This window comes from Podarcis bocagei (assembly GCF_964188305.1).
Source record: "Podarcis bocagei genome assembly, chromosome: 2".
Classification (NCBI taxonomy): domain Eukaryota; kingdom Metazoa; phylum Chordata; class Lepidosauria; order Squamata; family Lacertidae; genus Podarcis; species Podarcis bocagei.
The window spans coordinates 99,157,502-99,294,618 of NC_138126.1; the positions used below are offsets into that span (position 1 = coordinate 99,157,502).

Below are 137,117 nucleotides of genomic sequence, written 5' to 3' on the forward strand. Positions count from 1 at the left end.
AACATGCTCCTGCCTGTAATTCTGAAGGAAATGTGTTGCTCTCCATTTAAAGTCTCCAGAAAAGAGGATTTCTCCACCCAGCATTGCTCCCGGAGCTCTTTTCCAGTCCCAGCTCCTCCCTGCCTATGATGGTGGCTCCCTCAACCTTTTGCCGGTGATGAGCAACGCCGTAGTATAAGTGACAGTTTGAGAGCACCGCTCTTCTCCAGCACTTGCTGCCTGGCTGATGATAGCAAGGATCCCTGTGAGTTTCCGCATCGAATTGCTGCTGTCCTTTGATGGCCCCTGGGCTTTGAGCAGCACGTCCTGCTGCTGCTCTATCCCAAAGACACGCTTCCCCTTTGGGAAGAGCCGCCAGGAAAGCTGCCTGTTTGCTAAGGCTCATGTGCCTTGCTTGTCGGTTTGCTTCGTGACACCTAGAGAGAGGCTAACAGGTTTCCCTCCTCCAGATTTTGTTTGCTTTCTCATCTTAGCCACAAGTAGTTCTCTGGATTCATTGAGGGCTCCTTTCCCCCTCTCCGTGTGTGTCAGTTTGTACAGCACAGGCCTGCAAGCAGGTTTTCAAAGGCTGGAAAGGGAATTGAACAGCCTGGAAGGTGCACCTGCAACAGCTGTTTTGTGGAGCTGTTGAAAGACCTGCACAAAACACAATTCAAGCAAGGCTGCTTATTTTCCTTTACTGTATTTATATCTGCTGACCTACTCCACTCATGGGCTGATCTCACAAGCATCTTGACCCTTGCATCTTCTTAATACTTTTTTGGGGTGGGGGAATAGGGGTTTCTTAAGTTGAGAGCAGGGATAGGAACCTGCGGCTCTCAGGACGTGGTTGGACTTTAACTCCCATCAGTCTCAGCCAGGTGCTGCTTTCTTTACGAGAATTATCATCTCTGCAATGACATCTGCTGTGATTACTTGGGCTCTATATTTGGTAGGATTCAGTTTTTGCAACTGGGGTGTCGTTCTGCTGTGCTTCCCTCTCTCTTATTTTTAATACACAGTTTCGGGCTTTGCATGTCTGGATTCATAAAAAACCAGGACTAGAAAAGGTGGTGGGAAAGTAATGTCCCTACCACTAGATCACACAAGCAGAGGAATACACAAATACCGTGAGCAGATAGGTTGCACCGGGCCAGGAGATGAATTCAAGAGGAATCATAGAATCATAGAGTTGGAAGAGACCACAAGGGCCATCGAGTCCAACCCCCTGCCAAGCAGGAAACACCATCAGAGCACTCCTGACATATGGTTGTCAAGTCTCTGCTTAAACACCTCCAAAGAAGGAGACTCCACCACACTCCTTGGCAGCAAATTCCACTGTCGAACAGCTCTTACTGTCAGGAAGTTCTTCCTAATGTTTAGGTGGAATCTTCTTTCTTGTAGTTTGGATCCATTGCTCCGTGTCCGCTTCTCTGGAGCAGCAGAAAACAACCTTTCTCCCTCCTCTATGTGACATCCTTTTATATATTTGAACATGGCTATCATATCACCCCTTAACCTCCTCTTCTCCAGGCTAAACATGCCCAGCTCCCTTCGCCGTTCCTCATAAGGCATCGTTTCTAGGCCTTTGACCATTTTGGTTGCCCTCCTCTGGACACGTTCCAGTTTGTCAGTGTCCTTCTTGAACTGTGGTGCCCAGAACTGGACACAGTACTCCAGGTGAGGTCTGACCAGAGCAGAATACAGTGGCACTATTACTTCCCTTGATCTAGATGCTATACTCCTATTGATGCAGCCCAGAATTGCATTGGCTTTTTTAGCTGCCGCGTCACACTGTTGGCTCATATCAAGTTTGTGGTCAACCAAGACTCCTAGATCCTTTTCACATGTACTGCTCTCAAACCAGGTGTCGCCCATCTTGTATTTGTGCCTCTCATTTTTTTTGCCCAAGTGCAATACTTTACATTTCTCCCTGTTAAAATTCATCTTGTTTGTTTTTGCCCAGTTCTCTAATCTGTCAAGGTCGTTTTGAAGTGTGATCCTGTCCTCTGGGGTGTTAGCCACCCCTCCCAGTTTGGTGTCATCTGCAAATTTGATCAGGATGCCCTTGAGTCCATCATCCAAGTCGTTGATAAAGATGTTGAATAAGACCGGGCCCAAGACAGAACCCTGTGGCACCCCACTAGTCACTCTTCTCCAGGATGAAGAGGAACCATTGATGAGCACCCTTTGGGTTCGGTCAGTCAGCCAGTTACAAATCCACTGAGTGGTAGCATAGTCAAGACCACATTTTACCAGCTTCTTTACAAGAATATCACGGGGCACCTTGTCAAATGCCTTGCTGAAATCAAGGTAGGCTACATCCACTGCATTCCCTTCATCTACCAGGCTTGTAATTCTGTCAAAAAACGAGATCAGGTTAGTCTGACATGACTTATTTTTCAGAAATCCATGCTGACTATTGGTGATCACAGCATTCCTTTCTAGGTGCTCACAGACTGTTTGCTTAATGATCTGCTCCAGAATCTTCCCTGGTATTGATGTCAGGAGGAGAAAAGAGTCCCATTGTGCAAGCAGAAGTTGTGCAAGCAAATCCCACTCCAGCTCCATGTTTGAGGGTGGTCTCTGTCAAAGTGTTTTCTGCCACTCCCACTCCCCATATCTGTGGGACTCTCAGCAGACTTATATTCCAGCTGCTAGTTGTGGGCAGCAGTGGTGCGCATCTGCACCAGACCTCTACAAACTGCCCACCATTTTAATTACCCATGAATCTCACAATGTAGCTTCACTCCAGGGCATTGTGGGAAATAATAAATTAAAATAGCAGCAAGTATTGTAATTTCCCACAATGTCCTGGAGTGATTGGGCCTGCAAGCTGTCCACCATTTCAGTAACTGTAAGTAGTTAAACCACAGTGAATTAAATAGATAAACAAATAAAATAGAATGTCAGTCAGCTTGCACAATCAGCCTGATGATAACAATAACAATTTAATTATTGCAGCCCATGCATATGACTGGGTTATCCCAGCTACTCTAGGCAGCTACAAACAAAGTATAAAAGAAAACACCAGAATATCAAACCTTAAAAGCTTCCCAAAACAATGGGTGTCTGGAGGGGTGCCTGTGCTTTTTTGGGGGGGGGGGGGCTCCTGTTATTTCTTGTGCCTCTTTCCCAGCAACTGCTATTTGCTATCCTTTTAACCCAGCTAAACCCTTTTCCTGCTCTCCTACAGCTAAGCTTTGGCCCCTTCTCCAGAAGCCATTCCTGGTGGCTGGTACTCATGCAGTCAGTTTGCTAGAGCTGTCCAGCTCCAGTGGCAGAAATCCAAGCTAAATGGCGCCGGACGATATTTGTGCCCATAAAACCTGGATCAGCATTTTGGCCCTTGATGGTTCAGCCACCTGCATCCTGTAGCCTTTTTATGAATTGACTGGAGCAGTGTTCTATTTTCATTACGCTCCCCGCTGCAGCCCCTCAGCACAGAAGGAAAGGCTGATTAAGAAAAGTGACACGAGATGCTGTCACCTTTCCCGTTTCAAGGTCCTCCGCCGCCGGTTGTTTTTAGAGAACACAACCTAATCGCACATGTGAAAAAGCCCCTCTCAGATTCTCTGTGTGCAGGCTTTTGGTTTCTTTTGTCTCACTCTGTGTGTGTGCGTGAGCCAGCCTCATTTATTACATCAGTAGCTTGGGTGGCACTTTAGAGGATCTCATGAAACCGATTCTCCCCCTAAAAGTTTACGGGGCCATTCCAGACTGAAATAAATCGGTGGCGGATCAGACAAGACAGAGAAAAATAGAACGCAAATGAGATGCAATTGCATATTATAACTTGCATGGTGATAGTGAGCAGGAAGAACAAGGGCAGATGAATGTTGGAAGGGCCAGGGGGGGGAAAGGGCTGCTTTCTACCCATTCAGCAAAAGTGAAGTGGTAAAGCTTTTTCTAGAGATTGTATCATTTCGGGATGCAGGTGGCCAGCTGCATCTTTAAGGACCCCATCCATCTAAATAGGCAAACAGCTCCCAGCACTTATAACACCAGGGAGTTGAAAACCTGCTGAAAGAGTGGGCAACCTTTCCCAGGCTGAGAGCCACATCCCTGAGCACCCTTCTGGGGGATTGCACACAAGTTGTGGGTGTAGCCAGGGCGTAAAAATGTTTGGTGCAACAAACATAAATGTTACCTTTGTTCAGTAGGCTAGTTTTTACACTACTTCTCTATCCTCCATCCAGGCGTGCAGGAAGCATGTTCAGAGTTCAAGTCAAGCAAAAACACTCAAGGAGGCACAGAGGAAACCTGGAAACAAATCCCTACCTTCTGTGCTGTTGCACTCACATCCCACTTCCTGTAGGCTTCTGGTTTTGTCACTGTGAGAACAGGAGAAGGGGCACTGGCTAGCAGGCTTTATGCTCTTAACTTTCCCCTTGTGGTTGCTGGAAATGCCCACTTTGGGAGCAATCCCTCGGCAGGTACCAAGTCAAATTTCCTCCAAGATCAGCCTGCCTCTTCTCTATGCTGCTGCTGCTGCAGCTGATGAGTGTTGTCATAAGTCTGATGGATACCTAGTTCCACCATGCTCTCCAGGGATGGGGGAAGTGGGGGGAGGGTCACTCCTCAAGTTTAATAAAACATAGTGTTTTCAAGGGGAAAAAATGACAAAGTCATTTGCTATGTCTAATGCACAGCTGAAATGGAACTCCGATGAAATGGCTAGAGGCAGCCGCTGGGCCTGATAAAAGGAAGGTGAGGGGGTTGGACAGGGATTATGTCCAGGCTCACAGGAAAAGGACAGTCCAGACTTTATTCAGAGGTGGACTTTGGGCAACTGACCTTACTTGTCTCACATTTCATTTCATTCAGTTGTTGTTCCAGATTAACGGGACTTCACCCAGCACTGGTAGGTGTACTGCCCTCTGCATATCCTAATTTTCTCACTTGCAAGAACCTGGTTCAAATAATAACTATTTATTTCATTTATGAATTACTTTCTACGAGGCATCTTGGAGTGGTTTCAGCATACAATAAAATCACATGTAAAACAGTTGCCTATAATGAAAAACTATTAAAGCAATTACATATCTATAAAAAAATGGAGGCGCAAGTCCAACATTCATCAGGATGTAGTTCAACTATGATGTCTACTCCCTTATTTCCAAACCTCCCCTTCCATCATCTGTAGCAAAGACCAAATTGAGGGTATACCGTGCCCTGAGTGTTGGACCGATGACAACTTGAGACAGGACCGTGGTCGTCATGGAGACCACAAAGGCCCAAGCCAGGACACTAGAGAAATCCTCAGTATGGATAGTGAAATCACCCAGAGCTATCATTCTAGGTTCCTCCAACATTATACTACAGCTCAGTCAGAGAAGCTGCTGGGCAGGAGGGGGGGGGGTTGAGACTTTAGCTGTCTCAGGAACAGGGGCCAACGGAAACAACCAAAGCACACTGCTGGTCAAGTACAGTCCCATTATGCTGTGGCTGTTCAAATTGTGTTTTTATTTAGTTCCTCTACTGCACAAAACGTAGAACAGGCTTCCTCAACCTCGGCCCTCCAGATGTTTTTGATCCCTAGCTAGCAGGACCAGTGGTCAGGGATGATGGGAATTGTAGTCTCAAAACATCTGGAGGGCCGAGGTTGAGGAAGCCTGGCATAGAACATAGAAACATGAACAAAGGAGGTTTTCCTGCCTTGAGGAGGAGGGAGCGGGAGACAAGGATAAGGACAAGAATGTAGCAAATACACAGTCTCATCCCAAGACATCCTGATGCCCAAGGAGGAACTGCAAATGTGTGTGTGTGTGTGTGTGTGTGTGTGTGTGTGTGTGTACACACACACACACACACACACACACACACACACAGCGCCAAGGGGCATAGTATTCAAGACTGGCCAAGGCTTTGTTTTTTGGTGCCCAAGGCAAAAGAATCTCACAAGTATCTTTCCCTTAAAGCGAAAATACAACAATAACAAATTAAATAGCCAAAATAAATTCTGCCCTTCCATGACAACCCAAAATAAGCTCTGGAGGTGGCCACCTCACTTTGCCTAATGGTAGAGCTGGACCTGTGAATGCGGCCACATAGTTATTCTTACTATGGTGTGCATAATGAGAAAAGAGATTTCTAACGCCTAGTAAATGCAGGTCCAATCAGCCCCTGTGAGCAGAAGCCGAAATAACAATCGACAAAGATTCCTATTGTAAAAACCTCTTATGCCGCCCAGCTTGTGATTGCTGCTCAGCTAAGTTACAGCTGGGAATTTTGGAATCTGCTGCCCTTTGAATGACTGATTTCTCGACTGTTAGAGCAGATGCATAGAAGATGCTTCTTTACATTGGCTCTGCTAATCCTTGGGGTAGAATTTCCATGGATATTCTAGGAGTCCAGGTGGAACAGGGCTTAGGCCACAATTAAAGGCTAGCATCTTGGCTGGCATAAACTGGTGCAACTTCCTTGAAACCCAATCTAAAAAATACAGATGCCAAATTTTCCATACAGTTGCCTGTTTACTGCTGCTCCCCGCCACACACACACCCAGCTCTTTCCTCACCTTAGCAGGCAAGTGCTCTCTGGGGAGCTTTTCTAACATAGAAGATGAGTAAGTTATCACACGAAATCCCTGAAAAGAGCTTCAAGCATTCCAACATCCTATTTTCCTGTTGGGTCTCTTCAGTACAGAACCATAGGATTCCTTGGAAGATTATCAAAGGCTCCACAATTAGCAGGTGGAAAACCTTCCCACCTATCTTCTTTGGAAATATACCACCATTGGGAAATCTTGGACATGCTTTATTTATTAAATTTGTGCCCTAGGCTTCGAGAGGGCAGCAACCAAACATGTAGCAAAACAACAGCTTGTATCCAACGTTGCCCTAAGTAACTGCCCTGTCAGTGCAAGGAATTTCCACTTGCACATTGGAACTGACTCCCTGCACCCCCATGCAACTCCTCAATCTGTTCTAGGGCTCCACCCCAAAAAAACCTGGACAATATTTGGGAAGGGTGCAGGGGGAGTACAGACGGGGGAAAGTCCTGTTGCACAAGCATAACTCCTTGTGCTGACAGGACGATTACTTAGCACAACATTGGAAAAAAGCCAACACAATTAAAAAGGAAGCACTCTCAGTCCATGGAGGGCATCAAGAAGCCCCAAATGTCCTTGTGAGCATCCCATATGAGCTGTGGGTAGCATAGGACCCTCCCCAGGAGCCACAGGGTTCCATATTGATTCAGACAGGGGAAGGTCTCCGCAGGCAGAGGATTTGAAAATCACTGCCCTAAGTACCCATCAATGTCCTTTGCCAATGTGTATATTAGGAAATTTCTACCTGGAATCTGCGTTATGAGTATCAACATGCTAAGATTATCCATGTTTCCTTAAATGTATGTGCTTGCCAATTGCTGCTTCTCACCATGGGTACATGCAGTGAAAATCCCATACATACGACTGGCAAATGTGTATGATCTATAAACAGGTTTCCTGCACATCCTGACATGGAAGGGCTTTCCAGGTACGGATTTTGTAATGTGTTAAAGCAAGCAGTGTTTGCTTGCCGGTGATTGTGGATGCGCAGCGCTCTCTGCTTCCAAGTAAGTGCAAAATGTGCAATTTGGGGCTCTGTGTGTTTAATTGTACCCTGGCTTTGGTTATTCAAACCTGGGGGTTGGAAGGGGGGGGCAACAGAAATGAAAATCTATAGCCCTTTATGACAGGAAGCCAGAATTCTGCTTTAAAAGGAACAAAAGCAATAATGACAGAAAGCAAACCCAACTGCACATCTCTATTCAGTAGTAAGTTTTGTTGAGCTGAATAAATTTTCCCCACGGATAAGTGTGCAGAGTGGGAATGGGAAACCACGACACACCAAATGTTAGACTGCAGCTCCCATAATTCCTGATCGGAGGCCAAACTGGCTGGGACTGATGGGGTTTGAAGTCCAAACGTCTGAAGGGAAGAAACCATGTTGGGCAAGGCTTGTGGTTCTTGTAAACTACAAGAAAGAAGATTCCACCTAAACATTAGGAAGAACTTCCTGACAGTAAGAGCTGTTCGACAGTGGAATTTGCTGCCAAGGAGTGTGGTGGAGTCTCCTTCTTTGGAGGTCTTTAAGCAGAGGCTTGACAACCATATGTCAGGAGTGCTCTGATGGTGTTTCCTGCTTGGCAGGGGGTTGGACTCGATGGCCCTTGTGGTCTCTTCCAACCAGTGGCGTAGCGTGGGTTGTCAGCACCCGGGGCAAGGCAAGTAATTTGCGCCCCCTAACCCGTGGATTTGCGCCCCCTAACCCTAACCCCCAGATGTTGCGCCCGGTGCGGCCGGCCCCCCTGCACCCCCCACGCTACGCCACTGGTAGGCGGGCAGAGCCATCAGGTCTTATCTGCGATGCCTGCATTGCGGGGTTGGGCTGGATGACCTTGCGGGGTCCCTTCGCCCTGGGGTCCGCTTCCCATCACCAGATGCGCGAAGGGTCCATTGGCAACAGCACTGGTTGCCTCCTCCCTTCATCTTTTACCTTAAGGCTGGAGATGATTTTCGCCTCTTGGGGGACGGAGGGGTGAATGGCGACCAGCAGCCCCTGGTAAGCGCTGCCCTTCAGCGTCGCGGCGGTGACCCCCCCTCCGAGGAGCTGCAGGAGGGCGAGACCCACGCTCAGCCCCAGCAGCCCCACGGGGCCGGCCCCCGCATCGCTTTTTCTGGCCATCCTTTTCTGGAGGAGCACGTCGGAAGTCCTCAGCGCTTCCCTCGCAAGACAACGACGCGCGGCAGGTTTTGTTGCAGCTGCGCGCAACGATCTGGAGATTGCAAAAACGAGGCGCGTCGTACGGCTGCTCCTCCTGCGAGCAGTGAGTGGAGCGCAGCCGCAGCGGCGGCGGGGGGCGCGCGCGCGCTAGGGCGCAAGGCTGGCGGCAGCGGCGGCGGGGCGCCCGGCCGAGGAAGGAACTTGTCCCTTCCCTCTGGACTCGCGCCCCCCGCAGATGTTGCGCCCGGTGCGGCTGGCACCCCTGGCACCCCCCACGCTACGCCACTGCTTCCAACTCTATGATTCTATGATTCTAAGGCTGAGAGAGAGAGAGAGAGAGAGAAGAAGAAGAAGAAGAGTTTGGATTTGATATCCCGCCTTTCACTCCCCTTCAGGAGTCTCAAAGCGGCTAACAATCTCCTTTCCCTTCCTCCCCCACAACAAACACTCTGTGAGGTGAGTGGGGCTGAGAGACTTCAAAGAAGTGTGACTGGCCCAAGGTCACCCAGCAGCTGCATGTGGAGGAGCGGAGACGCGAACCCGGTTACCCAGATTACGTGACTACCGCTCTTAACCACTACACCACACTGTAGTGAGAGAGAGAGAGAGAGAGAGAGAGAGAGAGAGAGAGAGAGAGAGAGAGCGAGCTGTCTTACTCTTTACTTATCCCTGTCCATAGGATCATGACATTGGGGTGTGGGGAATCACCCACTGAATTTTTTAGCAGAAACCCGTTCCTGGGCCTACATCTGTAGCCAGCTGCTAAATAAAGCTACAGACCAATGTACTGTTTTGCACGAGTATTTATGTTGGCTTTTGTAAATGAGGCCAATTATAGTGAAAACAACTTTTTAAAAAGATAAAGCTGTGCAGTTTCACATATTAATCCATCTGTGGCCCTGAGGCTAATGCAACAAACTGTCCAAGTCCAGAAGTCTCAGTGACTTTTAATTAGCAGTGCCATACGTGGAACATTTGCAGAACTAGCCTTCCTTTGATTGTTGATTAAAAGCCCAACTCTGCAAATGTTTCTACATCTGTAGGGGGAAGTCTTTTTAAAAAGAAAGAAAGAAAGATTTCAAGCAGCTTTTTTCCATCCTGGCCATGTTGTCTCATGCTGATGGGAGTTGTAGTAGGAAGGCCCCAGGTTGGGGAAGCTGTTCCAGAAGGTTCAGAACTGAGCACCTGCCCAGGATCAGCAGATAGGGAGGTAAATAGCTCATGATTAGTCAGGGTTTATAAATGCACATTAAGAAGAAATTCTTTATCTGTTCTTTCTAGTTAAATCCCACATTTTGCTCCAAAGAGCTCAAGGTGGCATATACAGATTTCCCCTTCTGCACAACAACCCTGTGAGGAAGCTTAGACTGAGAGAAGGTGACTGGCCCAAGGTCTGCCAGCGAGCTTCATGGCTGAGTGGGCTCTGAGCCCCTGCTCTCCCACAAATGGGGAAAGTGTGACACACACACCCAGATGCTGCTAGATTAAAACTCCCATCCTCCTTGACCACTGGCCATGCCGAGAGGAGGCTGATGCGAACCGAGTCCAAAAAAACGCATGGCGGGTTGCAGGAATTGCTCCTTTTAGCACACGTGTGTTGTCACTGTCATTCTAAAGCCGTGGTGTATGAGGAGATCATTGGAGAGCTGCTGGTCAGCCAGGCAGAGAAACGCAAAGCCTCTGCCCCAAGGTGCTGGAGCCACTGAGGAGATTGATAGCATAAGTGAAATGTGTACAATGTAAGCGCTCCGACTCAGAAAACAAATGGCCTGCCACGCATTCCTTGGTGCTGAACGTTTAGCCAGCTTTGGCAAAGCTTTGTGGAAAACAGTGGCGCCACAAAAGGGTCACAGGCTGCCAGCTCTGCAGGTGAGGGGTGGCATAACTGGGCTCCTGAGCCCCACAGGGGTGCTGCAGAAAGCATGTACAATGGTACCTTGGGTTACATACGCTTCAGGTTACATACGCTTCAGGTTACAGACTCTGCTAACCCAAGAAATAATACCTTGGGTTAAGAACTTTGCTTCAGGATGAGAACAGACATTGTGCTCCGGCGGTGCGGCGGCAGCAGGAGGCCCCATTAGCTAAAGTTGTGCTTCAGGTTAAGAACAGTTTTAGGTTAAGAACAGACCTCCGGAACGAATTAAGTACTTAACCTGAGGTATCACTGTAGTTGGTCAAGGGTGCTGTGGACTCAAAAAGGTTGAAATCCTCTGCAATAAACAAACAAGCAGAGTGAAGCCTACCTGAGTATTTCATGGCTGCTTGACTACTACCAGCTTGTGTGGAAAGTGAGTCAGTCGTAAGTAAAGCAGGGGATGCTACTATTTCTGATTCTGGCGTGTTAGACTTGCTAAAAAAACATGTCTTCCAGACAGAGCAATAATGTGTGTTGCTGCTTGAGCTAGTTATGAGCTGGTTGCTGTCTGGCTTCTTTGTAATATTTTCTCTCTCCCCAGGGTTTAACTGAGGTGGCTGTAAATGGCCTATCACCAGCCCATCACTAGTTCCCTTAGTGTAGGCTGTTAGCAGCCAGTCATTTGGGTTACTAATAGACAACTGGCTGAGTCAGGCCAAATGTGTAAGCAGTGCTCTCTCTCTCTTGAGAAATCCACCATCAAGATTCGGCAACGTCCATTTACATGCTGCCACCATACACTTTGCTTTATCAGTTTTAGTCAGGACACAATATTTGTAAGCTCCCAGAGATACGAAGGGGTGCCATTTTTATGGACGATGCGAGAGAAGATAAACATTTGAGGTTCCATTTATTGCACTTAGATTTTGTCTCCCCACCCTCCAAATTCTGGATGGAAGATGTTCACATTCTACTGCAAAAACAGGGAAGTGCTGCAAGCTGAAACTTTGACTTCTGCAATTCAGACTATGTAGCTAAAAGAAATTTCTCCACAGAATTTGCCTGAGGCTGCTCTTCCTAGCCAACAAACAGATGCTCCCATGAAATAACGGTAGATTGTTTAAACCAGTGTTTCCCAGGTATGTGGGCCCAAGCTGGGAAAGAAATACAAATATCCTGCAGTGTAGTAGATCTTACCCATAGGTCTTCCTCTTGATCTGAGCAAAGCTCAGGTATCCTTGTGCTTTGACCTGCCGCTGACCCACTGCAGATCCAGATCAGTTGCTCAGCTATCCCACTTCCTGTTGGTATCGACAGGACACCGGTCACCATGCCAGGGACTGGAGTTGTGGTCTACACAGTGCTAAAGATAGGCACCCTTAACAGCCTGAGTTATATTTAGCGTTTTAGCTGTGCTGTAATAGACTCCCTCACTCTCTCTGGCTGAAGCACAAAGTGGAACTCACGACTCTCATTCAGTCCTAGAGTTTCACATGGATGAGCCAACCTCCCTTGTCCCACACACAGGCGCCCAAGATTCTTAGGGACCGACAGTCCAGATCATTGGACTTGATGGCGCAAACTGCTGCACAAGGAGCCGTGTTAGCCGTACCAGGATGTTTCAGTGGATGCTGCTGGTGCTGAAAGAAGTACAAAGTGAATCTTAAGCACTCACCACCTTCAACGCTGCATCTCTGCAGCAGCATATACAGCCAAAAATGACAGGTTAGCTGTAGGTCATGCTCAAGCCTATATCCTGGGGCCGTCTGCAACTTTGGAAATTCCTCCAGAGTTTTGTGGATTGAGCTGGGTCCCAGCTATTTACTTAGGCTTCAATCCTAACTGTGTTTGCTCAGAAGTCAGGCCCATTGAATTCAATAGGGCTTACTCCCCAGGCACGTGGGGCTAGGATTGCAAGTTTTTATCCACTCTTTCCCTATGGAATTCATAGTGGCTTTAATCAAGCACCCCGGTGGCCTCACATTCAGGCACTGCTCAGAACCAAAGACCTTTAGATCTTCAGCAGTTGAGTCTTGTTCAAACTGTTCTACATGCCATACTCATCCTCTTTTTGGGGAGGATGGGGGTCACAACAACTAGCAGATTCCAGTATATCTGTAACTTTGTGGGACAGTTTTTTTTTAGCCTTGGCCACTGGTGGGGTTGGTCTACTTTGGCAAATGTGGCACTGCCCTCAACCGGCTCCTGCCTGGCTCCTTTCTTACAACCAGAGGATGCCTTCTGCTGTCATTGACTCTGGTGCCACCTACTGTTGGCCTCCTGCTCTATTATTCTCAGTCACCAGTCCCCTCTTGCCTTGGCCCAGAGATGACCAGGTGGTCATGTGTCAATTGACAGAAGAGAAAGAGGAAGTCTCTCCCCTCTGCGACTCTCTTGGTACTTCTGTAGACCTTCATTGTTGTCATTATTATTATAATTTATGAATTGCTTTGTGTCACGGCAATGCACACACACACACACACAGTTTTTAAAGCAGTACAAAAGGCCAGGGGGTGGGAGAGGGGTAGTTTCTCTTTTGTTTTATTGCTGAAAACCAACTGGGAGAAATTTTTTTACTGAAGGTAGTTTTAAAAGCAATACAAAATGAACACCAAAAACATAGACCTTTTGATTCAGCTGGACAAGTTTCTTGAAACAAACAAGCAAAATGTATTCAATTGTTTCCAGAAAACACAGAGAGTTATAGCTGGCAGTGTGGTCTGCTACCACTTAACCTGTTTCGCCTTTCTTGTATTTGTAATTCTGACACTGGCTGGAAGGCACACTTGATTTAAACAAAAACTTCTTGCCCCTTATCAGTTTGTGCACCAGTGGCACAAAAGAGGCTCACGAGTGGCACGTCATGCGTCAGGCATTTACAACGCTCTTAGAGAAGGTTATCAGATTGAATTGATCAGCCTGGGAATTTCTGAAATATTGTCCTGTCTGGGGCTGCACTTGCTCACTTGAACTTTATGCAAGTGTTGTGCAAGCTGTGTATAATTAGCATACACTGTCGTGGTGAGGCAAGACTTTGCTGTGGAGAACCTCCGTCTATAAATGAAGAAGCTCTATAGCTTCTTCAGCATCATGTGACTGCTCTGTAATGATCAGCCAGCACAGGCTGATTGCTCAAGGACGAAGCACACTATTGTTGCCAGTGGCGTAGCGTGGGTTGTCAGCACCTGGGGCAAGGCAGGTAATTTGCGCCCCCTAACCCGTGGATTTGCGCCCCCTGATCCGTGGATTTGCGCCCCCTAACCCTAACCCCCAGATGTTGCGCCCGGTGCAGCCGGCCCCCCCTGCACCCCCCACGCTACGCCACTGATTGTTGCTGCTGGTGGTGGGTTTTTTAAAGAGCCATTCTTCACCAGGTCCTGCGCTTATCTGGGAAGAGCTACCGTAACTTTTGGGTTTGTCCCTCCCTGCTCCCAGAACTGTAAAATTTATTAGTCGCTGCAAATGGACAATTCTTCCTAATCAAGATCTCATCCTCACCATCATCATTTCAAAAGTAACTACGTACTTCCCACTTTCTACTTTTTTTATATAAAAAAATTGCATATCAAAAGAATTTGAAATCCAGCATTAGAAAAGCAATCTTGATACGGTATGATGAACATTTCTCTCTCTGAAGTTTTGTACCCTGGTCTGTGACATTTTGGACATTTTGTGTTCAATTTAAGGTACTTTAAAAAATGGGGTTCCTTATTAAATTTCATATTTAAGCTAAAGAGCATGGTGGAGGTGGGAGTTCACCGGGTGATATTAAACAAAGTTTTGTGCAGAGTAGACACACTGAAATTAATGGACTAAAGTTTCCCATGTTCATTCATTTCAGTGGGTCTACTCTGAGTAAAGCTTCGTTGCATGCCAGCCATTGTGTTCCTTTCTCAAGCAAAATTGCTTGGGACTTCCATTGTAATTTACAGCCATGCCATGCAAATGGATAATTTTAGATTCTGGATGTTAATAAGGCAAAGTGTGGTGACTGACTCGGGTGGCAGAATCTTTATTTCCCCTTGTTCCTGACATAGTTCTTCACTCACCTCTTTTTCCCTGGGGAAGAGGGGGGGGTATGTGCCATTTTGTGGTTTGCTTCAGGTGCCAACACATCTTTGGCTGGCCCTGTGGGGGCCATCCTACTTCTTCTGCTGAATGGGGCCCTGGGCTGCCACCCCAGTGTCCCACGTACCACTGGCAATATAAGCTTGGCAGCTTATAACTCAGATGTATGCTTGATAGTTGGTTAGTGTGTGGTGCTGATAATACCAAGGTTGCAGGTTTGATCCCTGTATGGGACTGCTGCATATTCCTGCATTGCAGGTGGTTGAAATAGATGGTCTTCAGCATCCCTCCCAACCCTACAATTCTATGATTTATGAACACAGGATGCCACGAACTCTACTGCCCCAGCTAAACAGACTGCTTCTCTGTAGTGGGGAAAACAATAGTCTCCTGACGAAGAGTCTCTGGCACAGAAAGATCATCCTGCACATTTTTTCAGGTCCAAGCTGGTACATAATTGGCCATGTGGTTTTAGAAAAATCAAGAACAAGCTTGTCATCTTGCCCCAGTTTAATTATTTTACATGTCACAAGACCAGCCTCGGGAGTCTTCGTGTTGAAGCAACTGGCCTTCAGTTTTTTGATGTGTTGATTTAAACAATATCTTAGTGTTTTAGTTCACTTCCCACCAGTGTCTCACAAGGTTCACCTGCAAAACCCTCAAGGTGTAGAAACATAGCCCTCTCCCCAATAAAACAGAACAAAGGTGGTGTATGATTGGGATGAAGGAGGCTTGCTTACGTTCTGCCAGCCTGCAATGTGACCAGTCTTCTCAGGTGTGGTCACAACATCCATATGCAGACTGATTGAGAAGAGCTCTCTGTGCCAGGTACAACCTGCATCAGAGTTACAGGAATCAGCAAGAGGCCAGGCAACTTCCCCAAGAGCGTGTATATGGCTAAAGAGGCAAGAATTGTCCCTGGCCAGGCTGTTGCGCTCTCAACCCTTAAATGAGAGATGGGGAAGCCATGGCTTTCCAAAGGTTCCTGGGCTATCCAGTCCTACAATCCCAGACCACACTGGCCATGCCAGCTGGGGCTGGTAGGAGTTGGAGTCTAACAAGGGTGGGTGGGCACCAACTCCTCGCACCCAATGCAGAGAGAGGCGCTGATGGAACCGATTTACCTTTACCAAAAAGAAGAGCCCATGACACTAGTCCTGAAGATGCGAATACTGCGACGTGTGTGGGGTGCATGCCATGCAAACAAGGCTTCATCAGAGTTGGTAAAGGGACCAAAGTCGCCCTGCCTTCTGTCTTTCCTATTAACAAACTAATGGCAAAGCATCTCCCCTGCCCATTGACTCCGTTCGTTTGCCCCCCCCTCCAAATTAAAAGCCTCCTGACCACGTGACCCTTAGTCCTGACGGGGTCCAGGCGACAGCTGGAGGCTCCTGACTCCGAAGGCTTCGGAGCTCTCCGCCTCCTCCCCCTCCCTTTTGCGTAGGAGGGGCGGGGGCGGCTCCCCCTCCCTCCAGGACCCGCCCACGGCGCCCTGCTTAAGGGCCGGGGTCCGAGCGCCCTTAAAGGGACAGGCTGCGGAAGAGGACCTTGGTGGGACGCCAAGCTCTTGGCTGGGGAGCAGGGAAGAGCGTGGGCTCGAGGCGCGGCGGGTAGCAGAGCATGGCAGGAGCGGCGGGAAGAAGGAGGGGAGGTGGCCAGCCGAAGGGCACAGGCGAGCTCCTGCCGGCTGGAGCTTGGGGAGAAGAAGGGAGGCAGCGGCGGCTGAGCGTCGGGGGAGCGCGGGCGGTACGCCGAGCATGCGAGGGCTCCTCCGGCCACTCCGCCGATTAGCTCGCAGGTGTGTTCCGCGCTGGGATCCGTCTGGCTTCTCCCGGTCCAACCGTGGGTGCGTGCTGGGTGCTTTAGAGCCTACGAGGCACCCTCTGCCTCTTCGGGCCGCCTATGGGCGCCGCACGTGGGGACACCTCGGTCTTCCGACGGCGCCGCTTCTTTAAAGGCGAGGTTGCCCTGCGCGTCCTTTCTGGGGAAGGGGGGCGATCGAGAGGCGGACCGAGGCCACCGGGCGAGCGGAGGCCAAGGCCACTCGCCCGCTTCCCGCCCCGAGCGCCCTCCCTCTCCCTAAACTGGGAGCGGTGCCCGCGCAGACGGAGCGAGGCAGCTTTAATCGGAGCCACCTGTCCCCCTCCTGGGACTCGCTGGCCCAGCGCCTAGGCGCCAAGTTGCAGGAGGGTTCAGGCCGGGTTAGAGGGGAGGGGAGGGGATGGCAGCCCGGGCGGCCCCGCGCGCACGGAAGGACATCTGCCCGATCTTTGTGCCAGCGCCCTGCGCAGCCTTGCTGCTGTCTAAGATCCTCTCCGCCGTCCCGCCCGCCTCCTCCTCCTCCTCGGCCGCGGAGATGGAGAAGAGCCGCGGAGGGCGATGAAGCGGGCGGGAAGGAGGCACTTGCTGGCATCCCGGGCGCGCGGCCGTCTCGCCTCCTCCAAGGGCGACCCTCGACGGAGGGCAAGTCCTCTGCCTTGCTAGCCGCCGCCGCCGCCGGCTGCCCAAGTTGGATCTCGCCACCTCCCTCGCTCCAAAGCCGTTGGGATCCCTCGGTCCCGTCCCCCCCGTCCCCACTCCTTGCAAGGATACGCTGGTGACCCCCGCCAGGCAGCCACGGAGAGCCCTTCGCGCCACTCGTCTGGCTCCGTGGTGGCGACAGGGAAGGCGGGAGAGGACGCGCGGAAGAAGGAGCCGAGGGTCGCTTATGCCTCGCCCAGCCAGCCGCCAGAGGGTTGGCGAGCGGACAGGGGGGCCGACCCCCGACAGCACCCCCCTCTTCCCGAGACCGCGAGGAGCCCAGACGTGCCCCGGAGACCAGGGGATGCAGCCCTCCGCCGCCGCACTTGCCCTCTAGTAAGTAGCCCCGGTTTGTTTACTTCTCCCTCCGCCGCCGCAGCAGCAACAGCGGCGTCTGGCTAGTAAGTAACCCGAGAGGCGCCCATCCCGCTGCCACCTTGTCAATGTCACGCCTGGAGTTGTTCCTGGAGGGCTTTGCGCAGCGCCAAGTCCGTGGCGCTTTCCCCAAGTTCTGCACCCCCAAGAAAGAACTCGCCCTCCCTTTAAGAAACAACTCCCTTTCCTTGCTATCCCTCTCTCTCGCCTTCACTCTGAAAGCAGCTCCCATCCATCCACCCTCCGGGTCGTGTTGGGAACGTTTCCACGAAACACCAAGGTTGGCTTGGTTGGAAGGCAAGAGAGTTTGGTTGGTGTGTGTTTGTGTGTTTTGGCGCTCGCTTGTTCTCCCCTCCTAAATCGCCGAGTGTCGGTATTTTTACATCCCCCCCACCCCCCTTCCAGCACCTTGCGTAACATCGCATCAGGCAGGACACTTTGCATTTATTTTTGGTTAATCCATATGCGACCTTTTTAAGCTGCATTTTTTGCCTCGCTCCCTCCCTTCTTCCTTCTTGCGTGTCTGAGCCGGAGCCCGGGAGGGAGGGAGTCTTGTCCCGGTGACAAATGGTCCTCTCTCCCTCTCCCCCCCCCCCTCCATGTTCCTCCTGGGCTTCTGGCATTTGTCTACAAACGATTAGGGTTCTAATTGGTATTGATAACGCTCTTCCTCCCTCCCGCCCCGTCTCCAACTGTTGCTGCGGGAGGAGCAAAGGGGAGAAAGGGGGAAATTACATAAGAATGCTATGAATAATACGGTTTCTACTAATAAGGCGGACATACATTAGAGCATCGGGGTCTTAGAGGAAAGGTAGCTGTTGGGAACGAAGTTTTTTTTTGGGGTGTGTGTGTGGCGATTATTCACGCGCATCCGGAAGTTTGGGGGGAGAGAGAGAGGGAGACCTTTTGGGGGTAGAGGAACAAAAAGTCAGACAGGATAATGGGGCAGAGTGTGGCATGTCATGGAAGTACCTTCCTGAGGGGAAGAATTACATCACCATCATCATCTTCTCCCCTCCTCAAGTATCCTTGGAAGCGCTACAGAAGTAGATTCTCCTGAATCTCTCCCCCTGTTCCTTTTTCTCCTTCTGTTCTGTAATCTCAGTTTTCCACTTTGTCCTCTGTATATCAACAACGTGCACTATTCCCTGCTACCCAGTTCTAACTAACTTTCCTCCCTTCCTTTAGTTACTGTATATTCTCTTGAACTTGGCGGTGGAGTTGTTTCCTGGAATGGGATCCTTATAATGCAAGTGATCCTTCTAGCCCAGTTAAAAGACATCAGAATCTCAATCGTGGAGGAGGGAAACCCGTGATTCACTCCATCCTCAGATTTAGGATTTTTAAAAGTTTGTAGCTTTGGTTAGTGCGGTGCGGTGGTTAGATTATGGGGCTAGGACCTGGGAGACCAGGGTTCAAATCACAACCCAGCCAAGTTGGGCATCCTTGGGCCAGTCACTGTCTCTCAGCCTAACCTACTTAGCAGGGTTGTTGTGAGGATAAAATAGAAAGGGGGGGTAACCCCCTTGAGCTTATTTTCAACACATAACAGTAGTAAATAAACAAAATATAACTCTCACACAGATAACAGGTAGATTTAAACGTACAGATATTTTAAGGAATTTTCATCATCCACAAAATTAAGGGGAGTTAAAATAATTTCCACTGACAGTTGTGTGTGTTACCTGGAGATACGTTTTGGGAGGAGAGGAAGGTGATAGTAAAGTGAGGTTTATAAATAAGGCCGTTTTGTTCTCCATAACCACCTGCCATGACGTGATATGAGTGGCGAGAAAGAAACTGAATCTAAAATGAAATATTCTCCAGGTTGGTTGGATATTTATTTTTTTAATGGGGGGGGGGATCATACCATTAAAAAGAAAAGAAAAGAACAACAAATCATACCATCAAGTAAAAAACTGAAAACTGAAACCTTAACATGGGAGAAAAAAGCAGAGTTAAAACCTTCTTTCATATATTAAAGATGCATTAAAAGCAATGCAGAATTGGAATGTCTTCACCCGCAGCCTGAGCACTGACAGGGATGGGGTTAGTCTCACCGCCTTTGGAATTAGAAACTGGAAACTCTGCTCCTACTGGAGGTTCTCTTCTGCAAGCTCCATGGATATACAAGGGAAGGATCTGTTCAGTTTCCATTCATTTCCACTGGAACTCTTTGCTGCTGTTCTTGGGGTTTTCCTTCTCTTCCACCTTTCTCTGTGTACTCTTTAGCAATCCACAGTGTGTGTGTGTGTGTGTGTGTGTGTGTTGGCAAATGCAGCACCAACAAAAATCACTGTTTACGGCAGCACCAACAAAATACGGCTGCAACAGGTTTGCCTATGTATATTATAAAACAATATGCTTGAAAGGTGTTCCCTACAAACGGAGCTTTGCATGCAAAATGTTGGGAGCTGTGATAAGGTAGATGTTCTTCCTCTTCTTCCTCCTCCTGGGAAAGAGAAATACGCAGTACTGGGTTTTGAGGGCTTTCTCAAGAAGCCATCAGCCTTCACTTTCCTTGAGCTCCACAGAGGTGAAAATGTTGCCCTTCCATTGCGTCCAATAGCAAAAAATCTCTCCGACTTCAGGACCAAGGACCAAATCTGCTCCCACATTTCATAAGGTGGCGGTGGGGACATAGGCCAAGATTTGCTTCCACCTGAATTTATTCCCTGCACCCACGGCCTCTGCCTTGTTTGAAGAGGGAATGTAGTAGCTCTGAAATGCCTTGGGGCTGACCACCCTCAGCATAGCAGCAGTGACTTCCCAATCCTTTCGGCTCATAATCTCCCTTTTAAATAATTTTCCTAAATAAGTACTTATGTGATGCTTATTTAGAGGGCTTTAGGAAATATGGATTAAAGAGGCTGTTTTTTCCTCCCTCTTTTTAATACATTTTTAAAAAGTACAGCCAGAGCAGGGGGTGGGGGCTGGGAATCTGTAGCATGCAGGGAAACTGGACAAGGAGGCAGGGAAGCAGGATCGAACCATCACCACCGGCTCTTCCTGCTACGTATTTCCTGGGGAAAGAAGAGAGAAGGGCAGCACTGGTGATGTTCTGTGTAGCCACAGCTTGAAACTGACAGAGGGAAAACACAGCACAGGAGTCTATACTTGCTTACAACTCTCATTCTTGAAAGATTTCCTTGGGTCTTTCTCGTTCCCTTGTAGTTTGGCAAGACTTGGATCTCTTGACATACCAGTAAAAACAGGAAAAAGGTATATTTGAATTTAGCACATTCGGAGCCTCTTGGTCCCTTTTCCATCCATTCTGTGCTCTGGGTTGAAACAGCATCATCGTGGAGAGTCATCTCTGAGACACAGGGGTGATTGGAACTGCTTGATTCCAGCTGCAGCCTGAGATGGGTGCATCAAGCCTAGATATTTACTGACTTTATACATTTCCTCAGTAGTTCATCTTTGGGTTCTGTTTTGCCGCATTCCCTCCCCGCACAACAGGGAGGAATATCTTACAATTCTGAATTGCTGGTCCTCTCTCAGCTCTTCATATCTGGTGTTCAAATTTACTGTCCACATTCTCCTGCCCTTGACATTACTGAAATGCTACTAAACATTTCAGGTCTCGGCCTTTGAAAGAGTTAAGCAAACACAATTCTGTTTACGCTCACTAAGTGCCATCCTTGCAACAATCTCCAAATCACTTTAGCTCCAGACACTTGTGACTTCTTCAGCCTTCATCACACTTTGCAGAGCTAGGCAGGGCTTTTTCCCCAGCCAAGACTCAATTTTGGCACCTCTCAGTGGGTGCCATTCCCATTATAAGAGAGGCGTTTGTGGTGAGTTTCAGCACCTCTTCTTCTAGAAAAATAGCAGTGGTCCTGTGTCAGTTGCGTGGTTCTGTCCTCAACAGAATGCTTCAGAGAAATTGCTCGTCTCGCAGCTCCTCTGTGAAATGGCTACGTTGCATGTAGGTTGTGTCAAGGGATCCCGATACAAATGCAGGGAGATGGACAAGTGAGTGGAAAGCTGGAGAAAGATCTAATTGGATCTATGGAAAGCAACCCTGATCACAACCACCCACCTGCAGCAATATTGTTGTGCTTGTGCTTCCTCTGTACAGTGGTACCTCAGGTTACACACGCTTCAGGTTACAGACTCCACTAACCCAGAACTAGTACCTTGCGTTAAGAACTTTGCTTCAGGATGAGAACAGAAATCGTGCTCTGGCGGCGCGGCAGCAGCAGGAGGCCCCATTAGCTAAAGTGGTGCTTCAGGTTAAGAACGGTTTCCGGTTAAGAATGGACCTTCGGAACAAATTAAGTACTTAACCCGAGGTACCACTGTAGTTGAATATCGCACAGCTCCATGCAGGTAATTGTGACGGGACAATCTGGAAAAGATGTTGTGTCTATGTGGGCAAGTAGCCTTTTCACGGGTCTCGCAACTTCCTGTTGTTGTTGCTGCTGCTGCTGCTGTGCAATGCGTTGCAGCTGCCCATTGTTGTGCCAGTTAAACAGACCGGCACGCTAATGGAAATACCGTTTTTTACATGACCACCCCTTGGAAGATATTAATTCAGTTAATGACTTTTCTCTTTTGCAAACAGTGGAGGCTATCAGTGGGGGTAGTTTTTACTTGTTTTATGGTGTGTTTGTAAATTGCCTTGAGATGTGTGTAAAAGGCAATCGATAAATTAATAAATGATGATGATTGATAAGAATAACAGAAGCCTTAGCTGGCAGTATCTGCAGCTGTTCACAAGTACTGAATATACTTTCCCACAAGTTCCCTCTGCATTTGCTTGATCAGGGATATTAACAGATCAAAACGGTTTTCACGTGAGAGAGGCGCTTCCCGCATGGAAGCTGCTTACACAATTCCTGTGAGTAGTTCATCAGCTGTGATGAATGCTTGGTGGCTATTTTGATACAGGTATGTTCAGCAGAAAGCCACAACTGACGGTGCAGTGGAATAGATGCCTTGTCACATTCATATTTGACAAACTGCACATGGCACCCATAAAGTTTCCTAGGCAGAAGTGATCTCCATGTTAATACCTTTTTTCTGAATTGCCTTAAATCAGGAACCCCCAGCCTTTTGGAGCCTGGGATACACATCTGAAATCGAAGAAACTGCCATGGGCACCTCAAAATACCCATTTTACAGAAGGAAATCTGACTACTGAAGACACAAATGCCAAACAACAGGCAAACACCTATACCCCCAAAATAAAAAAGATAAAAAGCTGCCCCCCAAAAAGCATCCCCCCACCCCAAACAAACAAAATAAATATTTTAAAGTTAAAAATAAGAAGGAGCAGTGGAAACCTTGGTGAACACCAAGGGATGTCTAAGGGTGCAATGGTGCCTATGAGTGCCATGCTGGGGACTATGGTCTTAAATCTTTATTTCCCATTCTCTAGGTATCTGCCAAGAAAATGTGCGGCAGGTAGTTACTGGGGACAGGGCCTTTTCAATGGTGGCACCCTAGCTATGGAATGCTGTCCTCATAGAGGCTTGCCTGGCATTCACTTTGTGGTCTTTTGGGCACCAGGTGAAAACTTCTTTTTATTTCTTTTGCAGGTTTTTTAAATTTTAAAACCTGCTTGGAATATCTTCTGGTGCTGCTTGAGAGTAGTCCTCTACTAATTCTAATCTCTGCTGCTGAAGTTTTTATGCTTCAGCATTGTTGTTTTTTATTAGATGTCTTACCTGCCCTTCACAAGTTCCCAGGGCAAGCTGCAACAGTGTAAAACAACAACGTTGGAGCCAGCTAAATTGCTAAAACAATTTACAATTAGAAGCATAGAGGGGTGCCCTAAAATACAGGTATATAGTGTGTCAAAGGCCAGGGTAGGAAATATTATTATTATTATTATTATTATTATTATTATTATTATTATTATTGCTACTACTACTCCACCCACCTGGCTGGGTTTCTCCAGCCACTCTGGGCAGCTTACAGCATATCTAAAAACATCAAGCATTAAAAATCTCGCGATACAGGGCTGCCTTCAGACGTCTTCTAAAAGTTGTGTAATTCTTTATCTTCTTGACACCTCCACAGGGAGGGCGCCACTACCAAGAAGGTACATGTTTAGTATACAACTGAACTGATTCGCCTTAGTGCGCCATCTCAACCTGGCGTGAGGTTTGTCTCTGCCCCAGACAAGCCAATAATTATAACCAAGGTTTTGTTCACCATTTACAGCTTGTGGTCTGTCTGGAATGAGACAAACCTTGAGCCCAGGTTCAGATAACATTCAAAGCTTTGCTTGCAGGAGTGCAGCAACAGCAGCAGGATCAGAGGGACAGCAAAATAGCCACAATCTCCTCTCCAGCAGCTTGGGCATTTGTGCTAAGCCATGGTTTGGCTTCACATCATTTGTCTCTGACTGAATATGGCGTTGGACCCTGACTCTTAAGCAAATAACATTTTCTTGGCAAAGATGACTTCTCAACAGAATAGAGGCTTCTTTCACCTGCCCAGTTGGTGGAAGTAAAACTTCAGAATATTATCCTTGGCTAACTAGACTGCCTTTTTAAGCAGGCAACAATTCTTATTTCAGGGCAGGTCTATGTATGGAGCAGAATGAAGTGGCAGAGTCCTGCAGTTTTAGAAGTGACTGTACCACTCCAGATCGCAAGGGTGGTGGTGGGGGACATGATTGGATCCCCTCTTTTAGAAAGCAAAAGCCCTCACAAGTTACTTTGCTATTTAAAACTGCCCTAGGAATAAGCTGGGCTGTGTAAACTTGATTTTTAAATTGTATATGGCGGGAGGGGCGGGACATTCACAAATGTGCTCTGAAACAGTGCAATCACTTATACCATCTTGTTCTGCTGTACTTGTTGATTGAGCCTCATTCACACAACAGCTGTGTGTGCCTGCCTCACATTTGTTTTCCTCTCCCCCCCCCCTTGGAATGAAGAACTGAGATTGTATGATTGACTCGCCTGTGGCTGATTTGTGATTTGAGCCCGGGCTGCAGATCCCAAGCCAGCTGCTGCCTTTACGTGATGGGTTTTGGAAATGCTGAGGAAGATGGATGCCCTGTGAAGTTGGGGGGGGGGGAGGGTTTGAAGTTATTTCCATGAGCTGGGCTAGCCATGAGGACCCAGCGGTATGGATGGAACACTGATCACAACTGCTTCTCTGTATTAACTGTATCAGTTAGGTTCCCCTTTGCGCGTCTAATCTCAGAATGACAGGAAGACCTAATATCCCTATTGTTTAAGAATCTCTGTGTGAAACTTAAATGGGCTACCACCCCCTGTGCCCACATGAGTGGGAGAGAGGATTATTCCATGCAGCAGGAAAATGTCTCAGCCTTTTCTCACTCCTTACGAAATGCTGTGATGTCACAGCATTCCGTAAGGATTGGGGCAAGTGATGTGACGTTCCCTTGCATGAACTGGTCCCGAGACTTTTCTCCCACTTATGTGTTTTCTTGAGGGGTAAGACACATCCTACAAGAGAGGATGAATCCTTTTTCAGTTCTACCTCTCTTTCAAATTAGAACCAGTGAAGGCGGTAAAGGTCCTGTGCGAGTGCCTGGAGGCGGTTGGAGGATGGATGGCTGCTAATGGATTGAGGTTGAATCCTGACAAGAAAGAAGTACTGTTCTTGGGGGACAGGGGGCGGGCTGTTGTGGAGGACTCCCTGGTCCTTAATGGGGCAACTGTGCCCCTGAAGGTGCGCAGCCTGGGAGTCATTCTGGACTCACAGCTGTCCGTGGAGGCACAGGTCAATTCTGTATCCAGGGCAGCTGTCTACCAGCTCCATCTGGTACACAGGCTGAGACCCTACCTGCCCGCGGACTGTCTCACCAGAGTGGTGCATGCTCTAGTTATCTCCCGCTTGGACTATTGCAATGTGCTCTATGTGGGGCTACCTTTGAAGGTGACCCGGAAACTACAATTAACCCAGAATGCGGCAGCTAGAGTAGTGACTGGGGGCAGCCGCCGAGACCACATAACACCGGTCTTGGAAGACCTACATTGGCTCCCAGTACGTTTCTGAGCACAATTCAAAGTGTTGGTGTTGACCTTTAAAGCCCTAAACGGCCTTGGCCCAGTATACCTGAAGGAGCATCTCCACCCCATTGTTCTGCCCGGACGCTGAGGTCCAGCGCTGAGGGCCTTCTGGTGGTTCCCTCACTGTGAAAAGTGAGCTTACAGGGAACCAGGCAGAGGGCCTTCTCGGTAGTGGCACCCGCCCTGTGGAACGCCCTCCCATCAGATGTCAAGGAAATAAACAACTACCTGACTTTTAGAAGACATCTGAAGGCAGCCCTGTTTAGGGAAGTTTTTAATGTGTGACATTTTAATGTATCTTTAATCTTTGATGGAAGCCGCCCAGAGTGGCTGGGGAAACCCAGCCAGATGGGTGGGGTACAAATAATAAATTATTATAATATCATTATTATTGTTGGTATCCATCTGTCTCAAGAGACCATGGAGAGCACCTCCAGGGATGAAGTCAAATTGCTGCATTAGCAGCACCAAAGGGACCTCCCCTAGGCACAAGCCTGGGCAGTGTGTATGGAGGTCCTGGGCTGCCCAGACATCAAGACCCACCCTCGACCTCACTGATGTGGTCCAAAGGAAAGCAGGGCAATATTCTTGGCACCAGCTTGGCTGCAGGAGCTGCCAGAAGAAGGCATACAAGACACCATCCAACCATCTTAGGGACTCTACTCTGGATTTGTGAAGGGTTTTATTGCTTAGCCCTTTCTTCTCCCAAAGATACCCTGCAAGGCAGCAGAGGTTTAGGATCCTAGATGGTCTGCCTTCCCAGGTTGATGAGCCCCATCTGTCCCTCACTTCTCTCTACAGCACATTCAGAAACCTCATTCTTGACTGTTGGGTCCAGTATTGGTCTCATCCGCTCAATCTGCCACATCTTCGCAAGTCCCTAACTCGCTGAGGGTTTGAGACCCATTGGCTACCCTCACCTGGTTTAGCCAGCAAGTTGAAGCTATTTCCAGGGTGTGGCCACTGTCATATACTGACAGCTTCTAGGAGCCACAGGTGAGAGCTGTGTACAGGGTGGGGCCCAAAGGGGGACGAACCACCCGAGAAGGAGCACAACATGTCCCCCTCTAGCAGTATTACACCTCCCCTAACACCCCCTACACTTTTTCAGTAGGGAGCAAGATTTGACTGGTGCTGTAGTGAGTTGGTTTGGGTTGGTTCGGTTTTGCCCAAACAACTGCAAAAAGAAACGTCATTGTTTTGTCTGTTGTGTGGACTAATCCAGCCTTAGAGGTGGGGTCGAAGTGAGTAAAGGACGATGATTTGACTAGGGTCTGGAGTTTAGGTATGCTTGTTTACTTACACTCAGTGAAAGAATTGTCGTCTCTCTGCTGGTATATCAAAGGGAGAAAAACAGAGAGAAGCGGGGGGGGGGGGGCTTGGTGCTTCTAGTGCTACTTTTGGTCCCATCTTTGTTCGAAAGGGTTGTTACTGATTGAAAGAAGTAGATCAGTTTGTGCCTTGCTACTAGTCAAGAGGACACAGGTGGCGCTGTGGGTTAAACCACAGAGCCTAGGACTTGCTGATCAGAAGTCGGCGGTTCAAATCCCCGCGACGGGGTGAGCTCCCATTGCTCAGTCACTGCTCCTGCCAACCTAGCAATTCGAAAGCACATCAAAGTACAAGTAGATAAATAGATACCACTCCGGCGGGAAGGTGAATGGCGTTTCCGTGCACTGCTCTGCTTCACCAGAAGCGGCTTAGTCATGCTGGCCACATGACCTGGAAGCTGTACACTGTCTCCCTCGGCCAATAAAGTGAGATGAGCGCCGCAACTCCAGAGTCGTCCATGACTGGACCTAATAGTCAGGGGTCCCTTTACCCTTTACCTTTATTAGTCAAGAGGGTAATCGGGTCCTGCAATGAGACATTGCAGTGTGGTACACACCTGTTCAGGGTGCTAGACCACTTGCTCCATTCCATTCCTCCCTCTCCCCCAGCTTTTCATTACTAAGAATCCTGTGGTCGCTGAGCATGTTCTGTTCTCAGTAGTCCATTGGGGAGATTTCTCTCCCCTTTATCTTCCCCTCAGTAGTGGCAGGGTGGAGTTTCAGAGCTGCCCTCTTGGCACTACCAGTGCTGCAGTTTACCTGGGATTAGGGTGGTGTGGTGGTGAGGTTGAGGCTGCAGGGGTGCCCTGGTCTAGCCAAGTCTGTGTTCCTCCTGTCCATGGGCCCACACAATCCTGACCTTCCAGCCACCCTGCCCATCTCCATCTAGGTCAGCTTCATTGATGATGGCAGTGTCGGGAGGGAGGCTCCTCAGTGCAGCCCAGCCACACAAGCTGCTACTGCTTTCCCCTAAATGTATTTCGTATTTCTCCAAACCCCGAGGGTTATCCCAGACATGCCGACACCTCTCTTCTGTTTCTCGGCAGTCCCATTTGGGCTGCATAGCTGATGGCGCTCGGCACTAGAGTTTGTTTTTTATGAGATTTATAAACCTGCCCATCACCAAATGGTCCCAGGACAGGGTGCATACATTATTAAAATCAAATTAAATGCAATCTAGGCAGAAACGTACCTTCCATCTAAAACATTAAACCTACTGCAAGTGATGGACAAAGTTTGCCTGCTTTTGCTTGGGATGTCCTTAAACCGTGGAGTGTTGTCAGAACTTCAGGACCTCCCCTGAACTGGCCCCTTTTCCAGGGGTTTATTAGAGCAGGTGAATGTTGTGATCTCCATTATCTGCTTCTTACTTATCTGAAGTTATTGATTATTCCATAGTATATGTTGTCCATGAGCTTTTTAGAAGTGTTGTTGCTACAACACTTCAAACTTTTCATATTCGCAAATTCTGGATGTCCTTCAGAATGTCTGGGTGTCGAGAGAACATTGTGTCAAGCAAGTGTTATCGCCACACTTTCCAGTGCAGTTCCCCATCACTTTCTTTATTGCCAAAAAGCCAGTTTAGGGCAGTGGGGTTTGTTACGCAAGAGCAGCAAATCAACTTTGAGTGTGCTTGTCTGGATTTTCTGCAATGTGATTGAATTCCCCTTGAGCTTAGCACCATCAGAACTGAAGAATTCAGAGACCATCAATTTGTTTGGAGTTCCAAAAACAAACACACAACAAGCTCAGAGTCCTGCTGCACAAACCAGGTTACTCTCCCCTTGCCAGCTTTCTTAATTTCAGGGGAAGTCACTTCATTGTTGCCACTGCTAAACATATGTGAATTGGAAATCCTAGCTGATCTACCTCAAATTACCCAGAGATCTACCACTAGATCATGATCTCCCTTCTGCCTACCCCTAGTCTACAGAACAGAAGATATATATACTGGTTAAGCAGTAATTCCTCTCCCTGTGGAATCTTGGGGCTGGTAGTGTTCTGTAGGCGGGTATTTAGAACGTCTAATGGGATTTTTGCACACTGTGAATCCCAGGATTCTTTGGGAGGGGGCAGCTATCACAGTTCAGCTAATATAAAGCCAATCTCTGTATGTAACGTAGATGTTGCCTGCAGGCTCGTGAAGGATGTCTCCCCAAGCTTTTCTTTTCTTAATGCTCCTGAGGGAGAGAATTGGGGAAGGCACTTTCACAGATCAGGGGTGTCCCCTTTGAATAAGACAATGGGTGCTATTGAGATTCGGAGTGCCTGTGACATTGCGTTGCAAGCTCAAGGTGTTCCAACTGGGTGTGAATTATAGAGACTGCATCCCAGTGCATTGTAGAGCCAGTGCTCTTGAATCAGAAAACAAGGCATCAAGCCTTTTCTCGGAGGTGCCCTTTCCCCAGGTTCTGACCACTTGTTGTCAGTCATGGCACTCTGGTGCTCTGCAAGCAGAGCTGAAGGGTTCTTCTGGCTGGATTTCCAAAGTCCCAGCAACGTACTGACCTCAATTTAATTCTGTATTTAGAAATGGAGATGGCACCCTCGTTCTCTTTATCCTGTCCTTGGCTGTTGTGTGTGTGTGTGTGTGTGTGTGTGTGTGTGTGTGTGTTGCAACTTGGCACTTAAGGAGATGCTACTGTTTAGCCCTGGAATAGTGTGTATTTTAGAGCTAGTTGAATTGATCTTTGCATTTGCCCTTAAGAAGTCGCCTCTTTTGTATTTTATTTTTTGCAGGTTAAGGGGCTGCTGTGAGATACAGGGGACAGTGAGATGAGGAAAGAGGTGAACAATCTGGCCCCAGCCCAGCAAAGCACTCAAGTATGATTATTAACATTATGCTTGTGAATAATCCCATTGAAGTCTGTGCTTAGTTTAAGCACATGCGTAAGTGCTTTGCTGGATAGGAACCAGGGTGCGCTGTACCTTAGAGCAAGGTCAAAGAGTTATAGCGCACCTTTAGCAAATTTCACAAGGGCGACCCTTTTTGGTCCGTATGAAGCAATCATTTATTATTAGTATTTTATTCAAAGAATTTCATTTATAAAAAGGTAGAGTGACCAAAAAAGAAAAAGAAAAAAGTGAGTGAGAATGGAAAAAAGGGGGGGATACTCCATTACATTTCCATACATTAGTATATAGATGTTTATAATCTTTTTATCCTAATACACACATAGTTATCAATAACCAAATATATTCTGTGTAAACTCATTCCAAATATCATTTATCCAAAGAGAGTCTGCATTTATAAGCTGCCCATTCATATGTTGCCAATATTGTCATGTTGTCAAGTCATTGATTAAGGGGAATTGTATCTTTATGCTTCCAATTCATCAGTATCTGCCTCTTGGCCACCATTAGGGTGCATAGAATCCATTTTCATTTTTGGGCACACTGCGATATCGCAGCCCCCCCAAAACCACCTTTTTTAGGGCGAGTTCTCAGCATGAAATTGTGCACTTAAAATGGCCACTGTACTCTTGTGCGGGGAAATGGGATGTTCCTGTTTTTCGGGACACTTGTGGTGTATGCACACACACACATGCCCCCATAGCTCAAATGACATTTCATGTATGATATGTTCAGGGAATCATAACATTACTTTTGTTGTTCATTTCTGGTTTTCGATCTATCTCTCTGGCTCTGGATCGTCATCTTAGCATTGAGTAGCAAACTTAATGTTATGAAGGAACCATTGAGTTTCCAATCTCCTTTTCACTGTCTAACATTAATATGCTCAAACCACCTTGCTCTGGTGAGCAACCTGGCCGCTGAATTCTGCACTAGCTGAAGTTTCCAAACCATCTTCAGAGGCAGCCCTATTCTTCTTCTTCTTCTTTGGTGATCACTCATAGTCGAGTAAGATTGTCTTCCATAAACACGGTTTTAACAATGAGTCGTAAGGGACTGTGGAGGCCAATTCTGGATCCACACATCCTTCCACAGTGGGGACATTGGTTTCCGGGCGGGAGTTGATCATGGTGAGAGTTTGCCAAGCATGCCTTCCTCTTAGCACGTTTCTCCCTTGCTTCCTGAGTTGCGTCCTGAGTGTCTTCAAAGCCCATGACACCTTTGGTAAAGGCTGTTCTCCGCTTGGAGCGCTCGCAGGCAAGTGTTTCCCAATTGTCGGTGTTTATACTACGTTTTTTGAAAATTTGCCTCGAGACAATCTTTAAACCTCTTTTGTTGAATACTAGCATTAGGCTTCCCATTTTTAAGTTTGGAATAGAGAAGTTGCTTTGGAAGACGATAATCAGGCATCCGCACAACATGACCTGTCCAACAAAGTTGATGTTGATACTGGGGATCTTTGCTTCTTCCAGTACACTGGTATTAGTTTGCCTGTCTTCCCAAGTGGTGTGTAAAATGTTTTGGAGACACTGTTGATGGAATCTTTTGAGGAGTTGGAGATGGCGTTTATAAGCGGTCCATGTTTCACAAGCATACAGTAAGGTTGGTTGTACAATAGCTTTGTAAACAAGCATTTTGGTTTCCTTGCGAATGTCCCAGTCGTCAAACACTCTGCACTTCAATCGGCAGGAAAGCCACGAAAGACCAAAGTCTGTCCCTGCTTCTGTGATACTTGAACGTTGGCTCTTCTTCTGTTAAAGATTAAGTCCTGGTGTCAAGCAGGCTGGTTCCGGTGTGCATAACTCTTCTCACTAGTCAGAGGTAGCCTTGAAGCTGAAGATGGAGCCACAAAGCAGCTGAAGCATGATGCAGGAGTTTCTGTAGTGTTAGTGGTGCATCAAATCTGATACAGAAGAAACTTATTAGCCTCTATGGGGAGAAAGTGCTGCCTACAATGTGTTTAAATGTCCTTGAAGTGAAATTAAAATGGGCGAATCTTGGATTTAAGAGACTCTGGGCCTCTTTTTTTTTGGTGTGTTTTTTAACTGGTCTCAGGCAGTTGATGCCATAATCACCATGAATTATTGATCACAGGGCTAAAAATACTTGGAAATTCACAGCAATGAATAGAAGAGCCTTTCCTACCAGCCCGGCCCAGCCCAGGCAGGGGGGCTGGAGTGTGTAAACTTGAGTATGTCATGTTACGATGCCTTCACAAATTTGATGCAGTCACAATAACCGCGAATGTCAGCTCTGAGAAGGTATCAGGTGTCTGTTTGTATTGGCTTCAATGCCTTCTCCATTTCCCCATGCTGAGGTTGAGGAGGATCGGGCAGGCACTAGGACCTAGGAACTACCTCCTAGCTTAAGACGCTTGAGAAACTGGCCCAGGATAGTAGCATCATTTAGCTCCCACCTTTTCTCCTTGCTGAGAGCCAAATATTTCTTCCCCTTGCTTCTGCCATCCCAATACAACTCCTATACGTCCCCGTGGCAGGCCCCCTTTTGGCCCATATGTGCTGAGGACCGACATGTCTTATGCTCATGCAATGTGGCAAGAAATATGAAGCCTGCATTGTAATAGCACTGATACGCATCATTTCCTGCTGGCAGAATGGGAGATCTCTGTTCACATAATCTGGATCCTCCCTTTTCTTAAGTTTGATGCTTCTAATTTGTTATTGCTTAGTCGTTTAGTCGTGTCCGACTGTTCGTGACCCCATGGACCAGAGCACTTCCACTGCCTCCCGCAGTCTGGTCAAACTCATGTTCGTAGCTTCGAGAACACTGTCCAGCCATCTCTTCCTCTGTCGTCCCCTTCTCCTTGTGCCCTCCATCTTTCCCAACATCAGGGTCTTTTCCAGGGAGTCTCCTCTTCTCATGAGGTGGCCAAAGTATTGGAGCCTCAACTTCACGATCTGTCCTCCCAGTGAGAACTCAGGGCTGATTTCCTTAAGAACGGATAGGTTTGATCTTCTTGCAGTCCATGGGACTCTCAATGCTTCTAATAACAAGGGGTTATGTACACAAGGGTAGCTGCGGCTAGAAGCCCTGCAACCCTCGCCAAGGGTAGGAACCGCCTGTGGCTGTTTGGTGCGCAAGCCTAGGCTGTCAGGGCTGGCTGGCCCAAAACATTTTGCCGCCTGAGGCGCAAAGGACAAGATGGCGCTCCCCCTCCGCCATTCGTTGTACTAAGGCCAACCAGATGGACAGTTAACTCTTAATTCAATGTCCGTGTTGAGACAGCATCCTTTGCCACACCTGAGGGCAGCAAGTTAACTTATGGAGAACAGGGCAGCCACCTTACATGGCTCAGTCCTGCAACAGAGGGGAATGTCTGGTGGTTCAGAAGGAATAGCTGGGGAGGAGGCAGCTGCTATTGCCACCAAAGCCCTCAGTGGCCTCACTCTGCATCTGAAAGGGTGTGAAGGAGGGTGGCACATCAAACAGGCTACAGTTTACTGTTGCAGATAGGTAGCCGTGTTGGTCTGCCATAGTCAAAATAAAAAAAATTCCTTCCAGTAGCACCTTAAAGACCAACTAAGTTAGTTCTTGGTATGAGCTTTCGTGTGCATGCACACTTCTTCAGATACCTATACCTAAGCTCATACCAAGAACTAACTTAGTTGGTCTTTAAGGTGCTACTGGAAGGAATTTTTTTATTTTGGCTACAGTTTACTGTAATTCTAATTCCTGTTCCTAGTGAATTAATAAGGACCTTGATGTACTACTGAATTGTCCTGGCTGTTTTCTCCTTTGGGTTCCCCACTTAGGCCTTAAAAGCCTATCCTCTTTTCTTTCTTTTTTTTTCCTGTGCAAAGCTCAGATGCATACTTGAGTACTGAACCTTTTATTATCAAATTTTCATTAAAAGTTTTCTGCGTAAAATACAGGAACATTCAAACTAATCTAAAGAGGGGGTGGGGAATGAAAGAGCAGAAGTAAAGAGAAAAGAATAGAAAGGAGGGGGGATGTTAAAAAGAATACAGAGCCCTCTGTCAACAATACATTTTAACTTTTATTCTATGTCATGAGGGTGGACCCTCCCAACTCTCACCTGGGATCCTCGCTGTCTTCTGCCTAATCTCCCACCTTGAAATATCTTCTCTTTAAAAGCCTATCCTCAATGCTAGGCCATCCATATTGTTTTCCTTTTAGGAAGCAGCCTTATATCATGTTTAAGACTCTTTGGCCATCTAGCCCAATATTGTCTCATCTGACCTACGGGACCTCTCTTAGGAACTCAGACAATGGGGCCTACCCGCTATCTCACCTAACTAGAGATACCAGTGACTGAACTGGGTGCCTTCTGCATCCAACACGTGGTCTACCACCGAGTTATGGCCCTTCCTTGGTGTCAGGTATGAAGGCGGGGGAGACCTACCTACAATGCTTCAAGGTGCTCTTATTTTCTATTTGGCTGGCTGGTTCCTAAAAAATCAAAATGAGGTGAATGAGAGGGGAGGGAACAAAAGAGGCAAAGTTGGCCTTACATTAGGGTTGTCCATCTCTTTGCTTTACCTTGGACATTTAACAGCAGCCAGACTGAGGACACCATTTAGGGAGAAGGAGGTTGGGAGCAGACACTTCTGGTCTTCAGGCTGCATGTGATAATTCCTCAGGAATATCCATGTCTCTTGTCACGAAGTATTCTAATTTATCACAATTTTATTAAAGCCAAAAAGAGTGAAAGGAAAGGAGGAAGCGCGGAAAAGAAGGAAAAGCCCATCAGCTCACATTCGCAATGCAATAACCATCAGTTCATCCGTCTTAGTTTACACATAAAGCTCGATCTATGTCATCCAAATGTCCAGATAGGTATCCAAGTGAAGTTAGCCTTTATAAAAAGTGGTTTGAAATTCAGCAAGGGCATTGAGGTCTTCTGATAGCAGACATTTAGCCTTCCAGGTTTGAAGTAGAAATCTCTTAGCGGCCCATAATGGTTCTGAACACCCTTTTTCATTGTTATGAAGTATACAAGTAACAAAAACAAATGCTCTTTGACGGATTCTAGATATAGGCTCCAAGAGCAGATCTTCAAACCTTGTTCTGCAGTTTGCACTACCAACCTAAAAATCTACCCGCCCCCCCTCAGCACATGCATTTAAAAGAGTCTGAAGCAGCCCCCCTCCGCCTGACATGCAGAAATGAAGGCGCTGAAACATTTTCCCCTTCATTTTGTCTCTGTGCCAGGGGAAGTTGATACAGTGGTACCTCGGGTTAAAAACTTAATTCGTTCTGGAGGTCTGTTCTTAACCTGAAACTGTTCTTAACCTGAGGTACCACTTTAGCTAATGGGGCCTCCTGCTGCTGCTGTGCCACCGGAGCACGATTTCTGTTCTCATCCTGAAACAAAGTTCTTAACCCAAGGTACTATTTCTGGGTTAGCGGAGTCTGTAACTTACGCGTCTGTAACCCGAGGTACCACTGTATTTGCTTGGAATGCATGTTTTACATGCATTATATTCAGTGCTCTTTTTCAGGGAGTACACTCAAGGGTACACAGTAATGGCACCTCTTTTTCATTGTTAAAAAATGTGGCGCTTACTGTAACAACTTCATGGCAAGTATCGGCACCTATTTTTCTAGAGAAAAAAAGCACTGATTATATTAGATGCAAAGTCTACTGCAAGGATAGCCAACCTGTTGCCCTCCAGAGGCTGGGCTAAAACTCCCATCATCCCTAATGAGCCAGGGGTCCAAAGATCCGCCTGGCACGCACCTCCCCTGTTGCCCAGTCCCAGGCATGCAGGAGGGTGGAGCCGTCCGCCTGCCTCGGCGTCTCGCTGGCTCGGTCACCCCCCAAACTCACGGCGCAGAGCCTCCCACAACAGAAGAGCCTGCTGTGGTGCTCTGACCGATGGGCGGGCTCTTCCTCGGACTCTTGGGCCCTGGACTCTCGGCCTGGCACCCCTGAGAGCCCGGCGCCCGGGTGCCCCACACCCCTAGTGCCTATGGCTAAGACGGCCCTGCTGTCATGTTTTGAACACGCATATGATGAACAGAATGCACCAGGGGGGGCGGACGGACAGGTTTGCGCTCCCCCCATTTCCTCCTTCCCAACTTTCGCACATTCATCCAGTATACGTGCATGGAGCCTATATGCATGCAGGATTGCATGACTTGGAGACTTAAGCACAAACCAATCACCCTGATTGCACCGCCTTGTGTATATAACTTGCAGAGATGTAGACTCTGTGCATACAGAGCTGATGAATGCATGTGGCTGGGATTGTGTGTTTGTGTTTGCAATCCTCCTTCCTCTCATTGTGTTCATTGCACACTGCTCTAAACCAGTGTTTAAACATGCCACATTTAAGCTAGAGATAAGGATGGAAAATGATCCTCACATTTCAGCAGAGGTGCAAATCTTGAGTGTCCAAAGCACCCTACAAATCTTAGGCCAAAGCCTAATACAGCCAACCCTTTAATTGACACATCTGAATGTTTTCTATGGTGTGTGTATGGGGCAGGGTATCAGATATCAAATCCCTAGAGAACTTCAGGGAGTCTCTAGTGCCTCCCCCCGTTAGGATTGACCCACTTGCATTGGTGTTATTCCTCCCTCCCCCGGTTGTTTAGTCTGCTCTTCAGAACTCCTCTCTTCAAAGTGTCACAGAATGGCTGCATTGCTATAATTTGCAACAGCACAGAGTGCTTTCCTGATTTGTGCCCCCTGGGATACGCTGAGGATGATACCTTTCCGTGGAGATAGGCAGCCATGTGATTGTCATCATTAATCCCTGCTCTCCAGGCTGCATATGGATGAACATGTTTTGAGAAGAGTTATAACGCCAGTCGCACTGTGATGGATTTATTGGCTCTCGTTACTTTCCAAAGGAGGCCCTGCCATGAGGTGAGGCGAGGCGGCTGCCTCAGGCAGATGATTTTGGGAATTGCTAATGGTGGCCGTGTGGGGAGATAGACAGATTGGGCCCATCCAGGACCATAAGGTGGTGCTGTGCAAACCTCATCGAAAGTCATTTCTATGGGACTTGTCCAGAAGAATTTTCTAGTAGAGTGGGTGACATAGTATTTTGTGTGTGTGTGTGTGATGTATTCCTCTCTAGAAAACAACAGGGAAAGCGTGCAGGGGGGAAATCTGATATTGCACTCATTCACTCACCACACCCAACTTAAATGCATTAATTCATGCTCTGTGCATAGAACTTACTGTGCATGTAAAACAAAAGGATTTACTGTGCATGCATTGTGCACAGAACCAGATACTTTTGTTTAGTGTACAGGTTTGAATTAACGCATGGAAGTCAGGGATGGGACCCCATCTAGCGTTGCCATATTTTGAAGAGCAAAAAAGAGGAGACATTTACTGACTTAACTATGGATTGCTATGATGGCTCTACCCATGAAAAAGAGGACATGTCCCATGGACATGAATCTTACTCTCCTATTTCCGCACGTTCCTTCTTCCTCGGTTGTTATTTGAAAAGGGCTTCTACCGTTCTACCGTGTTGCATCCTACTCTTCCTCTAAGAAGCAGCCCAGTTCAGCAGACCTGAGATTATCCTGTTCTCTGCCCCCACCCCAAATATATGAATAGTGAACATTTTCTATAGTGCTTATATAGCAGCCCCATCCATACAGAAAGGGACAGAATCGACAGGCTTGAAGGCTATACAAACTTAACTAAGAGCAAGTCTCATAGAACTCAATGAGGTATACTTCGGACATGCATAGGGAATGTGCTGTGAGTTCCTTCGTACTGGAAGGAAATGCCATAAGCAGACTCTCTTAATCACCTCTGCTGGAACAGCATCAGAGGTAATTATCTCCAGTACAATCATTACAGTTGGTATTAATAGTCGAAAGAACACTTGGGGTGGGGCAGAGAGCACTTTTTATGCATACCATTACAGATGTGAAGTTGGGTTATATCACCCCATTCATCATTTTTAGCAGTTGCTCAAATTTTAGGAGATCTGCCCCGCAATATGAAGCAAATGTACTGTGAAAAGCGTTTATCCAGATTTTTTTTCTTTTAATTGTCACAAAGCAATTTCTCCTCCTTCAATTATAATTGAAAATAGGAATTTTAACATGAATACTTGGAGGTGCTGCAATTTGGTGAAAGAACACAGAATTATATGGGTTTCCCATCATTCCTGGCATCCCCAAAGATCTCAGATTGCAACGTTGAGAAAGACCTTTGCCTGAGACCTTGCAGAGTAGACAATATCGCAGAGCTGGTGAGCATCTGACCCTCCCGATTTTGCTGGAATCCCTGACTATTGGCTCTGCCAGCTGGGCTGATGGGAGATGCTTAGTCCTGCCATACCTGGAGAGCCCACAGGTTAGCTACCCCTGCAATATTGAGTGGTTTGACTCTGTGCAAGACAGATTTCATTCATAGGATGAATCACCGACGGTGTATTCTGCACTTTGATTGAGTTACTCCATGTGCCACAGCTCTGTACTTAAATAATAGAAGAATTAAAAGTGCTATGGTTTGGATGCCCCTAAAGCAGGTATGTCCAAAGTCTGTTTTGGGGGCCTAATCCAGCCTGCTGGTTGATTTAATCTAGCCCCTGTAGCAGTAAAATCCTTTAAGAAGCTTAAAAAACTCCTTTATAAAGTTCTACAATTTCAGTCGGTCCTCATGCATGTTCACTTCATCAAATCTGGCCCTCTTTGAAAAAATTTGGGCTCCCCTGCCCTAAAGTGTATAACACAGTCACAACAAGTCCTTTGATGTCAATGTTAGCTGTTGTAACTTGACTATGGAATATTGACTCCACATCAATGTTGGCAAATTCTGTTTTGTTAGTGTTGGACATTCTCTCTCTCTCTGTGTGAGAATCAATTGTTCCAGAAACGGAGAAGTTGTTTAAGGAATCATCAGAAGGCTGAGATTGTTTTTTCCTATGCAAGGACATTTTCTGTGGGAACTGTTTCAGGTTAAGAACGGACCTCCGGAATGAATTAACTACTTAACCTGAGGTACCACTGTAATTTGTAGCTGCTTGTAAGTCTCTTGCTTGCGCCTTGTGGGGAGAGAAGCAGAGAGAGAGAGACTTGGACTCTTGTTGGACTCTTAAGTATGCCTTTACCATGGTAGTGGTGAAAGATTGCATATATTTGCTACTAATACGCTTTTATACCTGTCAAGTAAATTTCTACACTTGACTGAATCTTTATGGCATCCATGAGTGTTTATTGTCTACTGTGTGTATCTTCAACCCCAAGGAAGGAGCTGCGTTGAGATGTAACTCTGCTGAGTATGGATACTGGCACACATGCACAGCGAAAGTGATGCTGGACCCATTCCTACTAAATCATCCATCAGAGGTTGATGGATTGATCCATCAATTAGTTTACGCAGTTCCCCTGGCAGGGGTCTTAATGCAGGCCTGCAGCAGTGTTTCACTTAAGCCAGATGAAGTCTGGGGTCTGGGTGGCACTTAAGAAAACAGTGCAAAAGTTAAGGGGATAGTGCACAGTACATGAAGAGTGCAACGCAGATGACCTAATATGTTTGGCTTCACTAATGCAGGGAATGGCTGCCAGATTCAAAAGCACCCCTGCTAGAATATGGTTTGAGCCCAACCTAGTTCCAGAGAACGATCTTCAGAGTGTGTGCATGACCTTCTAGTATCCATCTTCTGAAAAGAAATTGGGCGTGGTGGGCAAGTGCTGAGGATTGTGTTGGGAAGCGCCAGGAGTGCAACTATCCTGGGCCCTGCCAATGCCCTGTTTCCTCCAGTTGCTTTTTCAGCTAAGTGCTTGCATCTGTCTAAATGGAGCCCAGCAGGCAAAGGTCCGCCCAGCAAGGGATGTTCTCCCCACAAAGCAGCGCTGTATTTGGAAATCCAGTTTTTAATTACAGTTGGTGCTTCCAAGACTCCTGCTGGCAGCTGACATCTTGCAGCAAAAAGAGAGAGGAAGAGGGATGGAGAGGAAACCAGGATTAGTGCCGGCAAGAGAGCAGGAGCCCAGGGCAAAACTGATTCCCGCCCTCTTCCAACCCTGTTAATACTTGGATTATCACTGGCCAAGTTTTTGCCGTTAAATTTTTGCATTTCCTTTTCCAAATGCTAACATTTGCGCTTGGGACATCAAGCTGGTGTTAGCATTGGGGTGGAATGGAATTTTGCTCAGTGAATGTTGGGCCTGCCAACTTGCTCACTGGCCCTCTTCCTCCTCCTCCTGCAGTTGTGCCTTTAAACTGTAACCTGGCATGCAGAAATTCAGCCCATGAGGTTTTCCTGGCACAGAGAGGAATTGTTTGGGACAGGTTTTGCTTGCTTAAATTTCTGCATGCAAGTGTGTTGTAAAATACACAGGAACCAGAGCCAATAAAATAAATAAAATTCTGCATTTCAGGGATGGTTGCGTGTGTATTACATATGTCTACAGCACACATTTCAATGTAGTGTGTGTTTATGTATGTGTGTTGGCAATATTTTCCTGAGAGGTTTCCTGTATCTTGATGGGGGAAAGGTTCACCTGCTGATTTTCTTCCTGCTATGTCACTTTTGAAGATACAGAAAGCTTCAAAGGTGTGTGTGTGGGGGGGGGGGGAGATGACAACCCTAATCAACTTGGATGGCTTTGAGTGGTTGTGGGAAATTAGGATGAGGAATGTGGTTTGGTAGCCTCCCAAAACTTATAAAGATGGATGGAAGAACAATGTTTAATGGCTGGATACAAACTCCATTCAAAGTAAAAATCTAATCAATCTTATTAGAGTTTTAAAATGGTATGATGTACTACATTCTTAATAATTTTTGTGATTTGCTTTGAATTTATAAAATGTTTTGAAAGATGGGCCATTATAGATATGTGTAAATATAATGAATAAAACCTAAATAGCCAGGAATGAAATGGTTGTAATGTGTGTGAGGGCGGTATTCAGCTAACTTTTTTTAATATTTAGAACAGACCCATTAAAATTAATAAACATGACTACTTTGTCATGTTTATTAGGAGTCCATTAGGTCCATTAGGAGTAAAACCTAGTTGAAAACCACCCAGTTTTTCTCACAGCTGAGTTAAATCACAATGGCAGAAGCTGAGAACAGCCAAATGAGGGAGTTGACGCCTCACCTGTTGCATCTTGTGTGAAGAGCAAGGAGGTTAAAAAGAAGTTTTTCAAGCTTCCCCATTCTGTGGGTTGTATGTTGAGAACACCTGTCTGAGCTACACATAGGATTTCATCCAAAGGACCAAAAAACCCCCAGGTAATGTAGCACATTCTGGTAAACTCCCTCAGTGGGATGGAAGCCAGCAGAATTCCTCTCAGTCCTTGTGGCTTGGGTAGCATGACCTTGATGCTCTGCACATGTGCTTAGAAGTAGGTCCTCTCAAATTGGGTTTGCAAAGAGGCCACTTTGGCAAATAGACAAGGTAGTAATTGGATGAGGCAGAAGAGTTCAACCTTTTCAGACCTGGGACCCACCTTTATATTAACCATGCATTTGGGAACCTGCTGGCTTGCTTGCTTATTAATTTATTTTACCAAAAATGTGTATGGTGTTAGTGCCACTGTTTGGACTTCACCTTAGTTCAGGCTGCAACCCACTCTTGGTTCCCAATAATAATAATATTATAATAATTTATTATTTGTAGCCCGCCCATCTGGCTGGGTTTCCCCAGCCACTCTGGGCGGCTTCCAACAAGGATTAAAAATACATCAAAATGTCACACATTAAAAACTTCCCAACCTTCTGCTTCACAAAGATCAGTCTTATTAAATGGTTTAGTAACTCACACAGTTTCGGAAATGTGCAAGGCTCACAGCTAGATTTCATAACTGCTCGTCTTGGCTTTCTGCAGTCTGTTGAAGCAGTTGACTTGGAGCTGGGACTCCAAGCTAGAGTGGTTTGATTCGGTTCGGCCATTTCTATGCCGCTCAAAGCCATTTTGGAAAAGGGAACTAAAGGGACCTTTTTGAGGTAGCTGAGAAAGTTGAGCAGAGAGGGCTCTTCAAGCTGCTGGCTGCGACAGGGACCTTGTCCCCATTTGCCGGCAGTAGAGCTGGGGAACCTGTGGATCTGCAGATGTTGTTGGCCTCCAACTCATATTGGCCCCAGGCAGCATGACACAATTGCCAGGGGCGATGGGAGTCCAGCCAAATCTGCAGGGCCATGGGTCCCTCACTATCCTATGCTGACCAATGGGCAGCCCTATGGCTTGCAATTATTGCAAGAAACGTTGGTGTTTTATGGCGTGAACGTGTGGCGGTGTGAAATGGATATGCATGCCTGTTGAAGCATCGCTATGCTAATCAAGTTTCCCAGACACTCGTAAAGGTGCTTTTAAAAGATGCATATGCATGCATCTTTTATTTCCGCGCTTTACGCATTTGCAGGGGAAAACACTAGCAAAAGGGCAGGTGTTTCACGCAGCCATCTAAATGAGTAGCCCGGCTCTAAGTGAAGTCAATGGAATCTGAGTGTGATCTTGCTTAGGATTGGGGCGGGGGACAAGGCTAGCTTTAGGGACTGCTCCCAAACCTGTGTGTCTTTTGCCCTGTAGCATTCCTTCCCAAGACCTGCAGTTTTAACTGCTGCCTCATCCAAAGAAGTCGTTAGAGCTAATTTCTTCCCCTTGAAGTGTTTTAAATTTTTTATTATTACCGCTGGTACTTAATCTTTGAGTTGATGGAACTGAAGGTGCCTATCAGGCTGTGAAAGAATTTTTTTAAAAGAAGAAGAAGAAATGAAATGGTGAAGACAGGCTGCGTTGCGGCAGCTCACAGCCACAGGGACAGCAGGAGTCATAAGACCAGGAGGATGGGCAGCAGGGGGAGTGACAATATTGCTCCCCAACATCATTTAAAAGAATAAAAAATTGCTCAAGGACACTCGGAGACTGAACTGCTGTGGAACCAAGGGCAATGTGGAAGGAAAGGAGAAGAAGGTTTTTATTAACTGCTCAGGAAACAGAGGCAAAAGAATTGGGGAGTCATGGAGCAGATTTCCTTTGTGGCTGGAGGGGGGGAAACATAGAGAATGTTTAATTTGCAGGGGCACTTTATAACCCAGTTTTAGAACTCTAGTGGGGCACTATTTTCTCTCTGGGCACTTCCAGGAGACCTGTCTATCAAGCATTCATCCTGATTTGTTTTTCGAGTGATTAGACAGTGGCAGCCATTATATAATGAGCCTTTGTTCTGATTTGTTTGAGTAATGTTTAGGTAGAATTGCATCAAAAGAAGTGTGGATCCCCCACTTTTCTTTGCATTTCCCCCTCACTTTCCTTATCGGAAAAGTAGATGGGGGGAAATAGATGGGAAAGATCTCCCAATCAACTGTAATTGTGCAATCTGAATTTACTGGTATGTGACCGGTATTTGCCAACCCAGCCGTACCGTTAGGTAAAGTGAGGCAACTGCTTCAGACAGCAGGTGCAGAGGGACGGGAGCCATGACATCCCCATGGCTGCTCCTTCCAGGCCTCCTATTTTTTTCTCTTCAGAGATGGGTCTTTCCATATCAAGTGATCCAGCGTTTTTGCCTCTTTTGCCTTGCCGAATCATATTCATTTTATTAATCACTTTTTAAAATGTTAACTTTTGTAACTTAAAAGTTACAGTAAGTCCATCATGTGACATATCGTATTAAGGCCCATGAAATTTTGAAGAGATTGGTGTTTTTAGTTTTGACACATCTCCATTTTGGGCTGAGCTTTTAATGTTTTTGTGTAGCCTGGCAAGGCTAAAATGGTCATATTTTTTTTTTTTGAAAATTCAAGCCCTCATCCCTCACAATCGGGATGGGGAAAAGATTAAAATGTTAGTTTTAGTTATGCTCATTCAACAAGTGTACAAAATTTTAAGAAAATTGGATAATATGAGGTAAAAAAAGTTGCATCACTTGCTACATGGCCTGTCTTCCCCCTGCCCCCAAACTAGCTTGCGGCCTCAGCAGTGTAAGTTTAGTGTCATTTCAAAGAAGAAAATTTTATTTTATGTTTTAGTACTGTTTTTATTTTGAATTACATGGGAGGCACCATACTCTTTTCAGGGCTTAGGTTCTCAACCTGTGGGTCCCCAGATGTTGGACTACAACTCCCATCATCCCTGAGCTCTGGCCTTGCTAGCTAAGGGTGATGGGAGTTGTAGTTCAACAACATCTGGGGACCCACAGGTTGAGAAAGGCTGGCTTAGGTTCTCTGAAGGCCTTAATCTGGCCCTGTGCCTCAGGTACTGTGGAAGACATAATATCATAACTAGTGGTGAAGTCAGGCTCTACTGCCAGTCTGGATGACTTCTGTATGTGAAGAGGGGAGGGGGGGTGCCTTTTGTTCATTACCTCAGGTAGCAAAGTGTTTTGGGTGGCCCTTTCCTTTCCTCCCTTCCACTTTGAGGGAGAGCTGCCCCAGCCGAGAGAAGCCTTTTGCCTAACTTCTCCATATTGTTCCCAGTCGTTCTTTATTAGCACCAACATCCATCTCAACATTTTTCATTTCTGCACCTGTAATTTTCTTTCACCTGAGAAGTATGGTGTGCCACAGAATTTCACTGAATTACACTTTACAGTGGTACCTCGGGTTACAGACACTTCAGGTTACAGACTCCGCTAACCCAGAAATAGTACCTCGAGTTAAGAACTTTACCTCAGGATGAGAACAGAAATTGCGCAGCGGCAGCAGGAGGCCCCACTAGCTAAAGTGGTACCTCAGATTAAGAACAGTTTCAGGTTAAGAACAGACCTCCAGAACGAATTAAGTACTTAACCCGAGGTACCACTGTACTGCAAAGGGAGGGGAGATCATGGAGGGATCCTCCATTACATTTTGGGGCCCTGGGGGAGATTGAGGTAGCCACGCTTCACTTCCACACTATATAAAGCACCATTTAGCACACATCTGACAGCCCCAAAGAATCCTGGGAATTGTAGTTTGTTGAGCGTGCCAAGTGTCCCTATTTTCCAGGGACAGTCCCAGATTTACAGAAGCCGCCCCAGCTTCTGATTTGATCCCGGAATGTCACGCTTTTCCTTAACACATCCCTGTTTTCATCAGCGAAATGTCAGAGGGTATGGAGTTATGCTCCACCAAGCCAAGGAGGCAAGTAGCTATAAAACCTTTAGAAGACATCTAAAGGCAGCCCTGTAAAGGGAAGTTTTTGAATGTTTAATGTTTTATTATGTTTTTATATACAGTGGTGCCTCGCAAGACGAAAAGAATTCGTTCCGCGAGTCTTTTCGTCTTGCGATGTTTTTCGTCTTGCGAAGCACGGTCCGTTGCAACTGCGCCTCTTCAAGTGGCTTTTTTTAAAAAGCGCAAGACGTTTTCATTTTGCGAAGCAAGCCCATAGGGAAATTCATCTAGCGAAGCAACGCAAAAACGGAAAACCCTTTCATCTAGCGAGTTTTTCGTCTTGCGAGGCATTCGTCTTGCGGGGCACCACTGTACAGTCGTACCTATGATCTCGAACACCTTCTGACTTGAATGTTTTGGCTGCCGAACGCCGCAAACCCGGAAGTGAGTGTTTTGGTTTGCAAACGTTCTTTGGAACCCAAATGTCTGACAGCTATAGCTTCCAACTAGAGCTTGACTTTACCAGGGTTCTCCAGTTGCAACTGGAGGGGATGATTACTCTTCTAGGAGCCGCAAAGTTGAAACAGTTGGAATTGTTGCTGGTAGTGTGTGATCTTATTCTAGTCCAGACCAAAGCTTTCTTGAAATCAATCCTATTCTTGCATCCTAATTCCTCTTGACACTTGCAGTTGTTTGTTTATGCCCGAGTGCTAGCAATTAGGCAAGTCACTTCCTTTCCCCCTCCACTTTCCATCCCATTCTGACCCTAGTTGCATTTGGCTGAAGTCAGGGAGGTCTGTGAATCTTTGGAGAACATTAATCTGAAATTTGGCTGGTTTTCACCCCTTCAGAAGCAGCTACACTACCTGTAAGTTTCATCCAATTCTGGCAAAAGGGTTTTAAAAAACCCATTATTTTATTTTATTTGTACATTTCTTGATTTCTTCATTATAGTCAATGAAGAGACACATGAAGCTTTGGAAAACCAAAGCCACCCTTCACTGTAGATCTGAAGCAAAGCAGGTCTCATCTGAAATGGTCCGAAGCAGAGCAGCCCCTTACCCAAAGCAAGCATAACCCAATTTGCCAAGCATAACCCAATTAAATTGCCCTCGATGAAGCCTAGACTTGGCTTGAAGAAGGGCAGTTTTCTTCCACTTCTACCTTATGATGCTACAGAATGAGCTGCCTTTGCTTTGAGAGTATCCAGGGTAAGATGTGCTGATCTTCCAATTCATGCAGCGGAAGGGGGAGAGAGATCCAGAACATTGTGTGACGGGCGGTTGCTGGCAGGGATGCCAATGAGTGTTGAATTTACAGTGATGATTTACAGTGCAGATGACTGATGGAATGGGAGAGTCTTCCCTCTTAAATATTTGATTGTCAGCTATACAAAGCGCCAAGCAATTTAGCCTCAAGCCTTTTGCATTGGAGTTTTTTTGCTTCTTCTTCTTTTTGCCTCTGTCTAGCCTGTGTGTTAGAAGAGTCATTATTCTAACCAAAATGGGAACATAGGGAGCTGCCTTATAGTGAGCCCGGACCATTAGTCAGTACCAACTGCACTGGCTGGCAGCAGCTGTCTAGCTGGGTTTCAGGCAGCCTCACCTGGAGATTCCAGGGACTGAATCTGGGATGTTTTGCCTACCAAGCCTATGTGCCCTATAAAATATACCAAAGAAGAAGAATAAAAATGGAGATCACTGCAGTGAATGTTTTAAAAAGGAAATATATAATACATGAGCAGTGATTGAATGACGCTAAGAAATCAAAGAGACCCGTTAGGAAAAAGCTAGAATGAGGAAGCATTGGGAAAAGGCCACTGGGTGGCAGCAGAGGGAAATTTGGGTTGAGGAAAGCGTAGAAGTGGCTGGGATTAAATCAGGGATGGGGAAACTTGTGGCTTGGCAGAGGCTGCAGGAGTCCATCTCCCATCAGCCCCAGACAGCGTGGCCAGGGGTGATGGGATTTGTAGTCTTGTTAGCTTCTGGAGGGCCACAGGTTCTTCAACCCTCCCCCCCCCCCCGATGAAAGGGTGTTCAGGATGATGGAAGGAAACTTATCAGAGTGCGGATGTTTGGGAACAACAGGGTTGTGATTGGAGGGGAGCTTAGTGGCAAGAGAAAAGGTGGCTATAGGTTCAGGAAGGGCAAAGGATTGTGAGAAGGGATTGACTGCAAGGCTGGGGGGTGGGAAGTGGGGAAGGAGGGAGAGTGAAAGCTGGGGGCAGGCTGATAAACAGAGAGCTGATCTGACAGAGGGAATGGGTGAAGCAGGTGTGGTTGGATTCGGAGGGAAGAAAGCATGGCGTCAAATGTGCCTATATTAAGGGGGGGGAATAGCGTAGCGACTGCTTTGTGGAATAAATCCACCTGTCGCTTTATTGCTCAGGGACCACTCCACACGGGTCTTCCCCTAAGTTGTTGTTGTGTCCTTATGTGAGACTAAAAATGCAGAGCATGCACACAGCAAGCAGGTGTTCAAAAAGTGGCATATCGTGCAGACAAGCTTGTCGGAAGGCTGGGATTGGCTCCCTTGTCTCCCGTACGCTCGGTGGCTGGCCCACGTTGGTGGCTAAACAGTTGTGTGCGATTGACTTTAGATCTGCTGGCAAAACAGCATCTTTTAATGCCTCCCTCCAGCTCTCCTTCTGGATCCTTTGTTGCTGTCCTTTTCCGACAAATGTTTCTTTTGTCCTGGGTTGCAGGCAATCCATGGTGGACATGGGCAGAGCTCTGACAAACACCCTGGTCCTCTCCATGGTGCTGGGCTGTTCAGCTGTCCTAATGGATGACTCGCTGCCAAGCTCCGGGGAACCAGTGGTAACGGTGGCCGTGGTTTTCGGGGGATCTTCCTACCCTGTTCACATCCGCAGCCGGCTGACGCACCAAAGCTTCCTGGATATGCCTCTGGAGATCCACCCGGTCACCGTAGTAGTGAACGACACCAACCCCAGGACTCTCTTGACCCAAATCTGCAACATGCTGTCCAGCACGAAAATTCACGGGATCGTCTTTGAGGACAACATCGGCACAGAAGCCGTGGCGCAGATTCTAGACTTCATCTCGTCCCAGACCAACGTACCCATCATTAGCATCAGTGGAGGATCTGCTGTGGTCCTAACACCCAAGGTGAAAATTTTTTTTCATTATTTTGGGAGACTGGGGGTGAATGCAGTGCACCATTCATAAATGGGTTGGGTTATAGCAGTGGGTAGCCACTAAGAACCTGACTCCTATCAGCAAAATATATAACTGCCCATGACAGTCGCAGTAAACAAAAAGAAAGTACTCTGAGCATGTGCAGTTAATATTTCGAACTCGCTTCTCATTGCATTTTGCTTGTTTCCTAAATTGAGGCAGGCAACATCTCTCAACCTAACCTACTTCGCATGGCTATTGCGAAGATATAGAAGGAGGATTAAAGCTGGGTGCAAAAGGGAACTTAGTGCTTGTATCCTAAGCATCAAAATTTGCTTCCTTTAACCATAGTGATGTGTCATTGCACTATACAGTTTCATATTTTTTCCTGGGTACCCCACCCCTGCATTTTAGTACAGTTCTAAGGTTTCAACTAGTCTTAGTCTAGCCTGGTTATTGCTTTTTTTTCACCAATGCATAATCCCTATGTTCAGTTGCACTCCAGAAGGAGTTGCCTTAGGCCTGTAGCCACAGGGGAGTGGGTGGGGTGCTGTGAAAAGAAGAGGGTTGTACTTTAATATATATATATTATTTAACTATTTTAGTTTTATAGGTAAAATACTAAGGAGTCAGTATTTTCCCTAACTGCTCAGTTTAAAACAGCATCAATACTGGCTCCTACTTTATAGTGTTTTGTCCCAACTGCAAAATCACTGACATGTGCCGGGATTTTTAAATGTTGCAGAATAATTTTTATTTTATTAGTAACATGTTAAAATTATTGTTGATTTTATACCACTCTCTTATAAACATAGGCTGCCTTTAATATCTGTTTTGCCTTGATACTGGCCCCATCGCTATCAACCTTTTTGCTCCTTCCTCACAAGACAGTCAAGGCTATAATCCTGCACTCACTTACCAGGGTGCAAACCCCATGAAACACAAAGAGACCTACTCTGAGTAGCCATGTAGATCATTGTATTGTTTAGTTAATTATACAGTGAATTCTTTGTGACTGCCTGGACTTCAGCTTACCTGCGGTGTGATAGCATCTGCAGAAAATTCCTTTGTAGGGAATACCGTATCTCAGGTGAAGCCACCAGAGCAAAGAAGCACAACGTAGCTTCCTGTCCCTCTCTGCTTGCCACCACACCCTTCCCGAACCTGCTCCAAAGGATTGGGGGAACCCCCAAAACAGATTTAGTGGGACTTGCAGGGAGATGAGAGGGAGGGGATATTGCACTGTGCAGCCAGAAGTCCTTGCACTGGCAGTGCTACTTGTCTGGATACCACCCATTCTGTATGGCTGTATGGTCCATCTCTCTCTCTAGGAAAAGACGTTTGGGAAAATTATATAATAGAAGAAGAATTTGTGTTCTAAACAGGTTACTCTCATCCACTTGTAATGTGACTATTAATTCCCAGTATGTTGCCAAATATCTCATACACCATACAAGCAAAGTCAGGCTGTAGCAGTTCCATTACAGTTCCATTTCCCTAAGCCTGTTGCTACTGTTTTTATGGCCAAAGGCTATCAGGGGTCAGCAAACTTTTTCAGCAAGGGGCCCTCAGTCCCTCAGACCTTGTGGGGGGCCGGACTATATTTTTTGGGGGGGAAATGAATGAATTCCTGTGCCCCACAAATAAATCAGAGATGCATTTTAAATAAAAGAACACATTCTACTCATGTAAAAACACGTTGATTCCCGGACCGTCCGTGGGCCGAATTTAGAAGGCGATTGGGCCATATCCAGTCCCCGGGCCTTAGTTTGCCTACCCATGGGCTATAAGCTAATAGTTACCAGCATGTGGAGGGACAGGGTCCAGGGTCCTGATAATCTGTGTTATATTCTCCTGGCCCTGAATGGCCAAGAACTGTTGTTGTCGTTTTAGAGACCAATGATCCAACCAACCATTTATTTGTTAGCTGCTGCTAAAACTGTCTTGGTCAGGAAATGGAAATCAGATAAACTTGCTTTGATTATGGAGTGCCTACTGAAAACCTTCCGTACTGCTGAAATATGGAAAAATGGACTGTCTCGCTTCGTAATGAGGGGAGGAAGCTGAGTGTCCAATGACTTTGTCAATATGTGATGTCCGTTTATCGATTTCTGGACCAATTGTTGTAAGCAAGTCCCAACAAGTTATTGCGCAGAGAATGCTAATGTTGAGGAGAGGCTAGTGGGAAGGAAGGCAAAATGCCATCTGTTCTGCATCCATCCCAAAGCCATTGGGATGTAGCTCAGGTGGGCGAGGGTGGGATCCAGTCCCATGTTTCACCCCAGCCAGGCTGCATTTACCTCTTAAATCACCGGCTCAGAGCACGTGCAAGTTCAGCGCAGTGGTTGCTGTAGGGCACCCTGATTCCTTACAGGTGGGCTGTGCGCTGTGTAATTATTTTTGGCTTGCCTGCCTGTCACAGGATGTCAGCGACGGTTACTGTCACCTGCTCACGGGGAAATTTCTCTGAGCCTCGTTCAATGGCAGCACAGCTTACGTAAGACCAATATCATGTGTGATACTTACCTTGAGGGGTGGGGGGAAGCCTTTAGGACATGATTAGGAACAATAAGGACCACCTTGGATCAGCCTCCTCACCTTCGCCATGCTCCATTAGTGCTCATTCCCCTGGCAACATGTGCTCCATAAAGCATTTCATGGAAATGTCCATCGCTGGCCACTAACAAGTTCTTGCTCTCCAGTCAAAAAGGGCCTCTGGGTTATTGACAGGAACTTGCTGCTGGGTCTCGCCAAATTAAAGCCATGCTTTCTAGAAGAGCCAGTGGGGCGATGTCTCATCATGCGGAAGCTTATCCCTGTGGTGGCTGCAAGCAATCCCATCCATAGCAGCCTATCTGTTACATGATGTAACAGTGGCATAGGGAGAGCCCTGGTGGATCTTGCCACCACAAACCCACCCAAGCATGAGTCCTTGACAGTGGGGTGATAGCTATCGCCTGCATTTCCAGAGGAGCATCATACCACATGGAAGTGAACATCAGAGGAAGGGGCCAGTCTATGGTGAATTAAGATAATTTTAGTCTCTGAATTTCATGGTCTCAAGGTGGGGTGGGGTGCTCCTTTAGATGGTAAAATGTATTCCTTCACTTCAACTTGTGGTCAGCCCCACCCTGAGGCATTTGGGGATCCTCCTGCTTGTTTTGCTAAATGGGGGGGGGGGTTTAAACTTCTGCCCCAAAGGCCTCCCCCAATGGCATCACTGAAAGCCCACTTCCTGGCCAGGTGTTCAATTTTGTTAAACAAGTGCATATTCCTCTCATTTGAAGCCCAACAGCAACTCTGTCCCAGGTTGAGTTCAGTCTCCTGCTCCTCATATAATAGAGTGGTGGAAACAGGTGACACATCATTCGCTGATTGTTGTTGCATTGGAGTGAGGAAATAGCACCATGCAATGAGATCATGACACATATTTCAATGGCTATAGATTGAAGGGGAAGGAAAGCGAGATCAACACAGGGGCTGCCATTTTGGGAAGCCACCCCCCGCCATGTACTTTCCCACCTCTGTTCCACCCTATCAGCACACACACACACACACACACACACACACGGGAGGAGCCCAATCAGATGCAATGGAACCGTTGTTCACATGTCCACTACAAGAAAGCAGGGTGTGTGGGTGGGTGTAAGCAGAAAGGGTCAGTGGGCTGAACCTTCACCCATCCTCTGTGTTTCCTGGTTGCCTTGTTTGCTCCAGTTCCATTTCTCTGTTTCTGTTGGTCCAGGTTCCAGAGGTGAACCTGAAATTGGTGTGTGTGAGAGAGACTGAAACAGTGGACTACAGCCAAGTAAGGCAAAGGAAGCAAAAGGGCTCAATGCTCATGTCCTGTATGATCCTGTTGCTGCTAAAGGCTCCCCACTGTCAACCCCAAAGTTATGCGTACATGGGAACAGGCACACGAAAAGAAATATGCCTCCCACTATCAATGGTGGGCTATCATGGCTGAGTGGGCAGCGTGAGCACGACAGCCCTGCCAATGCAGCAAATGAAGTGCTCTCCATGGTGCTGAACATTGTGCTCTATGGGGAAGGCCTTACAACACACAGAGAGAGCCATTATTTCCAGTATTTCTGGCAGTAACCCAGATCAGTGCCTCCCAACTTGCTAGCTGTTCACACAAGGCTCTCCAGCACGTTAATCCACATGGTCCCTTTGCTTACCACTGTTCAAAGTAGTGTAAGAGAAAGGCTGTTGTAGTCTTGTCATGCCTGTAGTGAGCAGGAAGAGAAGAGGAGAAGCTCCAGAAGGTTCCCCCCTTCCCCCAGAAGAAGCTAATGCTCATAGGGAATGGACGTTGGTTATAACATTGGTTGAGCTGCCTAATGTGTTTCCACAGTGTTTCCTCAGGGCCAAGAACAACAGGAGAAGTTCATTTAGAGCATTAGCATATTGCATCCCCTCCCTCCTTGCCAACCTCCTTCCATGATGTGCGTCAGCAGCAGGTCACAAGTAAATGCTGCATGGATTACACACACGCGGCGACCTTTCTGAGCACCCAGGGCTTGCACGTTGAAGGAGAGGACGAGAAAGGCTTTAATGCATGTGAAAGCATACTCACCTTTTCCCCCAATCTAATTTATTTAAAATAAACTAAAATAATGTGAGCAAAATGATACCCAGGCACAATCAAGCTCTTAAAAAGAGCAGGGGGTGGTGGTGGAAATGCTAATCACTGTTCCTCCCCACCCTTTAGCTAAACACCAAGTAATCATTTATAAAGTTTCCATTTATAGCAATGCAAAAAAGAGGGTTACGCTCTTTCACCGTTCTCAGCTGGATCTGATCAACAATTAAAATTTTGTTTTTCTATAAGCAGAATATTTTCATTTCAAGTGTTTTAATTCACTGATGCAAACACTGATCTCATAGGAATGCTGGCTCATTTTTATATTTTAGCATAGCATTTGAATACATTAAGGCATGATTATGGGGTTGCGTTTTGCGGCGCAAATGTTGACTTTCTTGGGGACATTATAAATCGGGGATGGTCCTCCAGATGACCGTGCAGGATGAGGCTGATGGGAGCTGGAGTCCAGCATCATCTAGAGCAGTGTTTCCCAACCGGTGTTCCGCGGCACACTAGTGTGCCGTGAGACATCGGCTGGTGTGCCGTGGGAGGGAGGCGGGCGAGTCGGGCGGTGAGAGGTGACGGCGGCGAGGATCCGCGTCGAGCCGGGGGCGGCTCCGCGGTGGTGGTGCCGAGCGGCGGGGCAGCGCGTGCAAAAGGGCGGAGCGCGAGACAGCGGAGGAGGAGGCCGGCATGTCCGGGCAGCAGCAGCAACAACAGCAGCAGCAACTCCCGCCGCCGCCCCCTCCTCCGCCCGCTATCGCCGCCACCACCACAACAGCCGCCGCCGCCTCAGCTGCCGCCGTCCCTCAGTCCCTCGCTCTGCTGCCTCCTCCCCCCCCCACCCCCAAAGCTTGGAGGTTCCCCGGCAAGGGGGAGGGGGGAAAATTAAAAACTTTCACTTTCGTGCGTCCCTCCCGGCGTGACGCTGCGCGCTTACGTCACGGGGCTGTAATGGTGGTGTGCCGCGAGATTTTTTTCATTAAACAGGTGTGCCGTTGCCCAAAAAAGGTTGGGAAACACTGATCTAGAGGGCCGCACCCAGTCCCTATCATAAATAATCATCACCAAAAGCTTGTTTCAGAATCAGTTCCATGTTTTTGAGCCTTATTGGAGTACTCTTAGGGGAAACTTGTTCGTTTTCACATCATATTGTTGGCATTCTAGTTTTGCTGTCACATTTGCAGTAATGAAGTAGCACCTTCAGTTTTCATTAGCCGCATTTAGATTTAATGCTAATGTATGGCTTAGCATTACGTGCATGAGTGCCTCGCTTGTTCACTTCCTCCTCCCTGCCATCGTCTCCAGCGTGGCCACAAGGAGGAGATCGGAAGCTTTCGCTTCCATTTTAAATAAACTGGAGCTTCGCATTACAGCTGAACTTTAGACGGTGGCTAATCTTAACTGAGGTTTGTTGCAGAGGAGGAGAGCGGTGCTGATGAGCCCAAGGCTTGTTCACATAATGCTAAACCAGGGTTTCCCAAACTTGGGTCTCCAGCTGTTTTGGGGACTACAATTCCCATCATCCTTGACTACTGGTCCTGCCAGCTACGGGTGATGGGAGTTGTAGTCCAAAAACAGCTGAGACCTAAGTTTGGGAAACCCTGTGCTAAACCATAGTTTAGCATCATGTCTGAACATAGCCAGTGAATTTCATCTGCTAAAAAAAATAAATCACTCCCTATCCTTCTAAATTCTGGACACAGCTGAGACTGAGCTATACAAAAGCTTCCAAATGCTGATGGGGGGGGGGCGACTGCAGGGAAATCTATGGTTCCTGAACCATTGGCATAGGGCAGGCACGCCCAACTCCCAAAAGACTGCAATCTACTCCCATTGTCATTGGAGGGAGGAGGAGCGTGCGTGGGGTGGGCGTGTCAAAGGGGAAGATTGCCCAGAGTTCCTGAGCTTTTTTTTGGGGGGGGAGGCCAAAGTTGTTGAGCTTTTTAAGGGGGGTGCATATGGACAGAGCAAGGGGGCAGGGGCAGAATCATTCAAAATACTTTGCTTATATTCCCGCAATCAATAAGGATCCCAGGGATCTACCTGTCAATCGCAGTCGACCGGTTGGACATCGCTGGCGTAGGGGAAAACTCAGGAAACCTCCCAAGCAAGGAGCAAGGGAACTGTACAATGTTTGAACTTCTCTGATTAAGCTTGGGAATGCTCTCTGAGTTGTCAGAGTTGAATCTTGGGCAGGCTCCCTTTAAGTCAGCGGTTCTCAACCTGTGGGTCCCCAGATGTTGTTGGACTGCAACTCCCATCACCCCTGAGCTCTGGCCTTGCTAGCTAGGGGTGATGGGAGTTGTAGTTCAACAACATCTGGGGACGCACAGGTTGAGAAAGCCTGCTTTAAATGCTCTCTATGAGCCCTCCTCCAAGCCCATGCAGCTGAATGGAAAGAGCCCCATCCTAGCCCAGCTATAACTCCAGATATTATCAAGTCACTAGCTTCAATTGCAGCCATAATTCAATGTCCCTACCCCACCATTCTGCTAATGTATCAAAGAGCCTTCTGTCAGTAGAGGGGGCATGGCCCTTTATAACAAGCCAGGAAAGCTTCAAAGAAGAAACCTTTGTTGAAAGCTAGATCTCCCCTCCCCCCATGGCAAGATAGTCTTCAAAATAGCCCCTGTGGTGGTATCTGAGAGATGGAAAGACCACATTCACTGGAACTCCAGGAGCTAAATGGTGAGCAGCTATCCGGGTTGTTTGGTCTTCTCTCTCTCCCCTCCCCTCAGGGCAAGATGGGCCTTAGGTAGTGGAAGTTGGAGGAGGGAAAGGCAAGGAGCAGAATGTCACCTACTGCCAAACTAGTGGTTTTAATGTTCTTTAGAGTGCTCATTTTTCAGGGGAGATCTTTCTTCAAGGTCCTAACTGATTTAGGTTTGATCTTGGCAATATGTTTTCCTCATTTTCATCCAATCTTCGCTGCTGCTGCTATCCTGGGATTATATACCTCTCTGAAACCCATTTGTTTTCTCCTTGCTCTTTCACTTGACAACCCCTGTACCTCTGCTGCAACCTCAGATTCCAAGGCAGGCCAGGTCCTCTTCAACCTACGTTGACTATCTCAATTTGCCTACTAAATCTTTCCTACTTGGTTTTGTCTGGAACTGCTTTGCATCCCTTTAGAAAACAATTATTTGGAAACTGCAGCAAAAAAAATCTTGCTGAGTTTCCAAGTGAGTTTCTTCCAAAAAAAATAACAGAACACCTCTCCAACTCCAAACTAAATTGGTATTTAAAGATAAATATCAATCAGTTAATCTTGTCCTTAAGAGGGCCAGGCTGGGCCAAAGAGGGAGATTAGACAAATGAAAAATTCAGATGGATATCAGGCAAGTACTGACTGAAAAACAGAGTATTCAACAAAGTCAGTTCTCCATGTGATTCCCCCCTCCCCCTTTGTGTTTTAATACTGAAGGTTTGGTTTGGCTTTTAAAATAGAAACATACACAGAGGGCAAGAATGAACTCACTGACTGTTTAGGCTGATTGACTTGGCTAGGAAAATTTTGACCTTGCCAAATGTTGACTCAAATGAGCTTACGTTCCCAAATGAAGATACTCTGGATCAGGCATAGGCAAACTCAGCCCTCCAGATGTTTTGGGACTACAACTCCCATCATCTCTAGCTAACAGGACCAGTGGTCAGGGATGATGGGAATTGTAGTCTCAAAACATCTGGAGGGCCAAGTTTGCCTATGCCTGCTCTGGACCATGTTTCGTTTGTGGATTGCAACATTCGCCATTGCTATGTAAAACGGGATGTTCTGGAAATTGTGTTGTGGGTGGCGGAGCAACTGAGTCTTTTGAAAGTTATTGCTCTGTGAGTATGTATGGGTATGTGCATTTGCCCATATAGCAAGAGAATCAAATGTTAGTGTAGGAAACAAGAACAGACCAGGAATAGCCATTAGGAACTGGGGATGAAAGAGACCACTTGTAACAGCTGGCCCAGGCAAAGAGCAGCTGAGCCAGAGCAGGAAATAAGTGCCAGAAGTGATGACACATCTTCTGCCTCTATATATCATCATATAAAGATTGACTAATTGAGTTCCACAATAGACTTGCAGATTTTAATGGTGGGGTGTGTGCTTCCTGTTTTAAAATCGGAGAGCTCTGAGCTACAGAGAGAGTTCTGCTGATGCACCCGGGCTTATGCAGCAAGCAGGTGGCAAATCTGGAAGCAAAAGGAAGGTTTTGCACCTCACAGCTCATATTAAATTGGGAAAGTGTGAGTGTTGAGAACAAGAGTGGCCATCAAGCCTGCTATTCAAGGTCTGTGAAAATAGCTAAGAAGTCAGTAATGACGGACTAAAGTAAATAAATTTTTAAAACTATTCATGTACCCCCTTTTACTAATCCATCTCTCTTCGCCTTTCCTAGGAGGCTGGCTCTGCCTTTCTACAGCTGGGTGTCTCAATTGAACAGCAAATACAGGTGATATTCAAAGTCCTGGAGGAATATGACTGGAGCTCCTTTGCCATTATCACCAGCCTATATCCTGGATACAGTGTCTTCTTGGATGTGATACGGTCCTTCACAGATGCCAGCTACTTTGGCTGGGAAATCCAAGATGTCCTCACCTTTGAGATGTCCCAGGACGGGAGCAACTCCAAGATCCAAAGGTTGCTGCGTCAGCTAGATGCTCAGGTGATGATTGTGTACTGTTCGCGAGAGGAGGCGGAATACCTCTTCCAAGTGGCAGAACAGGCTGGTTTGATTGGACCTGGCTATATCTGGATTGTGCCTAGCCTGACCGTGGGGAACATGGATGTCCCACCTGCCTCTTTCCCAATTGGCCTCATCAGTGTGGTCACGGAGAGCTGGAAAATGAGCCTGAGGCAAAAGGTCCGGGATGGTGTGGCTATCATCGCCCTCGGAGCAGAGAGCTATTTTAGGACCCATGGCTACCTTCCCATAGTGGGTAGAGACTGCAACAACAAGACACCTTCAAGTATACCCACAAACAACACCTTCTACAGGTCAGCCCGGGCAACAGCCTATTAATTAACACGATTTAAACCCTGTTGGCTACTGGTGTGCATCAGAAATTAGAATTTGATTTGCAGCAACCATTTGTAAGGAAGATTTTGTGTCTTGGTAGTTAGAGAGACTTTAGTTTTCATACACTTGAGAATTCTGCCATTTTCTGCAGTCATAATTCTGCATTTCGAAATGGCCCATTTTCTACAAATGCAATTCTCCAGCTTATTGCACATTCCATTCCATTTTAAACGGGCACGGCTCCCCCCAGGTAATTCTGGGAGCTGTAGTTAAGTGTGCCGAGAGTTGTTAGCAGAGTCCTATCCCCGCCACAGAACTACAATTCTCAGAGTGATATAACTAACAATCTCTCTGGGAGTTGTAGCACAACAGTAAGGCTCCCCCAAGAGTCATTGCGCTAGCAAACAAAGGATGTTAGATACCACCCCCTTTGATATTTTGAAGCTCTTTGCTATTCTTCTTTCTGTCGTTTGAGCCGATCACCATAGTTTCAAGTGGGTTGTGTGGTCACTGGTACAGCAGTGAAGAATGATAGAGGGTAGGAGGGAGAAAGAAAGAAAGAGAGCCGAGGAAGGCTCAACTGTTGTGAGTCAAGGGATGGCAAAAATCTAAAGTATGAAGAAAGCTAACTGAGCGAAACATTTTTTAATTTCCCGGTTTTAATGAACAGTTCTGGAGTGTGACACTCAATAATTGAGCAACGGCTTTAACTTGGGAGTTATGTAAATCTTGGGCTTTGCTACTAATGGGTACTTGCACAACCTTCAAGTCATTCTGTGGGTATAAATAATAGACAAATAAATGGGACTGGTGCTGGTGGAGCAGCCTGAAGATCATAACCTTGCAAGTATTAGATGTGGATGAGGGAGTCGGCTGGAAGGCAGCAGGGCAAGCGCAGGAGCCTTTAAGGAGGGAAGGATGATGAACCTGGATTCATCCAATGAAGCTGAATCTTGGAAGATTCAGGGCAGACAAAAGAGCTTCACAAAGCAGATCGCTGTGGAATTTGCTCCCACCAAGTGACAGCCACCAACTTGGATGGCTAAGAGGATTGGATAAAATCATGGAGGTTTAGTCTGTCAAACCACTAGACATTGCATGTTCTGCTTCCACTGTTGGAGGCAGTGATGCAGCGTTGGAGAAAGCCGATTGGGTGCCTGGGGCGGTGCACGAGCCCTGCGCCCAGGGCCAGCCATCCACAGGGGTGTGGTGAGCCGGGGTAGGACACTCTGCGGGGCCTCCGAGCAGTCTGCCTGCCTCCTCCCACTTAGCCACCATACAGCTGAGGGGGAGGTGGCGGGCAGACCATTTGGGGCAGCGCGGAGCCAGGAGAGACGCATGGCTCAGGTGTGCTGCAGGCACCGTGGTGAGTGCCCCCTGCAGTGTAGGAATCTGAACACACAACATGAAACCATACCAGACCCTGGTCAGCTTTGCAAATGTGCTCGCATTTTTATTGCTGCCGGGTGCTCTCCCCATAAGACCACTTGCGAGAAGGCTTTTCTACTAAATCCTTTCTCATTCACTCTTGCATCTCTTGGGGAAAGCAACGTCTGAGCTCATAGGGAGGTGTAGGCATTTTCGGTAAAATGCACTTTAACCATCTTGCTCTGAACTGATGAGGCCTGGGTGGTTGTTGAAAGGTCAGCATGCGAGAGAGACAGAAGGGGAAATGTTTTCTCTCAAAGGAAGACAAATGGAGCACATTGCACTGATGAAATGGGGGGACTTCTCGCTTGTCCTTTCCCTCCCGGCAACCTCAAAGTGCTTTTTGTTTCCTCCCGACAGGCATTTGCTCAACGTGACGTGGGAAAACAGGGACTTCTCCTTCAATGACGATGGCTTCCTGGTGAGGCCCACCTTGGTGGTGATCTCATTGAACCGGCATCGGCTCTGGGAGATGGTGAGGGCTCCTTTTTATTTTTCTGGGCAGCCTTCTCTGTGAGTGGAGGCACAGTCTCCCTTCCTGCCAGTGTAGTGTAGTGGTTAAGAGCAGTAGACTCGTAATCTGGTGAACCGGATTCGCGTCTCCGCTCCTCCACATGCAGCTGCTGGGTGACCTTGGGCCAGTCACACTTCTCTGAAGTCTCTCAGCCCCACTCACCTCACAGAGTGTTTGTTGTGGGGGAGGAAGGGAAAGGAGAACGTTAGCTGCTTTGAGACTCCTTCGGGTACTGATAAAGCGGGATATCAAATCCAAACTCTTCTTCATCTTCTTCTGCAGGAGGGTTTACCTACCATTCAAGCTCCAGGCTTTCCTGCTTTAAGAGTTTCAGGGTGACACATACCAGTGCTTGTGGAGGGGAGGAAGGGAAGGAGAAAATCAATGAAAGAGGGGTCTTGGCTTTAAACCAGGGGCCAAAGGCAGGCCTCCAAGTCTCTCTATATCTGGACCTCAGAACTCTCCCTAAGCCACAATCCTTACTGTACCCAAGTGTTTTTACTTGGCTGGAATGTTCCCTTGAACTCTGATATTGCTTCTTGCTTGTCTAGAGGATCAGGTGTGTGTGTGTATGTGTGTGTGTGTGTGAGAGAGAGAGAGAGAGAGAGAGTGTGCATTAAACTGCAAAATTTGCATCCATTGCTCCACCCACTTTTGTCTCTGGCCCCGATCCCCGCTGGTATATGACCCTCAGAATCTTGCCCAGAAGGGAATGTTACCCTTGGGCTGCAAAAAGAGTTCCCTGCCCCTGCTTTAAACCAAAGAACGACTTGGGAGCCCCCAAGTTCTGCTTCCTGTTGCCTTTCCCAGTTGTGCTTTGTGCTCCTGCCATTGAGGTGATGACTTAACTGAATGATTAAAAGCTGGAAACGACGCTTTCTTCGGGATCTGCATGGCAATCCAATTTCATTTCATAAACAAATGGAAGTACCATGAAATGAAATGAAATTTGGGATTCATTTATTCAGTGTTACACAACTAATTTATTTAATTTGCGGCGCCTTGGTAATGTATCACATGCTACGGGGCGCATAGCTCAGTTGGAGAAAGAGGGCAGCAATGCCCTTGTTTGCGCAAGATTACTTTGTAGTTTCGTTCATGTGGAATTGAATTAAAAAACAGAACTGGACAAATTATGTGAAGGCAAATTGGCTTAAGTGAGTTACAGATCAGAGATGAGGGCAACTTGGAAGCTTGTCAATCAATTGCGTTCATCAGAAGTTGAAAACAAATTGGAACCCTTGTGGCAGGTGTGGCTAACCCACGGCCCTCCAGATGTTAGACTCCAACATCAGTCAGCCCCAGCTAGCATGACATGGGGTTGGGGTGATGGGGGTTACAGTCCAACAGCATCTAATAGAGGCCCGCGGGTTAGCTGGCTTATGGGATGAAACCACTGATATCCAGGGTCCTCCCTCAGGTATACAATAGGGGCTCTCCAAAATGCTGCACCATAGTGAAGGGAAATTTAAGTAACTTGATTCCCGTGAATTCCAATACAGAGTGACTTGATCCACACCTCCTGGACTGGAACATAATTACCTTCATATTTTGCACTTCTCTGAACTTTTTGATACAGTTCTTGACTCGGAGAAAAGTATCAAAATGCATTAAAAGGGAATATTTTAAGATAAAGTGCATTTAGAAATGTGTGTATTGAGATAAAACAGAATTTAAATAGGGTGGGGTGGTTTTTTTGTTTTTTTTGAGAATAGGTATTTTAAATTGAATATTCTTTTTTAAGCCACAGATTAATGTGGAAACAGAATATAGAGCAGAGTTGTGACCGAACACATGCAAAATTGACATGGAGCAGAAATAGACTTATCCATCTCCACCTCAGAGGGAGAAAGGGCAAAGGATAGAACAAAGCTCTGTTTTTAGATGGTTTTATATCCTGCTATAGGCACTGAACAGTATTTACATTTTGTGTGAGACTCTTTATTCTTTTGTCTAGTCCACAGGTCAAGTCCTACCATTAGCTAGAGTGAGGTGGTCACCTCAGGAAGATGATTTTGCGTGTCAGGAAAGGGCAGGAAATTGTTAGTTGTTCCATTTATTATTGGGGCATTTTTACGGTTTGGAATAGGGGTGTAAAATAACTTAATTGGCCTCGGATACTGTGCTGCTTGGGGTAGAAAGGGCACCATTTCCTGCAAAATGTCACAGGGACATGCAAAGCTACCTTATACGGAGTCAGATCATTGGTCCATCTAGTTCAGTACTGTCAAAACTGACTGGCTGTGGCTTTCCAGATTTCCAGATGGGAACCTGAAGATTCCAGGGTCTTAGATTGGCCCTGTATAGTCAGGATTAATTTTGGGTCGTCCACGGTTATTGGCTTCATTTATCCTTGCATGGTTTTACCGGATAGGAATGCTCCAGTAAGTATAGGCTCTTGAACAGTGCCACAGGCCCAGTTTTGTGTCAGAATTTTCCGGAGGGTGGTGACCTGCCATTCCCCTGGCCTTATTAGCATGTTCTGGCAGTTAGACTGTGCTGGGGGTCCATACATGCGACCAAATCCTACTGCTGATTGGAGATTGGCATTGTCTCCCTGCTCCATGGTTGGACGTTTTAAGCATTTGAGACTGGGCCATTATTTTCTCTCTTCAGAAGTGGCAAAACCTAGGGGAGGAAAATAGAGCCAGTTGCTTGTGATGGCCAAGTGTGTGTGTGTGTGTGTGATTATTCTATCCGATAAACATGTGTTACTAAATATTTCTGGTTGGGTTTTCTATTCTTTTTGGAAGAGTGCCATAAGTACTTTGGCCGAGATGAAAGCTACCAGTGGAATAATATTAGTGTTAATTAAGTCAACCCTGCTGTTTGAGTAAATGTTTTCCATTGACACTTTCCTTTTATGATATGACTGGTTTGGGCTGTTAAAATGCTCTCTCGTGTATCATAGCAATTATTACTATTGCTTTGTCAATACTTCTCTTAAGAAACCAAGAGTACAATGCTATATACACAGTCGATACAACTGCATTTGCAGTGTTAGAATGGACTTGTCCTAATATTCTCTCATTGAAGGTATTGAGGGAACTGCCAAATAGCATAAAAAGAGAACACATCTATCTTTTCGAACAACAATAAGCCTTTATCCCATCCATCCTAGTTTGCTGCATTCCTTTTGTGTTTCTAAGAGCAAAATCAAGTTTGAAAGGTATAGTTTGAATTCACCAAGTTGCACACATACCATACATTTAAAGTCTGTTCCCCACCCACCGAAAGGAATATTGGGAACTGCAATTTACCCCTTGCGGAGTCACAGTTCGTAACAAACTACTGTTTCTAGAATTCTTTTGAGCTGGGGGTGGGAGAATGTGCTAAATGTGCTTTAAATGTATGGTGTCTACACAGCCTTAAACCTGCATGCCTCAGATTAAACATGGCAACTTGAGAATTTAGATAACTACACTCCAGAATTTGACTCTGAAAATTCATTGTTTGGGGAGGGATGGATAAAGCTGAATGTCCGACGGGGCTTCCAGGGCTTCCAGTTGGCTGCAGGAGCTTACTGCAGCCAATCAGAGCCGTGCTTTGGTTTTCAAACATTTTGGAAGTCGAATGGACTTTTGGAACAGATTCTGTTCGACTTTCGATGTACGACTGTAGTTCACATTCTAGCCTCCAAGCTTCCTGGGGAGTGTGATATCCAGCTAAGTAACAGGTTGACCACGGAGAGCTCAGATGAGGAGCAGCAGACCTAGAGTTAACAGTGGGGCCATAGAGTGTGCTCTGTCTGGTTACTGGAGCCAGACAGCTGACCCAGAGCAAAAGAAAATCTCTCCACACAATGCTCTGTTTAAAACCTAAGTTCCTCCTGCCTGGGGTTATAGCTAGTTTGTGTTCAATCTCTGTAAATAAATAAGAGCCTCTATAGCCAATTGCTGCCGGGCCATTTCAAAATCTGGCTCATTTGAAACTAATATCACAAATTCTATTTCCAAAATGACTGTTATCTCCTGAAGTCAGTTGCAGCTGGAGTGTGGTCCCCCCCCCACAAAAAATCATCTCCATTCAATCAGGGAAACAGAAATAAAACATCTGTCTTCTGTATCCATACAAAACATACTGAATGCTAACTGCCCTTCCAATTGCTCTGTTGGCTTGTCATCAAGTTGCTTGGCAAATTGTTCTAGGTTGGGACTGCCTGGAAGCTGCCAATCTCTGCCGCCTCCCCGGTCAGTGCAGAGGCTGCCAGCAGCATGCATTTCCTGTGCCCCGGGGGCCTGTGTTGACTTCTGGGTCCGTTTCACGCTGTTTGGTTTCCTATGAGCTGCACAGAGACCTGGCTCTGTCCTATGTTCTCCTCCCCTGTCGGTCTTATAGTCATTTGCAGCAGAAATTTCCTGCTGACAACAGGCTATTTAGGACGGCACAGCCGGGGTGTCAAAGGTGTGTACATGGCTGAGGGCCTCCTTTTGCTTGGTACAAACCGTGTCCCTTGCTTTCTGCCCATTGCACAGGTGGGGAAATGGGAGAAGGGCATCATCCACATGAAATACCCGGTGTGGCCACGTTACGGATCCTTCCTGCAGCCCATGGCCGACAGCCACCACCTCACAGTAGCCACCCTGGAGGAGCGGCCCTTTGTCATTGTGGAGAAGACAGACCCAACCACCGGAGTGTGCGTCCGCAATACCGTCCCCTGCCGGGAACAGGCCAACCACACAAAGAGGTAAATAGGAAGGCAGTTAAGGGGGGGGGGACTGCAGCAAGGATTTCTGGGACACACTTAGCACAAGTACAAGAAAGAAGATTCCACCTAAACATTAGGAAGAACTTCCTGACAGTAAGAGCTGTTCGACAGTGGAATTTGCTGCCAAGGAGTGTGGTGGAGTCTCCTTCTTTGGAGGTCTTTAAGCAGAGGCTTGACAACCATATGTCAGGAGTGCTCTGATGGTGTTTCCTGCTTGGCAGGGGGTTGGACTCGATGGCCCTTGTGGTCTCTTCCAACTCTATGATTCTATGATTCTATGATTCTAAGTCTATATTTAGGGTTGGTTTGCGGGTATGGGGTGCCTTTTGAGCATTGAGCTTCCTGCTGCCTCCCCCTGCTGGCCATCTCCCCAGCATAAGCCTGCAGTGGGGTTAACCAACATGGCGCCTTTCCATTGCTACTAGTCTACAAGCTCCTGACCATCGGCCACAATGTCTAGGACTGATGGGAGTGAATGCCCACCAGCCTCTAGAGGAAGCCATGTGCCCCCCCTGCCCCATAGGCCTTCCCATTGTAGCTGAAATAGGGCAGTATCCCAACTCCTGCATCTCTAAGGCTCAGATATTTCCACTTGTGCAGTGGGACATCCCATGCCCTCCCTAAAATTGCTTTGGAGGGTTGGGGGAACCCCTGGAACAGATTTAAGGGGCACATGGGAGAGGGGAGGTGGTTTGGAGTGGGAATTTTTGTACTGACAGGACTATGGCTTATTGCTGCTTTGAGAGCAGCCCGCAGGGTTCTTTCTTTCTTAACAAAGGGTTCATGTTGTGGGCCGCTATCATTCACATTGATGCCTTCTTTCTCATCATAAAGAATATTCAGCAAGGCAGCCGTGATCATGTTTGAATTCAGTGGCTTGATCAGAGGGCCAGATGTGGAACTCAGATGTCCACATCTTTGGAGAATTCATGAAGGGGTTGATAACCCTTTGCATAATAACCTTTGGGGTTGCTTCTTCAATGGCATGAACATTCCAGCAGGGTCCGTGGTTGAGCTGGTGGCACCTTATGCAACAGACTCAATTCTTGTTGCCCTGGTGTTCTCTGTACCAATCTTCTGCCGTGTGCTGACGAGTCCTTCAGCCGCTATGTTCATATTTATTTATTTATTTATTTATTTATTTATTTACCTCCCTCCACCCTCTGGTCTCACGGCCATAGCTGCCAACTTTTCCCTTTTCTTGCGAGGAATCCTATTCAGAAAAAGGGAATTTCCCTTTAAAAAAGGGGAACGTTGACAGCTATGCTCAGGGCGCTTCACAGGATAAAATCAGAATATAAAACCACAAAATACACAACCAAAATAAAAACAACAACCCAATAATCACACACACACCCCATTTTAAAAGGGCACAGTAGTCTTGGGACAAGGTGCTTGGACTTCAAATAGCTTAGTTGCGAGTAGGACTGGACGATATCTGGATTTCAACATTGAGATATATCACCAGCTAAACATTGCACTATGGCAATATATCACAATGTCTAAAATAAGGATGGGAGCTATGTAGAGGCAAACACGAGTCTACCAACTCAAATAATGCCAGCATCGCAGCCGTAGATGCTGGAAGTTCGGCTTAAGCCTATTCGAAGTTTCTTGGCTCCTCAGTATAAACTGGACAAGCATATCATGTTTGAAGCAGTCTGCCTGGCACTGACTTGCTTGCCCAACCACCACTCCTGCTGCCCCAAAACCACAGAAACAACTCTCTGACTTCGTATGGACGTCTGAAATGGGGAAGGGCTGTGCCCTTTGCTGGCTCTGTGTGAAGCGAGAAGATCAAACTTGTCACACCCTCTGCAGTCTGCAGAGCAGATCAGAGCCTGTGACTCTTTTCTGTATCTGTGGGAAACGTAATTAACTTTCCAAGACAAAAGGTGGCTGTGTGAGTCCGAGAGAGGCAAGCCACCTGAAGCATGGAGGGGCAAGACGATGGACAAATTTACTGGTGTGCTGACTGTCTTTCGATTCAGTTGCAAAGCTGAGAGGAAGCTGCTGGGAGTCTTCTTTTTATATGATGGCTTCCTTCATCCTTCTTGACTCCGAGTGTGTGAGTGATAAAGTTATCCTTCCTGCTGCCTCAAATATGAGAATTTGCCCCTGGCAGGGCCCCAGAGAAGTGTGCTCAATATCCAGAACCACAAAAGAAGCACATCAGGACTTGACATATTTTAATTTACATCACACAATTAATTGAATTTGCATAAAAATTACACAAACATGATGGATGCTGGGCCACTGGCTGGAGGAATCGTTGCCGTTAGTTTGAAATGCCATTTGTTTGCTTCCCAGGGTGGCACTAGAAGTGGGAGTCATCTTGATGGATGAAAATGATTATCAGTCAATGGAGATCTCAGAGGTTTTTTTACTTCTGAAAAATTTAGCAGGGAAAACAGAGAAGTTACCTTGAGTGTTCCTGGCTGGCTGAGTCTTAGGAATCAGAGCATTCTTAACCGTTTCTTTTCTTTCTCCAGTTTTTTTTAATTTACTGTTATATTTTAAAATATAGAAATAACAAAAAAGAGAAAACAACTTGTATGCAAATCTCAATGCATCATAGTTACATCTGCTATGTATCATATCCTTACAATGAGTAAGACAATTTTAAGAACCAGGTAGTCGAAAATTAAGATAAACCTCCATTTCACTAAATGATAGCAAGGTTATCAAATGAGATTATTTTTGTGCTTACTTTTAATTATCTTCTCCTTCCATAATAAGGGTCACCATGTTTTTAATAGTTGCATAACAAAGGCAAATTCAGTTCAGCACAGCTTTTCCTATCACTGCATTGGAAAATCTTCACTTGCTGACTTTCTCCTGGACTTGCAGCTTTCGAAGACAGAGAAACTAAAAATGCTGGCAACTGTAGTGGATCCCAGTGAGAAATGCTGCTTCCTCTAAACCAGTGTTTCCCAAACTTGGGTCTCCCGCTGTTTTTGGACTACAGCTCCCATCATCCCTAGCTAGCCAGACCAGTGGTCAGGGATGATGGGAGTTGTAGTCCCAAAACATCTGGAGGGCCGAGTTTGCCTATGCCTGTACTAGGTGGTATTTTAAATTGTAGTCCAAAAACAGCGGGAGACCCAGGTTAGGGAAACACTGCTCCAAACAGAGGAGGGGAACTTGTGTCCTCCTCCCAGCAGTTGCTAGACTCCAGTTCCCATGATCCCTGACCATTGGACATGACTCCTGCAGCTGATGGGTGTTGGAGCTCAACTACACCTGGAGGGCTTTAGGCTTCCCACCCTCGCTGCAGAACATTGAAGGAATTTGAAGTAGTGTTTTCTTAATGCAGGAAGGATTCCTGTCCCAACACCGACAGCTTGGTTTCTCTAGGCAAGGTGAGGCTTTGGGATGGAGGCTCTGGATGAGGTGTCTCTGGCTTGCAGGTAGATTTGAAGCCCCAGCAGCAGCATCCTCCCCTCCACTTCTATGTCTATAAAGGTAGCATTTTCCCAGCAGGCTACCTGGTGAGCTGGCCCATCAATTACACTTCCAGGACTGCATACATGTAGTGACCCTGCAAGCAGACTCTCAAGGCTGTGGCTGCTCCTTGGAGGCAACTAGCTGGAAAGGTGGTCATGGCAGTCGCTCTGCCGCACGCCCCCACCGAGACCTAACCTGAAAAGTCTGCCCATAGTTATTAATCACCTGCCTGTTGCTGACCTCTGCAGTCCTCTGATCAAAGTTGTGTCAGCCAACCTGCTGGGTGAAGAAGCAAGCTACTTTCCCCAGCTCAGTAAACGTAGGTTAAAAACTATCGGAAAGCTTTTGCAGAAACACAGATTCTGAAACTAACTTCCAGTGGGCAGTATATTCACAAGCACCCTGGGGGGAAACATGGTTTGGCAAGCCAGTTTTGAACCTATGAATCTGCCTTGTAGTGTGTCCATCCATATTGTCATCTGTTTATTTATGGGAAACATTTATATGCAATATTTAAAGGTAAAGACCTTCTCTGTGAAATGAAACAAAAAAAATGTAATTAAGGAAAATGACAGCATTCAAATATTTCAAATCTCAATAAAGAGTAACCTAGTTTTTTTCTACTCTGACCGGCAATAACTAAGGCTGTCTTCTTCAGCCTGGTGCCCTCCAGCTGGTGCTGGACTCCACCTCCCATCAGCCCCAGAGAGTGTGGGCAGTGGTCGGGGATGGTGGGAGCTAGAGTGCCACAACATCTGGAAGGCCCCAGAGTTGGGGAAGGCCAAGGCCTCTCCTAGCCTCATTGCTTGTTAACTTTTAGCTGGAGACGGTTAGGATTTGGACCTGAAACCTTCAGGGAAACCCCATTCTCTCCCAGTGAGCATTGCCCACTATCTCTTGTTGGCTGAATTGTCCTACCAGGCAGAAAAGTGTTGTCCCCATGCTTGCTTTTCTGGGGCTTGTAACCAGGTGCAGAAATGTGGCAAGATTCTATTTCCCTGTCACCAGTTGGAATTAAGCAGATGGCCTGTGCGCCAAGTTGCCATGTGGGGAATGCTCACCTGCATCCATGGCCTGAGATCAAGTGATGTTGCTTGTGGTGGCAGCATCCACAGCAGTGGAACACCCCCTTCCTTCCCTGTCCTTTTGAGCAGAGAGGAGGCGAGGACAATTCCCTTGGAGATCAGATCAGTACAAAAGGAACGAGTGAGGTGCCAACACTCTGATGTGTCTGGCTCTGACGTGCAAACTGGCTGTGAGCAAGTGAGACTTCAGCTATCATTTCCAACAACAACAAGTACAATCTTTTAAGCAAGTCTAGTTTTAAGGTGGAACCTAAGGGTTGTTGTTTTTTGTTTTACCAGGCCTGTATCAAATGCTTTCTTGTCAGAGCCAGAACCCCTAATCTTTCCTCTCTATTCCTGGAGTGGTCTCTGACTGGATGTTTTTTCCAGACTGTTTAGAAGACTGCTCATCTCCCCGTATCCCACTGTGGTGTGCAGAGTTTCCCAGACGTGATTTGCATTTTTCCTAGTGCTAAGGATAGCATGTCCCCTTCCTTAGGAGTTGAGCAAAGAATGCCAGACACTCTATTTCCCCCTCTGCCCACTTCCTCTTGAGCTAGGAGGCATCCCCTCCATGAAGCTTCTTGTAATCAGTTACTCCTCCCTTCCTCCCTGCCTGCTGTCACCTCTCCCTCTTGCATGCATGTGACCCCCCCAACCTTTAAGAAGGAAAAGGATTGCACATACTCAAGGGTGAAGGAACATTTCTGCAGACGGGACTTCAGCAAATTTGCAAAAAACTGTCTGCTGTTTTTTCTTTGGGGCAGTAAGTGGAAATGAGCAGGGCTAGTAGCCCTCATTTGTTGTTGTTGTTTAGTCATGTATGACTCTTCGTGACCCCATGTACTAGAGCACGCCAGGCACTCCTGTCTTCCACTGCCTCCCGCAGTCTGGTCAAACTCATGCTGGTAGCTTCGAGAACACTATCCAATCATCTCGTCCTCTGTCGTCCCCTTCTCCTTGTGCCCTCCATCTTTCCCAACATCAGGGTCTTTTCCAGGGAGTCTTCTCCTCATGAGGTGGCCAAAGTATTGGAGCCTCAGCCCTCATAGAGATGGGTATTTTGGAATCTGCTTTCTAAAACTATCAAACCTAGTTGCGTGCCTCTTATCACTCATTCTACCTAGACACCTTGACTATGTGTGCAGCCCAGCTAGGCTAGGTGGGGCTCCAGAATGCCAGAACCTCACAGGTGCTTAGAGGGCAATGGCATGGGACAGAACATGCTGACAGCTGTGTACTTCGTGAGAGCATTTGCGTGCAAAGTTGACTTCAGTAATGGCCATCACACACAGAGAGAGGAAGAGAGAGAGATGTTTGTGAGATAGGAAAGGTGGGAGCAGCAGCCTCTCTTGCCACTGATAAAGTTATATTGCAAAAATTGTATGATTGGGATGTGGCTGGCTGCCACCTCCAAATGACTGAGTTCTAGCCCCTCTGAGAAAAGAGTGATGGAGCCAGTTGCTCTAGTGTTGCTCTGAGTAAACAGGGAAGGGGCCAGGGAGTTAGGCGGAGATCACCCTCACACTTAAGAGATCATTGGAGAGCCCCAGCACAATGCAGGAGGCAAAGGACTACTAAGCATGTCCTATGTGTGTGTTTTTAATATATCCTTCTTTCAGTGGAGAAGAACCAATGGATCCCTACACCAAGCTCTGCTGCAAAGGCTTTTGCATTGATATCCTAAAGAAGCTGGCCAAGACAGTGAAGTTCTCCTATGACCTCTACCTGGTGACAAATGGGAAACATGGAAAAATAGTTGATGGCTTCTGGAATGGCATGATCGGAGAGGTAAGGAAATACGCAAAGGTTGCATTTTCCTAGGAAAGTCTCTGTAACATCTGTATAGCGAGTAACAGAGAAGTCATCGGATGTGCAAGATCTGGGACTCTCCTGATGCCACTGTTAGAGCACTGTTTCTCAGACTCATTTTTGGACAACAACTCCCATCATCCCTAGCTAATAAGACCAGTAGTCAGGGAAGATGGGAATTGTAGTCCGAAAACAGCTGGAGACCCAAGTTTGAGAAAAACTGTGTTAAAATGAGAGTGGATATAGAGTTGGATCAATCCTTCTTTCCAGAGAATTTTAGGAATTGTAGCTCTTGGAGGGGAATAGGGGTATCCTAGCAGCTCTCAGCATGCTTAACAAATTACGGCTCCCAGAAGGACTGTTTAAAGTGGTATCATAGTGCTTTAATGTCTGGTGTGAATGTGGCCTCCGTACATCATTTGTTAGAAAAGTTTGTTCCATGGGTTCAGTTTACATTTCTCTAGCTGTTGATCATATGTTTTCAACCCCATCCATATTTAGATGTAATCTGCAGCATGGATGTAACAGCCATATTCAGAAAAAGCACATGGTACAGTCCTCCCAGGACTATTCCTATTCACAATACAAACTGGGGGGGGGGGGAGAGCTATAAGACAGAGCTATTCCACCTGGCTTTCAATTTGAACTTAGCCTGATCTTTTATTCCCCTTCCTTTCCTCCCCCTCCCCTTTTTATGAAGATTACCCGCTCTGAGATCCCACAGCTAATTCTCCCCTGGTCTCCTCGCTGGCCCAAATAGGACTAATTTAGCCAGCTAGCCCTGGTGGTCATCTAATGTTTATTGGATGGATTTCCCCCCCTAAAATGATTTTTGAATTCTGAATTTATTGTCATTCACGTTTTATACTGTATTTCATACTGTTCTTTTCTTGCATCAATTAAGTGTTTTAAATTTGTTGTTAGCCGCCCTGAGCCCGGTTTTCTGAACCGTGAAGGGCGGGGTATAAATAAAAAAATATTTATTTATTTTTATTATATGTAGGAACACTTATGTCACAAATGTCCTGTGAAAGAGGAAGGAAGGTTCTAGCCTCCCCTTCTTCCTTATGCCCTTTGTGTGCGGCAGGAGATCGCCAGGTAGAGCAGAAATCAAGCATACGGCTTGGCCAGAGCTGTCATGTCAGAATTTGCAACCAGGGGACAGTCGGTTTTATCTGACCTGTTAGAAAAGGGATGAGAAAATATTGACACATTACACCAGGCACAGCTTTGGTGTGCTCCAGCTGCTTTGGATCAGCCCGGTAAGGAGCCATAAATCCATCTGAACTGGCTGAGTCACCAGAGCAGCACTAAGTGCCCACTGTGTGTGCTGGCAAATACAGCTAAGCAGCCCTGAGAGGGGGAAAAGGCGGTCATTGGCAGCAATGAAATTGGGAGTGGGGTATTAGGCATGCAGCCCCGAATTCTAGCTTGAACGCTCACCGTTTCTCCATAAGTAGAAACTATTCTTGCTCCAGGATTCCAGCTATTAAAATTTTCCACTAGAGAAAATGGGAGAAGACTTCAGAAGTATCGGGAAGCGCCTGTGATCTGAAGCGGCCTCAGAAACACATGGCAGGAACAATTTTTCAAGCGAATCTTTCTGAACTTTCAGTATTGCTAGCTATGGATATTGTTAGTCTTGAGGGGTTTAAGATGCAGTGGGAAAAACAAAATAAAACAAACAATTACAGATTGGCAGATACTCATGTTAGAATATTTACAACTAGCAAAACTGACGGGAAGAGTTAGAGGAGCATTGAACCAGAAAATATTTGGAGAATGGAGAATATTTCAGGATTATATAAGATCATATTGTACCAACCACGCCATATTAGCAGAACTTGAGTGATACTTGTAAACACAATAAACACCGTTTGTGGAGTAGATGGGAACAATATTAACAAATATAAAACTGCGAAAAAACAATGACAGTATAAACAGTACAATGAGAATGATTGGAAGACTCATTTTGTCAGAAGTCTTTTTTATTTAAGTGTTTAAGTATTAATTAGGAAGGTTTTTTATGCACATAAATCTGCTTTTTCTTCTTTCTTCTTTCTATAGTTTCTTTTCTTTTTTTCTTAATTGTTTTTTCTTTAATTTTCTTTTTGTAGTATGAGATTGTAAATTCTTTCTAAATTCTCTGTATATGTGTGTAATTTAAATTAACAATTTTTTTTTAAAAAAAAAGATGCAGTGGGGTGGGGAGGAACCTCCACAAGGTATTGAATTTAGCAAGTTGTGGCATAATGTTGCTGGCCCTATTCAGCCTCTTCCCAATCCTTGCCTTTTGGGGTGGGCCAATAAGAAAGGAGGATCGGCGGCAGCAGCATCACCAGCATGGACCGTGTGCAAAAGGGGGAGGAGCCAGTTGAGGCAGAGCCGGCCCTACCATGACACAAGTGGGAAGTGGCCCTGCTTAAGGTGTCCCCCCGTGGGAGGATAGATGAAGGCAGGAAGTGGTGTGCAAACGCTACAGTGAGGCTTTCTTATTGGCTGCAGTTGTGGAGGGTCTCCATTTGAACTCCAGACTGAGAAATGTCTTGGGCTGCCACTGTCTTTTGCTGAGGGAGGGAAGGATTACTGCTCAAACAAGTTGCAGATTATAGCAGGGTCCACACCTGAGATTGAACTGAAGGTTGAAGGTTCGATTGTTGTAGATCCTGAACTTTTGTATTCGTACGAATTTTCATCCCACCTTAATTACCCCAGTCCTGCATTTATAGCCTCATTTCCTCACTGCCACTATTTGGCTCTAATACTTTTTTTGCCTTAGGTCTTTCTCCATCATCAACACCATCGTCTGTTGCAGGCATAGTGCTGTGAATGTGAGTGTCTGTGCTGCGAGAGTTTGGGGTCATGTCATTCATTCATTCACAGGGCTATTACTGACTCACCCGCAGTTAGCTGCCCTCTCTGACCTGCCTCCCCACCAGCTCCCCTGGTTCTGGGGAGAAGCATCTTAGCCTGGTCGAAAGGATCCCTACACTAAGTGGTCTCGAGAGCGGAGGCTGTGCAGGCGGGGAGTACAAAGAACCTTTATATAGCCACGGCAATGTCATTTCTCCTGCCTAGGTCGCAAGAGTGGAACAAAGCATAATCAGATGTTCCCAAGGCAGACAGAGCAATATTAAAGACAAGATGATATTTCTGACAGGAAGGGGAGAAGGACAGTGCACCTGACATCCATATAAAAATGCTGTGCAAATAGAAGATTGGTGTCTTGGGAGGGAGGGTGCGCACTGCCACCTTACCATGGGCCATGAGGACAAGGAGCCAACGCAGACAATGCTAGTCATTTTGCACATGGAAATCTGCCATATTTGGGAGGCATCTATGTTAGAACTATTTTCCCTTATTATCTAGTTTCCTATAGCCAATGGTGTGTTTGTGTGATCTGTGCATTGCCCTGTCCTAGCTCCTGCCAACCTAGAAGTTCGAAAGCACACCAGTGCAAATAGTTGAATAGGTACCACTATGGTGGGAAGGTAAATGACGTTTTCGTGCGCTCTGGCTTCCGTCACGGTGTTCCGTTGCGCCAAAAGCGGTTTAGTCATGCTGGGCCTAATGACCCGGAAAGCTGTCTGTGGACAAACGCCGGCTCCCTTGGCCTGAAAGTGAGATGAGCACCACAACCCCATAGTCACCTTTGACTGGACTTAACCGTGCAGGGGTCCTTTACCTTTACCACTAGTACATTCATGCAGATAGGTTGTCCAGGGAGCAATTCTATATACATTTCCTTAGGGCAGTGGTTCTAACCTGTGGGTCCCCAGATATTGTTGGACTACAACTCCCATCTTTCCTAGTCAGCATGACCAGTGGTCAGGGATGATGGGAGTTGTAGTCCGACAACATCTGGGGACCCACAGGTTGAGAACCACTGCCTTAGGGTAAGTCCCACTGTGTTCAGTGAGACTTACTCCTATAGGAAGCTGCCTTATCTGTGTCAGACCAATGGTCCATCTAGTTCAGTGACTGATAGTGGCTCTCCAAGGTGATTTCAGGCAGGCTTCTTTGCCAGCCCTACTTGGAGAGCCAATGGAGATTTAACCTGGGATATTTTGCATGCAAAGCTGATGATACCACTGAGCTATGGCCCTTGCCAGACGTGTGTGTATAAGGTTGCAGCCTCTTCCGCTTGTTAGAGATGCAGCTCAAGATAGGGAAGGGATCAATGAGTGCAAGATGCTCTGCTCAGTTTGTGTGCAGCTGGCTCTGCTGTGGTGTTTTGTGTGTGCGTGGTGGGGGATTTATTCCTGTCGTTTCATTCTTTTCTAGGTGTATTACAAGCGAGCAGACATGGCCATTGGGTCCCTCACCATCAATGAGGAGCGCTCGCAAATTGTGGATTTCTCTGTGCCCTTTGTGGAGACCGGCATCAGCGTCATGGTAGCAAGAAGCAATGGGACCGTCTCGCCTTCTGCTTTTCTAGGTATGAGCACTGAAAAAGAGGGACTTGCTATAAGTTGTTGCTGCAGAATGGGGTTCCCTTGTTCACTGTTTCAGCCAGCCATGCCTTTTGCCATGATATTCTGTTCCTTTCTCTCTCCCCCCCCCCCACAAGTGTCCTGTAGCCATTGAACATATTCGTTCTTCATTTGGCTTTGAGGTGCTGGTGGTGGTGGAGTCCCGTCCCGTCCTGTCCCCATCCCCTCCAATTTTATTTTTAAAGATGTCTTGTACTTCTATAAACCTCAGTGCCCCCCGCTCCAGGCTGCTGATGCCTCCTCCTTGTGTGCAGATGATGCTGTTTTGGCTATAGAGTAGAACCTCTACTTACGACTGCCTCTACTTGAGCCCAATCCAAGTTGCAACCGCGGCAAACCCAGAAGTAAATACAGTGGTACCTCTGGTTGCAAATGGGATCCGTTCCAGAGGCCCATTCGCAACATGAAAAGAGCGCAACCCGCAGCGGCGCATCTGCACACACACAGATTGCGATTCACTGCTTCTGTGCATGCGCATGATGTCATTTTGCACTTCTGCGCATGCACAAGCGGTGAAACCCGGAAGTAACCCTTTCCAGTACTTCTGGGCCGCTGTGGGACGTAACCTGAAAGCACGTAACATGAAGTGGACGTAACATGAGGTGTGACTGTACCGGGTTTGCCCCAATTCGCACATGCACAGAAGCGGCTGCCGTCGTCTGCACATGCACAGGAGCACGCTGCCGCCGAATGCGCCTGTGCACAACGGTGCTTCTACCAGCGCCCTGGATCGACTTACGGACAGACCTCCGGAACTGATTACGTCTGTAAGTAGAGGTTCCACTGTATAAGGATTGGCCCTCACCTCTGATCATCACAAATAGAGGAGAGGGTTTGCTGATGCCAGATCCAAATCATGTGTGCTAGAGAGAATTGAGCACTTTTATAACTGCCTAGATCTTTGGGGTGCTAACATTCAGTTGTGGCTGTACATAATGCTTCCCTGATTTCAGTTTTCAAGCTGAAAACTACGATTTGTGGGAGAATAGAAATACTTCCAAAAGGAACACTTAGCACGACCAGTCGATTTCATAACATTGTTTGGTGTTGTTTCCCTTGGTTAATGTTGAGTCTAAGCTGTTTTTTCGTTGGCTGATTGTGGAAGCGGTGATATGGGTGATTCCCAACAGTTGGGGAGCATGTAATGAACATGTAATGAGTGACATCAAATGCTAAATTGCTAATGAGATGATGCAACTGAGGGCACGTAAAGGTCGTTGCGGGAGTGGAGAAGAAGAGAGGACAATGTAAATTGTAAAAGAATGGAGCGTCAACTTCAAAAAGGGAGGTGTCTATCCTTTCAAAAGTTCTTATAAAATGCTGTGCCGCTTTGCCTTGAACCAGAAAATTGGGTAACCAATTAAGAGATTAATGAATTGGGCTGATACAAACAGGAAGGAACTGGCTGAGAGAACAGAGGCTGTGGGTGACCTGGGAAGATCTTGTCATGAAGTGATAGCTTGAGAAGTTAAGGTGAGCAGTAGGTAAAAGAACAATGAGCATGAAATAAGGTGTTGCTTTGGGAACTGACAGGAAAAGTCACATGTTTGGAAATGCTAAAGTTAAAGGGTATCAAGGAAGGTTGGCAGCAAAGAGATACCATCAGATGTACAGTTGCCAGCGATTCCCCTTCCAACACCAAGGAAATATAGCAGGGCTCGGAAGAGGCTGAGCTGTCAAGATATATGATATTAATTACACCCCCTTATCTATTAACATGAGTTTATTCCATCAGTGGAGGAAACTAGCTTAGCCTGGCATGATTTGTTCTTAACAAATTCATGCTGATCTCTGGTAATCACCCTGTGTTGTCCTGGAGTCTTAGAGATGTATTGCTTCATTATCTGTTCTGATATTGTAATGGTTCTAGGGGTTGCTCGTGCGTAAGCCGGTGCTTATCTCCCCGGCTGGCTGCAAACACCTGGCTGGGTTGCCTAAGTGAACCTTTTCTGTCTGGACAGCCACTCACCCGTGGCTGACTCAATCGCTGGCAGAATCCGTCAGTGGGCGTTTCTTAAACTTCTTCCAGCAAAGAAGCTCTTTGACGCCTAGTCTCCTCCTACTCTCTCTGCGCGAAAGCCTTCCGCGCAAGGAGGGCGTGGGCAGCGGAGGACCCCTACTCTCCCCGCTGGTCCCAGGCAAGGAGTCATGGGACCGCCTCGCCGCTTCCCCCATCTGCTCCCCTTCTCCACTTGTGCTACGCTGATTCTCTTCCCCAGAAGATGGGCTGCTTCTCCCGATCCCTGGACGCTCTCTGGAATCCCTGTGGCTTTTGCTCTCTCCCTCCGGCACTGATGGCAGTTCCCTGACAGATATGTTTCCAGAGACTTAAAGCGCCAATACATTCTCTCGTGTCCCTTTCATTTCTTTTGGAAAAATCTAACCCTTTCCCAGTGGAGTCTCATTCACCTTTCAAAATCTGCCGATAGACCAAAGTTTTCCAGAAAGAGTGTAGAAACTTCATTGTGAGCTTCTCAAAGGCCCTCAGCAACATTTGACACACACACCCCAGCTCCCACACTGCCTTCCCAAAGCCAGGCAAACAAGGCGCTGGGCTTTGGGAAGAAGGCATGAGGGCTCTGACATGGTCCTAGATCTCTCCCACCAACCTCCCAAAGCCTAGTTAGTGATCTCCCAGCTTTGAGAAGGAGATGGAAGGGCTCTAGGATCCTGTCAGAGCCTTGCGACCCCTTCCCCAAGCCTGGTGCCTCACTTAGTCAGCTTTAGAAAGGCAGTGCAAGGGCGTGTTTCAAATTTGGGCCTTGTGGTGTGTGGCCCGCAGGTTCTGTGTCGAAGTATCCTTGCGGCTCACTTGGTATGAAAAGTTGGGCTGCCCAGCTGCAGAGCAAAGTAGTAAAGCAAGTTCATCAATGGTTTTATAGTGTACTCAGTGCTTCTTGGATGAAATGTATTGTAGGATAAAAATTTATTGCTCTAATGATGTCTCCTGACTGATGGGCGCTCCGTTGATGCATTGCTACCAAATGCACCAATTACTTGGCGGCGTCCATAGAGTAGTTTGGGACAGATACAGTGTGGGAGGCGGCACTTAAGTTTTAAACTTGCGTGTTGGATTAGCAGCGTTAAGAGTTCATTTCCCACTTAAAGTATTTTTTTTTTATCATGGGCCAATTAGCTTGCTAGCACTCCCCTCTGGCAAGCTCTTTCATCTGTTTAGTGCTGGTTAGCTTGAGAATTGTGCTGAAGCCAGCCGTATAGCTTCAGTTTATACTGCACCCGTGGTTCCCAGAATCTCCCGTGTCCTTCCTTTTGTTTATTGTGGTCTAAATTCCTTGCATCATCCCCACAGTGTAGATAGTCTAGCATAATACGGTCTCTGAATATTAAACATAGCAGCCCTTGGCGGTGGCGACTCTTTTATTGGGTAATTTGCTTGCAACCGCTGTTTACAAGGATGTGGATGTATTGTTATGGCTGCTAGCCAGCCATTCCTTTGTCAGGGAGATGGCTGGTTAATAGCCTAGGATAGCTGCTAGTTGTCTTTTAATGGGAGCTAATCATTAGGCAGACTCTTGATGTAGAGATCTCTCCAAAAAAGTTTCAAATAGAGGATGGCTTGGAAAGTGAAGTTATCTCCCTTCCTGCAGCCAAAGCTGGTGTAAGGTGCATGTGTGTAGCGAGATAGAGTCAGTATGCATGGAATTGCAATTGTCTTTCCATATGCCAGGCAGTGGTCTAACCACTGAGCCTTTTGGGCTTGCCAATCAGAAGGTCGGCAGTTCGAATCCCTGCAATGGAGTGAGCTCCCGTTGCTCTGTTCCAGCTCCTGCCAACCTAGCAGTTTGAAAGCACGCCAGTGCAAGTAGATAAACAGGTACCACTACAGCAGGGAGGTAAACAATGTCTCCGTGCGCTCTGGTTTCCATCACGGTGTTCTGTTGTGCCAGAAGCGGTTTAGTCATGCTGGCCACATGACCCAGAAAATTGTCTGTGGACCAACACTGGCTCCCTTGGCCTGAAAGCAAGTTGAGCACTGTATCCCATAGTTGCCTTTGACTGGACTTAACCGTCCAGGGGTCCTATACCTTTTACCTTTTGACTATGTTCCTGCGTCTGTCTAGATTACACTGTGTTCCCCCCCATGTTAGTAGCCGCAATGTAGTTCAGTGGTCAGGGAAGGAGCAGGCCATTTGTTTACTTTTCCTCCCAATCAGATTTGTGTGTCTGTGTGTGTTTAATCACTTTTTTTTAAATGCTCCTGCTCAATTACTTCAGTAATATCAAATAATCTTTTGAAGCATTTTAAAGTCAAATAGAGGGGGAGAGGCGTAAAAATGGTAGCAGTACCGCAGCAATAGAGTTCTGATTGCACAAAAGGATGGGTACCTTTGTAGGTGCGCTTGAACACATTATAGGCTCATTTGAAACAGCGGCTGCACATACACAATGATGATGATGATAATTTTACTATTTGTATTCCGCCCATCTGACTGGGTTGCCCCAGCCACTCTGGGCAACTTCCAGCATATACAGAAACATAATAAAACATAGAGATATTAAAAACTCCCCTATACAGTGGTACCTTGGGTTAAGAACTTAATTCGTTCCATAGGTCTGTTCTTAACCTGAAACTGTTCTTAAACTGAAGCACCACTTTAGCTAATGGGGTCTGCCACTGCACCGCCGTCATACGATTTCTGTTCTCATCCTGAAGCAAAGTTCTTAACCCGAGGTACTATTTCTGGGTTAGCGGAGTCTGTAACCTGAAGCGTCTGTAACCTGAAGAGTCTGTAACCCGAGGTACGACTATACCATACATCTAAAACAGGTGACTTCCTTGAAGAATGATGGGAAATGGTAGCTTACACCTCACAGAGCTACAGTCCCCCAGCACCCTCAACAAACTACAGTCCCAGGGTTCTTTGGGGAATGTCAGGTGCTTTAAATGTATGGTGTGTGTGCAGCCAATGAAGTGCAGGCCCCTTGGGCAGGGGCGGAGCCTGCTGCCAGATGGTCACCTCCGTGAGTTGTGTTGTTTATCCATGGGTGTATCATAGCTGAAAGGGGCTTTTTCCTTTTCCCACTTGGAGTTGAAAGATACGGACAAAACCAGACGCTTTGGTTCTAGCTTGTTATATCGCGGAATTTATTGTTTGCCCTCGAAGGAAGGGATGCATTTCCTTCCACTCCACGCAGCTCCCTTGGAAACGAATTGCTCAGTGCCAGGTGAGGACGCTGGCTTCTCATAGGCTCCTATTAAAGCCCCTCTGAGGCAGGCAGGGCTTCCTGAGAGCTGCCCCTCCTCCTTCCTGTTGTGAAACAAAAGCTGTCACTTCCTTTCTTGTGTTTCTCTGGCACCAACCGTCATCTATGCCGAAAGCTGAAGGCACTAAAATAAACAACAAAATAAACAACAGGGAGGCAGAATTATCGCTGCAATCAGTCGAGGGGGGTCATATCAGGCTCTCTCTTGGAACGGCAAACACATAATTACGGAAACAAAAGGGAATCTTTGTTGAAGATTAGTGAAAACAATATCCATTGGGAAGATAAATTAATGTAGCTATGCATCTGCAAGAGCCTTGCGTGGCATATTAGCTTTTTAGCTATGTTGAGTGAGCGCTGGCAAATGTTTATGTGCAAGAAAGGTGGTAGCCTGTCTTCCGTCAGTTGCTGGTTCTGAAAAAGAGGCACACGTATTACATTATACGAGTTAGCACCTCGCAGTATGGTGCTGAGCAAGTGAGCTACATCTTCCGGGGGTGGGGTGGGGGGGATCCAACGTCATGCTGTTGTACTTTGGAAAGCTTTGAAATGCCATCCTCGATGCACAACAGCTGTGTTTTGCCTTTTGACACGGCAAGTGATTGATTGGTCTAGTATTTCAAATAGAAGCTTGTTTAACAGTCAGGGGGAATCTATTACACCTCATGAGAGAGGAGCCGTTTCGCAGAAAGGCAGGCAGTGGCTGATTCCTGGGGAAGTGGAGATTTGTTGAGTCCACTAGAGGATCAAGTGCAAGTTCAGTTTAAAGGAGCATCCAGTACTCCTAGGGAGAAAAGCAGTAGCACACCGATGGCATACACTTAGCAGGGAGTAAGTGCATTCGGAAATCAAGAGGGTACCATTTTGCCTACTGTTTTACAGGTGGGGATCGCTGCCCAAAGGCACAAGTACTATCAAAAACCCATCTGGCAGGGATTTGGAAAGTTGATAGTATTGACCAACAGATGTGCATTTGCTCAGTGAACCAGCATCATCCCATGGCTCTGAGCCGAGTTCCCTTGTGCCTTCAGTGTGGGTGGAAGCAGCCCATTGCATGCCTGGTCCACAGCTAGAATATTAAAATGGAATAGAGGCAAGAAGCTTTTTTAAAAGGGCAGTAGTGGCTGGTGGAATGGAGCAGCATTGCTTACCATTGCAGAGGCTGCCGCTGGTAACTGAGATGGGGGAGGCAGTGGGGTGGCTGGCATGATGTGGGTGCAGCGCTGGAGCCTGTCCATTTGCTCCAACTTTGCTCCAGCCTCCATGCCAGCTCCCCTCTGGTAGTGACCTCTGCCAGCCTTTACTGGTTAAGGGTAAGCGTGGCATGTAGAAGTGTACAGTGGTACCTTGGGTTAAGTACTTAATTCGTTCCGGAGGTCCGTTCTTAACCTGAAACTGTTCTTAACCTGAGGTACCACTTTAGCTAATGGGGCCTCCCGCTGCCGCCACACTGCCGAAGCACGATTTCTGTTCTCATCCTGAAGCAAAGTTCTTAACTCGAGGTACTATTTCTGGGTTAGCAGAGTCTGTAACCTGAAGCGTATGTAACCTGAGGTACCACTGTACCCCACTTTAGAGGAATATGTACTTTAAAAAAAAAAAGAGGAGAGGGCTTGTCAGAAACCTCTCTCGGAACCTTTTACTTACCGTTCAGAAAAATAAAAGAATCAGACATTTTAAAAATTCCTCTAGGACAAAGACACTTCTCTGATCTGGATTTTAAAAACACACACACATGCACAAAAACCTGGGAGATTCTACATGCCAGATCCTCTTAGCATCACAGAACAGAGTGGCTGCCTCTTGCATTCACAGTCCCCCTGGTACACAGTAATTACCTGTACTATAGTTATCATATAACGTGTGTATGTGTGTGTACCCACACATTTTGGACTGGGAACCTGAAGTGATCATCTCTAAAGCCTTTTGGAAGCCATAGAAATACTGGAGCAACTCAAAACAACAAAGGGTCTTAAGAATGGGGAGAACATAAAGGCAAGAAGAGGGAGCTACCTGCTCCCATCTAACCATCTGGATGAAGGGCAGGGTGGTGGGGGCAAAACTAAGCCCAGAGAAAATTAGGGGCCATTCCTGCTGTTGTTCTTGGATTCCCACCCAGCGCTGCTTGCTTTTCTGGATCTCCTCTCTTTCTCATCTGCCTCAACATGCTAATGAAATGCATCTGATGCCATCAGATAAAGTTTTTGTCCTCCTTGACAGGGAAGGACAAGCTGACAAATGGGCCTCGGTTGCTGTATTTTGAGGGCCTGAATTAATCCCATCCTTCAGTCTGCCCTTTAACGCTGGAGCTCTATCTCTCAGTCTGCTGCTGTCATCAGACAACTGCTTGGGCTCTCTGTTTGCTCCTCTTCCCCTCCTCTCCCCCCTGTGTTGCTCTCTTCCTCAGTTTGGTCACGTCCGCACGGCTCCTGCTTAGAGGAAGAGATGTGGTGTCTCAGCACAAGCCAGTCCTCGCAGTATACGCAAGCAGGGGAACCTCGGCCTCGGCTGGCATTCCCCCAACCTCATCCCACACTGAGTGATAACCAAAAGAGCAGCAGAGTATGTGCATCTGGCTTCCTCCACCTCCGACCCTTTAAAAGCAGATTTGCGGGCACCTAGGGCCCTACAGAGGGACGCGTGTGGCGCTGTGGGTTAAACCACAGAGCCTAGGGCTTGCCGATCAGAAGATCAGCGGCTCGAATCCCCACGACGGGGTGAGCTCCCGTTGCTCAGTCCCTGCTCCTGCCAACCTAGCAGTTCAAAAGCACGTCAAAGTGCAAGTAGATAAATAGGTACTGCTCCGGCGAGAAGGTAAACGGCATTTCCGTGCGCTCCTCTGGTTCGCCAGAAGCGGCTTAGTCATGCTGGCCACATGACCCGAAGCTGAATGCCGGCTCCCTTGGCCAATAAAGCGAGATGAGCGCTGCAACCCCAGAGTTGGCCACAACTGGGCCTAATGGTCAGGAGTCCCTTTACCTTTACTAGGGCCCTACAGATGTTGGACTGTAGCTGCCATCCTTCCTGACCACTAGTCATGCTGGTTGAGGCTGAAGGGAACTTGTTTATTTGCAAATATTTCTATCCTCCAACATGAAGGGGGGGGGAATGGTGGCGAAGAGCATAAAATCAACAAGGAAGTTACATTAATAAAAGTTCAAAATGCATCACAGATTAATACATTGGCACAGCTGGATCACCCATCAGAGGAATTCTGAGTGAACAGAGGAGTTTAAGCAGGTGCCTACATGTCAGGAGGTGCCTACTTGGTGTTCATTTGAGAGCACACACCAAGGGGGTGATGCCACCATTTCAAAGACCCTGGATCTTTGTGGACTTAAGTTGTACAAGTGACAATAAAGTATTTCAGTTCAATTCAATGAAGACAAACCTCAGGAGCAAATGGCACTACTAAGGAGTGTCTCTCTCGAGAATTGAGGTGTCCAGACAGGATTACAAGGTAACTTGATCCCAAGCTGTTCAGGGCTATATGGTAATAAGAAGACCTTCATGACGGCACATTCTGAGGAAGCTCTACAGAGACTTGTCAACCAATTTGCCCAAGCCTGCAGGGAGTTCAGTCTTACCATCAGCCTGACGAACTCCAACATCCTGGGTCCAGACGTTGCCAGTATTCCACGCATCAGCATTGCTGACCACACACTCGAGGTGGTAGATGAGTTTTTCTGCTTGGGTTCCACCCTAACCTGCATCCTCTCGATTGACACTGAGCTGGACAAGCATATTGGCAGTGCAGCTACGGCAATGGCTCGCCTCTCCAAAAGGGTATGGGTGAATGTGATGCTAATGTCTCATACCGTGATGAAGGTCTGCCAGGCTTGAGTGCTGAACACGCTGCTTCATGGAAGTGAGTTGTGGGCAAAGCCACTTCCGAGCTGGAGAGGAGGTGGGGTTGCGGGCCCACCCCCTCCCCACGCATGCGGGGGCTGGCTCACAGCCCCCACACGAGAGCTGGGGAATCCTCGGGCGTGTCACCGCCCCGGCCAGCCAATCAGCGGGTCGGGGAGGCGTGGCTTAACACATTTAAGGCTGGCGCGCCCGGGGACTTTCCTCTCCTCCCCGTTCCAGCTGCTTCGGTACGAATTTTTCCACTTGGCAAATTTCCAGCCATTTGGTTTTTTCGCCTACCTCGTAGCAAACGTCACAACTTTCCCTGTATTGGTGGTTAGGCATTGGCAGGGGTAATTGTTATGCAAATGAAGGGGGGAAGGAAGCCTTCCCTCAAAGCGAAGGGTAGTCTGGTAAAGGACTCCCGGGGGCGTTGCCCTGTCCGAAGCCTATGGAGGTGTGGGCCTAAGGCACGCCCCCAAGCAGTGACACCCGGGGGATCCTAGTTGGCGTACTTCAGCAGGACTCCCCCGGTTGGTGGTTAACCCTTCCCGGTCTCCATGCCGGGTAGTCGATAGGAACCAATGCCTAAGGCCAATACCTCTCAATTCCTGTAATCAATAAAGTTGTGGCCTTTTATGCCCATTAGCCTTAAATAATGTGTCCTCTGTCTTCATTTCACAAGGGGGGAGGAGACTTGCCACGCAACTTACACAATGAGCTGCGTCAGGAGGATTTTGGGTATAATTATTATTATTATTATTATTGTCACTACACCACCTGTGTGCAGTGAAATTAAACGAGCCCCCCCCCCCCAATACACTCAGTCTTGTTCGCACTCTATGTGCTTGTCGGAAGTCAATTGCACCACTATTTTTTTCCATTCAGCAGCCCAACAGCCCATGGATAAAAACTGTTCTTTAACCTGTTGGTGCGGCTGACTATACTTCTGTATCTCTTGCCTGAAGAGGTGCTGGCCAGGGTGTGAGTTGTTCCTAAGAATTTTCCGCGCTCTCCTGAGGCAGCGGTCTCCCGCAATGTCATCTAGCGAACTCCAGGGACAGCCCATGATATCATGTGCTGTATTCACCACCATATCAAATGGCAGGGCAGAATTCCAAACAAAGATGTGCTCTCCCGAGCCCAGCATGTTCGCACTCCTGTCCCAGTGACATCTACATTGGCTTCATCATGTCCACAGAATGGAAGATAGCGGGATCCTCAAAGACATGCTTTACGGGGAGCTGGCTTCAGGCACCAAGCCATTGGCAGACCAACGCTGTGTTACAAAGATGTCTGCAAACGCGGCATGAAGGCTGGCAACATCAACCGTGGGAATCCCGATCGCAGTGTCTGGAGACGGGCAGTCAGGTCGTGCATCCTTACCAGTGACCAGAGGAGGAATGTTTGGTGGGAGGAGCGCAGACAGAAGAAACGGCATGGTGCATCTGCAGCAGCACAACTGGATGCCTTCACCTGCCCCAGCTGCAACAAAACATGTCTCTCCCCTATCGGTCTCTACAGCCACAGCAGGCGCTGTAACCTTCCAACGAACGGTTGGACTTCACCCCCAAAGGAGCACTCCTCCATTGTCTCCCGAGATAGACAAATGCCAGCAATTTAGTGTTTTTTACCTTGGTGTTTTTGCATCTAGTCACGAGTCCAGTTGCTGCACCGCCACGCCTAATGGGGAGCCTGTGTCTCTCCATATGCTGCTGGACTTTGACTCCCATTGGCAGGGCCAACGGTCGGGGATGATGGAAGTTGTAGTCCGGTAATCTCTGGAAGGCCACAGTTCCCTCACTGCTGACCAAGCACTGATGAAAAAGACATTGAGAACACTGGTTAACCTGTGGCAAAGACACAGGGAGACCATAATCAAGCCACCTTCATGCACTCACTTCTCTTTTGACTCTCCTGGTGCGCAGAAACAGGTTCTCTCACCCAGGGGCAGAAACAGCTTCTTTCTCCGACTGCAGGTCACAGGCAAAAGTGTTCATTAAACCCATTTTCCAATAACCAGAGCCTGAAAAGCAGGGCAGGGGGAGAGCCGAATCCTACAAAACTTACACGCACAACCCAGGGATGTTGTAGTCCACTGACATCTGGGAGACTACAGGTTCTCCACTCCTGCTTTAGAACAAGGTAGGAAATGTAGTAGCTACAGCTTCATTTGTTTCTTCTCTGCCCTTTACAACCTTTTCATGCCCCCCCTCCATGCTGGACCTGCAGGGCAGGGGGCTTCCGATGCAACTTTTTCAGTCCATAAAGAGGTAGAGCAAATCACCAGGTTGTAACCTTGCAACTGATCCTCTTGTAATATGTACGTGTGCATCAAAAATACATAAACAAAATAGAAGAGTTACATCAGAGTAATTACTAACAGAATGAGATGCCTTTATAATATGTTTTTCCTCTTTCTGTGTAATTAAGCACATCTGTAAGATGCGCCAGAAGCTTGGAGATTTCCTGTATACTTCATCATTGTATTACAATTTGTACTTATAATTTCCCTCCCACTATCTTCATAAGGAATTTGATAAATATTGCTGCCCCAAAATTACCTTGAAAGTCATTGTGGTGGGTTTTGTTTTCTTTCTTTCTTTGCTCACAAAATACCAGCCCCGGACGGGAAAATATTTCATACTCTGAAGCAACTGGTCACGGGGTTGGTATTTCTCATTCTCTGCCTCAGCCCTGCAAAGCACATTCTGTTCATACACCTTGGTGTGCAAAACCGCATTTGACAGGTGAGGGGAAAACCATATTAATTTTTCTGTTCTGATAAAGGCAGACAAGTAGCTTTGGGGTGTGTTGTGTTGAAAAATATCCCGTTGACTTGAGAGCCTGTTCATTCTTACAGCTTTAAAATGTGGCTTAGGGTTCCTAAATGCTCCTGAAAATGCTTCAGCCTTAGCTTTGGGAATAGTAATATTTACTGACAGTCCTGCACAGTGGGCCCATCTTTCTAACACCCCCCACTCCCCACCCTTCACAGAAAAGGAGAGAGATTTTCTCACCAAGAGGTTACCTTGCAGAGAAACATTGAAGCTTTCGGTTCAATAGAGATTTTCAAGTAAAGACTCTGGTTCCATTAAGTTTCAGAGGGGGAAATAAAGAAAGATCTGGTCTAATTTGGAACTATTATTATTATTATTTACTATTTTGTATTAAATTTGTATTCCACCCTCAATCAAAGATCCCAGGGTTGTTCACAACAGAAAAATAAAGAATGAGAATACAAAATACACAATAAAACAAAGACAGAAACAAACCCCAAACTCACCTTCCACAAACACATTTAAAAAAATAAAATTGAATGTTAATCAGCCGAATACCTGGTTGAAGAGAAACATTTTCACCTGGTGCCTAAATATACACAATGAAGGCGCCAGGTAAGCCTCCTTGGGGGAGAACATTTAACAACAAGGGAAGCCACTGTAGAAAAGGCCTGTTCTCTCTTGGAGACGGCGCACAAAGAAGGGCCTAGGACATACCTGATGGACATTAGTTGCACACTCTATGGTATCTGCTGCAACCAATGAATGCAGCAAATGGGTGCTTTAGCTGAGATCCCAGTTGAGATTGCAGGGGGTTGGACTAGATGACCCTCGGGATCCCTTCCAACACTATGATTCTATGAATGTGAGTATAATAGGCACACACAACAACCAAATTTCTTACTCATGTCTGTCTATTGACAGCACTGGGGAGAGAGAAAATAAATGTCCTGTAGAGATGGGGAATGAACAGCCTTTTCCAGCTTGATAAGGACATCTTCCAAGGTCTTGGGTGTCACCTTAATTTCCTTTGCTTTGTTGTCAAAACCATCGCTGTGGATGACGCAAGTGTTTGTGTGGTGTGGTGCTATGAAAAGGTTACGTACATAAATTTTAGTGAAGTTGACTCTTTAAGCACCTATCACCAGGGGTGGTTGTACTACTCTAACTCTTTCCATACCTGATGCTTCTCTCCCTGCTAAATGAAGGGGCCTCCAGTAGCAGACTCTGCCTGTCTCCCTGTCTTCATTCAGATATTTAATGAACTCGCATAGATTGGGGACAGAGTTTCCCCCTGCCCCCATTCAGTACCCAGGGCAACAGCAGCAGCATATTGTCTTAAAATGGTTCCTGTGTCTCTTGGGCTGTAATTGGGCGCAGAGAAACGGTGGAAGGAACCAACTGGGGAACCCTCAAGGGAAGAAGGATCAGCGAGGGGATTGGTGGTGGGATGATGATGAGTGGTCAAAAGGAGAAGACTGGGAGAAGGAGGTTTTGGAAGCTAAAGAGGCAACAAGGCTAAGTGAGCTGGGAAAATCAGTGTCAGAGGGAAGTCCAGAATCAGAGGCAGAAGCTGAAGCAGGCGAGTGGTATGAGGGAGGACAAGAGGCAGAGAGATGAGTCAAGCTGGTGAAGAGTCACAGGTGTCTTGTTCTCATGCTGTGAAAAGCTCCCCTCCCTCCTTGTCTACAAGAACCGGAAGGGGCGTGAAAAGGGTGGAGGAGAGGTTGGCTTCACACCGGCGCAGTCTCTGATTGCTTGGAAAAAGCCCTGGAGAGGAGGGAACTTTGATGACTGTGGGTAGACAGGGACTTTCGGTCTCAGCACATGATCCATGGGGCTAAGCTGCTGTGCTCATTAGGCCTGACACTGCACCAAGTCTGTGCAGACTGTGTTCTGACTAATGAAGACTCAACTCCAGCTTGAGCAGTGTTATTTACTGCTGGCCTACTCATAATATGGGCTCTTGTAAGTCCTGCATGGTGTTTGATACTGGTGCTGGGGTGCACTTCAACAGTGCCACCACAGCAGCCAATATGTACCCATACCTGTTATCAGCATCGCTACACATACAATCACCGTTCCTTCCATTTTCAGTGCTCAGACTGACACTGAGAGGGAGTCAGGAAGCTCAGGGGAATCCCACTTCACAGAAGTATTTAGAGAAAAAAGAGAGAAAAGTGGGGAGCCCCACAAAACAGCCCAAGGAGGACCAAGCATACTCAGAGGCCACTGAATGATGACAGACTGTTTGGTTTGGGGAGAGGAGGAGAGGATGAAAATGAGTCCTCCACTCTGTAATGTTTTGTTGCAGGTCTCACTGGTTCTCTGTGCTTCTGATGTTTGGGGTGTTAATGTAGCCATAGCAGAATCAAACCATGGAGAAGAGGGTGGCAATATTGGGGAGGGTGTGGCAGGTTGTCTGGTGCAGTGAATGGAAGCACTCCCTGCTCCAACAATTCATTGCAAATCACACTCGCAACTCCTATTGTCACACGCAAAGAATGAGCACAATAGAGGTGCATTTCACAGCACATGTAGTTGACTTCAGCAGGCATTGAATGCAAGTCTCCCGTTGTCTATCGGACCATCTTTTCTCTCTATCAATGGGCAGGGAGGGGGTGTTTGTAGCATCGATGGGTGACTCTTAACCTGTCACTTGCCCTGGGTTGACTGGCTTCCTCTTGTCTTCTAGAACCCTACAGTCCAGCCGTGTGGGTGATGATGTTTGTGATGTGTCTCACTGTCGTTGCCATCACAGTCTTCATGTTTGAGTATTTCAGCCCTGTTGGCTACAACCAGAATTTAACCAGTGGCAAAAGTAAGTAAATTTCCAAAATTGCGCACAGCAAGTGAGCCTTATTATTTTGGTGGGGGCAATGACAAAAAGCAGGATGTAATAAGCATGAGCCACCCTGCTATTATACACTCCACATTTAAACAGTTGCAAAAGATAAACAATTCTCAGTGTCTCATCGAAAGCCTTGACCTTTGGAAAGAGAGCCCATGGCAATCTCCAGCAGGTGGGATTTCTCTGCCTCCCCACCACAAGAGTCCCATGGCATTCCAGTTTCTGGTGTAAGGATTCCTCCATTTATTTAGTAACTTTAGTTATGGCATTTCCAGACATCTCCTTTACCCAGCAAAACCGGGGTGCGGTACAGCACTCTGTGGCGACCCAACGATATTTATTTCTTTATGGTCGCCGTCTTTTTCACACCACCAGCACCGATAACATTTCCATGTGCACACATAAACCCCAAACAAGAGAACGGAAATGTGGCAAATGAGACTGGTAAAGATCTCCGCTGAAATATGTGCCGTTCGACGTTGTTAAATATTTAAGACCTGCCAGATATTTTCTGCAGTTTGTGACAAAATCTGGAAAAACAACCCTTTAGATTTTAGGAGAGCAAACTGAAAAGCACCCAAAATGCCTACTTAGAGTCCCCTGCTGTGGGGAGAGAGACCCAGGAGCCTTTCAAGCAAACTATACGAACACTGACAGGACTCTCTGTCCTGTTTATTTACATGTGTATAGATGGACCAGGTGTAAAAGCAAACAGGGCTCCTGTGCCTTTAAAATAGATGCACAGAAGGGAACATGTCAATGCAGATTTTCTCACCTCTGCATGACAAAGCTGCAGAAATTCTGGCTTCTTTGCAGCTATGGAAGGCACCAGATTGCATCTGGTAGTCGGCTCATGCGAAGGCCGTTTAGAGACAGTGCCCTGCCTTGACTCTTTCCTGTAGGATATAGTGCCTTTGGATCTCTTCCGAATCAGTCTAGAGGGTACCAAGGAAGCCCTCCTGATCATCCAGGAGCTGGTCCTGAAGTGTTCCTCCTGCAAGGGCAGCAGTCTGTCCCGGGCTTCTGTGCGAAAAAACAAATGCATCCATTGCAGGCGGATCCGATCCAGCTCTGAGTCATGTCAGCATCTTTTGTGTCTGAACTGTCAACAGCTGGCCGGATCAGCCAGCCTGATTTGTAGGCTCGCCTGTAAACTCCGTGAGCGGCTCCTCCTGTTAACAGCTTCCGCGTCTTAAGTGAGCTGGGCAGAAGATTTCTCACAGCTGCTTGGAGAAGCTGTCAGCCCCAGGCCAATCCTACCATCCCTGCCCTTGATAAATGCTCATTAAAACTCACACATCCTGACATGCGGGGAATGAAAAGGCTCCTCGGGTGCTGAGAGATAGGTCCCACACACCCTCCAGCCACCTTTGGCTAGCCTTTTCCCTGGGAGAGCTCCCCAAATGCCACCGTCCCACTTGACCTCTGAGAATTTGCTGCTGAAGGTGGATCAAACAAAGGTAAAAGATGCTGGAAGTCAGGAGGAGACTGGTAGCTACAAGGAGAGAATAGCCTGGAATAAAAATATACAACCTATTTTTAGCTTTCATCATCCAACTCTGTAAAACAAAAACAAAAAACCCTCTGGCAGAGTGTGAGTAGCTGGTACCCTGCTGCTTCCTTCCTTCCTCTCACTGGAAGCTGCCTTTGAACCATTCTTCACATTCTGGGTTTTCGATTTTAGGGTGGGTTTTTTTTTTGTTTTTTGGCTTGTTTGTTCAGTATTGTTGCATTCTTAATTTAGAAATGGCAGCAGAATCTCATAACTGCAAACAGGAGGGAAATGGAAATATGAAGAACTCGCAAACGTTCCTAACTGTGCCACCGTCCCTCCTTTGGCATCATTATTACCATGACAAGGGACTGATGTCAATGCCCCTCCCACCTTCAAATCACCTTCTTCCTGCCGGGTCGAGAAAACAAGGACCAGAGTGTGGCCTGCCATGTGCGTTGGGCTGGTGACATGTTGGGACAGCTTCATGGTTGTCAATGGCGGCCATGAAGTCCTGAGACACCCCATGCCTTGGCATGGATGTTGAAGTCTCTCAGAACCAGCAGTCTGGGACTCCTCCACACTGTCTCTGAGACTAGCTCTGTCAGCTCAGGCACGGAGACTGCTGGGCAGCGAGGCAGGCAGTAAACCAGCAGAATCCCTAATCTGTCCTGATTGCCCAATGCCAGGAACACACACTCTAGATCCCACCCCCAACTGGACAGAGAGCCTGGAGATAGAGAATCTCTATGGACCACAGCAACTCCCTCTCCCCGACCCTTGAGTCTGGCCTGATGCTGCACCCAGGTGGGCACAGCTGGGTGAGACCAACTCCACCCTGTTCACCCACCCAGGTTTTTCAGTGATACATACCAGATCTGCCTCCTCATCCATAATCAAGATCATGGATGAGGGAGATTTTATTCTGGCATTCAACAGCAACAGTCGCAGACCCGAGGGCTGGCTGATATGACAATCACAATGCCCCAGGTTGGAGGGGGGACTGGTACACAGCACAGTCACTAACTGCCTGTGCTGTGTGCCCCTTACGCAGCCTGCCCCTCCTCCCACGCCATACCCCCCCTGCCCAGAACCACTGCCATTGGGCCTCCCCCTGCTCCTCTCCTCCCAGGCACATCGCACAAAATGCCCTTACAACTCCGTTTAAAACAGTTCATAAAACAATTTAAAAGGATATAAAAGAAGAAGCCCTCTCTGCTGAGCAGCAGCAGCAGCCCTTATAAACCCTGGGCCTGGTGGAGAGAGGCAGGAGCAGGACCCTCTGGCTCTCAGCAGGGTGGTCCTAGGAAGTCTGAGATCTGCTTAATTGAAGCCCCACATTATTTGTTTGGGTTTTGAGGCTTTCCCCTGTAGTCATAGGGTCTAGAAACTTATAAACAAGAAATGATGAAGATTCTCAGGATTCTCAGTAGGTTTTACTGGAAAGGCACTCCAAGTAAGATCGTGGTGCTTATTTGGGTCTTCTTCAATGTCGTCTCCCAGGCAAGCTCTGCTGCTAATCTGCCAGCATTCTCAATACTGTGTCTGAGTTGAGCAATAAAAAGGTTGCAGCAATTGTTGCAATCCAACAAAGGTCAAACAGATTATGAGGTCTCTTAAGTACACTGTTGGGTTCTGGATTGCCCTGGTTCTCTCCTTCTTGACCTTCTGCTTGTCAAACTCTGCTGTGCCTACATCTTTAAATACAAGTGCATGTCTTTGCTTAACAAGTGGAAGAAGCAATCCCTTCCCAAAGCAAATCCTGCTCACATGATGAGCCTTAGCAGAAATGGCGGCCAGAAATATTTCAGCAGAGATCTCCAAAGTAAATAAAATGCACGTGTTTTACTTCCAAAAGCTTACAATGAATGAAAACGGCTTATTTCTAGCAGGAAAAACCTGCTGCCTACAAATTGCTTTCCCTTCCATCTTTTCTAGAATCTGGGGGGCCTTCCTTCACTATTGGCAAGTCCGTCTGGCTGCTCTGGGCTCTGGTTTTCAACAACTCCGTTCCTATTGAAAACCCCAAAGGGACTACAAGTAAAATCATGGTGCTCATCTGGGCTTTCTTCGCCGTCATCTTCCTGGCCAGCTACACTGCTAATCTGGCAGCTTTCATGATCCAAGAGCAATACATTGATACTGTCTCTGGGCTCAGCGATAAGAAGGTGAGGAATGCTTGAGCAATGGTGGCAAAGGGAATGAATGTCGAGTGCTTAGGCCATGGGTGCAACGTTTTGTAGCTTGGAATATCCCACAAGGAAGATGTGCTAGTGCTGACTGAATGGCAGGACATAAACTCAAGTTGGTTACATTTGCTGGCTTTGGTAAGCAGCTAAAGGAAACCTGATAGCTTTTGGTTACCAAGGAAAATTAAGCCCACACAAAAGTGTCCCTTTCTGTGCCCTCCTTTGCATCTGTAAGGCTGAAGATAACTCAATGGCTCTGCTTTTTTACTCTCAAAGTTTCTGACCTCTGTATTACTGGCTCCCAAGACACTGTTGCAACATGGACTATAAACTGAAATAAGTAAATGTAGAAAATTATGTAGAAAATTATGCTAAAATGGTGGTACTGAAGTACACACTCAGGTTGCCTCCAGACTGTCAGTTTTATGCAGTGGTTAGAGTGTTGGACCAGGACTTTGGAGACCAGGGTTCAAATCCCCCCTCTGCCATGAAGGTCACTCAGAGACCTTGGTCAAGTCACTCCTTCTCGGCCTAACCTGCCTCACAGGATTGTTCGTGAGGGTAATATAGGGGAGGAGGAGAACAACTATGTATGCTATCTTGAGCGTTTTTGAGCAAAGATGGGTTACAATGCAATACATTAAATAAAAACTATTTTGTAGGAGAGATTTAAGCACACACCTAAAATTTAGGTTTGCAGCCATTCAAGTGGATTAAAGGGTTCTGTCACCCTGGTGCAAACAAATCTGTGTTTGTTTTTTTAAAAAAAGGATTAGTTTTTTGTTGTTTGGTTTGGAAAGTAGCAAGGAAATGCATTGAAAACTGTGGGATGAACAGTTGATTTAATGGGAAGACATATAACCACTGCACAAACAAATCAGGATGAATCCATGATGAAGGTTGTATAACCTTCCCACTAACAAATTTGAACAAGTGCCCAGTAAGGGCCAGGTCTAACCTCCAACTAAGCTTTGTGCAAGCAACTCAGGGCTGAACGCTCAATAGTTAGGTTGGAGGAGCCCAGAGTCCTTTCTGAAATGCGCATCCTCAAGTCTGAATAGAGGGATGCTGTTTCCATTCTGGATCTGGCAACAGACTTGTCTTTGTGGTGTCCTTCCCAGTTTCAAAGACCTCAGGAGCAGTACCCCCCATTCCGGTTTGGAACAGTTCCCAATGGCAGCACCGAGAGGAACATTCGGAGCAACTACCATGACATGCACTCGCACATGGTGAAGTACAACCAGCGCTCGGTGGAGGATGCCCTGGTCAGCCTCAAAATGGGGTAGGTTGCAGCATTTCCCCATAAGAAAGAGCAGCGTGCAAGAAGGCTTCAAGGTATCTGTGCCACATTGAGTTCATTCATGGCCAGCCCTAGCAAATATAACAGGATAAGTAAATATATTGGCATATACGTCAATAATGACGTTGAAGTTGGTTGTTGGAACTGGCCCATTTCAGCTTCTGGTTCTTGTTTTCTGTTTGCTTGTGAGCTTCTGCTTCAGTGATGACAGACTCAGGCAAACCTTCTGATCAGTTTTGTGAATGTTCCTGTATGCCTCTCACACAGATTGACACTATGGCATGCTGCATTTCTGACCACTTCCTTGGGGCATTCGCAGGACTGGCCACCATGTCAAAAATGGGCAGCCCATAGCAACCTGATCAAGTCACCATCCTATGAACAGGATCTTTATTGACTGAAGTTTCTCTGCACGCTTGATGCTGTGTGAGATTAAACCATAAAGAAGCTCTCTGCTAATGATGACTACGTTTCAGTATTCTGTCACATAGTTGGCTTACTCTCTGTGAGAGTGTTGACTTAAGTTCCTGGTTCTCCCTGTGAATCCCTTCTCTCAGTCAGACTCCACAAATATGTGAACTAGGTATCTATATTCTGTCCAAACATGATTATGTTTATTCTGGGTGGAAGTTTGCTTGCTGCTGTTGTGAGGTAAATGTCACAGACCGAGTGCTGGCCGTGAGATGCCCAAATATCTTGTTTTCAGACTTTTCTAACAATCTGGATGTGTGTATCACATGTAAGGTTCCTGTCTTTACATGTGATGCAAAAATTAACAATTTTGATACCCCTGCAAGCTGCTAGATCAATCAAAACAATGGTTCTCAAGCATCTTTATAGAGGTTTCCTTTGGTGCCTGATGGGTGCGTTCCACAGTGAATGCTGGTTTCACTCCTGTAGCTAACAAGCCTCAAAATATTTAGTGCTTCCTAATTTTAGCAACAGAAGTCTCCACGTTTCCAGTTTCTGGAAGTTCAGATTTCAAATGTATTACTCATTAGTAGGAGAGTCTTCTCTCTGCTACCAGCCTCTAATTCACCCTCTAATTTCATTTGCTCCATTTCTTTCTTTCATCCCTCTGTTGCTATCCTTTGATCTGTTGACCTCTTGTTGTCCTTTTTAAAAGGCAACTTGCACAGCACAATGAAGCTTGAGTGTGATGTGGTATTCTAAAACCAAGGGAGTGAAAGCTCTCAAGCCAGTTCTTGTACTCACCTGCCCTAGGCTGCAGCATGCATGTATGTCACATTCTGCCTAAGCATTTCAAGGTGGGGCTGCAGGAGCTGCAATGCTGCAGCTGTGCATGCACAGGCCCAAGCCAAGCAGTCCTTGCTGCTTTCCAGAGTTTAATGGAATTTGCTCTCAGGAAAGGGAGCACACGACTGCAGCCACAGTCTGATAGTTAGTTTCTAAGCGTATTTCTGTGAAATTGTTTTTATGGACAGTGACTGCCCTGTTGTTTATGACAGCGAGGTAATGCTTGCTTTCCCCCAAGGCCATACTTTTGATATGGAGAAAGTGACTGCCCCCCCAATCACTCAAACTGTGAGATTTTGCAGCTGGGGAAAATGTGATTTATCTTCCAAACTATTACAGTTGTGGCAGCCCTGGAGAATATGCTAGATATCACCATTTTGTGAACTGGTTTTTTTACATGAATTGTTTGAACAGTGTGCAGTCCCCATCTTCAGTGTTAAGAGAGGCACGAGTTGTTTCCGAAAAATTGCAAGCAAGACGATGACATATGCTGTCTTCTCCTGCCCCTTGATTGCACTGCAAGACTAGGTTACTCTCAGCGTAGCACTTTTTCTATTGGATTGAAGCTTCTGGGACTGTCCTACAAATATGGTCAAGCCCACAGATGAGAACAGCTTTGCTTGCTTTCTTGCATCATTTTATAGCCTGGCACTTGGCACTGTGTGACCTTCTAGCTTACCACCCCCCCATGTGGCTTTTGTAGTTGCTGTCCCTTAATTTTTTCCCCTCTCTCTCCATCTCTCTCTCTCTGCTTGATTCCAGAAAGCTGGATGCATTTATATATGATGCCGCAGTGCTCAACTACATGGCGGGCAAGGATGAGGGTTGCAAACTGGTGACCATTGGCAGCGGGAAAGTCTTTGCCACCACCGGCTATGGCATTGCCCTCCAGAAGGACTCCAAGTGGAAGAGGCCAATTGATTTAGCCCTCCTACAATTCCTGGGAGATGGTAAGTAGTTCTCTGTCTCCTCCCCGCAAACACACTTTGCTTCCTCACCCTCAGGGGTAGTTACCAGTAGTCTCCTATGTATTTTTCTCCAAGGGGTCACAGAACAAGAAAACCTCTGTCTTAACAGGTTGCGGGGGGGACGGGACACCTGGCCACAACTGCCTCACAAACACAAAGCTGAACCTTACTTAATCTTTATTCCCTCTCTCCTCTTTCCACTTTCTCATCCACCCCTCCATGTTCCCTGGCACAATCACAACAGTCCTGTGTTTATTTAAAATTGTATTAAAAAAAAAAAACTTCCAACAGCCTGTCAAAACGTCAGACCCTGAGGGGCAAAAGAGGCACAAGGATGGCCACCCCCTCACAAGTCCCTCACTCACCCTCCCTCCCTCCCTCCCTCCCTCCATTATAGCAGTTGCTTTAAAAGGCATTTTCACATGCAAATAATAACGGGAGGATAAACTGGAATTTAAATTGAAGCTGCAATTTTAAACATGTTTACTTGAAAGCTAAGGCTGCATTCCTAAACATGTCTACTGACTTCAGTAGGGCTTGCTCCCAATTAAATGGGGTTAGGAGTTCAGCCCTACACCATCAAAATTAGTACAATTATACAGTGGTACCTCGGGTTACATACCCTTCAGGTTACAGATTCTGCTAACCCAGAAATAGTACCTCGGGTTAAGATCTTTGCTTCAGGATGCGAACAGAAATTGTGCTCCGGCGGCGCGGCAGCAGCAGGAGGCCCCATTAGCTAAAGTGGTGCTTCAGGTTAAGAACAGACCTCCGGAATGAATTAAGTTCTTAACCTGAGGTACCACTGTATGATGTTTGTGGGTGGGATCATTTATCCCATGTGGGACAAACTTTGCCCCCACCCCCATGCATTTTGCTCCTATTATGCCTCCTCCAATATATATTTTTTCCTTGTGTTGCTGCTGGCCAGGGCTCCCGTTTGTGTTACAGTTGCTGCATGTATTTAGGCCTCGGTTGTCTCCTTGACCCAATTTCCTGACCACAATGTGGCAGTGCCTCCCGTCGGTTCTGTCTTGCTGACTGCTTCGCCCCAGGGTGCTAGGACAACTGTATGCTCGGATTCTGGCTCTCTCCACTGAGCCGCCAGCCTGTGACCAAAGTTCCTTTCTGGCCATTAGGGAGAATTCTGAGAAGGTTTCAGAGCGCTGTTCCTCCCTGCCACACCGTTTGGTAGTCCACATTAAATCAAGCACAACGTCTCCTTGTCAGGTGTCTGGGAAGTTACCTCACCCTGAAATCACTCTCTCTTCCCTTCAGTAGGAAATAAAGCTCTCTTGTCACTCTGGAGACCTTAACAAGTGATCTGTGTGCAAAAAATGTTTTGTTGTTTTTTTTAAAAAAATGTGTGCAGGGTTGGGGGAGTTCAGATGGAAGTGTTTTAAGGAAATGTCGAACATAATGGGGGATCAGAGAGCCAGAAAAGGAGACAGGCTATGAGAAAAGGAGAGGAAAAGGGAAGGTCTGTACACTTATATGTATGATCAATGACAAATATGACAATGACAAATGGGGTGACTCACGTGGTCCCTTCCAACTCTACAGTTCTAGGATTATACTATAAAGCCCATGAAGCTGGTAATCTTAAATTTAAGCTCTGTTGTCTGGGGAAAGGTTTTTCCATGGTATAGACCTCCAGAAATGCTTAGTCCTATGGAAGATCATGGGAATACAGGAAATTTTACTTGAGTAGCCATGGGTAGCTTGACTGAGGTGGACAATGAATACTACAAGCCAAAAATAATCTAAATTTCTTCAGGTTCAGCTATCTGTGATGTCAATCAGAGGAGATCCCTTTGCTAGGATTTGACTGTCTTCCCTTCTTGTTATTTGTTTCCCAGGTGAAACACAGAAGCTAGAGACTGTGTGGTTGTCAGGGATCTGCCAAAATGAGAAGAACGAGGTGATGAGCAGCAAGCTGGACATTGACAACATGGCAGGCGTCTTCTACATGCTGCTGGTGGCTATGGGGCTGAGCCTGCTCGTCTTTGCCTGGGAACACCTGGTCTATTGGAAGCTGAGACATTCTGTACCCAAGTCTCACAAGCTGGATTTCCTTCTGGCTATAAGCAGGGTAAGGATGCCATGTAGATATGTACATACCCCTTCTATGTCCCCTTTGAGATTATTCCTAATGTGACACATAGACAGTTTATTCTTCCAAGCCGCTGGTCATATTTGAACAGAGGGCTTAAACCACAGTGTTGCCCTGCATGCATAAGTACAAAAGGAGGAACCAGCTCAAGCATTCCCCTCTCCTCTCCTGTAGCTGGGAGGTGGAATAAGCCAATAATTCAGTTTCACTTTGTCTGATTCCTGGTCTGTCCCCACATTCATACCAGGAATGGTTAAAAACAATCTATTATTCACTTTCAAAACAAGGGGTATGCAGGTGGCTTAAATGAATTAGTTTTTATTTATTATATTTATTTGCTGCTTTTCATTCAAATAAATCCCAAAGCAGCTTACACACAAAAAATAACACTAACATTACAGATCATCACAAATACAACATACCGTATTTTTCATCCCATAGGACACTCCGTCCCATAGGACGCACCTAGTTTTTTGGGGGGGGGAAATAAATGAATTTCCCCCCCCCCTTTATTTCCCCCCCAAAAGCAGGTTGAGGAAACCGAACCAGGTCGAGGAACAGCGGGATGGCGGCGCTGCGCCTCCCTGCTGTCCCCCGAGCTTGTGGGGCTGGCCGATGTCTGCCCAGCGCGAGGGGCGCTCTGCATCAGGGCGCCCCGCCCGGCGGACGGCAGGCTGCTATCCGCAACGTGGGGAGCCCTGCGGGGAACTCCTGCAAGGCTCCCCACGTTGCGGATGTCTGCCGGACGCGGGGGGCGCTCTGCTTCAGGGCGCCCCTCGCGCTGGGCGGCAGACTGCTATCCGCAGCCTAGACATCCCTGCGGGACCTCCCGCAGGGCTGCCTGGGCTGCGGATGTGTTCCCGAAGCCTGGAGAGCGAGAGGGGTCGGTGCGCACCGACCCCTCTCGCTCTCCAAGCTTCAGCAAAAGCCTGCATTCGCCCCATAGGACACACCCAGATTTCCCCTTCATTTTTGGAGGGGAAAAAGTGCGTCCTATAGGGCGAAAAATATGGTAAATCTCATAGAATAATTAACAAATCATCCGTAGAACATTTGCAATCTATAAAATTTACAAATCAACAACTAATAAGCTAAACATCACAATTCAAGCCAGTCACATTATATGATTAACAAACCAATACAGCATTTATAATCCATAAAACAATGTTAACAACATTAACAAAATAGCAACCAAAAGATAAGCTGAATACATTCTCCACACATACAGGTTCCATGGACAGCTTCCAGTCCTCCTCACGCGAACCTGAAATTTTAAATTTGAAAATGTATTTTATGGAAATTAGTTTTTCCATACATGGTTCTGGAGGAATGATATCAACCAGTTTTAGCGGTAATGATACCCATGGTGGCTATAGCTAACAAAGGAGGCAGAGTGTAAAAACAGAAGCCACCTCTGCCCTGCGCCGTTTTTCTTTAGGGCCACCTGGGCCTTGTTAACAAAGAGTGCTCCAACCAGGCACAACCTTCTGCTAGGAACTCATCTTTGGATAATGAACAACGCTGCCCACAGCTTCCTGACCCTGCTCCTTCTGAGCAGGGTGTCAGCTCTTAGGCAGCCACAATTCTTTCAGGTCAAAAATGCAACATGTGGACAGGGCAGGCTCAAGAAAGCCTTCCGTAGTCAACCTGCCTGTGGATAAAGCAACAAGTGTGCTGCTCCTCATGTACACTGAAGGAGCCGCCTTATCAGTATTTGTAGCCAAGTCATGACCCACTTCCCCAGTACTGGTAAGACAGAGCAAGGCTTTCTGTGACAGGTTCGTGAAGCAATTTGTAGAGGACTGCATCACTGCTGCTTAATTTGTGTGAAATGTATTTGAAATTAAACCAATCAAAAACCAATCTTTTCCCAATTAGAAATTTACTGGAGAAAAGACCAGGAAATTGATTTGCCTGTTCCTGGTTCTACTGCATTTACATTTCGAGGCTGCACTGTCTGCTCCAACATAAAATGCCTTAACTGTTTCCTACCAGTGCCTCACCTGATCAAAGTACAGTTGTGCCTCGCAAGACGAAATTAATTCGTTCCGCAAGTTTTTTCTTCTTGCGAGTTTTTCGTCTTGCGAAGCACGGTTTCCCATAGGAATGCATTGAAAATCAATCAATGTGTTCCTATGGAGACCGTCCGGGGACAGAGGGGAAGCGCCGCAGGCCTTCCCCTCTGTCCCCGGACCTGTTTTAAAGCAAGGGAAGGGGCAGCGGGGAGAGTCGCTTCTCCCCGTTGCCGCCCCGTGGTTCAAAAGGGGTCCGGGGAGAGAGGGGAAGGTGCGCGCGCCTTCCCCTCTGTCCCCTCTTTTGAAGCAAGGGGCGGAGGGGAGAAGATCGCTTCTCCCCGTTACCGCCCCTTGGTTCAAAAGGGGTCCGGGGACAGAGGGGAAGGCGTGTGCGCGCGCGCCTTCCCCTCTGTCCCCAGAGATTGCGGGGCTGGCAACGGGGAGAAGCAATCTTCTCCCCGCCGCCCCTTGCTTCAAAAGAGGTCCGAGGTGCAGGGGCAAGCTTCGTTTTGCGAAGCAAGCCCATAGGGAAATTCGTCTTGCGAAGCAACTCGAAAACGAAAAAACCTTTCGTCTTGCGAGTTTTTCGTCTCGCGAGGCGTTCGTCTTGCGGGGCACCACTGTAATAGGTGTTGGAAACCATTTAATGTTGAACAGAAGCAAGAGAGAGATTTGTTTCTACATAATCTGGATTGATATCTAGTATCAGAATAGGCCTCTTTCCCATTACAGGGCCTTTTATTGTCATCTCTGTCCTCAATCTGTTCTTAACTTTAAAATGTTAGTTACTGTATATACTTGAGTATAAGCTGACTTTTTCAGCACATTTTTAATGCTGAAAGAGCTCCCCTCGGCTTATACTCGAGTGAGAAAGGAGCCCTTTCTCACCGCTGGTCCCACCGCCGCTGCTGCCCGTCTCTCGCAAGGGCAGGCACAGGAGCCGCGGTTGGGAGAGGTGCTGCCCTGTGCTGCGCCTCTCCCAACCGTGGCTCCTATGCCTGCTCCTGCGAGCGGCGGCAGAGGGACGAGCGGCCCGAAAGCAGTCTTTTGGGCTGCTCCTTCCTCTGCCGCTGCCGCCACCACCAGGTTTGTGGTGTGGTGAACCAGCTTATACTTGAGTCAATAAGTTTTCCCAGTTTTTTCTGCTAAAATTAGGTGCCTCGGCTTATATTCGGGTTGGCTTATACCCAAGTATATACGGTATTTAATCTTGTCGAATGCCATCACCTTGAGGGCCCTTAAGAGTAATGGGACATAATAAATTATTATTATTACTCAAATTCGTTATTTATATGCCACCCATCTGACTGGCTCCCGACAAAAAACAATAAAGACACAATACAACATCTGCTGGGAGGGGTATCCCACAGGGTAGGCGCCACTACTGAAAAGACCCTCTGCCCGGTTCCCTATAACCTCACCTCTCGCAATGAGGGAAACACCAGAAGGCCCTCGGAGCTGGACCTCAGTGTCCAGGCTGGATGATGGGGGTGGGCTGAAGTTCAGATAACGAGGATTCAGAAAGTGTAGGATCTTTAAACCTGAGGGATGGAAAGCAGGAGATAAACATATGAAATAAAATTAATCTAGTACAGTGATTCTCAAATGTGTAAGCTTGATACATTTTAACAGAATTACTTCACCTCCAAGAAACGAAACAGGAAACCTGCGATATTTCATAGAAAACAGTACATGGCAATTGGAGACTGGAATGCCAGAAGCAGCGAGAGGGAGTTGGATCTGTGAATGCTAGAGTGCCTGGGGGGTCAGACATGAACAACCTCCTGGACAACCTGACTTGGTCAGCAGAAAAGGAGGAAACACATTTCTTATCAACCCTGTTTGGTGATCCAGCCAAGCTTATAATGGAATCCTGATCTTTACCCAAGTTCTGAAACTACCTTGGGTTAAGAACTTTGCTTCAGGATGAGAACAGAAATCGTGCTCCGGTGGCACGGCAGCAGCAGGAGGCCCCATTAGCTAAAGTGGTGCTTCAGGTTAAGAACAGTTTCAAGAATGGACCTCCGGAACAAATTATGTTCTTAACCTGAGGTACCACTGTATTTCCTTTGAATGGCTGAAGCACTTGGTTTGCAACAGGGTAAGTAGGACTGTCAATATAGCTAGCTTACCCAAGTATCTTGTTGCGCAAACATTTTCCCAGTTCACTCAGAAAAACGTGGTCATTCAGTATTTGTAATGTCTGTCCTGCATGAGCTTGAACATTAAGCCAACCTGCCCTCTCTACCCTCCAGCTCATCCCCTTTCCAATACATGCCTACTTAGTCACTGCCTTCCCTCTTCTCTTTCTTTCCAGGGCATTTACAGCTGTTTCAATGGAGTCCAGAATCTGGAGAGTCCTGCCCGTGTCCACAAACCAGACGTCACTGCTAACTCTGCTCAAGCCAACGTGTTGAAGATGCTACAGGCCGCCAAGAACATGGTGTCAACAGCCAGTGTGGGGAACTCCCTGGAGAACGCCACACGCACCATTGAGAACTGGTCAAACAGGAGCGAAAACCTCCAAACCACCTTCTCCCTAAGGACTCCTCAGCTTGTTGTGCAGAACACCAGTGGGCCTACCAGGCCAGCTCATGCCTCCGATGCAGCAGCAGCTGAGAGGCTTGGGAGGTCTCTCCCACAATCCCTCTCTCCGCTCCAGCAGTCTTTGGTGCCAGCCAGTGAAAACTGGAGAGGCACACTAGAGCAGCCGCAGATTCTTCATCCGCTGAAGTTCCGAGGCAGCTATTCTGAGGACAAGGTGCTCCCCGGTTCCACTGTGAACAGCTCCCCCCACTGCATGGTAAGACCCACACCTCAGACCCATGTCAGAAACCACGTGCCACTTGGAAACCACCTTAGTGCTCCTCCCCACTCCCCAGTAGGAACTGCTAGGGAGCTTCCTCTACCTGAGCATAAGCATAAGCTGGCCTTGGCCAGAGGGCACACCAAGGAGAAATTCCACCACCAGAATGTTCACCTGGTGTACGGAGAAGGTGGTGACGACAGCTCAGCCCAGGTGGAGCGGCTGGCTTCCACTTCCGAGAAGCGAAAGGAGTTGGAGAGCCACTTTCCGCCTCATGCCTGTGTCCACAATTCCTTCCCCAAAGCTAACAGGACTTGCAGACCCTTTCTGTACAAAGAATCTGACTCAATAGAGCTAAGGAGAGAGAAGCTGAGCCACAGAGCTAATCTCTCGAGGTCCGGCTGGGAGCAGGAGAGACCCCAGTCTCTAGGCCTGTGGAAACATCATGGGAAGTCCTCAGCCTATGGGGATGTGCCAGACCTCTTCCCCAAAGCTGGCCGGGCTCCAAAAACAATGTCAGTGCCTGGAACGCATTCCTATCCTCCCGGTGCTCTTAGGCCGAGTTATACATGCAATAGGAAATGTGTGGAGGCCAATGGCTTACCTTGGAAGGACCAGCGGCTGCTGCATTCGCAGTCCACGAGGCTCCCCTCGTACCGGGAGGCCTGCCTACACAACAGCTCAGGCGTGCACAAGGCTTCTTCCACAGTGGTGCACAAGCAATATGCCTACATGAACTCGTACACAAACCTGCCTATCTACTGGGGGCGCCTTTACCCAGGCTCTCCGCAGCTGTGCGAACAGTCCAGTGCCACCCAGCACTGCTTCAGCCGAGCTCCCTGGTCGCCTTGCAGCAGGGACTTCCTGGTCCACCAGGATGGCCAGAGGACCATGTACTTTGGTAGCACCTACAGAGACTACAGGGACCGCAGCAGGGTGGACCCAACGTTTCTTCAGATGGTCAATACTGAGCGGAGAGACTTCCTGAGCACCCAGAGGATGCACAGCCCTTACGCTGGAAGATCGTGGAGGCGAATCTCTAGCCTAGAGTCCGAAGTCTGATAGGGGGAAGATGCTGGGGCTCTTGATGCTCGATTGGAGACTGCAGAGAAGAAGCTCATCCAGGAGGGCAAGAGACAAGGCCTTCCAAGCCAGCGTTCTGCGTCTCCCTGTTAAGCCGGTATCAGCAGAAAGTTCTTTGTCTCTTCACTACTACCACCCCGGATCAACGTAAGAGCAAGTGACCTTTCTCCATCCTCTAATGGACCAAAACGCAAAGCGGGAGCAGCTGAAGGCACTTTATTGACTGATTCCAAAGTCTTCCATTGCTGGGCACTGGGATGCTCTCACTCGCGTACAAGACGACGCTCTCATGGTGGTGATTCACAGTCATGCTGCCTCTGTGGATAGCTTATGAAGCATCAGTTGCAGTGTCAACCATCTACATTTCAGTGCCAGTTTATCGTTCAGAGCATGGCTGTCTGTGACACAGTGGGAAATGCCCAACAGCCTCCTATTAAACAAATAAACAAAATGATTAGGACTATCTTGCTTTCCCATAATGCACTGATATAAATGGAGACTGTATAGAGGACTGAACAGGGGGCATAGTATGATATTTTTAGTGTTTTACATTACTTTCTGGATCTTCGTAAAGAGCCCAAAATGCCAAATGGAGGTTATTAAATACACACTTCTTAAAATGTATTCACACACCCTTCCTTTCTCATTCTTTCTTTTTGGCCACATTGACAAAGGTTGCTGCCTTCAACCTTCCTTGAGTCAAATGCACCAGGACATGAGACATCCCTAGATGTTGCCTTCATAGCGCTCTCTCCCCCCCCCCCCAGCCCCACCAGGAGAAGAAGGGTGTGTGAGGTGGGGCAGGGTTGCATTTGCCACTTTAGTTCAAGGCAGAGGATCCTTGGCTAGATAAGGTGGCAACAGTAGATGAGTGTGGGGGCATGCACCAAACTCTCCTCTCCTTGCCATCGCTGCTTAATTCACATTAGACTGGGACTAGCCTGCCACTGTTTTTAACCTAGGTCCTAAAAACACACCTTTAGCAATAGACTACCATCACTGCACCAAGGCCTCATCTGCACTATGAATTAAAAGCAGTAGCATACCACTTTAAACAGACATTACAACTGGGACTTGGCAAATCTTGTGATTAGAATGAGACTAGACAGCATTACTTAGAGCTCTTATCCATCTTCACAGAGTTTTTGAAATCTTTTTGGTCCAACTTAGAATTATAGAAAGGGACCCCAAGGTCACTCATAGGACACAGGAAGCTTCCTTATACAGAGTCAGTTCCTTATTGTCTACACCAGTGGTTCCCAATTGAAGTCCGGGGACCCCGGGGGTCTGTGGCCCCGTCCGTTGCCTCCCAACTATTTTTTGTCATTTTTGCATGGTAATATCACAAGTTTTATGGTCTGGGTTTTTTTAGTATACCTAAAATCCTTTGCTTATTACGGGCTACCCCAAATTTTGTTCAAAAAATTGTTTTGCAGACGTAACTACAATAGAATTATTAAATTTTCAAAAGTAGGGGGTCCTCAGTCATTAGCTAATTGGGAAGCACTGGTCTGCACTGATTGGCAGCAACTGTCTAGGGTTTCAGACAAGAAGTGTCCTTCTCCCTACTTGGGGACTTAACGTGGCTCCTTCTGCATGCCAAGCAGATGCTCTGCCCTAAGCTACTGCTTTCCCTGTTCAAAAATTCTGAACCACATGCTAATACTTGAAAATGAGTGATGCAATTTAACTGGGACTAGCATCCGTGAAAGTATGCAGGACTGTGAGTGAATTTAAATTTGTTGGGTGGGGTTATCAATAGTTAGGTTTTCAGTTCTGCACAATAACCTGGTTTCCCAGATCCATTAAATGAAGACTGGCCAGCCTGCCCTGGGTAGCCTTTCATGCCTGTTGGAAGTGCTCTCAAGTTATACATTTCGTATGTAAATTCGGGCAATTTGTAAACCTATTGCCTATGTCTGCTCCATGTTGTCTTGAATTGTAGTGAGTTCCCTTCCCAGGCAAGGTCCTGCGGGTGCACTCAAGAGCTGAGGATCAAAATATAACCTTACATTGAGCCGGCTCAAAGATATGCCATGTAGTCCCTATCCTAGCCAACTATAAAGCTTCAAGTACCTGAAGTGCTGATTACTGAATCCAAGTTTACTCTGGTCCTTTTTCAGGCAACTGATAACAACGAGGCTCAGAAAGCCATCTAATCAGCCTACACCGCCAGTTGTGTAATTCAGGCTTTCGTGTGCCTCCCCAACCCCAAATGATAGGTGCACAGGGACTGGTTTATAGCATTGTTTTGACTTCTGCTTGTAGCAAGCTTTGCAAACCATAAAGCCAACTATTAAAAGCATCATAGTCAAGGAAAAGGCAGCATGTTCCCTTCTGAGCAGTTCCTTTGATCAAGTGAGGACCATCAGAAACGATGCCTGTAGCATCCTGCTTCTCATTTAGAGATAGTTTGTTTGCAACCCCCTGGGATTCTACTGTCATGGATAGATCTCATAAATTGGCCATTTTCCATAGGAAAATATGACATGTAGATCTTGGAGATAGTAGGGCTGAGCAACATCTGGCTTTCAACACGGCAGTATATCACCCAATAAACATCGTGATATATTGATATATCACAATGTCTGAAATAAGGATGGTGCTGGTTATCAACTCCATGATTATCAGTATAATACAGTGTTTAGCTGGTGATATATCACAATGTTTGATATAAGGATGAAGCATTGCCCAGCTTCACAGTTTCCCCCCCAATGTGATTTTTGCACAGCACATGTGCCCACACACACATCATGATTTGCAATATATTGCCAGATCAAAAAATATGAAACTGAAATCATGATATGGACTTGAAACTGGTTTTGGACAATATATTGATATACTGTCCAGCCCTGGAAGGTAGTAGTGGTGAAACAAATCTGCGTCCTCCATGGAGGATCCTGCAGCCCTCATTGCCAAGAACCATTTCCAGCAAACAGGAGAAGTAAAGAGTGATCTTTCACATGGCATTACAAAAGCAGCACAAACATGCACTAGCAGTGGGCAAGTCAGGTCTCGACCAGAGCCGGTCAATTATATATTCATAAGCAAAGCAACCCAAGAGCTTCCTATGAGTCTTACAGTATTCACCTTGAGGCTACATGAGATGATAATCGCTTCTGAAGATAATGAAATATATATCTTTTTTTAAAAAAGTTCAATTTCTTTTGAAAATGGGCTACTAGCCTAATATTTTGAAAATATCACAGCTCAGCAATGCCACTGCCTAGCCTTCCCCGCCCTCAGCAAACTTGACAGCGTGAAAGTTGAGCTGTTTTAACAGAAAAGGGAGGAAATGCATTTAATTTAGCTCCAGTCTGTTTTAAGGAGAGAAAGAGAAAAGACCTTTGATATTCTGCCTGTTCATTTCTACAAGGCTCGTGTGTTTTTTTTGAGATTCATTCACTTTGTCTCATTACAGTCACAGTAGGATCAAAGGCCTCCTGAGGAGCCATCACCTAACTGCTAATTTTTCACTTAACACCACAAGATAGCTAGGGGTTGGTGTGACTAATGCACTGCCTTCATTTGACTTCGCTCTCAGAGTTGCCTCCTTTCCAAACTGGAGTGCACAACGCCTGCTAAATACCTGGGACAAAGTGCCAAGGAGGGTGCAATGAAGTTCATTAAGGCTGAAGAGCTGAACTGCTTTTCTTTCTGCTGGAGGGGAGTCATTTCAGGTTTGGTTTGGGGGGAGAACTCTCCCTTCCCTCTTTTTACGTTTTAATGAAGCACAATGACCATAAGTCACAATACCTAGGTGCCATAGCAAGGCTAAATAAATAAATAATAATAATTTTTATTTATACCCCGCCCTCCCTGGCCAGGGCCGGGCTCAGGGCGGCTAACACCGAATATAAATTACAATAAAACGTAATAGAAAAAAAAACAATTAAAATAAAGCTTAAAATGCAGCCTCATTTTAGTAGTAGCCCATAAATCAAGACCATAAAGGGAGGAAACATCAGATATTCACCCGAGCCAGCTATCCATGCTGGTCCTGCATGGGCCAGCAAAAAAACCAAGGGAAAATTTATATACCAAATCCCATTTAAGGGGTCAGAGTGAGTCCAAGCCGAAGGCCAGGCAAAACAGCTCCATCTTGCAGACCCACCAAGTCGGGGCCAGTGCTGAAAAGGCCCTGGCCCTAGTTGAAACCAATCTAACCTCCTTGAGGCTCGGGACCTCCAAAGTGTTGTTATTATGTCACACCCCATACGAAAAAAGAAAAAGTAGTGGCAACACACCCAATATAAAGCAAGACATCATTATTTTCTAAGCTGGCATAGACAGTGGGTGAACACTGGGCACCTAAGTCTAAAACATAAGAAATAAAATCCTAGCAGATGATATAGAAGTATTCTGGATCCTCTGTATCTCTGGAGACCCGCAATTTAGGAGTCGTCGTCCCCCCCAGTAGCCAAAGTCAGTAAGTTCTTATTCCACAAAGGTTTTCAAAATGGCGCCCTGCACAGAAGGGTGGCCATGACAGATGACAGCAGAGGAGGAGGCCAACAGGGGTAGGAGGCAGATCTGCTGCCTCTGTCAGGTACTTTTTAGAACGCAGCAGCAATTTGCTTCTGAGCCACTAGGTGATACTTTAAATCAGGGATGTCCAACAGGTCCTGAACCTACCCCCTCCCCAAAAAAACCGGGACGTTCATCCCTAAAAAAGCTTAACAACTTTGACCTGAACCCCCCCCCCAAAAAAAGGGGTAGATCACTGCCAGTTTTTAATTGTGTGAGTAGATCACAGTCTCTTGGAAGTTGGCCGTCCCTGCTTTAAATCATTCAAGTGAGAATTTTCTGTGTGCAAGAGGACGGACAGAACCTTTGCATCCATGTCACACTACTTGTTTGTTTGCTTGTTTAGTTATTTATTTCTACTGCTACTATTATTCCTGGTCTTTTTGTATCGACTGAAACAAGTGCACAGCTGAAAACAATTTAGAGCTGCTTCTGGCATGATGCTTCCTAACTTGCACAATATAATAGCTAATCCCTAACACTAGGGAAGGAGCTATACTTCAGGAATATCCAGATGAGAATCTGACACTGACACTGACACCCACCCACAGTGGCAAAACACCTAGAGCTTCCCTGCTGTTTCTTGCACCAAGGCACCCCATATTTAAAAGTTAAAGATTTGAAAGTTGCCTGTAAATATGCAGTGGCCATGAGCTCAGATCTGACCATCTCCTTTTTTTCCAAGTTGCAAACTTCCTCAGCTGGGGGTGGGGAGGCTCGCTCAGCACTTTTGACCATCCAGCCAATTCCTGGGCTGCGCTTGAGAGAGCAAGGGCAGTGCTTGTTGTTATCCCAACCAATGCCACAGTTCATGAATTACAGTAAAATGAAATTAGCCTGGACAATTAACTTACAGAAACAGACACTGAAATACTGTCAAGGGAATACCAGGCCTCCAGGATTGATGGAATTATCCCCACCAAAATCAAGCACACTCTTAATAAGAAGAATAGTAGTAATAGCTACAGTGTGCTGCAAATAGACTTCAACATGCCATTCTTCTGCCTCACCTAGGGATGGTTAGGTTCCATGTCCATCCTGGCTCCACTTCCACTGAAACATTAATTCCATCTGCGTCAGCATCCATTGCAGGCACCAAGATGTCCAAACCTGAAAAGAAAACACATACACAAATAGCACCCAATTAAACCAGCCTCTGGAATAATTGCTCAAAACCTGTCCAGCTGCAGCCATAAAACACAGAAGCCAAACAATGGAATAAAGGGGAAATTTCTTGGGGCTAAAAGTGAGAAGGCAGCAGAGGAGTTTACACTAGAGCAGTAAATCTGTGCTTGGTCTATGCCACTTCATGCTACAAGCAGGGACCTCCCTTAGTGAATGCTGCTCTGGACAAAAAATTCCTGCACATGGAAAAGTAGCATGTCAGGGAAACAAGTTAGACAAGAACTCTTCTCACTGGTATCAAGTTTTCTATATGGAGGATGTTGTTGTTAGCAGAGCAGAATGAACCCCCCCCCCTAAAATGGTACAGCTCAGACCTAATTTTACCGCTTCAGAACTTGCTAGGCTAGAGACAAGAAAAGGTGAGAGGATAAAATGTAGTATTTCTGATACCCTAGACAGAATTTAATACAGCAAAATACTCTGGTGCATTAGCAGTGCCAACCAAGTCAGATTATAGCTCATTGCTTCCCTGGAATACAAATGGGAAACAGTTTAAAAAACAAACATTTAGAGGGTTTTCTTAAGCTGCCCCCCTCCCCAAAATTGCACTGGAAATGTTTGCAAGCATTTTATACCTTGCTCAAGAAGATCCATTGTTCAAACCATGAGCACCCAGGGTCCAAATAACCTTTAAGCCTCAAATAAAAGGATTGCCCTAGCCTGGGGCTTTTGTTTCTTTGGGTAGCTAAGCCCTATCACCAGGTCAGAAGCTGCTTTTAACCCCCCCCCCAACTGCAAAAGTAGTTTGCTGATTGGCATTGGGGTGTGTGCTTCTCATGAGAAACAGGTCTTCAGTCTCCTTCAGGTTCCTGGCTCTTTGGTCCTAGCAGGGTAAGGCAAGTTGCCCAGGACTGCATGTACCCTTGAATTTGGTTACCAAATTCAAAAGCTACAAATACACAAAGCTAGAAGTTACATGTTGGCTAACATGGCTGTACATTCGTATTTTCCTTTTCTGTTAAGCAGTCCTCCAGCCACATCTCTTTGGTATGAACATGTGGGTGTGGGTGTGAGATATCTAGATCTCTCTCTCTCTCTCTCTCTCTCTCTCTCTCTCTCTCTCTCTCTCTCTCTCTCTCTCACACACACACACACACACACACACACACACCATTTCCCTAAATTAGTTTGCTTACCTTCTGAGTAGTCAAAGACAAGGTTTTGTTAAGGTGAGAGAATAAAATGTAATATTTCTGGTATTTCCTAGACAGAATTTAAAACAGCAAACCTGGACGTCACAGACTGCTTGGATACAAAGGAATGGGGGGAGGAACCAGCTGGGGAACCCCCAGGGGAAGAAGGCTCAGAGCCAGGGGAGTGGTGGTGGGGCAACGATGAGTGGCCAGAGGGAGAAAACGGAGGAAGTGTCAAAAGCTGAAGAGGTAACAGGGCTTAGTGAGCTGGAGGAGTCTGTGACAGAAAGAAGTCCAGAATCAGAGGCAGAAGCTGAAGCAGGAGAGGAGGGAGGCCAAGAGGCAGAGATGAGTTGACAAGTGTCTCCCTCTCCCACTGCGACAAGCTCTCCTCCTCTCTGGACTCCCAGGCCCAGAAGAGGCATAAAGAGGCGGAGGAGAAGTCAGCTTCACGCAGGCACAGTCTCAGATTGCTTGGGGAAAACCCTGGAGGGGATGGGACTTAGGCACCTGTGGGGAGCCAGGGACCTTCAGTCTCAGCAACTGCTTCATGGGGGCAAGACCTGCCAGAGATGTGTTGCTATGCAAATTAGGCCTGGCACTCCTGTGCAGATCCTGTTTTTGGTAATAAATAGTTAACTCCAACTGGCTTGGTTGATTTCCTGCTGGCTTGTTCCTGTCACTGGAGATGCTAGGGATTGACCCTGGGATCTTCTGCCTGGAAAGCAGATACTCTACCATGGTACCACTCTACCTTTTCTATAGCCTAGCCTGTGACATCTTCTTTAATCGGTACTAGCATCCATAGCTGCAGGAAGCCAAACCACTTTTATGTTCCCCCCACCTTCAAAGAAAACACACACACAATGCACAGGTGCACACCTGAGTCATGGAGCCCGGGGCCTGCTGTAGTAAAACAGGACAGAAGACCTTTAAAATCCCAGAGCCAACACTGCAAAGGGCTTCATGGTGCGACAGGGCAACGTCCAGTTTGCCACATGCCGCGCTCTCAGCAGCGTTGCCAATCGCTCCCGGAGAAGGAGGGGCATGTGGGGAGGTGAGATAACAGGATCAGGGCTGCCCACGATGCCGTTGTCTTCTAAACAAGCAGCTTTGGCAGAGAGAGCAAGAGGGGCTGCTGGTCTGGACAGCCGGCTCAGAGGGTATTACAATAATCAATCCTCGTGGTCACAAGGGCAGGACTTGCTGTCACAGTGTCGTCATGGGATAAATGAGGGCACAGCTGGAGCAGATTGCAGGGCCTGGCAAGGAAAGCTCGCGGCCACGTGTGACACGTTGTGGGCTCTGCCTGCAAAAGGGCACAGGGAATTGTGATGCTGAGAGGAACTGATTCTCCCACGAGTCAAAATACCAATAGACAGCGCGGGGATACCGTCAGCTAAAAAGGAAGGAAGGAAGGAAGGAAGGAGGGAAGGAAGGAAGGAAGGAAGGAAGGGAGGGAGGGAGGGAGGGTGGGTGCTGGGCAGCTGTGGGCAGTGGAGGGGAATTTGGGACATTATCTTTACTACAGATTGCATGATGACATCCAGAATCTTGCACACACATGCATGCACACATGCACCCACTTATCTAGCATAAGATGGATTTTATTTCTGGAAATGCAGGAACGTGTTACTACGGTGTGTAAAATACGTCAGCACTGCACTCTAATCCTGCCCAAACGGCTTTCTGTGCTTTGCCATGCTGCAATCATAAACATATTTCCTCAGGATAAGTCCTCCTGAAATGAACTACATTAAATTATTGTTGGGGGGGGGGTTGGGGGGGCAGGCGGGTTAGACTTGCTTGTTTGTTTATGCCAGGCATAAACACTCCTCATTTTCCTGTCCCTCTTGCTTCCCACTTCCTTCCTCTGTCAAACACAACAGTGTGTCAGAGCTTGTGTAAGCATGGAGGAGCTCCAAACAGAACTGGCAGCCCAAAGATTTAAATGTGCAAGGATGTTTGCATGATAAATCAGAGGAGAAGGTTAAGGCTGCTTCGTTCTTCGCAGAGTACATCTATAACATTTTCTTCCTCTGCGGATGCTACAGGAGTGCTCCCTTGGTTAGGTGACAAGGGGGAAGTGAATAATAAAAGTGACAGAAATAGAAATGCAGAGGGAAGAGATCTCAGAGGCTGAAATTTATTATGTATTTATTTAAAGCATTTTTACCCTGTTCTTCAGCTGAAAAGTCTCCCAGAGTGGTTGACATAAGATCAATAAAAACAAAACAGAAAAATAAATAAGGCAGCTGCTGCCCACAGATTTCCAACCTAAAAACACAGCAATGAAGGGAAAAGGGAAGAGGAGGGAAGAGGAAAACAAGCAAACTCAGAAACCTGTTCTTGAAACTACCAATAATCAGCTGGAATGGAGATTTCAGGGAGAGGAAAAACAAAAGGAGTCAGTCTTCAGCCCTGCTTCTCTTCCCTGTCTTTGCTCTGCAGCTTGTTGTAATGGGTGCTACTAGATGACAGTTGAAGGAGGCAGGAGCCAATGGAGCTGATCTGCCAGCAGAATGGATGGACACAAACCGACCCTCTTTTTGTAAACTGCTTTGAGGTTTTCCTTTACAATCACGCGCTATATAAATGTTATGAAATAAGTAGAACAGCTCTGGAAGTCTATGCAGAAAAAAAGAGCAGACAATGTCTTGAATCCTTACATTTCTTCCGTGCACAGAACAGAGTTTAAAATTACCCTCTCCTTTATGTGGCTGGAGGAAAGACGGCACTTTTGGCAGACGCCTTCTAAAGAGGCATTTCTGTGCCTGCCCATCACTCACAGGCTCCCGTCATCTTACCGACATGTGCACTCCTGCTACCTTGTTTCACTTTTCACTTTTGTCACTTTATGCCATTCTCGCAGTACTATAAATATTCAGATACTGTGGTAAATAAAGCAAGCATATGGGCTGAATTCATTCATTCAAATCAAGGAACCTGATATGCACCATTTAGGGTATGAACAGGAGTTGCTGCATATTTTGTCTAAGGAAATCAAACCTGAATGACACCCCCTCACGTATGCACACCTCACAAGGCATTTACCAGTGCACTGAATGCTAATTCAGTCATCTGTCTTGCCCTCCCCCTCTGTGTTATTATGCAATGGGCAAGCAGTGTGGATTTTTTTTTTTTTAAAGATCAACATGAATGTTAATTCAACTTAAAGTCTTGTTCCTCACTGTAGTTTTATTTTAAGGACACAACTAATAGCTTTTAAAAGTTGAAAACCTGGAAGGGTTGTCTTGTGCTGTCACCCAAAGCCCACAAATCAGTACCACTCACAGCCCCATCAAGTTCAAATGGAAAGAGCAGGTTCTCTAAACTGATGAAAGAATGGCACTTCCGACCCAAATTTGGTGGTTGTGCTGCCACAATGGAACTTGCAGACAGTAACAGCTGCTCAACAGTGGAGCAGACTCCCTTGGGAGGCGGGGCACGCTCCTTCCTTGGAGGTGTTTAGACAGAGGTTGGATGGCCAGCAGTCATGTATGATCCACTTCAAATTCCTGCACTGAAGGGGGTTGGACTAGATGACCCTTGGGGTCCCTTCCAACTGGACAATTCTGATTCTGAAATCTTGTAGGCAACCTGATTTTGTGCATAGAAGGATTCAGAAGATAAAACTGGAACAAAGTTTCCTAAGAAACAAACAAATACATAAAATAAAAATAGTAGATTGTAGCAGTGCAAGCAGCTTTCTGAAATGCTAATAAACACTGAGCAGGGCAGATCAACAGGCTTGGCTGCAAATTAGACCATGTGGAAGTGTCATTTCCTTGGGAAATAGCTTATTCCCTTGTGCCACTCAAAAGCTCTACCCAGGGATAATATTGAGAGCAAGGGTGCCTTGGGGGAATAAGAGTTGAGGATGACAGAGTGGGAGGCATTTGATCTCTTTGTAATGGGGGAAAGCAGCTTTCAGAGAGCTGTCTTCTGAAAGAAGTTGAAACGTGGGAACCACCTACTCTTAACAAGGCACTTCTGGGTCTGCGCATATCACATGTTTTGGTCCCTGGCTCCCATAATATTCAGTACAGTAATTATCTCGTGTGTTTATCCTGAAGGGGATCAAGGTATTTCCTCCGCCAGCCTAGAAGCATTTGATCCACTGAGAAGTCAGGCAGCATCAAGTGCTTCTGAGGCAGAATCCGCATCCCAGTCAGAGGCTGTCCACCCATTGCCAGAAGTACAGCGTGATCCTGTACATGCCTAGCACTCTGAAGGAAAAAGCCCCTTTGTAGTCCGACTTAAACACCCAGGTCAGTGGGAGTAGAGCACTTGAGCCTTGGTTGTTCAGATGATATACCTCACAGGCAAGAGGACCACTAGGCATAGGTGCCAACTCCCCGGGTGCCTGAGCACCCACCAAATTCCCCATGAAGGGGCCGGGCACCCACAAATTTTGGTGCCAGGGCCATGCATGCTGCATGCACCCATGGCCCTGGGCAACCACAGTTGTGGGCCAAGCTGGCACTCCTGCAACGAGGGTAGGGGCACTTCCTTGTCCTTTCTTAAAGTTGGCTACCTGTATCTTGTCATAACTGTCCATGACTCAGAGACACAGTAGGGAGGCTTCTGTCCGTGTCATAGTATTTGTCAGTAATAGCCCACCCACAATCTGAAAAGTGAAGGAGGCTTAGGATGGTAACCATTTCTTAATAAAAGAAATAATCTGAATGTATTCAGAAATAGCAACAATAAACCCTTCATAGTATTACTGCTACAACACTGCTTTTCTTTCTCATAATCTTTATGCATCTTCTACTATAGTAACATGCTAGGGAACTGAAAATAAAATCTAATCTGCTGGTGAAAACACTTATAAATGTCCACTATATTTTTGGTTTGTGCTCTAATCCATCATTCTGTCATAGACAAAGAAAATCATTACCCAAAAAGGGTGGGGAAGCACACAAACTCATGGCCCTTGCATTTTTATTTATTTTTTATTTTAAAAAAACCCCAAATTCCAAATATAAAGCAAACAAAGGCCCAAATCCTGCCATGAAGCTCAGGAAGAACTGCAAAGTATGGAATACAAAATCCAGCTTGCTGTAGGGTAAGGTCCAAAAAGGGAGAAACAAGTCCTGCTTGCACCTCTATTGATGCTACTAACTCACCAAGATCCCTTCCCAGAATGCAAGAGGAGCTCAAGCAATGGAACAAACAGCTTTGGACAAGCTTTGGTCTCTCAGTGACCTGGTTTGCATGTAAAACTATGGCATGGTGTGAACGAACAAGTGCACAGTGCTCAGCAAAAAAAATTATGGCTGCTTTGCTCTTCCTCTCCCCTGCTGCCACCACATTGTTTTGGCGAAGTGTTAACATCTGAACCCGGGCTCATGGTTTGTCTCACTCCAAACAAACTGTGAGCCATAACCAAGAACTGTTCTTGGCTCACCACTCATGGTTTGTAGCCCAGTAGCCTGGCAGCAGCCACAGGGGGAGAAGAGAAAAGCAGCTTTCTCACTGTGGACTGGCAGGTGTGCTCATTCCTGCTAAACCATCATTTGGTTACATGCTGGTGAGGGCACTCTGTAAGGAGCCTATGGGAATCTTGTCCATGCACCAGCTTCCTCTGTGGCTGGTTTCACAATGTGGGTGGTGGAGGTGGAATAGATTCCCGTAGAAAGAGGCACTGCAGGGCTGTTTGATTATGCCTTCTGCATTGATCCTGCTTGCTAGGTCCAAAGACGATAGCAGCAATTAGTCACAGCACCTGTCTGGTTGTTGTTGTTTAGTCGTTTAGTCATGTCCGACTCTTCATGGCCCCATGGACCAGAGCACGCCAGGCACTCCTGTCTTCCATTGCCTCCCGCAGCTTGGTCAAACTCATGTTGGTAGCTTCGAGAACACTGTCCAACCATCTTGTCCTCTGTTGTCCCCTTCTCCTTGTGCCCTCAATCTTTCCCAACATCAGGATATTTTCCAGGGAGTCTTCTCTTCTCATGAGGTGGCCAAAGTATTGGAGTCTCAGCTTCAGGATCTGTCCTTCCAGTGAGCACTCAGGGCTGATTTCCTTAAGAATGGATAGGTTTTATCGTCTTGCAGTCCATGGGACTCTCAAGAGTCTCCTCCAGCACCATAATTCAAAATTCTTCGGCGATCAGCCTTCTTTATGGTCCAGCTCTTGCTTTAATACATTGCTACAGGGAAAACCATAGCTTTAACTATAGGGACCTTTGTTGGCAAGGTGACAGCAGCTTTTTAAGATGCTGTCTAGGTTTGTCATTGCTTTTCTCCCAAGAAACAGGCGTCTTTTAATTTCGTGGCTGCTGTCACCATCTGCAGTGATTGTGTAGCCCAAGAAAGTAAAATCTCTCACTGCCTCCTGGTATAATGGCTAAATCAGGGCTTCATGCATGCACTCCACACCTTTTATCTACCATAAGAGATGTTCTGGGTTTGATGAAGCCAGCAGAGACGAGGAAAAGCACTAGAGGAAGGAGGCCAGCAGCTGTTCCAAACAGGGTGACCAACTGACAAGGACAACAGGGTTCCGCTGCCTTTATGAGCTGTGCAGAAGCAGAAATTTTAGCAGGTGCAGCCTCTCTCATTTTTGCACAATAAGGCACACGTGCTGAAATTCTGGTCCTACAACAGCTATTCAGGTTAGAGGAGCCCTAGCTTCTTCTTTTTGCACTTGGCAACCTTCAGCCTGCTTCAGATATTGAGATTAAGCCCCACTATATTCCAATCTAGGGATCAAGCAGAGTTGCCAAATCAAAGCTTTCCTACTGTTTGTGAATGCTTTCTTGACACTGCATTTTCACATAAGGGTCTGCTTTCTTAATGCTGCCAGATCAACACCCACCCACCCCTGGGAGGCTCCACTGCTTTTAAAAAGCGGCAGCAGACTTGTGTTTCCCCTTCTCTGCCTCTCTTAAAAGGAGCCCTCTCGAGATCTGTTCTTGGCAATCTTATTCTTTCAAGGAGCCCAGCCCTGGATAAGCTTGGGCAGCCTGCTGTCACTCCTTGCACTGGCTGCTCAGAGCAGGAGTTCATCTCTCCCAATGCAATGCACTCTCCTCTGCCATCTCCTCCCCCCTCCCCAGCCAAATATCTCAAAAGGCACTTCCTCCATCATGGTGACATTTGGCTTCGCAGCCTGATGGCTTAATTGTTCTTTATTCATCAGTGCAATTTTGTTTTAATTGCTCGTATGCCACCTTCCAGAGCATCACAGAGAGGGTGAGGCAGATGGGGGCTTTATAAATAAAGCAGGCAAATAATATGCAATGCCATCTTCCAGTTTTTGAAAAGCCAGGGAGGACTGGATGTTTTCTAGGCCAGAGAAGATGACTGACTCAGGAACTTAGGAGGTGGCCCTGATGGCGGAGATGAAGGACAGCATCATCAACTCAATACCGGTGTCCTTGATCTAGTATTAGCACTTGAAAGTACGTTGCAGGCATGAGATTCCCTTGCTCTGATGCTGCAAAGCACTTAAACTCATGCTCAAATCCTCTAGATGAAAAAGAGTTCCAATCATGTGCTTAAAGTTAAGTACTTGCTTGGCTGAAGTGCTTCTTAATGCATCTTCTATCGCAGATTCTGTTCTGGCCTGGCAGGGGGCAGATTGGCTGAGCTGATAACTCAGTATCTCTACCTAGTTACCAGCACGGCAAAGCTGGATAGATATCTACACCAAGGACCTCAAAGAGCAGGGTGGGATGATATTCAGCTCCAAAGACACAATGTGTGAGCGTTCAGAGAAGCAAGTATGTTCAATAATCAAAGCAAATATGCTGTAAGACAGCAATGGGATGGGGTGGGGGGAGTTTGCAGTATCATCGAGAGTCTGCAGATGATAACTGACATCCACCCACTCACTGAAATTGACGTGACGACTGAGTACAGATGGCACAAAATTGGTCGTACATTAGGCCAATTGGTAGCCAGTGTCAAATGTGTGATAATATCATAAATATCATAAACTCAGGAGAATATAATCAACAGAGAGGGGATCAATGGAACCGTTTCTGAATCACCCCTGCATTTTCTTTTACTCCAAAAGCCATGGGGGGGGGGGGGAGAGAGAGAGAAGAGAAAGAGCAGGAAGATCTACAAACCACACATGCTGCTTGCTGCCCTTAACAATCAAAGCCAGAAACTGACCTGTCAGGATAGTGAAATTAAAGGGAAACAATGCATTTCATAGAATCATAGAATTGGAAGGGACCCCAAGAGTCATCTAATTCAACCCCCTGCAATGCAGGAGTTCTCTAATTGCTCTTCTCAGCTCAAAGCAAAGACCCTGAATAGCTCAGTTGGATAGTGTGAGGTACCGATAATGCCAAGGTTGCAGGTTTGATCCCCGTATGGGACAACTGCATATTCCTGCATTGCAGGGGGTTGGACTAGATGATCCTCAGGGTCCCTTCCAACTCAACAATTCCATGATTCTATGAATCAACAGGACTTCTTGTTGTTGCAGCTGTAGGCTACTTCCAAATGAGTCTCAAAAGTATGTTTTATGTCTCCCGGGCTTAGATGCTGTCAGGATCAGTTTTGCCACCAGCTCAATGCAAGTGACCACCTGCAGCATATGGGCGCTGTTCAGCTCAGAAACGGCAGCAGTGCAAAACAGAACAGTATTTAATTCCTGGGCATCAGCCCAGAGTCAGGGGCTGAGAGCCTGAACACTAGAGATAGCAATGCACTGCTGCCCCTAGCTGCAACCCAAGGGCTGTGCATTCTGGCAGGGAGTGGGGAAATGGTCCTTTCCATCACACAGCCTCCTCTCAAATGGAGCAGGGAAGGGGTGCATATTGCTCATTATGTTTTTTGGGGCTCCCCCCACCTTTTGCATTTAGGAAGACAACAGGCCCGCTGTGGCAGCAAGGGCGTGAAGACCCCAAAACTGGGGTTGGGCTCCTTTGCATACCTTGTTTATATGTTGCTGGAGGCTGCTGTAGAAACTTATTTTCCATTCCTCCTGTCTTTGCCGGTGTGTGATAATGGTAATATTTATTTGAGCATATCTGTCAGGGCCAAGGACCACTTTCCCAGAGCTGGAGTGAGATCTACAGCCAACAGAACAGGATATAGGGAAACAGAGCAAGATGAGTGGAAGGTTTGACCCAGACTGGATGCACCATACACTTAAAAGCACAGGGCTTTCCCTGAAGAATCCTGGGAACTGTAGTCTACCTCCACAGAGCTACAATTCCCAGCACCCCTAACAAACTATGCACCCTAACAGCAATCTGCACACATGCCCTGCATCTTAGAATATTTTAAAGAACACTTGCAATCAAAACCTTATAGAGGTATATATTACTTCCTTCTTAAAGTGCCACAAGTCTACCATCATGCTACCCCTGCTGGAATTTATCATCTTCTGCCAAAGCAGTTTAACTCCCAGGGAAGCCACAATTCACACCCAGGCATTTTAAGTGGACAACTCTGGAGAGAGATATTGAACGTAAAAGATTTCTAATTTTCAGAAAGCAGTCACAGCTGGTAACCAGACTGGTTATTTTCTAGCCTTCATCAACAAGGGATCTGCTAAAGCAAACCCATCTTGCAGCTGCAGTATCAAAAATACTCATTTCCTTCCACTTTTATAATATATTCTAGTATGCACAATTTGGCTTTCCTTGTTGCAAAATTGTGTTGCGGAATTTGCAGAGCAGAATTTGCCACCAGTTTGCCCATGCACCTGTAGTGGAAGCTCTCCAACAGATGAGACACACAGAGAGAGCTCTCTAAGCTCATTTGCTACAAGGCTTCTCTGCTACCACCCTCTGGCACCAGCAAGTTTTAGATGCAATAGTCTGCCGTGGCTGGTCTGAACCTGCCGTGTCAAAGCAGACTTTCAGGAGAATCTCTCCAAGGAGCCCCGAAGCACAGCTGCCATTGTCATTATAACCCCAGCAGAAAAGCAAATGGAAGTCAATCTTCACTTGTAAGTGTTTGAGTGAAATAGATGAGAATTTGGGGGATGGCGAGAGGGGGGTGGAGATGGTACTCTCCAGCTCTGCCAATAAACATGCAAGTTGTTGCAGCACTTTCCTCTCTCCCCCCTCACTCCTGCAGTTGGGGAAGGTGGTGGAAGAACATCTCATAACCTCAATTATTATAAACTGGCCTGTCACAAGGAATGGGGGGAGAAAGGCGTATTTGAAAAATGAAATTGGGCCAGAGACATTCATCACAATCAAATTAAAGAAATGTGGTGCTGGAAACAAAATGCTTGTCATAAGGCAGGCACCGGTTTTGCTCACTTCGGAAAGTGAGCTTGGGAATGTAAAACCAAGCAAACTGCAGTAGAAAATGCCTTGATTAAAGAAAGCTCACCTGCCCATAACCACCTCCCCAGCTGTAACCTTTTCTGGTTTCCATAATGGGCTTCCTGCACATATAATCATGCAGTTAATTTGGTCTGTCGAAATGCCACCAAGCATTCGCTACCAACAAGCAATCATCATAAATCTATCAGCCCGTGGTGGGGTGGGGGAAAACACCATCGCAACATCAGGGTCCCTTATGTGGGTGGACTCACCCCACCACTGCAGCAGTTTCCCCACAAGTAGGGCTTAAATCACCTTTGTACTTTCACACACTACTGATAAGAGAGTGTTGTCCCATCGCCAGTCTGCAACCCTGAAATTTCACCACTTGAAAACTCAGGTGTGCTGCAGGAATATAGTGGTACCTCGGGTTAAGAACTTAATTCGTTTTGGAGGTCTGTTCTTAACCTGAAACTGTTCTTAACCTGAAGCACCACTTTAGCTAATGGGGCCTCCCGCTGCCACTGCGTCGCACCACCGGAGCATGATTTCTGTTCTCATCCTGAAGCAAAGTTTTTAACCCGAGGTACTATTTCTGGGTTAGCGGACTCTGTAACCTGAAGCGTCTGTAACCTGAAGCGTATGTAACCCGAGGTACCACTGTATCTTATATAAATTGATGAATCAGTAACTAAGGTGAAAACCAAAATCTTGACCTTCTGGTCCAATTTCAGTGTGTTGCCCCCTCAGCACACTGGCTACCTCTGTGTGAATCAACATGCAGCCTGTCATTTAATTGTTGTAGTAATAATTCAGTTCTAGAAGATGCCAACCGCTTTTCCTTTCCCCAGATTTATGGGCATTATGGGGCATACCACACCTCTTAAACATGCAGGCAGCTTTGTAGAAGTGAGTCATAGAGACCGATAGCCTGGTGTTCAAAGGGCTCTGCTATTTCTGAGAGCAGCATTGTTTGATGAGGAAGGTGTTGGGATGTTGCTTTTTCAAAAAAAAGAAGGGGTGCAGCTGACCTGCACTTGCAGAAGCGACTGCAGAAGTAAAGAGGCAGCAAAAACGTAAGGCAGCTTTTGAGGACTCTTGCCATTTGCACAAGAACAGAAAGACCCACTCGACTAGAAGCACTAACAATGTCATTAGCACAGTGCAGCAACTTTGCATCACTCACATTTGCCAGATGTCATGATGTACAGAAAGTGCTTCAGGATATGCCTTCCCATTTCGTTTCCCCATATCTCCTGAGTAATGCATCATTCTCCTCCCTCTCACTGCACCAGCGGAAGGCAGTTTGCGTTCTTTTCCCGTCCCTTCACTCTCCTGAGCAGTCAAACCTACATCCTATCTAAGGCATCTGGGTCCCTCTTGGATGCCAGCTCTCCCTCTCTCCCATTTCCACCCCTTTGGAGCCCTCCTGCTTCAACATGCTTTTTGCTACCTCCCCACCCCCCACCCCTTTGTCTTCTTTCCAGCTCCTGCTAAAACCATCTCTTCCTCTCCTGGCTCCTACCCTGTCTTTGCAGATGAAGATGAGCTGGGTAAATATTAGGATGGGAGGAGCTGCCAGTTTCAGTTTTCTCAGTTTCTCATTTTTCCAATGGTAAATTCAGTTCTCCACATTCCTCCAGCAATTTGAAATTGTGTGTGTTTTTAAAAAAAACAACCTCCTTTCAGTGTGAATTTCTCCTAAGGAACAAATGTTTGTATGCAGCTTTGACTAACATACACATTTTAACAAGCAACACAATCCAATATTAATGCATTTTTATATGTTCTTTTCACTCACATGTTTGTTTTCATGCACCCTTTCCCCTAAGATATGCATTGTTGTGAATACTGGCTGGAGAACTGCATCACAAAATTTGGGAAAGTGTAAAATTTGAAGGATGCCTGTGATTCGGTTCTTGTGTTGTTTCAGAAAGTGCAAATTTGATAGATGTGGTTTAAATTTGAATTTAATTGAATTTATCCCCCATCCTTAGTTAGTATGGCATAACAGAAAAACACTCATCTATGGACACACAGGGGGGGGGGAGAGACTGACTGACTGACTGACTGACCATGGATGCACATCTTGCATGGGGCAGATAGGATGGATTATTTCACCTGGTATATTTTCCCCTACCTACATTTTAAGATTTGAGTAAGAAAGGAGACAAAATCTAGGGGTGTGTGAACACCCCCTGCCCCCAACATTAGGCTCAAAACGATCACTTTCCAGTGAATGTTCATTTTAAATACTTGTAAAAGCTCTTCAGCTTTTAAAAGGTAATCAAACAACTCTGCCCCACAAAAAGTACAATGGGGTGGATATTCCAGTCTGCAAGTATAAGGATCCCCCATCTGAGCTGACTCCTCCTTTCGCCCCCCCCCCCCAAGCAGTTCCCCCAGCAGCAGCACTTAAATCATCCCTTATGTACACTGATGGAGATGTCCTCTCCACTGATTTGCAGCACAGGGTAACTGAAAGGCTGTGGAACGTGAACAGAATTGAGGCATGGCTCTGCTCAAGATGGGCAACGTGCCCACTTCAAACTCTGCTTGCAACAACTGAAGCAGGCGAGAGGACAGTCACAGAGTTATAGACCCTGCTTTGAATTCTTGCCCCATCCCTAGAATCAAAACACACACACATCTTCACAATATCCGAGGGTGAGTTTGATCAAGTCGGAGCTAAGCTAATGAGACCAGTTTGGGGATTAGGTTAGGGATTAGTCTATATGAGCTTTGTGACCTCTTTGTTCCTATTAAGAGAGCCAGATGAGTCTGTTTGTGGTGTTTCCTTGCAGGAAAGCTCCTTGCGCCACACAAATCTTCTGTTCTAGAACTACAAACACCAGCACTGAAAGCGACTGAAGAGTTAAATTAAAAAACGAGAGTATTGCAGAATGAGATATGCAGAAATGACAGCCTCCCTCCTATGGCTGATAGTCCCAAGAGTCAAGAGGGCAAACCCAGACAATTTAACTTCAAAAGGTCTTCTGATATCTCCTCTGCTTGAATTTCTAAGCTAATCAGCCAGACGGCAGAATACGGAGGCAGAGGCAAAGTCGGCACCTCTTTCCCCTGCTGCAAATATATTCGCACACAACCCAGTGCCTTGCTCAGCCCAACCGTAGCACCATTCTGTTCTGGATGAGCACCCCACCTGCACCCTGCAGCGCTTGCAATCAGCCAACCTGGAGAAATGCTTGCTTAATACCAGTCCATTGCATCATTGCATCAGTCCTGCTAAGAGCTTCTGATTGGCCAGGCCCATAACACTGACAGATTGGGGGCAAGTGACCTTAGCATTGATAAGGAGCAAGCAATTTTCTGTCCCAGCTAAGAAAATAATGAAGAGGGAGGGAAGGAGGGAAGTGCACATGGATCTGGTGCGGAATTTTCTCCAGAGATAGCTCTCTCTTTCATGCTTAAGAAAAGACTCCCTAATCTGGAAATGTTAACCTAGGTAAGGTTGTGGTGTACTATTGAACCAGCTCCCTTGATACCTCATTCTGGCTCCTCTGAGACCTCTTTCAAATTATGCTCAAATGACATCAGCTCTTTTTTAGAGAAAGAGAAAGGGATCATCCATATGTTTCTGGGAGAAACGCTGTTCAGGATCAACATACAGCTGCCAACAGGGATCCCTGGAACTTCAGAGGTCCCAGGGAGTTTAGGAAAATGGGAACACGCTGAAAAGCCTTTTGTGACTTTAGAATCACAGAAGTCCAAAGCAGGACTCTGTTCTAGATTTGATTTTTCCTCTTCTAGTTTCCTGTTTCTAAGAAGAAACACAGGGCTCAAATTGTCTCGTGCAAATTCCAACTATCACCCCCAAACCACTGCGGAAGCAGCTCAGAGTCCAAGCGGCACATAAGGAGGTTTTCCTGTTTTAAGCCACACTCACTGGGTGACACATTCCAGCAGCCACTCTTAAACAGGGGAGCATCGGACACCATGACATATGCTATCTTTTTACTGACAGTCACTTGCTGCCCTTCCACAGAGCTTCTTAAAAAATAAACGCTCACATGCCATGCTCTGAAAACATTAATTAAGCCTCTCAGCACCCCTGCATGGAAGGTATTATTATCAGACACCTCACAGATGGCATGAAGAGGGTAAGTGAGTTTCCCAAAGTCAAACAGCAAGGCAGATGTATCAAGGAAGAACAAAAACAGGAGCCACTGCGAAATGTGATAAATATTGCAACCCTAACCAGCTCTCTTCTAAAAGGAGCAGCATCAGAAATGCAGCAGCCGTGCCTGTCATGGAAGAACTCCTGCTACCCTCTGTCATACCGAATCAAGAACTGCTGGAAAAGTTCCTTTTAAAAAAAACTCCACACACAACAACTTTACTTACACTTTGACATCCAGCACTACTGGGAAAAGACAGACTTGAAAAGCAAGCTTGGAACTCGGTTAATTAGGAAACTGAGCGCACACATTTATAAAAGGATCTTCGAAGACGGGCTTTTATCTGATGCCTGAGATACAGCCTGCTTGGTCTGTGCTTGGGATTTTTGTCCTCCTCTGAGGCTAGGGGAGAGACAGCTGTAGTCGCTGACTAAGGACAATCCACACATTCACAAATGTAGGGGTTTGAGAAGCATTTAGCTACCTAACACAAATCCTATTTGGGATGCAAAACCAGGTTTGACTCTCAAGCGAATCTTGCTTCAAAGCTTCTCAATCACTTAAGGCAGCAATGGGGAAGCAGTGGTACTCCAGATGTTGTTGTCTTCCAGCATCTTTTGGCTATTGACCACAGTCAATCCAGCAACATCTGGATGCCCACTGGTTCCCCATCCCTGCCTTAAGGAGAAAGGGGATTATCCTGTTCCACACACACCCCTCTCCCAAGCAGTGAGGGAATTCAAGGCAATCTTTTTTTAAAAGAGGTTTATTTTGTTGGTGGGGAGGAGGGAGAAAGAACTCAGAGACATGCTATATTTATTACAACCTGCTTAACAATGGCTCAGCTGAGTCAGGCATTAAAGGCTAGAAGCAAAGAACCCACAGGTGGCTGATGCTTAGGGTACTTTCAAAGGAAAACACACACTTCATAGGACACCAGGTGCCGTAACACAGTGCTTCCGTTTATGCAGCGCAGAAAACATGCAGCTTTTAAGGGAGCAGAGTCCACCCTATCTTTCTGCCAAATTATCAAAAGGAAATAAGGCAAAGAGAATAGTGTGTTAATATGGTGTCAATTAAAAAGAAATTAAACAAATAAAAGAGAAAATGCTTCTGGCTATGCTGACAGCGCATCAAAAAAGCAAAGAACAGGTGGTTTGGGAAGCGAGTAAAGTGGTAATGCGGGGCTTTTTTATACAGTAAGGTGTGTACCAAAGAAAGATAAAGAGAGCCGAAAAAACAAGAAATCTTACAAGAAATCAAAAGAAAAGAAAAATAATTAATAAATTCCCCACGAAAAGAGATAGTGAAATAGGACATTAACACAATATTCAATGATAATAAATCAGGAAACATAATGGAAAATTAAATATTTGGAACAGAAGCAATTTGAACAGGCTAACAAGCCAGGGAAACTAATAGCTTGGCAAATAAAGAAAAAACCAGAAAAAACCCTGAATTAATAAAATAAATATTAAAACACTTGGTTTCTTGACCACAAGAATGTGGCTCCTAACATTCAAACCACATTTTATTTTAGGTGGGGAAAGACAGGTCTATCTGAAGAACCATCTTGCCCTGGGGAGAATGGAGAAGAAGCAAGGACAGCTTTTCCTAAGAAAACATGTTGTCTTTTCTCTTCTTTTTTAAGGGTGCTTATTGTTGTAATGACCTAATGCAAGCAGTTTTGTGAGGTCCTCCTGAAAAGTGGTATAAAAATACTCTTAATAAACAAATAAATCTGGATTTGTTTCCCCAAGCACATATTCCTAGAGCTGTCGCTAGAGATCCGTAAGTGTTCTTCCTCTTAGCAAACTGGCCAGAAAGTAAATATTTGAAATTTTAGTACCCTGGCTCAGAACATCTTCAACTGGTCTCCACCCTGCAGGTTGATGGGAAGAACCAGGCTGGCTAGGACTATGAAGAGCAAGTTGTTGCTCAAAAGAAGAGTCTGACAGGATTAGACCAAAGAGCTATCTAGACTAGAATCCTGTTTTCTACAGTGGTCATCCAAATGCCTTTGGAAAGCCCACAAGCAGGATGTGAGAGCAACAGCCCTCTCCCATGTAGTTTCTCAGGAACTGGTATTCAGAAGTCTGGAGATAGCATATAGCAGTGGTGGCGAACATTTTGGAGACAGAGTGCCCAAACTGCAACCCCAAACCTACTAATTTATCACAAAGTGCCAACATGGCAATTAAATATGGGATAATAATTAATATATAGTGGTACCTCAGGTTACGTACGCTTCAGGTTACACACTCCGCTAACCCAGAAATAGTGCTTCAGGTTAAGAACTTTGATTCAGGATAAGAACAGAAATCGTGCTCCGGTGGCGCGGCGGCAGCAGGAGGCCCCATTAGCTAAAGTGGTGCTTCAGGTTAAGAACGGTTTCAGGTTAAGAACAGACCTCCGGAATGAATTAAATACTTAACCAGGTGCCTCCGAGGGGGCGTGTTCAGCAGCCTAAATGCTGCAGCGCCAGCCCCTCCTCTGCCTCACTCTTCGTCATCCCGTCGTGATTCACCCACCCTCCACTCCCTTTGAGCTCAGGGTCTTAGTTTTCCTTGGCCTTGCTATGGACCTTAGGTTGGTCACCCTGGTTGTCTGGGGGGCCTGGTAGGAATTTTTCCATTTGGCATTAGGCTTTTTGGTTTTTTCGCCTACCTCGTAGCAATCATCACAACTTTCGTGGTATTGGTGGGTAGGTTAGGCATTGGAATAATGTGTTGTGGTGTCGAAGGGCTAGGTGTGGCCATCACCTATGCCTTCAATTTTTGGGTATTCCGTTAAAGGAATCTGGCGGTCGTGTATTCTGTCCGATGCCGGCTTGGCGGGAGGCCATGGCACGACCCTCGGTGACATCAGGGGAGAGCCTATAGTTGGATTAGCATCAACAGGCTCCACCTACTGGTGAATAAACCCCCCTCGTTTCAGACTCACCCCTCTCTGAGGGGGTGGAGTCAGCTGACGTAATCCAATGCCTAAGCCAATACCTTTTCACTTGCTGTAATCAATAAAGTTGTGGCCTTTTCTTGCCCATTAACCTTATATCACGTGTCCTTGTGTATTCATTCCTCTTTGGGGGGATCAGGTCCTTGAACCACAACCTGCTGGCTGCAAAAAACCCCCACCAATCTCGGGGGGGGGGAGGCAGGAATACAGCTGCTTTGGGGAGATAAACTGCCTCTAAGCTGCTGCCAGCGGGGAGCGAGCAGTTTACTCACGAGGTGGCATGGGGGGAAGCGGCTGCCCAATTTGAAAACCCCAAACAACAGTGCTGCCGGCGGGATGGCGCGTCACAACAGAGAGGGCCCTGCGTACCCACTCTGGCACCTGTGTCATAGGTTCGCCGCTACTGGCATATTGCCATCATATATAATGCCAATGGTAACCGAACCCTCCATGAATTTGTTTAATCACTTTTGAAGACATCTAAACTGGTGGCCCTTGCAAAATCCTGCTGTAGCCAATTCCATCTTTTAAGTATGTACAGCACTTATTCCACCATCTACAAGAGACAGAGCCATGTAGGGTAAGGAACGTCACAAAACTTACTCACTGCAGGTTGCCTAGCTCTGAACAGCCAAAGGGTTAACAGCAGGAGACGCTATATTGTGAACTGTTTTCTTGTGGGAAACTATTTCCTTTTTTAATATTGCTTTCCATGTGTCTAAAATCTGTAATCATCACTCTTCCCTTGCCATTGACCCTGAGGCCAATTCATAAAACCCATTTTCAAATTCATTTGATTGAGACTCCAGTACCTGAGAAAATGAACTCTCCCCTCCCCACCAGTTGGTCTTTGTAATAATTCATTAACAATAAAGAAACTAGAAAAATATTTTTTCAGGGGGTGGGGGAAGCTATGCTACCCCGCAGATTCAATGAACAGAAAGATCAGAATGTTTGCTGGGTAATGAAACCCTCAGATCCCCTGAGACACCGATTTTTATAGCTAGAACATAATCATCTTGTGGAGATCGAAAAGGGTAGTTTAGAGTAATGATGACTAATGCCCAAGGATCTATGGATTTAAGGGCAGAGATTTTAAGCTAGCCACAGATACAAAATCCCTAGATGGAGCAAGAAACAGATACCCATATTGCTTAGGTTTCCACTGCTCTATGTATGTTCAGCAGGGCACGTTCAGTGGGTCTATCTCCAAAATGAGGGTACCCAGGATTGCAACTCTAGACCAGTACCTTTTTGTGTACCCTCTAAAGCCTTGATGTTCCCCTGTTGCCTCCCTTTTGTGCAGGAATGGGGCTGTTTTTGGCGACCAAAGAATCCGTATTTGAGCAGTGAATTCACTCATTATATTATAATTATTTCAATATAACAATAATTAATAGTGATTAGACCAGAGAGCCTTTAAGCTGCCACAAGTCTGTTGTTTTTGCTGCAACAAACTAACAGGGCTACACCGCTGGAAATTTTTTTTGTGTGGAAAAAGAGCAAAACCCAAGATTTCCAAACAGCCTGCAAATGGTTGCAAAGCAGCAAGAAAAGAATAAAAGGAATGATGAGAATCAGCACGGAAGTCAAAGATGAGCCGAGATGAAAACAAGTTATGCAGGGGCCTCAAGGGGCACACAGGGAAAGTTTAATTTGATGTGCAAGGAGATTGCTTTAGAAATTATTCACTGTATTTTGCTTTCACAGGATATTACACATTGCAAGCAACTTTGGATTAAACCTAAAGTGGAGACTAATTCAATTTTTGAACTTCAAAAATCAGAACCTAAACCTCCTATAGGATGAGTCAACCTCTCATTTTCATCATGCAAAAATGCTGATGATATTTTTGAATGATTTTGCTATATTTTAATAACCGGTAATTTGCAAGTTTTAAACTTTTAATTCAGGAATTCCCAGCACTAAAATCTTGCTGACTGCATTTGAGTTGCTGCTAGGCACTAGAGAAATCCTTTAATCAATGGAAATTTTTCAGAGACCTCAGAGAATCCAAGTAAGTAGATGCAAAAACAGACTGCAAAATTCTGACTGACTTTCATGAAGCCCTTTAACACCTTGTTTGCATCTGCTTAATAACACTCTATCCCACAGTTCTTTGAACCAGGGACTGGTTTGAACTCATCACAAGCTAGGAATAAAAGAAGCAAAATACATTCCCACTAGAAGAAAAACCCTCACTGCAAATTTGGCAACACCTTTGAGTTTTGCACCAGATAAATTCATTAGGTGTATATTTTTCTAAACTCAAATCAGATAGTACCAGAGGTGGGAAAACAAATAAGCCTGGATATGCAGATGGACACACCAGAAAGCAGTTGCATGATTTGGCAACTGATGGTCAGCAGGGCATCTCTTCCAGCTGGTCGCTCCTTCCCTCCTTCTGTGCTTGTTGAAGCTCTTACCGTGATTCCAAAACTACAATGTACATGAGAAAACACTTCTGAGTCACTCTCAAACTGGCAATAGCGAAAGTGTCTGCAACATTTTCTGCAACACTCCTAATGTTGTCTCGGCAACAATCCTAATGACTCCATTGCTCAAGGCAATCATATAGCACACATGAAATGAAAAGAAAGGGGAAATTACAAAAAAAAGTTCTTTCATTTTAGTTGAACAGTTTCCCAAGCACTTACCATTGGGCGATGGCGTCATGTCTTTGGCAATTTGGGCTTGCTACTGAAGGCAAGGACTTAAATTGGTTTAATGGTCCATGGGCAGGCCTCTTGCCTCCTTGGAAGAAGCTCACAGCAAGGGGAAGGTCAGACACTAGCTTGCCCTCTCCCTACCAGAAAAAGACAATCATCTCCAGCTGAAGTTGAAGCATATTCTGTCCTCTGCCATCAGCCAGGGGACTAAGGGCAGCTGGGTTGTGGGTGTGTATTTCTACTTAAAGACAGGAAGGCCCACCTGTCCACATCAGGTGATACTGCTGAGGCTAAGTAACTTGCAAGAACTGGTAACTGAATTAGCTTCCTTTGTTTTCCGCTTTCCCTTTTAAATCATGGCTGTTAGATTGCAAGCCTTTAAATTTTGTATTCATTTAGCAAAATTATTATGGCATAAACTTTCATGGACTGGAATCCACTTTATCAGATGTATGAACACAGATTAGCCTTTAAGGTGCTAAAAGACTCTTTGCAAGATGACAACAACAACAGCCATAGCCATTCCCCATTCCCAGGGAACGGTGGCTCTGCAAGCGTGAGGGTCATCTAACACTGAATTATCAGCACCCTCACCAAACTAATTCCCAGGATTCCTTAGGTGAAGCCATGATACTTAACACTGGTACAAAAAAACAGATATGTTTACAGCAGAGCTAGGATGAGCTTACTGAGCATATGTAGGGCAGCCAAAACAACATGAGGTGACTATTTCAGGATTAGAAGCAACAGGCAAAGGTCTTATTAAAAAATAAGGACAATAATTTTAAACAAAATGTTTCCATGAGCCAAATATTCTTTCAATAAGGTCTCTCTGACAGTCTCTCTTAGCAGCTTAGAGTCTACTTAGAACAATTGCCTAAAGCTAACTTTAATTGGAGGAATATCATGGGGCAGGGGTGAATGTTTGCATTATAATCAGGAGTCACTGGACAATTGGAAGGTACCAGCTGACCTTGTTCAAAAATGGAAATTTCTATCAAGTATGCTGCTTAAGTGACTTAGAACCTATTTGCATATGCAAAGAACTAATTAAAGCATGGCTTGAAAAAAGGAGACTCCCTACCCATGAATATAGATACCACTGGAGCCAAAAGCTGTTTGGCTTGGAAATAGTTTGATGAACTCAGAGGACCATAGATCCTGGGTCAGCGCTCTGAAATGAGATCAAAGTCACTATTATTAGATAGCACTTAAGAGATTTCTAGAGAAAGCCACCTTTCCTTTCCAAGACGTTGGCTCTCATCAGACCCTACCTACCCCAAATCACACTTCATACCTGACCACTGGTGCTTAGAAAACTAAGAAGAATGATTCCCATGGTGGGAATGGCAATTTTTGCTAATCCTAATTCTGTTACATTGGGAGAAGTTTCTACAAAACTTTCAGATGGATAAAGTGATACCAGTTTGTAACGGAAAATCTGACCTACAAGCCCAAGATAGGAACTGTTCAACTGGATCTGCCCCCACCGCCTAACACTGCCCTTGTCAACCAATGTGTTGAAAAAGGATTGGGATTATAAAGGTTATCCATTACGCAGTCAACAGGCAGGCGAGTTGGTACCAGGAGTGATAGTCATTTTCAGAAATGCATGTGTCTGAATGTGCAAAGCAGCACTTTAAGAGTTGCAAACTTTCTCTACTGCCAAGGTGGCTGTGACTGATGATCATACAGCCTTGACCTAGTTTTTAGGCCACCACCTTCACGGCTTCTCTCCCTGCCCCCCACTGCATAGATTTGCTCCTTGTCCCCAGAAGCAGGTGTTCTAAGGTAAAAGGTGGCATCACGCCAGGACTACCCTCTACCACTTGGCAGTACATCCTAGACTTCCATCCATCTTCTACTTTAACTGGCACTGTGTAATTAACTTTCAACCCACCTCTTTTCCCTTAGTAAGAGAGGCTGCCATAGTCACATCTAGGGTACAGAAGAGGAAGCTCTGATAGTGGCAGCTTAAAGTTTTCACTGCTGTTCATTATTAACCAAAAGTTGAAAGGTTTATAAAGCGGCTCAACAGACAGCAATGTGACTGTAACCACAACTTGCTTTGGCCATTATTAAAATGTGATTAAAAGCTTGTCAGATTAATATTACTGATTAAAAATTAGAGATCTGCAGAAGATCTACAGTGGTGCCCCGCAAGACGAATGCCTCGCAAGACGGAAAACTTGCTAGACGAAAGAGTTTTCCGTTTTGGAGGTGCTTCCCAAAACGAATTTCCTATGGGCTTGCTTCACAAGACGACAATGTCTTGCGAGTTCCTGCTGGTCCCCCCCCCCTTTTCTAAGCCGCTAAGCCTCTTATCAGCTGATCCGATCAGCAGATAAGCCTCTAAAAGCCGCTAAAAGCTGCTAATAGCGCTAATCCTTCAATGGGCTTGCTTCGGACTTGAGACCTCCAGGCTGATAACTTATAGACTGATGGACATGGGGAACTCAAACCGGGGAAGGGAGGGGGAGTTTTGGGATCCAAAGGCTATGTAACCAACTTTTTGAATCTTTTTATATTTTTTATCTTCTATTTCTTTATATAATTTTTGTATACCATGGTATTTTGATCTAACATGTTTTTTTTAAAAAAGAGGGAATTCGTGGAAGGAAATTGGGGTAGATCTTGGGGGAAAAATCTTTTTTCTTTTTCTGTTAAAGATGGATGGTAAGATTGTATAAATTTAAATTGGTCAATGGGTTAAACATATTAAGTTTTAAATTGGGAATGAGAGCTTGTAGAACTAAATTAATGAAAGGGGAATATAGTCGGGAGGGGGAGGAGGGAGTCCTAGAAAGAAGGTTATGAAAGTAAGGATTTAAATTCTTTTTTCTATCTTTTCTATCTTTTCTTTTCTGTTATATTTCTTTTCTGTTTTTATTAGAAACTCTAATAAATATGATTTAAAAAAAAATACAATGGGCTTGCTTCGCAAGATGAAAAAACTGCTAGAGGAAGAGAATCACAGAACGGATTCTTTTCGTCTTGCGAGGCACCACTGTATAAATGATCTGCCACAGGGGAAGATGGCAAACCTAGAGAACTTAAATTTCTGGTTTCCAGAGGGCACTGAGGGCAGATCCTTACCATATATTTAAAACATATCCATCACACATTTAGCACACATGACTCCCCCCCAAAGAATCATGGGAACTGTAGTTTTCACTCAGAGCTCCAATTCTCAGCATCCTTACAAAACTACAGTTCTCAGGATTCTTTCACATCTGACTGCCTAATGCTTTGATTTCCTTTTTTGTTTTCTGATGTTGTCAACACTATTCCTCCACTGAGGTTTGTCCCCATGAACATTTCCCCCTTGTAACTGATGCTGGCCATGTGGAAACACTGCATGTAAATACAGAACCAGATCCTAAGTTCCTGTTGCCTAGGACTGCCATTCGTCCAGAATTTCCCAGACATGTCTGGGATTCATTTGTCAGAAATAGCATCTGGGTTGAATTTCTGAAGATTGGGAAAACCCTGGCGTATAGCAACCCATGTTGGAAGTGTTGATTTTTTGGTGAATTTCCTAAAAAACATTTTTTTAAAAAAAAGCTCAGCAGCTTTGGAAAAAAGGGAAAAGGTTCAACAACTTTTGTGTCTGGATTTTCACTTTTTGAAATATGGCAATCCTATTGTTGCCAGAATTTTACTGGGAGATTTCCGGAGTAAATACATAAGCAGCCTTTCACTGAGTCACATTGAAATGTTACCTTAATATGGGAGAGTTAACCATTAGCTTCTCATGAGGCTGCATTCTAAATGGTAACAATGAGGATTCCCAACTCTGTTAGCCATGAGAAATGAAGCAGGGAGTTCTTCCTCCCCAGAATAACTAATTGAAAATAAGAGTGCGAATCTGCAAATCGCCTGAATGAAAGTGACGAAAGTTGCTGCCATCTGGAGTCTGGTCAGTGGGCTGTGCTCAATGACTTTGAGATGTCATTCAGGTTCTTACTGGAGCATCAACATTCCAAAACCTCACAGCTGGTATCCTCAGTAGAAATGGGGAGAAAATAAATAGGATAGGGATGAAGCTAATTTCCCTCCTCCTTTGACTCCAGCTCTCATAAATACATACAGCTAGAGACACAGTGCTAACTGCAGAACACAATGGCAGGGATTCAGAATTGAAAATGCATAACGGGGTTGGCACAAACTGACTCCCATGCCCTCTTCTCCCCACGGGAGTCTTCCAGCCTCCCAAAGAAGGCTTGCAAAGTTGTCTTCACCCAATTTTCAGGGATACACCTTTCCCGTGACAAAGTCTACCCCATTAAGCAATGGAGGTCTACTTGTGCCAGCACCATTCTAACCCTGATAGTATGTGTCAAAACTCTCTTTTTCCTTGCAAGAAAAGCCTACCTATACACCTGTCATGTGGCAGAAGGGAATAGCAGCACACATATCAAAAGGGGGGGGAGGTAATTATGTGCAGTGGGAGCCAACCGATTCTGTTCATTCTATCTTTGTTATCTGGATTAGGACCTGTGCTGGCAGGATGAATCGGGCTCCTTCCTGAAGCAGATGGACTAGCCAGAGTTTGTGGCAGGGACTTGTCGGAAAGAACACTGCACATATGAACACAGATCTTCCCACCTCACACCAAGTGTTGGGCACACCCTCTTGATTAGACAGGCCATTTTTCTTCTAAGCATCTGGGCACCAACAAATCTTATTGCTGTGTCAGAAGAGATTTTGCTACACACGAATGCATCATAGACACACCAAGGCAGACTCCAGTCATTAGCCGCTGAAAGAAAGAAGCTGCCCTGCATTCAGGGTCCTTGTCACACGGCAATAAGAAATGAGCTGCTTGTTCAAAGGTAATGGTTCTATAGGGGCAGAGAAAACGAGGGCCGCCTAGGAAGAGGAGATAAATACAAATGCCTTGCCTCAAACTGTGGCACTTTACAGTACGACAATGGTCTGCGAGTAAGTTGTTTAAAAAAACTGCTTCTCTAAGATCTGGTCTATACAGTGGTACCTATACTTAATTAAGTACTTAATTCTTTCTGGAGGTCCGTTCTTAACCTGAAACTGTTCTTAACCTGAAGCTCCACTTTAGCTAATGGGGCCTCCTGCTGCTGCTGCATCACCGGCGTGCGATTCCTGTTCTCATCCTGAAGCAAAGTTCTTAATCCGAGGTACTATTTCTGGGTTAGCGGGGTCTGTAATCTGAAGCGTATGTAACCTGAAGCGTATGTAACCCGAGGTACTACTGTACAAACATCAGCTAGAAGCGGTGCAGTGAGCTGCACCATGCCAGGCTGCACATAGGAGGCATTCACACACTATTTTGGGGGGAGATTTTTCAAATGCAAAGCCACCCTGTAAATTCTCTGACACCCTCAAGACATTATAAACTTCTATCCCAGCCCTCTCTTCACTATTGCCAGTGATGTTGGTTTTCAACTTGCAGTA

The 137,117-nt window shown here is 46.4% G+C and overlaps 1 protein-coding gene and 2 long non-coding RNA genes across 5 annotated transcripts; 1 reads left to right on the forward strand and 2 right to left on the reverse strand.

Annotated features, from left to right (window-relative positions):
• The first annotated feature begins 16,124 nt into the window (after positions 1–16,124).
• Positions 16,125–105,453, forward strand: GRIN2C (glutamate ionotropic receptor NMDA type subunit 2C). 3 transcript variants are annotated; one of them, XM_081184525.1, is made up of 13 exons: positions 16,125–17,472; positions 47,402–47,825; positions 56,814–57,412; positions 59,223–59,337; positions 63,852–64,063; positions 70,218–70,386; positions 74,692–74,845; positions 89,451–89,576; positions 93,037–93,266; positions 94,409–94,569; positions 96,607–96,794; positions 98,672–98,904; positions 103,258–105,453. In XM_081184525.1, the coding sequence occupies exons 2-13, from the start codon at positions 47,409–47,411 to the stop codon at positions 104,806–104,808; spliced, it is 4,155 nt and encodes a 1,384-aa protein (XP_081040651.1). In that variant the 5' UTR covers positions 16,125–17,472; positions 47,402–47,408; the 3' UTR covers positions 104,809–105,453. The 3 variants fall into 3 exon arrangements, with proteins under 3 accessions (XP_081040651.1, XP_081040650.1, XP_081040652.1); XM_081184524.1 differs by having other exon boundaries at positions 16,125–16,414; XM_081184526.1 differs by lacking the exon at positions 16,125–17,472 and adding an exon at positions 38,733–38,773.
• LOC308581905 lies at positions 99,945–104,487 on the reverse strand. Its single transcript, XR_014005367.1, has 3 exons — positions 104,351–104,487; positions 102,362–102,481; positions 99,945–100,189 (listed from the first exon to the last, which is right to left on the reverse strand). It is a non-coding gene; the product is annotated as an uncharacterized lncRNA (long non-coding RNA).
• Positions 105,122–111,462, reverse strand: LOC308581899. Its single transcript, XR_014005351.1, has 3 exons — positions 111,117–111,462; positions 110,367–110,466; positions 105,122–105,259 (listed from the first exon to the last, which is right to left on the reverse strand). It is a non-coding gene; the product is annotated as an uncharacterized lncRNA (long non-coding RNA).
• Positions 111,463–137,117: the final 25,655 nt, after the last annotated feature.

Coding starts and splice junctions, on each gene's coding strand:
- GRIN2C (XM_081184524.1), top strand. CDS start 16,374: ATGCGAGGGCTCCTCCGGCCACTCCGCCGATTAGCTCGCAG. Junction 89,577..93,036: donor GAATTTAACCAGTGGCAAAA/GTAAGTAAATTT, acceptor CATCTTTTCTAG/AATCTGGGGGGCCTTCCTTC. Junction 93,267..94,408: donor CTGGGCTCAGCGATAAGAAG/GTGAGGAATGCT, acceptor TGTCCTTCCCAG/TTTCAAAGACCTCAGGAGCA.